The 144,179-nt window shown below is 42.0% G+C and overlaps 1 protein-coding gene across 1 annotated transcript; it reads right to left on the minus strand.

The window, feature by feature from the left end:
- Positions 1-24,828: 24,828 nt before the first annotated feature.
- On the minus strand, positions 24,829-103,822 carry ABCG1 (ATP binding cassette subfamily G member 1). The gene is made up of 15 exons (XM_077807236.1): positions 103,708-103,822; positions 99,855-100,095; positions 47,054-47,171; positions 45,789-45,921; positions 43,751-43,801; positions 38,578-38,723; positions 37,327-37,450; positions 35,590-35,704; positions 34,375-34,523; positions 34,101-34,202; positions 32,469-32,637; positions 31,658-31,758; positions 30,953-31,111; positions 30,055-30,173; positions 24,829-28,130 (listed from the first exon to the last, which is right to left on the minus strand). The coding sequence occupies exons 1-15, from the start codon at positions 103,747-103,749 to the stop codon at positions 27,902-27,904; spliced, it is 1,998 nt and encodes a 665-aa protein (XP_077663362.1). The 5' UTR covers positions 103,750-103,822; the 3' UTR covers positions 24,829-27,901.
- Between the last annotated feature and the right edge of the window lie 40,357 nt (positions 103,823-144,179).

Here is a 144,179-nt window from a genome sequence, read left to right on the forward strand (position 1 = left end):
TTTGTCCCATTGAGGAAGGGAAAAATCCTTGACCTCTACAATTTTTGCTGGACCAGAAATACCATTTCCCATCTACCTCTAGTTTGTACTCATAATGGCTCATTCACTTTAAGGTCCCTTTACATTGATGGAATAAAGGACTAATCAGATACCTCCAGAGCAAGAAGTACAAATGACTACAACTTGAGCTAAAGAGCCAAGCTCTGTAGCTGTGAACTTTAACAGCCTGGCATCCTCAAGCTCAGTCACAGACCTAACTTACATTGAGCGGTGGGTTAGATGCTGATAGCTGTAAATTGTGGCAGATTAAGTAGTTATTAGACACAATTCCCTCCCTACTTGATATAAGGAACACACACACTAAGAAGTGGCAGAGTCAGAACAGTAAGGAATTGCTGTGTAGAGCTGGTGAACTACACGACTCAGAGATGGTTTCAGGAAACCTCTGCAATTCATTCATTTAGGAATCCTGCCAGGAGAGTGCAGCAGATTGAGAAAACATTGTAAAATAGGTACCTTTACTGGATTAAAGGAAGAGTGCTTCTGTACAGCTGAACAAATAATGGATTGTTTGCTTTTTTTTGGTTTGCTGGCAATTTTGAAAACAATTCAAAAAAGTTTAGTTTTGTCTCAAACCGAAAAAGACATTTTCTGAATTTTTTTAGCAAATTGAAAAAATGTTTGAGTCAAAATCTTTTTGGTAACTGTCATAAATATAAAGGGAAGGGAAAATTCCTTTAAAATCCCTCCTGGCCAGAGGAAAAACCCTTTCACCTGTAAAGGGTTAAGAAGCTAGTATAACCTCACTGGCACCTGACCAATGAGGAGACAAGATACTTTCAAAGCTGGAGAGGGGAAGAAACAAAGGGTCTGTGTCTGTCTGGGTGATGCTTTTGCCGGGAATGGAGTCTTAGAACTTAGTAAGTAATCTAGCTAGATATGCGTTAGATTATGATTTCTTTAAATGGCTGAGAAAATAAGATGTGCTGAATGGAATAGAGATTCCTGTTTTTGTGTCTTTTTGTAACTTAAGGTTTTGCCTAGAGGGATTCTCTATATTTTGAATCTAATTACCCGGTAAGGTATTTACCATCCTGATTTTACAGAGGTCATTCTTTTTACCTTTTCTTCTTTTAAAATTCTTCTTTTAAGAAACTGAATGTTTTTTTCATTGTTCTAAGATCCAAGGGTTTGGGTCTGTGGTCACCTATGCAAATTGGTGAGGATTTTTATCAAACCTTCCCCAGAAAAAAGGGAGGTAAGATTTGGGAGGATTTGGGGGGGAAAGACGTTTCCACATGAACTCTTTCCCAGTAAGCGGTGTTAGACGTTTGGTGGTGGTAGCAAAAGTCCAAGGGCAAAGGGTAAAATAGTTTGTACCTTGGGGAAGTTTTAACCTAAGCTGGTAAAAGTAAGCTTAGGAGGTTTTCATGCAGTTCCACTTTGATAAATAATTCAATAGTCTCCACAGCAAGGATTTGAATTTAGGCCTCCTACATGAGGGCCTCAACTACCAGGCCATAGAATCATTGTCATTCGCTTTCCTTGGCCAAGTGACCATCCATTGTCATCATGAAGGGCTGTAACTGAGCAGGATGTTTGTGGATCACAGTAGTGGCTAAATCTGGGATTTAGGCACCTACATTCCTTTGTGAATCTGGGCCCTGGAGCCGTGTCCCTGTGTGGCTCCTGCAAATGCTAACACCAGTATAACTGATTCAGTGCTAGAGCTGGCATGGGGGCGGGGGCGTGGAGGATCTTTGGTACATTCCTCAGGATGTGCTGGTTGTAGCCCATCTCTGTGTACACATCCTCACAAGAGCTAGAGGCAATGCTTTGGGCTAGCACCCAAAAGGTGCTCTCCACCCTCAATTGCCCCTGAAGTTAGTGAGCTCCCAGTCGCACTGGTGTCAGTGGAGTTACTCCTAACTGTAACATCGGTGTGCGATATCAGGCCCTGGGGCGGCTGAGTGCATGCCCCAACTCACATCCCTTTTACACCACTAACTGCTCACAGCAGAGTCAGTTGCCATGAAAGAAATGATGTCAGGAAATAGGCCAACCACACCCTGATATACAAAGCCACAATTCTGGCACCACCTAGTGGAATAGGAGAGGTACATTTATTTATGTTATTACCCTTGCTTAATCACTGCATTATTTAAGAGTGGTAGCCGTGTTAGTCTGTATCAGCAAAAACAACAAGGAGGACTTGTGGCACCTTAGAGACTAAAAAATTTATTTGGGCATAAGCTTTCGTGGGCTAAAACCCACTTCATCAGATGCATCCGATATGCCCAAATAAATTTGTTAGTCTCTAAGGTGCCACAAGTACTCCTCGGTTTTTTTGTATTAATTAAGTGGTCTCAGCTGGGTTTTGAATGAACACTTTATAGAGTTGAATGCGGTGGAAGAAGGGAGCATTTCATTGCTTTGCACCTGCTATTGTTTGTCAGGACTATTCAGGGTTAAGACTTTAACTTTGAAAGAAAGCTTTAACTTTAAGAAAGCTTAAACTTTGCCAATTGCTACAAAACAATTATGATTGGTAATTTTTTTGCATGTGCAACTAGTGCTTTTCTCCTGGCCTTGGTAACTATTGGAACTGGCCAGCACACCAGACTAACCTAAGAAAGCTTCCATGGCTCTTTTTGTGACTATACTGGGTTTATCTCAATATGTCTAAAGGTACTTATATGCCCTCCCCTTATCATTATATCTGAGCAGCTCACAACCTTTAATGTATTTATTTATCCACACAACACCACTGTGAGTTAGGACAGTGCTCTTATCCCCATTTTACAGATGGGGAACTGAAGCACAGAGAGGCTAAGTGACTTGCCCAAGATCTCATAGGATGCCTGTGGCAGAGCAGGGAATTGAGCGCTCCTGATTTGTGCCCTAATCGCTGGGCCAACCTTCATTCCTCATTTTAAAAAAAAAGCCCACTATTTCCATACGCAAAAATACTAAAACTCTATGTTTGGCTTTGTAGTAAACTATCTACTTAACGTATTTCAGTGATCAGACTGCAGGACTTTTGGGCTTCTATATGAAGATTAGTATAATTAAACAGTTAAATTAAATCTCTGGTTCATGGCCCAGGCAAGCACAGAAAATAGTAGAGCTGGTCAAGAACTTTGACTAGAAAAATAGGGTTCCATTTTTTAACTTTCCCTATAAGATACCACATAGTAGTTATCGGAACTATGGAAAGGAAAACCAAGGGAGTGAGCTTTGCAGCAGATCAATGGCATGTTTAGTCATTTGGTGTGGCCGATCAGATCGTAAGGGTGACTGCGTCATATCAACTACACCCTTGTGTAAATGAATTACTCCTAACAAAATACATAGTAGGTCTCATATTTTTGATAACTGATTCTCTTAACAGGCTTTCCCCTAAAAGGTGGGATTATGTCTAAACGGAGGTGATATAAAAATCAAACAATTAGGGTTAGACTGTGAGTGACCCCTGCTTAACCAGGGATACATAAGAAGTCTTCCTGTGCCACTTGGTTGGCTGTGTAACTCACAATAGCAGTCTGTGTGCGCCGGGGAATGGGCAGGGCCGTGGCTCCACACCAGCATATGGAGCAGGGCCAGTGCACTGGGTGCGGGATGTTCTTCTCCACCCTAATCTATGGAGCAGATTGCTTATTGCCCGTACACAAGGAACAGCCCTGGCAGAGACTCTGTTCTCCAAGATGCAATCTCTGGTGTGGCTCTGCACCACCCTCTTTTCAGGATTGTGGCTTAAAAACTACAATCTATCCTAAAGTGTTATCTCAGAAATAAACACACAGCAGCACACATTTGTCTAAGATGGGTGGAAACACCACCACCCTGAATGTTTGCCTCTGCACCATTTCAGCTGCACCTAAACTGAGAATTGCAGGGACAACTCCCATCATTGGTCTCACACTGGTGCAGTTCCAACCGTGCTAGCAATAGGAGGAGTGCTTTGCCAAGTCCTTGAGGAATATACTGTTTCTCTTACAGACTGAGCTCTCTGAGCTGAGAATCTCAACTTTCATTTTTTTAAAAAATAGCTTCTAGTCCTCATGGTTTCAGAGAAAAGCCTGAAAAACTGAGCCCAATGCACCCTAAAAACTCAGAAACCAAGTCATATAAAAAAACCCTCAAAAAATATTTTCTAAAATCTCATATTTTTTAAGCCAATTGTGTGATTTTGGGGGGCTTACTCGTTATTTCTGAATGTTTGGGATTAGCAATATTGCTAGTGTAGACTGCCTGGCGAGCTGTCTAGAGTGGCTCGTGTCCGGGAAGAAGCAGGGCACAAACCCCAAAGTGGTTGTGAGTTCTAAACTTAGATTTCACCAACCAAGTATCCAGTGTGAATTCCTCCAGCACTACAACAGCCTTAACATGGAGTCACAGACAGTCCCCTTGGGCTGCCCCCTAGGCAAGCTTGCCTTTGTGATGGATGATCCCTTACACCAAAAATCATCACAATATTGAAGTTACTTCTAGTCCCAGAGGACCAGTCACTTATCCCAGATCAATTGTGCCTCAGATCTCAAACCAAAGACAATTCTTGTAGCCAATTCCATAGTCCTAGCTAAATAAAAAGAAATAAGCGAGTTATTTACAAGGTTAAAGCAGGTAAACATGCACACACATGAGCTACCATCTTAGATTCCAAAAGGTGATAGCAGCTGCTATATATGCAAGTGCTCTGTGTCGCTTTAGGGCTAACCCAAACTAAGGGCTTGTCTACCCTACGCAGCTTTTAGCGACACGGCTGTGTCAACACAGCCTTGTGACTAAAAGTCAGTGTGCGTGAACACTGTCGACTTTTGCCGACAAAATACTTCCAGCCCTGCGAGAGGTGTTAGCTTTGTCGGCATGAGAGCGCTCCTGCCAACAAAGCTGCGTTCATGCTGCCACTTGCGTCAGCAAAACGCTTGTGTTTTGCGGGGGGGAGGGGCTTTTTTAAGTACCCGTGAAAGACAAAAGTTTTGTCGACAACATTGTTCAGTAGACAAGCCCCAAGCTGCTTGGGGATCCCTTGCTTATGCTTCAGATTATTGCCCTCTCCGAACTCCAAGCAGCATAGTGATACAGTTCCTCCTTGTCAGACACCTTTATTCCCTTCCCCCAGAGTTCAAGCTGATGGGGTGAGTTCATGCTCAGGTCCCCTATTCCTGGAGGTGGAGGGAGCAGTCAACACAGTCTTTGTCCTTTGATGTGTCACAGTGGCTCCTTTGGTTTCAGTGGGCTTTCTTGTGTACAGGACCAGCACTTTACACTAATGAATGCTTCTTTCCTGTTTGGTGAGTTGCATAATTAGAGAGCTTTACAATGCAAACACTCGGCATAATTTATACCAGGGGCTCCAGATGTTATAAGTGAGATCAATACATGCAGCATCCTACGAGCATTTCATCAAGTCTAAACACTAAATGCATTTGTATCAACTTAACATCTACTTTAACAATGCTAACACACCAGTGAGCCAGACTGGTTCCCAGCTGTGCATTTGTCAGTGTTCAGTGAGGCCTAGGGGCCTTGGCATGAGCTGGCACCTTGTCTGCCAGCATCACAATGCCCAGGGGCAGTTCTCCCAAAGTAAAGAGTGCTTGTGGATGACCAGTCCACTTCAAAGTCTGAACACTTTAGAGTCATCTTCTAGGCCCCTATCTGGCAAAGGGTTCCATATGGATGGACTGGTGCTTTCGTATGGAGTCCCACTGACTTCACTCAGACTCTGCATGTGTGTGAGGGTCCACCACAGAGATCCTGTTACAGGGTAGGGACCTTAGCACCTTTTCTTTTGAGACACACCCAGTACAAAGGCTTAAAAAGCAGGGATGAAATCTTGCCCCATTGAAGTAAATGGGAGCTTTGCCACTGACCTATTTGGGACCAGGATCTCACCCCAGATCCTTTTATCCAGCTGTTAGATCTACCAGCTTCTAATGCTAACCCAATTCTTTTCTGTGTGACTATTGTATCTGGAATAAGAGGGCTTAAACTGGTAAACAAAAATATTACCCTACTACCACCATGGTCAGCAGGTAATTTCTTGTCAGACAGGTTCTGGGGCTTAAAAAAGACTCTACAAACAGGGTATTTGCAACCACATAGTAAAGACAGTAATATAGACACTGTGTCTCAGAGGACTCAAAATAACTATTACCTATTGGGTTTCTGATAATAAATAATAATAATAATAGTAAAAATATATTGTGATGTACATGATGTCCAGACTACAATGTTTTTACCAGTAAACCCATAGATATGAGTGTACAGCAAATTGGCATTCTGAATACTGCATTAGAATGAAAAATTTCAGTTATTAGCCTCGCCCATTTTTCTCTACTATAGAATCAACAGTCTGTTTAAAACTAGTGCAAACCCGTGAGTGTGTATTTGTGGGCTGCAGAATTTTAGGTATGGGGATCTGGGTAACGCCCTTGCTGCTCCTTTGTTTGCACGAGGCCTCCTGATATCTGAGCATTGGTAACCACAGAAAGATGGTACAGGCTGCAGCATGCAGCAGTGGCCCATTTGCTGGAGATGTTTTGTCTGCTAGGGAGAAACAGGTGCTGCTGTTGGCATCTCTCCCAGAGGATCAGAGATACAAAGTAATATATGTGATATGTTATTTTTTACATTCCTTCCTGATCCCTTTCACGCTCTTGCCTCTTGAATGCACCTTGTCGTTCGTGGGGGTATTCCGGTGATCACATAGCTGAGTTCCCCACTGCAAAAAAGACACATACAGAGAAAATACATTTCTGTGGAAAATCCTGAGCAAGCCCCATTACACTAGTACACTGGTGAGACACAAGGCAAATCCTCAGTTGCCCTTAGTTCTTACCTAGGCAAAACTCATTTGACTTCAGTGGGAGTTTTACAGAGTAAACTGTGCACAGAGTTTAGCTATATTTGACATAAGTGGATTCCCTGTAGTAATCAATACAATAGCTTACACTGATATCAGTCTACGCCTTTCACCACTTGGCCCCCATCACCGTAAGTGATCAGAATAAACTTCAACTCTTTAATGTATTTATCTTCACAACATTCCTAAGAGATAATGAAGTACTGTTTTTCCAGGTTGGAGACTGAGGGCCTAACTTGCCCAAGATCACATGTGGAGTTCATGGGAGAGCCAGGACTTGAATCGAGGTCTCAGACGGCCCAGCTTAGTGGCCTAACCACTGTCTTTTAGCTTCATCTAAAACTACTTTCCATCCCACAATGCTTTAATAAACTCTATACAGGACTTATTTTAGGCACCACCAAAATGCAACTCTCTGGAGAGGAATATTGAAACTTTTTAAGGGAATGATCGTTCCATTGAAGTTGGTGTTAATTTTGCCACCAGCTTCAATGGGACCAAGCTCAGGCCCTAACAGTACATAGCAAAAATACACAATTAAAGACAGGACAAAAATAAAAAACCTGAATACAATTCAAGTGCTGGAGGGATTTATATAAGCAAAATGTAGTTATCTAAATTGAACAAGGACAACAGAGGTTTGACATCCTCACTCTTCAAAAAAGCCATGCTCTGGAGTCTTCAGTGATGACGAGTCCCTTAATTTCCCCTCTAGAGTGCACTTTCAGCAGTACAGGTACCCCAAAGACCACATGGGGATATTGCTTCAGGGCTGATTCATAAAAGGGAGGAGTGCTTCTTAATACAGAATCGCAAATACATTTCTATGGGGTGTACATGAATGAAATAACTAATGTTCCCAAGGAGTGCTTGTTAGCTGAAGTGCTGGTTTTTCAAACCACTGATATTCTCATATGGCTGACATTTTATAGTGCAGTAGGACATTATCAAAAGCCATGTTGTTCTAAGTTTAAACATTAATGTGAAAAAGGAGCTGGTAGTTACCCAGCATTAGGGAACCCGACAATGTCTCTTGAATGTTCTGAACTTCTGATCACTTCAAGGACTGAATGAATCTAATTTTTATTGCTACAAGAGCAGCTGCTCCTGATGATCCATCTCCAATATTTAATCAGTGATATGCTAATCACTGAGCACCTGAATTATGTTGCTCATAAAATAATATTGTGTAGCTGTACTGCAGATCCCTATTGAAAGACAAAAAAAGAAAGGGTTCCATTTAATAACGACGTGAAAGATTAAGTAATACCTACTTAGACTTCACAGATTTCCATCTGTAAGGAGAACTTGGAGAGAGAGAACTGAGTATTAAGACCTATCAATTCAATTCGAGACTAGAGCTGGGTGAATTTTTTGTGTGTGCTGAAAAATGCAATGTTGGTCAACCTGACACTATTTCAGAATTGGGCCCTTTTGGTTTTGACCAGCTTCAGAACAAAAGAGCGTGTGTGTGTTCATTCCCTGTGAGCCTAGTGGTTCGGCCATCTGCCCGGTATAGCAGAGACCCAGCTTTGAAACCCTGCTGTGAAGCAAAGACTTGAACTCTGATCTTCTCTCTGCCTGATGGAGAGAAGGGACTTGAATCCATGTCTGCCATCTCTCAGGTGAGCACCTTAAACACCAAGCTATGTAGTGGCTGCTTCTCTTTTTGGCCCAATGAATAGTTATACGAAGTGGAATAGCTTCACAGGAGAGACTGAGAGCAAACTGCCCCCGCCCACCATCAGCTTGGTAGTTTGGAGCCTCAAGTCAGAAGGGGTAGCTCTGAGTTCAAATCCTTGCTCTAGCATGGGCCCCCAAAACTGGATCTAGCAGATGCCAGTCAAATGCCCTGACTGTGGAGCACCGTGGTCTACACTGGGGGGCGGGGGATCGATCTAAGTTATGCAACTTCAGCTACGTGAATAACGTAGCTGAAGTTGACGTACTTAGATCGACTTACAGTGGTGTCTTCACTGTGGTGAGTTGACTGCTGCTGTTCCCCCGTTGACTCTGCCTGTGCCTCTCACAGCGCTGGAGTACAAGAGTCGATGGGAGAGAGCTCAGGGATTGATTTATCGCGTCTAGACTAGATGCGATAAATCGATCCCCGCTGGCTCGATCACTGCCCGCTGATCCGGCGGGTAGTGAAGACCTACCCTTTTAAATAAGGGTCACATACCCATGGTTTTCCTGAAATGGACCTTTCTGATTTGCAGAGAAATTCCAAACATTTTCAGAACCAAACTGAATATTTTTTCGGTTTGCTCGCTGAACCGAAAGATCGATTATTCACCCATCTCTACTTGTGGCCTTAATGAAAATGTTCTGGAAACTGTTTGTGTTTATAACAGCTCCTCATAATAAATCCATTTGTTTAGTTTGCAGTGGGCCAATTCCTGAAGTCCACACTTAGACTAAATTCCCAACTGCTGTGAGAGTTTTGCTTGAGAGAGCAACGAGTAACTACTTCAGGAATTTACTCTGTAATAGGTGCAGGGTACCCTCACCATACAAGCCAGACTGAGAACCAGTTCTCCTCTGCCTTATACTGTGTGTAGTAACTGATACCTGTGCAAAATCAGTTTCAAGTGACTGTAAAATATAACCTAGTCGGAACAGATTGTGTTTTATGCCCAGTTTGCCCAGGTATAAATGACTACACAAGGTACAAGTCTGGGCCACATTGTGTTCTTATACCAGTTTTGCACATAGCTTTTCAACAGCATTACCTTGCTGTACTCTAGAATGAGGTCGGTATCAGGTCTCCGTTTTCTGCTACCTTTCCTGAGTCATATTTATTAAGATGTAACAAAAAGAAAAAAAGAAGAAGAAAAGTCACAGAACACACCCTGGCTCTCTTTGTCTAGGGTCTCATTCCACTCAAACTACAACAAGCAAAAGGAGGAAAATTTAGTCCCAAACATACTAAAATTGCCCAGGCAGCTGTTTGGATGAGTCCTTCCTGTAGGCTCCTTGGCTTGTCTCTTTCAAGTCCCAGTTTCCTCTCAGGGAAAAGTTAGTGAGTTATATAACCTCCTGGTGGTTAATTGACAGGGAAACACGGACCACTTGGCAAGAAAACCCAACTTCTTAATCCCAGATAGGCTTGGATACATCCCTTTTTGTGCTCACAGGGTTCCTTGTGTATATGATCCACCTGCCAGGGTCCTTGATCATCCTCACTTCCCAGCAATAAGGCAGGACTGGGTCTTGGTGCTTTATCATCCTGTTGTCTACAATGGTTAATTCAGATTTTTAATATCGCTCAAACTCCCTTCACAATAATGTTCTCTACTATTTTGCTTATCGACATGAATCATATATCAATGTGTATCATATCTCCCCCTAGAGGAGATAATTATCTGGAAAGAGAAAAAGACAGAGAGAAAAGATAACTAGGATGGTAAGAGACGTGCTGTTGTAAATAATACTTTGCAGTTCTACAAGGGAAGTAAGCACCATATGCCAGTTTTAGAGATGAGGTAAGAGAAGCACAGAGAGGTTACAGGATTGCTCATCGTCTCCTGAGTCCCTAGCTGTATGCTAAGTCCATTAGACCACAGCTACCCTCACTGGGGGAGAAGTGTCATTCTGCCCATGCCAATCTATCTACCTCTGCCCTCAAGCACAACCCCAGAGATTTATCAGATAATATACTATATTCTCCCACCTGTCTCATTCTGAAGAGAAGCAAGTTGAAACAATCATACATTACTTACAGGAGTCTCTTGATCCCTATGCATTGATGTAGTGTCAGAAATATAGCATTTATCAAACTTCTGTGGCTTGGTGTCACAGCCCCGGTCCAGAAGAGTCTGAGAAGAGTCCAGGCACTACCTCTGATTTGGGATTTCTGAGTATACTTTTGGGATGCAGATTCTCTTTCTAGCACCCGCTTCTGAGAACTGAGACCCCACAGTCTGAATGCCTGGTTTCTGTGACTTGTGCTGGCACCTCCACTGCTTAAGCATGTCTTTTCCCAGAGCTCCAACCTTGAGGATTCTCTAGTTTACCATTTAGTTCTTTGGGGACACTGAATAGTTGAACCGAACAGACCTAGACCTTGCAAAGATTTCTAGCACAATTATTCTTTACTTTAGATAACACAAGAGAGAAAGAGATCTAGGACAAAACAATTTTTAAAAAAGCCTGTATGCTATTCACTACCTCACTTCCTGCAGCATTCTTTGGGATTTGGGCCAGTGTCCTTTCCAGTCATTCACTCCCGCAGCTCCTGGTTTCCTTTCTGGACCATGGAGAGAGACAGACCATCTTTCCATTGTCTCTCAAATGGTCAGCAATAGACCCTTCCTTTTACAACTTCCAGACCCCTTTTTCAGGTGACCCCCTGATCAGCCTCATCAGGAGATCCAAGTCCCCCACCTTTGCCTGGCTAGCAGTTCACTTGGCAGAATCACTCTTGGTTTGGCCACCTTCTTTGGCATACCCATTGTATGGCCCAGGTAGACCTATTCAAATGACAATGAGTCTTGATAGTCCACTCACCCAACCCAGACACACTACTGCACCGATCACCTATTACTCCCAGCGAGCATCTCTGGAAAGAAGTTAACCCCCTGCAGTCAGGTAACAGGCAGCAAAAGATTAAACAGGTAAACTGAGTCACACATAATATTTCATAAACATACTGCAGAAGAGTCCCACATTCTCCACACCTGGCAATAATAAATCATTTATATCACATTTTCTCTCTGTTAGATTGATACTGTGATTGACAGAGAAGGTAAACTGAGAGAATAGTGACCAATTCAAGGGTAGGTATGAGTGACTCATGAGGGAAAATGCACAGCCTACCTTTGCCACATAAACCTCCCACTTAGATTAATATCCAAACCCTCATTCCTGTTTCTTGATCATGCACCTGGGCTGAACAGGGGTTACCCCAAAATAAGTACACAGGTGGAGTCGGGATACAAAATAACTCTCCCAAGATAAACAGTATCTGAAATGACTGAGCAAACATATGGGTATAAAATTAGCTTTTCTACAGATTTTCACACTGTACTAATTGTCCTAGCCACCCTGAAGGTTCAGGACCGAGGACTGCAAGTGACAATGGAACACAAGGGGTGCTGGGTACTGGCAATTGTCTTTATTTTAGGGCTCAGCAGCCTGGCTAATGGATACATACAACTATGTAAGTGCATTTGTTTCATTTTTTTATGTGTTGATAACAAGCAAAGTCTTGTGCTGATTATTTGGTTAATCAAACCAAGTAATACATTCAAGGGTAGTCTGGGAGAAATCTTAATTTTATCTAAAGAGCTCTGTTAAACCACCAAGCTCTTTCTTGATGATTGTATCCTTCTACTCATTGTTATTATCAGTAATAATTATTATTTCTTGAGCACCATTTGGCCCAAAAGTTTACAGTCAAATTAGCTTCCATTTTTTGTGGGACGCTGCAAAATCTGTCTTTTTTATTACCAAGAACTGTACATAATGCCACAGTAAGTCAAATGAAATCAAAATTAGGATTCTTTTAGGATTTTTAACGTTACCATTTTATAGAAAGTCTGTTTTATTGCAGTAGTGGGGTTATCACAGAATGGGATCTTAATCCTTCTAAGATCCCTTGCAATGGAATGCAAAATTTCTTATTACAAATTCAGCTTATTAGTAACAATCAAATGTGAGAACCACAAATGATGAAGACATTCTTATTATTTTCATATACAGAACAGCTGACTAAAACATTTGAAAACAATTCCCTTATATGTCAATTAGCTCATGTGTTTTTCCTTTGCCTCATTTGTAGCCATATCACAGTCTTAAAGTATAAAGATTATCTCAGCTCTTGTGCCATAAATACTTGCACACGAGTGACTTTATAATGCTGCATGGTCCCATTAGTTACTCATGTATGCATGTGTTTGCAGGATTGGGGCTAGAGTTTTTTTAAAAAAACAAAAAGCACCATGCAGGTTTTATATAACTTTTTTAAAAAAAATCTGTGCAGATCACAATGGGCTTGAGATTGATCTCACTTCCACCCATCATTTTATATTGTATTAAGTGAGTGAAGTTCTTAATGTTTTTCGGGGGGAGGGGGAGAAGTGTCAATTCCATAAATTGTCTGTCAGTCAGTCAATACCTTGACCGCAAGTAATTCTCTACTCTAAAAAGAGCAAAACTTTGTGGTGATGTATGTAGACAGCAATCTGTGTTTGAAATCACAACTGGCCATTAGCCCTAAATTGAACTTCTACGATTAAGACAGGGTTCTGTAACAAAGCCTTCACTTACTACTGTAACTGAAAACACAACGCTTGGTGTTGCAAATTGGTCCTCATCACTAAAGACAACTTTATAGTAGCTTTAAAACAAACCTAAGGGGAAGCTGTCAACGGACCGTGGAATTCTGAAGCACCGGGAGAAAATTGTGGCAGAGATGCAGAAACAACAAAAGTGCCGTGGGCGGTACATTGTTAGCATGAATGGAAAGGAAAGTTGTAACACCCTAAATCATTTGGAAAGGAGAAGTAACTCAAAATTCTGTGAAAACCTGACATTTAAATGTACTCACTTGCAATGTATCATGTAGGTAAATGATTTGCAATTAAAGGCTCTGGAAAATCTCAAGTCAATGGCACTAATTGAATTAGCAAGGCCTGCCTGCATGAGTGAGATGTTTCTGCATCCAACAATTGCAATTCATTTGGGCCCTGACTGAACAAAGCACGAAAGCATGTGCTTACCATTAAGGACACAAAGCCCTTGAGTTCAGTGGGAGCACACATGAGCTTAAAGGTAGGCATGTGCGAAAGTGCTTTGATGAATCTGGTCCTCAAGATGCTAAAAGCAGCTCAAAGAGATTTTTGTCAAAAGAAACAGACAAAGAAAGAACCCTTTAAATGTGATGGGTTTCAGAGTAACAGCCGTGTTAGTCTGTATTCGCAAAAAGAAAAGGAGTACTTGTGGCACCTTAGAGACTAACCAATTTATTTGAGCATGAGCTTTCGTGAGCTACAGCTCACTTCATCAGATGCGATATGATTAAATGTGATGTTTGCAAAGGACACAAATAATGCGGGGACTGATACTGCAGACATTACTCAATCAAAACTCCCATCAAAATGAGCCCTGCAGAGAAGTTTATCATCTAGAAGTTAATAAGCCAAAACAAGAGGGAATACAGAGACTTAATTGTTTCCTCTGTTGGGATTGCAGCATTGGCAACTCTCACAGTTTAACAAGTGTCTGGTGCTATTTGGTGCTTTTCTTAAAGCCCCTCTTCTGGAGTCATGAAAGTTAGAGGAGAATCTCAGCTTTCATTTGAAAAATAAGGCAGTTTCTAACCCTCCTGGCTGCAGAGAAAAACTTGAAAACGTAGCCCAAATGTAACCGAAAGGCCCAGAAGCCAGAAAACAAATCAAAAGAACCCAAATTATATATTTGTTCATTTTGGATTTTTTAAAATATCATAGTTTTAAACCAATTGAATGAGTTTTTGAGGCCTAACTCACAATTTTTGAACACTTGAGGCTGGCAATACTGGGATTGTGAGTCATCGTCTCCAAACAGTTTTCTCACAGGAGGAATAACAGCTGCAACAGGAAACAATAAAGTTTACAATGAATTAAAAGTTTTAAATAGGACTCATTTTATTACTTACAACTGACATCACCATTGTTATTGAATGGATGGGAGACTGTAGCCAAGGTATGTTTTGTTCCAGCAGTTTTGTTATAATGAAAGTATTATATTTATAGAAGCATTTGATGTCTGATCAATTACCATTACAATATGAATTTGAGGCATATTGATACTAAGGAATATATTTTGCCCTTGGATGCATGTGGGCTGAAATTAATGTGAGCTTCAGTGGGTGATGTTTACATAGATAACAAACCATGCTGTGTTACGCTAGGCTGGTTAAGGGATCTAAGAACTATAAACCCTCATGTTTCATATTTCATGAACCAATATCTAACAAAGGCGTTTAGAAAGGAACTTCCTCTATGGGCAGAGAATTCCATAATTACTTGCTATAGGGTTTTTGCACCTTTTTTGAAGCATCTGATACTGGCCAATATCAGAGACAAGATGCTGGGCTAGATGGACTGCTGGTCTGATGCGGCATGATAATCCCTAGGTTCCTGTGTGCTCATTCAAGTGTGAAGATCACAGTGCAGAGGGGCCCTAAATCATGAAATGAAACTCACACAATCAGTTAACTTGACTTTGTTTTAAACAGCTCAAGAGCAATGTGCGCAGCAGCCATCTGCCAGAGTGAACTGTGGATATCCGTACATCAGTGCTGAGGCATGCAACAACAGAGGGTGCTGTTTTGATAACTCTATTGTAGGTGTCATCTGGTGCTTCTTTCCTAGGACAGAAGAAGGTAATAGAGCCATGGGCTTGTTTTTCCCAGTTTCTGAATACACGGAAAACATCACTGTAGTATAGATTAGCTCAGTGTGATTAACCTAAAGCAGTAGTTGGATGGGAGAAAATTGTCTGTAAACAAATAACAGTTCTGGGCTGGGATTATGTGCTAAGACTCCAGGAGGCACAGAACACACAGGACAAGCCAGCGGCAGAGAGGGCCAAAGCCTTTAATCTACTTTGGGGAACCTTCCCAATTCCGGACACCTTCCAATTCTGGACTAGTCAGTGGCCAAAACTTGGCAGAATGAGTGAGTGTGAGGATGGGGGAAAAATCAGTGTCTGGGGAAAGCAGGGGCATGGCGGGTGAGAAAGGAGAGTATCCATCTACATATCCATTCCTTAATTTATTGGATTATTTTTACTTACATAGTAAACACCATCTGACATATCCGAGACTGCATATTTCTGAAGTTCCTTAGGGTTTGTGACTTATAAATTAATACTGTTGGGGAAACATGGGACTTTTGGTACCGCTCTGTAAAACATTAGAACTGAACAAAATTTGGAATTTTGGTCCCATGGGAAATCCTGACATTTCCACATTTGTTTTCATCCCACAATGGGGTGAAAGGTGGAAATTTCTATTTATTTGTTTGTTTTTTGCAGAATGGAAATTCTAAAAACATTTGATTCACCATTGTTGAAACGATTGAAATGTAATATTTTGACATTCCCAAAACTGAAATGTTTCATTTCGGTGTATTGAACTGAACCCAAACATTCAGCATTAATCTGCCTTTTCCCATTGTGGCTCATTGCCTCTTGGGAGCTATAATTCAGGGGTTTGATGTCCCTATCCTCCCCTATGGGCCAGACTCCCTGGCCAAACTACATCTCACACGATACACCCAGAGTCATGTTACTCCCATGATGCATCATGCAGCTTGATCAGAGGGAAATCCACTTTGGATTGTGGGAGATGTAGTATTCCAGGGAGCCTGGCCCAGAGGAGAAGATGGTGCTTCCAACTACAGCTCCCATAAGGCAATGCACTGATAGGGAAATTCAGCTTAATGTTTTGTTGAACTAATTCAAAACAAAATGTTTGGGATCAGTTCAACAAAACAAAATGTGCTGATCTGGGTTTAACTGATCCAAAATTAAATATTTCATTTCAGTTTTCCTGATGAAAAATCAATTTGGGGGGCAAAATCAAAATTCTCCTGTGGAAATTTAAATTTTGCTGAAACTCATTTTCCATAGGAAAATCATTCCCAACCAACTATAGTAAACACCTTTGAAAGTTAGCTAGTCCTGTCTTTGACGTGGAATGGACAGACTTTGGTTTGGAAGCAGATATCAATGATGTGCTTTTGTTTTGTTTTGATTCCAGAATGTGAAATCTAGAGTGAATCTGTCTCTCTCCGCTGAAATTCCTGAAGCAGGACAAGAACAGAAAGCTTTCCTGGCTTACACTATGATTTACATTAATTGCCGAGCCATTTTTGGCTCTCGTACTTTTGCTTTTCAGTGAGATGGCTCACCACTTCTGTCCACAAATGTTTCAATACTTTACTATACAAAGCACATGTCTTAAAAAAATAAAAGCGGCAAACTAAAAGCTTTAAAGCAGTTTCCAATTCTTCTGCAATTACCTTGGGGCTAGATTCTGATTTGTGTTAGGGAGTAAGAGGGATTACAAATCCCCCAACATCCCTATAAGGGCCCTTGGATATAGGTATGCGTGAACAGGTGTCCCACACACGTTGGAAATGGGCAGAAGCTTTACCTGCAATGGTAATAACAAGCAGAACATCTGTAAAATATGTATGTATTATGTAACTCTTCATGGCACAGAAAGAATGCAGAGTGCCAAATGAGACCAAAACAAAAAGAGAGAAATTGATGTAATCAGTGCTTCTGAATGATCTGACTCTTGACAGTTTTTCTTCAGGAAATAGATCTTCCAAAATATACTTCCTAGATAGGTTCCCTTTTATGGAACTTCTAAAGATAGGCCTCACTACTGAGGCATTGTACTACCTTAAAACTACTAACCATCTCTCTAACAATCTGATCCCTGCCCAGTTACTTTATCCTTCAAAATGTCCTTCAAAATCTTTAAAATCCTTTTAAAGATGATGTAGGAAAAAGATTAACCCTTATTGTGATAACTTTCCCAAGACTTTGTGCTTTTATCCTGCATTATGAATCAGGATTTAAATGGCTAATAAGTTGAAGATACAGCACAGAAGAGAAGCACAGAAAATCCTTTTACTTAATATTCTCTTTATTTTTTTAATGTACTTAAAATGAGTTACAGAAGGTAGTTGTACATGTAATGTATACCACTTCTTGCACAGTCGCAAGAATGAGAGGTTTGTGTTTTGGCTTAGTTTTATAGTATTCACTGTAGAATCACACCCTGAAATAATGAGTTTACATTGACACTAGCACTAGATAACATTTTTGGGAGGCCTGGTGCTTTTTGGTCTAGAAAGGGTTAGTTTGGGGAGCAGACAAAATCCATGACTATGACCCATACCCAACCTTTTAATTTTGCAGGCCTATATAAATACAATATCCACGGCGATCTCAGCTTTAATTGTAAAACTGTCTGGCCTGTAGCAATAGGTTTGCCTTTTTAAGGCAAAGGATGAAACTTTGTTCGTGTGATCTTTCCAAAAGCTCACTAGTTGCTCATATCATCCAGGATTGGCCATTTTACTGACCTGTAAAAAAAAAACAATAGCCAAGGGTCCCCTTATTACGAGTAGCCCTGTGGACCATTTAAGAATGGGAGTCAGTGTTGTATGAGCTGCCTCTAATGAGCTCAGGCCCACTACACAAATCGACAGCTTAATAGGATAAGAGGAAACCTTGCCCAATGAACTAAGCATTAGGACTGAGAGTAAGAGACTCATATTCTAATCCCTGCTCTGATACGGCTATCCTCTGGGGCTTTAGTCAAGTCATTTAGTTTTTCTGATGTTGTTCCGTGCCTGTAACATGGATCATCTACTAATAGGACCTCCATCACTGAAGTGTCTGAGCACGGAGTGTCTGAATTTAGTCTCATAATACTCTTGTGAGGCTATTATCACCATTTTACAAATGGGGAGCTGAGGTACAAAGAAACTAAGGGAGAAATCCTGACTCCACTGAAGTTAATGGCAAAACTCTCACTAACTTCAGTGGGGCCAGGATTCCACCCTTGAGTGGCTTGTCTGAGGTCACACAAAGTCTGGGAGAGATCTGGGCATTGAACCTAGAATTCCCAAGTCCCATTTCAGTGCCATAGCCACAAAATCCTCCCTTGTAACTCTGTCACAGGGAGCAGGAGATTCCTTAATATTTGTAAAGCACAACTTGGAGTGCTAAAAATCACCAGAAGGAACATGTATAAAAGCATCTGAACAGCTCCCAGACAAAAAGGCGGGGAATGTGGGCAAGAAGGAGCATGTCTGTGGTGACATGGACTTCAGCATGATCCTCAGCATGAAGATGAAGCGATTAGCAACATGCTCCTCTCTTTGGCTTTACTCCTCCCAGGCACGAGTAACTTGGTAATGCTCTCATTTATACAGGATTGGGTTTGTCTGCACACCCTGGCCTGTTCATTGCTCCTTCCTTGCATTTATACGGACTATATCTTTGTCCTGCTCTTCTGCTTCCTCCTTGATATTTTATCTGAAAAGGTTCACCTAATGAGAAGATTGACCCTGTACCAGAACTGTACATAAGGAGGGCATGCACGCAAGTAATATACAGCATGCTTCATTAGCATGTGTGTACAGGAATGAAACTGTTGTAGACCTTCAGCTTTTCAGAATGAAGAAAGGAGAAGATGAGGAGCACAGAGAGTTGAGTAATGCTGCTTGATATGGCTTATTCTTTAAGAAATTTCCCAGCACCCTCTAGTGCATAGTCGGTGATTATCTCATCTGAGAAAAGGCATTGGTATAAATAGGAACTAGGGTCATGGCTAATTTGTATTATTATTAAATATTGATATTGCGGGTAGTAGCAAGAGGCCAATCAGGCTGGGGTTCCATTAGGCTAGGCACTATAAATGACAGTCCCTGCCTCAAAATTCTTATGAAAGACCCTAAAAATTCACTATAGACAAATAAATTGATTTCATGCGCAATTCATAATCCTGGGACACGTGAGCTTGCATTTGCTCCAGATTTGTATTCACAGCACTTTTCACTGGGTAAGAAAGCCCCTGGCATATGTTGGGCTTGATTTGCAAAGACAGTCACCTAATTTACACATGCAGGAAAGCGTGAGCAAACTGACTGTGTGTGCGTGTGACCAACGAGATACATCATTGCCCAGCTCTGCACACAAATTCCTGCCTTACCGGTACTGCCACAATAAACACACATACAAATTAACCATGCATTTGTAATTACTTTTTGCACATGGCCCTTGCAAATCTGACTCTTTGAACACGAGGCCTTTCCTTAAAAGTGAAATATTCACGTTTGCAAATTATTAATTTCAAACCAGTTATATCTTTACGACAAGTATATGTTCTGTCACGACTTCATAGGCTTGTCTACACTGTGGGGGCTTTGGCAGTACAGCTCTGATGTCATAACCCAATAGCGTTGATGCATCCTACAGTGACGGAAATAGATTTGTTTACCTGCCGCATCCGCAGGTGCGGCCGATCGCGGCTCCCACCTGGCCGCGGTTCACTGCTCCAGGCCAATGCGGGCTGCGGGAAGCAGCATGGGCCGAGGGATGTGCTAACTGCTGCTTCCCGCAGCCCCCACTGGCCTGGGGCTTGCCCTGGAGGGCAGTGTGCCGAAGGTTGCTGATCCCTGACCTAGCATCTTGCATCCCAACCAAAACACTTTACAAACTTAAACTGGGATAAAAACTACAGGCTTGAGCCTGCAAAAGCCCTTACTCCTGGGAGTAGGCTCTACTCATCCAAGTAGTCACACTGACTTCAATAGGATTAAGCAGTCAGGTTGATGGGAGTTGTAAACATGTATACCAGGGCTGAATTTAGCCCAAAGAGAAGTTAAGTGATTTATTCAAGGCCAAACAGCAAGCCAATGGTAACGGAACCAAATTCTGATCTCATTGCAAATCTGGAGTAACTTCATTGAAACGTGGGAAGTATAAATCCAGAAGGAACAGCTGTAAAAGTCATAAGCTTGCAAAACCAGGGGAGTACTGCTAATATTGTTAATTTGTTTCTACTGGTGCCCAAAATGTGCCATCTACAAATACAACAAAGGGCACAAACCCTGCCCTGAAAAGCTTGCCTTCTAAGAACACAAAACAGAGTTGGAGGGCAAGAGAAAGAGGTTCAACGCAGTAATAAAATGGTCAGAGGGGAATTGGCAACATCCTCATTAAACAACATTTTAAGAACATTTGCATGATAAGAAATACCAACCCCACAACTTAGCCACAATCAGCCAGTTCGTTTCTTGAAGGCACTAGGGTAGAATGTTGGTCTGTGGACCAGCTCAGGACGGATACTCCTTGCATAGGGGATAGTGTGGAAGAAGGCATAGGGATGCTGGTGGAAGATGCAGACAAATGGAATGTCCAGGTTGTCATCACAGGCAGAACATTGGGATGGGAATAGGGGTATAATGGAAACTCTTCTTCAGCCTAACTATATTGGAGATACCTGTAAGTGCCATAATACATATGTGGAACTAAACAAAGAGCAATACACTGCCCTGGATTCATGGCAGAACTCCCCAGATTGGGTGTATATGTCTAAGAGCAGTCTGTGAAATTCCAAATCATTCACTGGCAGATATGCTTGTCATTTCTGATTGAGAGTGAACAGGGACTAAGGCAGTAATCTTAAAATAATTAATACTTTATTTGATTTTTGTTACATCATCATAAATGTTCTCTGTTTTCAGAAAACAAAGCCCTAATTTGGAAAATAATGCACATACAAATCTTCTACAAGTATACAGAAATATACAAAGCTTAATGTATCGTTAGAATGCCTCACATCCTAAAGTTGGTACTCAGGTCTATTTTGCCAATGAGTATGAACTACAAAGGTAACAAGCAACCTGAAGAAGACCAGGTTTATATATACCTACAACAGTGCAAATATATCTCAGCGCGCAGGCAACAACTGTCTCTAAAGAAGCATAACAAAGTTGATTCTTAGTAATGCATCTTGCATCACGGAAACGAGAGAGAACAATTACATATTAGACAGACAGTGTATGCACACCTTTGCACACTGATTTAAAATGTTACTTGCATTGAATCTTGCTTTTTTAAAAAAATTAAATAACAATAACAAATTCAAGGGCAATATCTCACTACAAGTTCAACTGACTGAGATCAGGTATTGCACAAACAGTCTAAAACAAGTTAGCTAGAGTCCCAGCTACACTGTAGGACTGATTTTTTCCCCCCTATTAAAACGTATCTATAATAAAAAATATCATTTTCCTTCCCCATCAGAGGAGGACACTACAAATGCAGTATATTAACTTTTGTAGCATGCTTTATGAGCATTTTTCTGTCAGAGCATTTTTTATTTATATTGCATTGTTTTTCAAAATATTCCCATTGGTAAAGGTTGGTATAGTCAGAGTTAACCCAAGCAGCCTGGTTTTCTGAAGTAATAGAAAGAAGTCATTAATAGCATTTAATTTTAATGTGCTCCTAAAATAAGAAGTAATGGTGCAAAATCATGGATGTCACCAAAGCACAAAGATCTTTCAGAAACAAGGACTTCATATTGTCTCTTCAATACACTTAAAGTACATTTTAGATTATTTAGGGGGGAAGGCAGGGGGAACACCATTAAATCCAGCACTTCCATTTTCAATATTTCAATAAATTTTGCAAAGGCTGTTAAGATATTGGAATATCTAACATTGGCACCAAGGGCTCAGTTATGCCATTCTGTTTCTACACTATACAGTGCAACACCCAGTGAATAAGGACATGAAGTAACTTGGAGTGAAAGGGTGAAATTCACTCCTGTGCAGAAGCCTAGCAGAAGGACCATGGCCCAGAGCCTTAAAGATATTTAGGTATCTAACTCCCAAGGTCTTGATCTATGCCCCAATGAAGTCCCACTTAAGCTGTGGATAGGCCTTGTGCTGGTCCCATGCACAGAGGTGGATTTCATCCCAGAAGAGGATCCAATTTGATAATTTACATTAAAAAAAGACTTGGAAGAAAGCAAAGACCTATTGAAGGAAGACCCTTTAAATGAAAACAATATAAAGTACCATACATTACACCAGGGATCTCAAACTCAAATCACCAGGAGGGCCACATGAGGACTAGTACAGTATGAAGTCCGAGGGCCACATCACTGACATCCTCTGCCCCCGGCCCTGCCCCCACTCCACCCCTTCCATGAGGTCCCACCCCTGTCCCGCCTCTTCCCATCCCTTCCCCGCCCCCATTCCAACCCCTTCCCCAAAGTCCCAACCCCAACTCCACCCCCTCCCTGCCCCTATTCCAACCCCTTCCCCAAATCTCCATCCCTGTCCTGCCTCTTCTCCGCCTCCTCCGCCAAGCACGCGGCTCCCTACTCCTCCCCCCACCTCCTGGAAAGCCCTAAGCGCCTGGAGGTAGGCAGAGGAGTGGGGACGTGGAGTGCTGAGGGGAGGGGGAGCTTGGCGGGCCACAGGAAATAACTCCGGGAGGGAGGGGGGTGGGTGCAGGGAGCTTGGCGGACCGCAGGAACTAACTCCGCGGGCTGCGTGTTTGAGACCCCTGCATTACATGGTGATGGTATCAGAAGTCTAAATTAGGGCTCATGCTCTTCAGTACTTTTGTTCTTAGTGTATGTAGGTGCTGCATGGAATGTGTACAAATAAGTAGAAATGGGCCAGTGTCTACACAGAGTTAAAACAAAATTGTTATGGCTGAAGGCAATTGCAACTCATAGACATGTCCAAAGCACAGTAGCGTACATACTGCAATCCACCTGAATGTAACACGTTAAAATGATCCCTACTATATAAAAATATGATTTAAAACAGGTTAGTCTGGATTCAATCCTGGAAAGTTGCTGAGTATTCTGGGACCCAATGCAGCAAAGCCCTTTAGAACATGCTTAATTCTAAGAAAACAAGATTGACCTCAATGGGACTTAACTACTTGCTCTATGTATTCACTAGTGACCATGCTGCAGACCTAACAGGGCCTACCTGGTGACATGGCAGGGACGGGGGTTATACAACATATAAATGACATGTCAGAACATCAGCCCCTGCCTACTTCTTAGTTCCAGCACAGCTTTTAAAATGTCTTCAGTATTATCACACTTTATGAATGGCACTTCACAATGCGTAAACTACAAGAGCGCAACAGATGTACATACAGCTGAGCAAAGAGCTGATAGGTCAAGGCTGCATACCGCACATACAATTTTTGTTTTCCTGCTGCCAGGGGGTTTGGGGTGCACTGAGTCAGGATTTGTCAATGCACAAGGTCAAGGTAAAATGCATTAGGGCTTACTGTCCCCATTGCTTGTGCCAAGGGAGTTAAGACACAGACACCATAAAACAGCAGGTCAGAGAAAAACAAAACAAGGCTGAAAATGAGTCCATGGAAGTGCTGGGTGTGCAGTGAAGGCAAGATCAAGCCCTAGGTTTGCTGTGTTATCATAGTAAGATTTAACATCTCATGCAAGGCTCCAGTGCAGCGCTAGGGTGAGGTTGCTGTCACTTTTAGCCAACAAATAAGCAGAATCAGACACAAACACCATGATGTACAAATAATTCGCTAATGGGATTTTACGTAAAGGGCTGCAAAAGAAACAGAGCTACACAATCGCTGTCAGGAAAAGACTATGTTGATGTTAAAATTTAAAATAAAAGATATTCACATTTAATTGGCAAAATCAGTGTAGACGGTGGCTAAAACTGTATGGAAATCATTTTCATTATGGTTCCTAACTACTGGTGCAAATATTAGTGCTGGATCTTTGGGACAGGAACTCTAGGCTCTTGCTACATGCATTAAGAACGGGCTTCTGCTCTTGCTCCAGTGCACTGCCGATTCCATTGTTTACCACCCAGCTATTTGTGTTCATGCTAACTCCCAAAGCATGGGCTGAACCAAAGGCACAGGTCAATTCAGGAAAGCATCCCTGCTCAGGAAAACACTTAAGTGGATGTTTAAATCCCACTGAAGTCAATGGGGCTGAAGCACGTGTTTAAATGCTTCCTGAATAGGGATGGATTTAAGAACATGCCGAATCAGGGCCCCAGTTGCCAGACTGAAATACAGAATTCTGCAAAAGGGAGGTGTCAAGTACTGACTAGCACAGCTTAACCCTTGTGAACAAATCCAATTATCTGAAAAAGTTGGGAATCACTAAACTAATAACACTTCCTACATCAGGGCCTGATCCAACTGCCGTTAAAGTCAATGGGAGTCACAGTTTTCACTGGTATCAATGGGCTTAAGATCAAACCCCATACATGAAGCCCTGTCATCCTGCAAAGCCTCAAAGGACTAATTTCAACCCACTGAGTTAGCTACTTTCATAGATCCTAGCGCTGGAAGTGTCCTTTTGATTTGTCCACTACGAGTCCATTGTATTTATCTGGAATTTCGGGGGGGGGGTAAGTAAATGGCAATGTGGAGGAGAGGAGAGCTTGGTGAATTGAAAAAAGGAGGCACATGTTGTTAGGCCACCTGGGGGTTGCATCCCCCTTCACAAGGATTTTCAGTGGGGGCTGTGTTCACAAATACAAGTTATGATGCCTGAACTCTTCTCTTGAGCCCTGTACGGTTCCCGAATACAAGGGTCACAGGGCAGGAGAGAAGAGGGAAATAGAATTAACACAGTATGTTTAAATATAACTCTATTATGTCACCACACTTATGGCTGTAAATACTAAACACTTTTTTTAGGATCGAACTGCAGTTCTAGATTTGCACTTGTTATACAGCGAGGAAAATATAAGTATACAATCATTTTTTTTGTTTAGCACAATTATGCCATTAACAGTAGTATCTGTTTTACAGTGAGCACATAGAAAAAAAATATACCTTCTTCTCTGTGGTGGTCAGTTTCTTCCTTCCTTCCCGCCCCTCAGGAGAATACTTTGCATTGTAGTAAAGAGCTTAAAAGGTTATTTCCTTTTTAGTCGGGGTCACTCTGGGGAATGAACCCATTACACGAAGGCCATGTCTACACTACAGGGACGATAATGGCATAGCTACAACGCTGTAGCTATGCTGGCGTAATCCCATAGTGTAGACACAGCCTATAGCAATGGAAGGAGTTTTCCCATCGTTGTAGGAACACCACCTCCCTGAGTGATGGTAGCTACGTCGAGGGAAGCATACTTCCATCAGCCTAGTTGCAGCTACACTTGGGGTTAGGTTGGCATAGCTCTGAGGTGGATTTTTCTCGCCCCTGAGCAACATAGCTATATTGACCTAAACTATAAGTGTAGACCAGGCCTTTGATATAACAAATACACTTTTCACCACAGCCTTGGAGCCAGTGCAAAAAGGAGATGTCAGCTTTCTGGACAGTATGGCCCTAATCCAGCAAAGCTTTCCAACATATAGTCCACTTTGAAGACATGAGTAGTCCCAGAAGTCAAAGGACAACTCTCAAGTATAAAGTTAAGTATGTACTTAAGTGCTTTGCTGGAATTGAGTTTATAAGAACCTCATTGGAATGGAATAGATCTATCTAACATGGAGTAGATTGGGTATCAGAGAAACTCTTCCTTTTGTGAGAACAATCAGGACAGAATGGGTCACCTTACACCATCACACCTTTTTCTAAATGAAAACATGGTGGTGACCAGTACAGTGTTAATTTCTGTAGTCACACAGACATTGATGCAAGACCGTAGACCCACACGCCAGCCTCCTACATAGAGTACTGTGATGGGGTGTCCTCTCTACGCAAGGCCCGAAGGGGTTAAGGTGGCCAGGGGGCCTATTAATTGCCTAGGCTGCACTTGGAGGAGGAGCCAGAGAGCAGGGACTAATTAGAGACCAGGCTCAGGAACAGGGGGGCTTGCATAAAGACCAGCAGCTGAGAGTAGCTAGGGGCTGCAGAGAGAGAGAGGATGCAGTTACTCTGAGGGTGAGAGCAGGCAAGGTAGGAAGTAGCCCAGGGATACAGCAGTAAGTTTTAGGACTGTGCAGACCTTAACTGCTTGTTGTAGGTTCTCTGGGTTGGAATTCAGTATAGAGGGTGGGCCTGGGTTCCCCTACCAGCCACTGCGGAAGTGGCACTATGAAGGGGCAGTGAATGGGAAGACTGCCTGGGACAGTAGGTCCTGAGAGACTCTGATACCCAAGTCAGGGAAGACTACACTGACCTGGTCTGAAGGCCAAGCCATGAAGCAGGAGCAGTTTCCGTCCTGAGACGGAGAGAGAGTGATGGAGTGCAACAGCAGGAAGGGGAGTCGCTCTGGTAGAGCTAATCCCGAGATGTGGACAGAAGGAGGCGCTTCAGCAGTGAGTAGAGCACCCCATGACAGTAATTCAGACACAAATGTTCACTGTCTCACAGACAGCATTTAACCAGCTATCCTGGCTTGCAGGATTCCTTTAACTATATTCAAGCTTCAGCCAAAAGGAAATATCTGAAGCGTTTAATGTTTCAACTGATGCATATATGACCAAAAGTAAAATGATACAAACCATATCCACAGATATGGGCTAGATAAACAAAGAACCCAACAGAATGCTAAAAACTTCTAGATGTCATTACAAAAGAAAACAGCCTTGGAGCTCTTTGCTTTTGCATTCACAGAAGGTAATTCATGTGGATAATGAACACAATTAGCATTTTAAGTATCACAATTAAGGTGGGTTTAAAAGACTTTGCAAAAACAGATTTTTTAAAAAAATAAAGCAATCATCTGTGGACTGCTTAAATATTCCTGACTATCTGTGCTCTATATTTTTTTACATAGGGAATCACAGGTTTACAGTTCTAACTCTGATTTTGTCTTTTTTCCTTACTATTACAATTTCTGAGTCTCAGACCATCTTGTCAAGTAAAGCACCAGAATTCTAAATTTAGATACACACACAAAAGTGACATGTATCACTGATTTTTTTCTTCTTTTTTTTACATATTATCCATCCCTATTGAAAAGATACATCTTTTCTTGAGAATCAATAAGCTTACAGACTTTGGGTTTGGATGGATAATTCTTGTGGAAGAGAGCTGCAAAGTGATACATTAAAAAAATTTCAAAGATGACACTCTGAATTTAAAATGAAGTGATAATGCTACTTTCTTTGCATTCCCGCACTTGGTACTTGACTGAATGTTGATCAATAATCACCAGCCACGTAAAGATGTCATTTTACAACTCTGGCTATCAGGATAAACATCATCTTATCACACAGATGGTTTTCATAAAGCAAAGTTCCTGGAACCAGTTTTTACATCGTTTCACAGCTGAAATTCTACATGGCAAAATTCCCTTCTATTTCTTCTTCCCAGTTAAAGCTAGAAGTGTAATGAAAATGTGACCCAATCCAACTGGACTGATTAGCTTAACACTACACATCCACTAACCCAATACGGTTCTCTATGGGCTGGATCATAACAGCGTCTGTAACTGGTCACTGGACACCAGCCTGCCACAATGAGACAACAACAAGTGCCCTCTACTGCATGTCTATGGTTCTTCCTATTGGATAGTTTTGTTTGTTTTTCCTTTACCTCTCTGCTTGGATTTTGTATCTGAGAACAAAATAGGCAATGAGACGCAGAGAGAAGAAGAAAATTCCAAGCACAATGAAGTCCAGGTAAAGTTTGGCATTTTCTACATCCAGTTCTCTCAGGATGGCTGCTGATTTTTGGAAGTGGCAAGTATCATCTTTGTCGCAGTGAAGATCTTCTCGATCCAATCCATAGATGGAGAGAATAACGCCTTCAAACCCATACCTAGAAAGGAAAGGATGAATTACAAGATAAAATTCTAACCAGGGCAAGCATTGCTCATTTTTTCAGATGTACCGTATATACTCGTTCATTAGCCCGTTCGTTTATAAGCCGACCTCCCAAGATGGATAGGTAAAAATAGTAAAAACTGTATGACCCTTTCATAAGCCAACCCTATATTTCAGAGGTTGGCAAACTTTGGCTCCCGGCCTGCCAGAGTAGGCTGCTGGCAGGTCAGGATGTTTTGTTTACCTGGAGCGTCTGCAGGCATGGAGCCCCTCAGCTCCCTGTGGCAGTGGTTCGCTGTTCCCATCCACTTCCCGCAGCTCTCATTGGCTGGGAACGGCGAACCATGGCCAAAGGGAACTGAGGGGCTCCATGCCTGCAGACACTCCAGGTAAACAAAACGACAATGTATTAGATATTCAATTCAATGATTCTGCAGAGTTTAAATCATCAAATTTTGGTGTAGACCCGTTTATAAGCCAACCCCCGCTCTTTGATGTGTCACGTTTTTACCAAAAATATTCAGCTTATGAATGAGTATATACGGTACTCAAAATGGAAAACACTCATAATTACACCTCAGATGGTAAACACTGAAGATTTAAATACTGCCCTCAGAGGCAGGAAGTTTTAGGCTAGATTCTTTCTTCGGTTGCATTCAAGCAAATCACACTTCAGTGGGTTTTGCATGAGTGCAAAAGGATAGAATTTTGCCTTTAATAGAATATGCAAAAACTATACAGTCAACTTTCCTTAAAGGAGAACACTTTTTAAAAAAAATCAGAATAATCTCTTTTTATATTAAAAAAACATGCTAGTGACTTTATTAAAATTGACATGGTTAATATAAATATTTTTAAAGAGAAAATATACTTCGTGCCTGGAGACAGTTGTATTGTGTGATGAGGAAGAAACTGGAATGTCTCATTTTAACTGTCCTCTGCATGCTTCTCATGGCACACCCTCACCAGGAAGGAAACTTCCCCCAGCTCCCCCGTCTAACCTGGATCTGGTCTCACTTAGGACCAGATGAGCTAGCATGGATCCCTCTGTGGGACTCTGATTTCAGTGGGACTTCACATGGGTTGGTCAGGCGCCTTAGGAACAAAACCATTTCTCCTCCATCCTGACATTGGATGCTAGCTACCATCCCAGTTTACACTGACTTCTGGCTTCGGATAAGTCTTTGGATATGAGGCATGAACTCGGTCTGGTGTGTTTGCAAACAAGGCCAGAGTCTGACTTGTGTTGTCTTTATAGTTCTACAACCTGGAAAGAAACTATTTTTCCCCACCTCAAACTGACTTTGCCATTATCTAGGACATATACAAAAGTTCTTTGAGTGGACCTTTTCTAAGTCCCCTTAGCTCCCTCTGCGATGTCACCTTCCTGACCCTCTTCCTCTGGAGAAAACCCATTGCTCACCTACAGTAGTATCAGTATTGGTTAAACTGGACAAACAGGCTTTATCCAGGAGGTCTGTCTGAACCGTCAGTGAGATATGCCATGAGATACACAATAAAATGCTAAATAGCCTCCAAAGTGAAGTGCTGGCAACCCCATTCAAGTCTTGCTATGGACACTTTTTGTCTTCACCTTTATATGTCAAAGCAACTAGTCCAAATTCTCTGCAGACTTACATGCTGTGCACCCATTGAATTTAGTGAGATTGAACAAGGCATAAATCAGCACAGATATTGGCCCATTACATATAATCCATGGTAAGATTTTTCTTATTTCATGTTGTTATACATACTTCATACAGTAAAATAATTTGGTATTGTTCTTTTACATATTTCTTACTGGAAACATGGAAATACATCACATTAAATCCTGAAAGAATGTGCTGTAAATGTGGTAACCTTAGCATTAAAAGACAAAAAATTCCAGGTTAAGATACCACTGGCTTCCCACATGGTACCTGACATATGAGATGTAGGACATCCATTGGAGGTATGCGGGAATGGTATCAAAGCTGACAAAGAATCCTGAGAAAAGGAGGACTGGGATGGCTGTAACTGGACCCACGAATGTTGCCACCTGGAAAAAGGAGGAAACAAAAGATGCCTTCTCAGACAGCCAAACAAACATCCAGGGGCTCGGGGTACTCCCTGCTTTTAATTTCTGCATTGCTGTGAGTCTTTAATTCAGCAAACACTCTCTAAGGCACAAATCCTCTGTCCTTGTGTCAAACTCAGATAAGCAGTTGAAGTTCACCCAGCCAGGCTATGGAATGGCATTGCAGTGTCGCCCCCTGCAGCTAGACCTTCTTCAGGGCAGCAGTCATGTCAACAGCTGCTTCACTCCCTCTATGTAGATGGTTTGGGTTATAGATCTGTTTAGTGGTGACTCTGCCTTGCCTCCTGCACATTTCTGTCTGTACTTGGATGCCACCAGTGAGCACAGCTGCAGGTCCCCAGCACCCTAACTCCCTTTGCACTACAGAATCACATCAGTTCTGCAACTTATAGGACATAGTGCACTTGTGGGTGAGTGGGGTAGAACATCCATTTGAAAGAGATGGGTGATCTGGCAACTCATTCAGTGCTGAGGTGCTTAAAGAGCTCATTCTTTTAAAATGCTGTAACAACATCATTGCTTTCTCGCTATTATTTATTAATTCTCAAGCAGCTGTAAAGATACCAAGAACAGGCTAGAGAACCCCTTCTTTGCTGTTTCTTTGCAGGTGGTTCAGAGTCAGATGAGAAGTGCAAAGGAGGTCAGAGAACTTACAGCAGCAGCCGTGGCAAGGAGGCATAAGTAGCCATTGCCAGGGGAAGCAAGGTTCTGGTGAGTTCATAAAATACAAATGCCAGTACCTGAAGCGATGTGGAGGCTGCACCTATCAGAAGACCTAATGACTGAGCCACTAGTGATGTCATTGTTCCCAGGGCTGCGAACAGGACAAATCGGAGCGCATCTGATGGCTGTGAAGTCATCCAATACACGATGCTGCAATACGCCACAGGAAACATAATCTGCAGAAAGATACATCTGCAGTTACTACATTATAGAGTCAAGCCAAAAACCATACAGAATGTTTCAGTGTTGCTGAAAGCAATATCAACACCTAGAAAGCATTGTATCCTACTTAACCCATCTCTCTCATCCCTCAATGCTGTACTCAAAGTGATGATGCTCAGAGGACAGTTAGCACCTCCACCACATCCTATCAAATCTATCGTGTCCTGCATGCTACTTTAGACTAAAAAACCTGCTTCCACTTGTTACCAGCCCTTTGCAGCCACTAAGCACAAAAGCAAATGAAAAGTCCCTATCTTTGTTTAGTTTATTTATTCAGGAAAGCTCAGGTGAGACACAGGATCTTGATTTCAATAAGGTCCTGCCATTTATTCCCAGTGGGGTGTTTGGTTTAAGTCAAGAAGCTCACACACTAATACACGGGCAGTTTTCCACCACTCTGGTATGTATATGAGATTAAAACACCGATGAAATGCTGGTATCTACTTCATTTGCAAGCGGATACAAGAAGAATGCTTTGTGGTTTATTCAAAAGTATATACCTGAAAAGGAACATCAGCCATGGTTTTAGCTAGATAGTAGGCCTTCAGACTATACCAGTAGTTCAGATGCTCTCTGAGAAATACACCCATCTCAAGAGGAACTAGATAGAATAAAAATTAATAAGATGGTTACTTACACCGTTAGAGTGTGACATGCTTGTGCATAATAACACCCTACCCGTTTGTAATTCTGAGATGCTGCAATACTATAGCGTGCCAGGAACTCCAAAACAATTGTCAGACCAGCAACACACACTGACTCATGTCTCTTGAGGCACAAGAGGTCAGCCTGGAGAGCCTCTCCTTGTGCACATATCTGCCAGGCTGCTCAGATGACACGGTTCTCCCTTGAAGTGGCTTTGTAAACAAAAACTATGTGGTTAAAAGTTGAAAGCCACAAGTCTTCTCTCCTGTCATAGAGGGATTCTAAGATGACAGCCTAAAATGTAAGACTGCAAGTCCCTCACATGTTAATGGTGACAGCCCTATAGTTAAAGAGTCACAAGTTAAAAAGCTTAAAGATGGCATCCTAGTACCTATCCATATACATTGTTTACATATGACACAGGGTCACATCACTGGCATCTTCTGAACATGGCAAATTTCAGACCAGAGCTGGAAATTTTTCTCTGTCCAGTGCAATTAGTCCTTGAGTTGAATGAGTGCAAAATTTACTCAAACACTTTAATTAAAAATTAAGCTAAAATTCATATGTGGTTTCACATGAAATAGGTATGCTCCAGCACTGCTTACTTCATTCCAGCTAAAATAACTTATTTACAGAAAATATAGTAACATGGTCAGTACTCACATGTAAGGACAGTTGGCATGAGAGCAGCAAACATAAGGAACAACATGGAAAAAAAGAGGAAGCCAGAGTTGCTTAAGACCTTCTTAGCTTCATTTCCAATCCCTAAATATAGCAAGCCTATGAGAAGTCCAATTCCAATGTGTGATGTGATCCGCAAATGTGTCAGGACCTAGGAGCAAGGAAAAGTAGTATCTCTGATCAGCATGTTTGGATCTAACAGCTGCCACACTGAATGTAAAATCAACTAACCGCCTGCAAAAATCTTAAATATATCCTAAAATGAACTACTTTCAAATGGGCATTTCCTACTAGCAAATTGGGCTTCAGATGGACAAAGCTACATTAATGGGATTTCTAGATGTACCCCTGCCAATCAGATACAAGGACCAATGGAAAACAGAATTTTGCTCTCCAGGCAAAGGCTGTAACTGAGGATGTGCCAGAATAGTGTCTGACAATCTCAGTGTAGCCACTGGCATACTTCCTTTAGAGAAGCAGACTTTTTCCTCTGCCTAAAAAGTAGCTGAATCATAATAGAAAGGGCCCTGAAAGAGTCAGACAAGATATTTTGAGCTTATATTGACAAAACCAAATTAATCTGATACTGATTAGCTCTTGGTATTCTCTCAATCATTCAGTATGACTACAAATAGATATGGCACAAGGTACAGAGGCCAGAAGAAAATCTAGAATAGTTGCATCTTTATGATTAGGCAAAAAGAAACTTCCTAAAGTAATAGCTATTAAGTGCCCAATTTGAGCACCCCACTGGAAGAGATGAGGAAACTATTGTACAATGAGAGGATGGTCTTTTGAAGGTCTTATCTGTGGGGTAGCCTCTGTAGGTAACTAGTAAAACTCATAATTTTCTAAGAGGATAATGCCTAGATGGGTAATCTGGAAAATCTGAAACTGGATATTCCTTTTTGGATGCTATTATTCCTTGACATTAAGATTACAGTGTCTTAACTAAACATTTTAATTTACCTTAATTAACTATTGGGAGCTTTGACCAACGGGGGCAATGGTCCCATGCTGGCACATGTGGAAGTGCAGGCTGCAGCATTTCACAGGGTGGTGAAGCTCCTAATCCAGCATAGCTGTTCAGAGCCACAAAAGGAACTCTAGCAGAGTGACCTGAGAATTCCTCCCAAGATTCCTGCTGCTGTGCAGCCTCCATACACCCAAACATATACACAATGCACACTGTGACTTCACCTCATTAACTGGCCAGTTATATTTGAAAAGAACACGTTTATCCCACTCCTCCCCTTATGACTCTGTAATTAATAACAGCCTGATTCTCCACTGCCTTGCAGTTGGCAGAATCATTTACACCAATGCACCTTTGCACTCCCTTTGCACTGGTGTAATAACTGCACAGGGTGTAGCGTAGCAGAGAATCAGGCCCTGGATGGGATTTTTTCAGACGTTTCTCCTATCGGAATACCAATGAAAACTGCATGATTCCCCACTCTCGTACTATTATTACTGAGACTCAAAACACAACCACCATGTTTCAAAGTTCTGTGCCAATCTGCACGCACATAAGGTGGATGCTGAAGTTAAGCCCACATCACAAACACACGAAAAGTGCCTTGGGCTACAAAAATATGTTAAAAGCAGCCTTACCGAATCCCTCATGATGGTGAGAAAAGTTCTTTTAAAGAGGATGCAGAACTGGGTGAGGCAGCTGGCTGAGAAGCTGTGACAGCCTTCTGTGGATGAAGAGTCCTGAGGCGACAGACAACACAACAAACTAAGCTCCGTGCAGAATCTTATTTACTTTTCACTAACAAGCCCCAACTTCACGCAGCAGAACATGCAAAACTCTCCGCTACTTCCTTAATATTTAGATTATTTCTCTCAACCTCCCTCCCCCCTTCAGTGCTCTGCATGGATTTACCTCTTCAGAGGGTCGATGCCATAAGAAGGGGTTCAGTTCATGCTCGCCACCAGCATCTCTCTTGTAGTCTGTGTTGCATTTCCCTTCCCGTGCTGCTCTGACCAGCCGACTGTTCTGGTCCCCGTATTCACCAGATGCAACCTCCATCACTACACAGAGCATTTAGAAGAGATGTACTCATTCTACACCAAGCATTAGTCACAGGCTTGGCTACTGGGGCCTAATCCTGCAACACTGAAGTCAATGAGAGCTTTTGCCGCTGATTTCAATGGGAGCAGAAGCAGGCCTTAAATGCACAATATTTGTATGTAAAAAGCCCACATTTTTCTGCTGCTAATACTTGTTAAATACAACATTTTAAAGGAAATATAGTGAATGTATGGCTGCCTTAGTACTCATTATATGGATTTCAGACCTGTTTCTTTTGGTCCCTACTGTTACTGTGAATCACTCAGCTATGACTGTAGAATGATATAGTATTGTTTTCATAAGGGCTGTGGTGTTTCGTTAGAAAACCACGGTAGTTTATAGGTGTGACCCACATTCTGCCTTTCATTTCCTACTACTCCATAGTTTGCATTTCAATCAGAAAAAGTCACTAATTAGTCCCACCACTAGATGGCATTAAAATGATTTACAAAGAAGAGGGGACTCATTTCACACTAAAAGAAAAGGAGTACTTGTGGCACCTTAGAGACTAACCAATTTATTTGAGCATGAGCTTTCGTGAGCTACAGCTCACTTCATCAGATACATACCGTGGAAACTGCACTTCACTCCATACGGCTAAATGCAGTGCCTTGCATAATGACAGGTTTCAGAGTAACAGCCGTGTTAGTCTGTATTCGCAAAAAGAAAAGGAGTACTTGTGGCACCTTAGAGACTAACCAATTTATTTGAGCATGAGCTTTCGTGAGCTACAGCTCACTTCATCAGAAACTGCAGTTTCCACGATATGTATCTGATGAAGTGAGCTGTAGCTCACGAAAGCTCATGCTCAAATAAATTGGTTAGTCTCTAAGGTGCCACAAGTACTCCTTTTCTTTTTGCGAATACAGACTAACACGGCTGTTACTCTGAAACCTGTCATTTCACACTGACTCAGTAAAAATATAGAAACAAAAACCAATAAAAGCCTCCCTATTTCTATTTCATTCAGAAGAGCTAATCAAAGGCAAAATAAGCAAACCGGAAAAGTTATTCAATTTTCCTTACCAAAATCTGCTGGATTGTGGTAGGTTGGACAGTTTAAACCCAAATCTCTCAAATAAGGGACAAGGTTTAACACTTTCCCACGGTAAATACATTGTCCTTGACTTAAAACACAGAGCTGAAAAATAAAAGATATAGGAAGTGAGAAGACATCAGAACCTTTGAATGTGTGTCTACCTGCTTTCTGACAGCAACTGGAGTAGTCAGTTACTAGCTGTTTGATTTGGAAGGAAATAGCAACGGATTGAAAAGATTTGTCAACACTGAATGTGGAATTACAATTAATGGAAAATCTGCAGAATATTAAAGATGTTCAAGATGTGAACTCTGCAAAACTACCCCTTCAGGGCTTGTAGTGTACTAATACAGAAACATCATGATTCACCCCTTAGACCAGAAGTGGGCAAACTACGGCCCGCGGGCCACATCCAGCCCACAGGACCATCCTGCCCAGCCCCTGAGCTCCTGGCTGGGGAGGCTCACCGCCAGCCCCTTCCCTGCTGTTCTCCCTTCCCCGCAGCCTCCGCTCACTATGCCGTCAGCGCTCTGGCCCGCCGCTCCTGTGGCTGGCTCCGGCATGGTAAGGGGATGGGGAGCCCCGAGGGGCAGACAGGGAGCAGATGTTCTTGGGGGATGGAGGGCGCCAGTCAGGGAACGGGGAGGGGCTGGATAGGGCATGGGAGTCCCAGGGGGCCTGTCAGGGGGTGGGGGTGTGGATAGGGTCAGGGTAGTCAGGGAACAAGGAGCGGGGGGGTTGGATGGGTCGGGATTCTGAGGGGGGTAGTCAGGGGGCAGGGGCAAATAGGGGGTGGGGGCCAGGCACAGCCTTCCCTACCCGGCCCTCCATATAATTTTGCAACCCCGATGTGGCCCTCGGGCCAAAAAAAGTTTGCCCACCCTGGTCTTAGACACAGGTTGGAAACCAGGCTGGAAATGGCATGACTGTGCCATCTTATTTCCATAAATTATTTGTGTTTTTGGTATGAAGATGGGGCTGGTGAATTCAGGGGGCAATGGGAGAACAGGAGGAGGAGAAGGAAGAGCAGTAAGAAATAGCTTGATTAGTCTTGCTTTTGGCCTATTGACTTCATTTAAACTTATTGAAAGAGTAGTAATCTTCAAGAGCTTGTTCACCTACTGTAGAGTGGGTTTTCTCTAAGCTCTCACAACTCTCACTTAAATGGCATAAAACGTTTAAAGTAAACTTAAATCTAATCTAAACAGGAACAGACCATATCCTGCCATCAGCGTGAACAAAGATTTCTGACAGACTTTATTTTTCCGTTTTATTCTTTTCACATGAATGCAAAAAAGCAATCTGTTCTCAGTTATTCAGGGTCAAACAGGAGTAATTCCATCAAAAATCAATGGAATTTTCTGAATTTACACCAGAGTAGCCAGGATGAGAATTTGGTCCAGCAACATTACAGACTTTAACAGTAATGCACTCATACTAATTCTTATTTACTATAACACACACCCAAAATTCAAAAGTGTGATAATCACGACTTCTAAAATTTACCTGTCAGATTCTTTAAAAATCAAATAAATAATAAATATAACGTAATATAAAAATAGGAACATGAAGGAAAAAAGTGAAAACCATTTTGTTCAAACCTACGACTCCAGTGATACTGATTTGGGACATGATCTGTGATTTTGCATTATCTCCAGCCTACACCAATTATAGATACAACATATTCAAACAAATATGTAAAGAGAAGAATTTCTGAAGGGTACCTGATCAAATAACTCAAACAGTTTGGCACTTGGTTGATGAATAGTGCAGATGATGGACCTGCCACCCTGGGCTAATGCCTTCATGAGAGAGACAACCTGAAAGCAAGATGCACTGTCCAAGCCACTGAAAATAAAGGCACAAAGGTGTTTATTAGATCTGTGGTTCCATATGCAACTGTTCAAAATAATACATGTCCTATGATGTTTCTGTTTCTCATTATTATCTTTTTACAACATGCATCTTTATCATCTAACAAGAACCCAGAGATGCTGTGTGGTATAGTATTTCTCTTCCCTTCCCCTCCCTCCCCCCAGCCTTTTCCTTTATCAGGCATTCATCATACTTAATTAAAATGGGAGCTATTCTCAGAGCTACCTAATGCAATTTTCAAATTCTGTGATTGTGGGTTCTGACTAATGACGCTCCCAAGTCGAACAAACTAAATTCTACTCTCAGATACACACCTGTGGCCCGACTGTCTTCAGGGCTGTCATGAGTGTCTACCTGAGGGCAGAATTTGATCCTAAATATATTATATTTAAAAAATTCAATAATCAAAAATGTTTAAGCTAATTGGCCATCTTCACTTAAAGGGAAACTACACATTATAATCTGAAGAATTTTTTCTGCCTCTCTTCTGCGGGATCCTCTAGGATTTTTCTCAATCTCCCCCTTCTATATTGTTTCCCTAACAACCACCTTTAACAGCCTCATGTCATGTCAGGTTACAAGAGTTAGCCAGTGCACTAACTGGTGACCCTATTAAAATTATTTCTTGGGGGTTGAATTGCTCTATAGCTGTACGCAGGTGTAACACAGTTGCTTTCTACAGTATTATGTCAGAATAAACTGGAGTAACACAGATGCAAATCAGGCCCTTTAAAAACAGTATTAAAAAATTATAGCTTTTACTGATGCTGATACAAATATTTTAAGTAAAACATACCAGAAGCATTTTCTAGCAATGAAAGGTGAGTGTAGCAAACAAGAAGCTACATAGCCTGATGCAGCATATAATCTGCTGTCTACGTTTCAAAGGAAAGTCTTGATTTTCTTCTGTTTCAGCTAAGACGCTAACAAGGGCTAGTACGTTCTGTGGTAGTTCTCTAGCACATGCTGGGGGGGGACTCACAAAGGTAGGTAGGCATCTAAGTCCCATTTATATCAATGGGCATTAGGTGCCTAAATACTTCTGTGAATCCCACCCATAGTAGCAGTGGTCCACTTTCTAACATTTGGCCTTGATTTACCTGGTAGGTTCATCAAAAAACATAACTGGCGGGTTGTTCACCAGCTCCAAAGCAATGGCAAGACGCTTCCTCTGGCCCCCAGAAAGACTTCCAGTTCTTGTATTGGCACATGTCAGCAAACCCAGAGCTGTCAAGATCTCCTTTACCTGGGGACAGAATCAAAGCAACAACACAGGTCATTTAGATTGTTACCACAAAAAACCCCAAAACATCTCTTACTATTATCACTGGTTTTTCTATAAAGGATGAAAACAAACCAGTTGAACACCCTCATGATTTATGCAGATTCTCTGGGATACTTACTCAGAGGATGTACAGAACACTCCAGAAAGGAACATATGCCAGTATCTGTTAGAGCCTCACGCTCTATTGTGTTTCTAAGGTTTCAAATAGCTTTTGTCATCCCTACTGTGTGCACAATTAGGTCAGAAACAAAGGCAAAGAAAATGTATTACAATCTCCGAATGCTTCAGGAAGGGTGTAAAGTGACCACCACACGGGTCAGAAAGGGTTTTCCCATCTCTCATCTATGAGCAGCACAGCCGCAGCTAATTCTGCAGGAAGGGGCAGAGTGGGAGGAAACCTCTGAGAGTCTCAAGCAGAGTTCCTCTCAAGTCGTTGAGTCAATAGGCCACGGAGCATCCACAAACCCTGACAGATCCCCCAGGGATGTGTGTGAAATTTGGCGGAACATCCCTGAGAGGCCCTGTGCACCTGACCTCACCCCATGCATCCAGGTAGTGTGGTTCAGAGCAATCTACCAAGGACTCCTTGTTGTCACAGCTGCCCTGATACACCACAGAAAAAGGAATATAGCTCCAGTCTGCACTCCCTCTCCAGCTATACCACCAGTCAATATGGGACCGTCCACTTCCCATCCTCAAAAAGAAAAGGAGGACTTGTGGCATCTTAGAGACTAACAAATTTATTTGAGCATAAGCTTTTGTGAGCTACAGCTCACTTCATCGGATGCATTCAGTGGAAAATACAGTGGGGAGATTTTATCTACACAGAGAACATGAAACAATGGGTGTTATCATACAGACTGTAACAAGAGTGATCAGGAAAGGTGAGCTATTACCAGCAGGAGAGCAGGGGGGGACCTTTTGTAGCGATAATCAAGGTGGGCCATTTCCAGCAGTTGACAAGAACATGTGAGGAACAGTAGGGGGGGAAATAAACAATGGGAAATAGTTTTAATGTGTGTAGTGGCACATCCACTCCCAGTCTTTATTCAAGCCTAAGTTAATTGTATCCAGCTTGCAAATTAATTCCAATTCAGCAGTCTCTCGTTGGAGTCTGTTTTTGAAGTTTTTTTGTTGAAGAATTGCCACTTTTAGGAGTTTGTGTGTGTGTTTTTTGGAGGGGGGTGAGGGGGTGAGAGAACCTGGATTTGTGCAGGAAATGGCCCAACTTGATTATCATGCACATTGTGTAGAGAGTTGTCACTTTGGATGGGCTATTACCAGCAGGAGAGTGAATTTGTGTGTGGGGGGTGGAGGGTGAGAAAACCTGGATTTGTGCTGGAAATGGCCCAACTTGATGATCACTTTAGATAAGCTATTACCAGCAGGACAGTGGGGTGGGAGGAGGTATTGTTTCATGTTCTCTGTGTGTATATAAAGTCTGCTGCAGTTTCCACGGTATGCATCCGACGAAGTGAGCTGTAGCTCACAAAAGCTCATGCTCAAATAAATTGGTTAGTCTCTAAGGTGCCACAAGTACTCCTTTTTTTTTTACTCTGAAACCAAAGAGACTGAAGCGTTCTCCAACGGGTTTTTGAATGTTATAATTCTTGACGTCTGATTTGTGTCCATTTATTCTTTTATGCAGAGACCGTCCAGTTTGGCCAAGGTACATGGCAGAAGGGCACATCCTCACTCACTTAGCCCTGACCCGCTTTCCTTGTATGGATTTCTGTACCATAAAGCAACCTCAGTGGGCCCTGGTCAAGTAGACTGTGCCTCGCAGGTGGCTGATCCCCCACCTCCTTTGCCATTTCCATGCAGATGAGGTGAGATGTGTAAATGGTGCCTGGATCTGGGGAGCACAAGATGGCCCCTCAGCATTTATACTAGGTTAACAGAAATTAAAATCTGGCACTTCTTCCAGTAAAGAAAAAGTGACAGTACCCAGAAAAATCACGGACACCCTAAATCTTGAACCCCCACCGAAAGAAAATGCAGCAAGCAATCTGTTTGGGATAGAGTTGTGTTGTATTTAAGTAGTACTAGTAGTATGTTAAGGCTGGGTCGTGGGTGGCCTGTGGGCACAGAATGAGCTGCTGGCATTGGAGCCGAAGGTCAAAGGGCAAGGGCAGGTAAAAACCGCAAAGTCAGAGTCCATTACCAAATTGGGAGCGTGAGGCGAGAATTGGGTCAGGCTAGGCCAGGGTCTTTCACAGAGTCTGCAATGGCCTTAAGCCAGAGACAATAAATCAAGGCTGGGCTCAGGAGCTGAGCCTAGGTCAAGAGCAGGGAATCAAGGCAAGTTGCAGCGGGGGAGACCTCAGGCAGAAGCACATCAGAGGTCTGCATTGCTCAGACGACTCCCAGAAGTGGTTTCCTGGTTTATATGGGGAGTGCCAGCCAATCAAGGAAAGCTGTCAGTCATGCCTCTTAGAATGGGATTTCCTGCAGCGCTTAGCCTCTCAGTTCCTCTTAGCAGCAACCCTACATGGGCCCCTGGTGCTGATGAGGAAGCAGCACCTGCCAGAGACCATAGTTCTAGGCCTATGGGTTCTTACAAGCATCAATAATAAAACAGACCAATTCCTGCAATCTTTACTCAGAAACAATTCCCATCGACTTCAACTAGAGTTTTGCTTGAGTAAGTGTAACACCGACAGACCCCAGTCATCGGCGGGCAGGATTGAACCTGGGTCCACTGAAGCTTAGTGCATGAGCCTCTACTTCATGAGCTAAAAGCCACACAGCCCTTAGCTAAGGCTGTGGCAGACTCATTGATCTCTAAGTCGTGGTGGGCAAACCACGGCCCGCGGGCCGGATCCGTCCCGTCAGAGCTTTGGATCCGACCCGCGGGATTGCCACCCCCTTGGCGCCATGGGGCTAAGGCAGGCTCCCTGTCTGCCCTGGGCCCGCACCACTCCCGGAAGCGGCCGGAACCACGTCCCTGAGGCCCCTGGCACCGCCCCCCACAGCTCCGATTGGCCGGGAACAGGGAACCACGGCCAATGGGAGCTGCGGGGGAGGTACCCGCAGGCAACGGCAGCGTGCAGAGCCCTCTGTCCCTCCTCCCCCAGGGGCTGCAGGGACGTGGTGCCGTCCGCTTCTGGGAGTGGCGCAGGGCCAGGGCAGGCAGGGAGCCTGCCTTAGCCTCACTACGCGCCGCTGCCACCCTGGAGCCGCTCAAGGTAAGTGGCGCCAGGCAAGAGCCCACACCCCGAACCCCTCCTGCACCCCGCACCCCAATTCCCTGCTGCACCCCAACCCCCTGCCCTGAGCCCCCTGCCACACCCTGTACCGCTCCTGCACTGAGCCCCCTGCCGCACCCACTTATAACACCAACAGACCCCGGTCGTCGGCAGACAGGATCGAACCTGGGACCTTTGGAGCTAAAGGTATGAGCCTCTACTGCATGAGCTAAAAAGCCATATAGCCTTAGTTAAGGACTGTAGCAGACTCTTTAATCTCTAAGTGATATGGGTGCCACTAGTGGGGACAGAGCACCACACCCAGGAGGTGCGTGGGTTACATAAGCACTGCAGGATTTATCCCATAATGTCACTTATACAACATTCAATTACTAAAATAACAATAGTTTAGACTTCTATAGCTCCTTTTGAATGAAGACCTTTTATAAGGATGGTGAAGTATTACTGTCATCTTACAACTGGGATAACTGAGTCACAGACTTGCTCAAAGTAACACAGCAAGTCAGTAACAGAGCCAGGAATAGAACCCAGTTCTCTTGACATGTAGTCATTGCTTTAACTACAGGAACACATTATTATGCAAGTCCTATTAGCCCCAGCACTGCCCACAATCACACTAAAGGCTTCCTACATTAAGACACACAGGGACGTGTCTTTTGCTTGTTAGTGTCATTTTATGCTGGACAAAAACACAGCTTTCAGCATGCAAAAATAACCCCCAGCTAACAAAATATCGTATTTTAGTAAAAAAAACCTGACCTAATATTTCACTTCTCATGAATCTCTCAACAACCTGAACTGTCTCTGCTTTCACCAGTGCTGTGATTTCTTTATTTTTAGCCTCAGTTGCCATCCTCCCCGCCCCAATCACATTCTGTATTAAAACATCTACACAGCAATGAATAGGTCTTTTATCACATGCATGGGAATGCTCCTGTAACCTCACCCACACAGTGATGAGCACTTGAGCTGCAAGTCTGCCTAGGAACACAGGCCCACATTTTCAAAGGCCCTGGCTTGCCAGACAAAAAGGGTGCATTTTCCAATTCTGTTACTTCAACTGAGTTAGCTTAACAAGAAGTCACATTAAGATGCAGGCTAACATGTCAGAAGCCATATCAGCTGGCTGTATTTTAAACTTAGTCTCCCCACTAGACCACGGAGTGGCAAACTTAACAGTTTCAGATGTGTTAGCCTGCACCTTCATGGATCTTTTTAATTGTGTTAACTCAACTGAACTAACATGACTGAAAAACACACCCTTTCTGCCTGGCAAGATGTACTCAAAAACTCATGCCCTTATGTGTGCAGTACCTGACTTATGCTTGCAAATTTCTGTAGCAGTTGTAAGAGCTATTGACTATGTTTGTGCATTCCTAGGTGCACACACACAGCAACGGAATTGTACTCATAGCCAGGCACTGGGGATTAGTATGGACATGTGCAAGAGTGTGTATGCCCTTAGGCACGTAGGTCCAAAAATTTGAGCCACAAAGTGCAACTAAAAAAGCCCCACAAAAACTGCAATATATTTGAATAAATCTTTCATGTTTACCTAATCAACCTTCCCGTCAGCCATACTGAGTGCTACATTTGTAGGATTTTACTATCCCTCTCACACAGTAACAGCTGTCAACTTTGTTATGTTATTATTTACCCCATTCATGCACATTAATTGCAATTCAATTTTAGATACAAACTCAAGCTATATAAATTTCACGCTAACATCTTCACTATGCAGCCAAAGGAATACCTCAGTTTGAAGAGCAATATACATACCATCTCCTTTCTGCCTTCATCCTTCTCTTGAAGTTTCAGATGAGCAGATACCTATTATATAAACACACAATATGATGCAAGTTAAATTGGAACTGGTCAGCAACATGATATCTTTGGAATATCCACAGTAAGTCTAGGCGCAGGTCTGCACTTAAAATGCTGCATTGGCGCAGATACACCAATGCAGCTGTGCTGCTGAAGCACTGACAGGAGAGCTTCTCCTATTGGTGTAGTTAATCCACCTCCTTGAGAGGCAGCAGCTATGTCGACAGGAGAAGCTCTCCCGCTAACATAGTGCTGTCTGCACCAGGGGTTAGGTCAGTCTAACTTCATCGCTCAGGGGTGTGGATTTTTCATACACATACCCCCGAGCAACGTAGTTATATCGATATAAGTCTGTAGTGTAGACCTGGCCTAAAACACACAATGCCAGAATTGGAACTGGACAATTTGTTCTAACATGAGGCAGAAATTAGAAATCAGAAGCTTAAGAAAAGCAGTAATAGCTATGATGTTCTAATCATGAGTATAGTGTAGGCATATGCATGCTTTCTTAAGGGACCCTCAAGGCACCGACAAAAATAAGTGCTTAATAGAAATGCTCTATCATATCAAAAAGGATAGTCCAGTGGACAAGGAAGCACCGTGGGATGCAGGAAGTTCAATTCCTTGCTCTGCCACACACTTCCTGTGTGATGCTGGATAAGTCAGAGTCTCTCTGCTTTAACTCCCCATCTGTAAAGTGATGACAGCAATATTTCCCTACCTCACAGAAGTCTTAAAAAGCTAAATTCATTAGTGTTTGTAAAGTGCTCAGATACTACACTGATGTAGAAAATAAGTAGAGAGATAAATAATGCTGTATAAGATGCCATCTGCTGTCCTAAGAGGTAACTACAAAATTCTGCTCTACCTTTATTAGAAGCAATTAAATGTTAACTAATTAATTTTTTGTCAGCACTTTGGGTGTTTAATTTAGACAAAATATATCATCTGGGCCCAACTTACCAAAAGAGGCTCTTTTTTTGCAGCTGTAATTTAGTTAGCCAGTTTGAAAAACATTACCCTATTGGTCTTTGACTTTGATTTCAACTAAATGAACTAGGAAAGATTACAACTCTGGAAAGTAAACAGACAAGGCATACGCCAGACTAGCTGATCGTAACGGTCCCTTGTGGCTTCAGAGAATTGATGAAAGCCCTTTTCCCCTTACCAAATGATAACAGCCATGAACTACTGACTTTACATATTGAAGGTTCGGCAGGTACAACAAAACTATTGGGCTGATTTTCTCATCAAACTGAGCAGCAGAAGGTTACAGACTGAACACTCAAGCTGGCTCTCAGTAAACAGGCACTATGTCAAGAGTGAAGAGGAAGAGTTTTTATCAATGTTAAGGCCTGGACTCCTTCACAAGGAGCCCAGGTGAAGACAGAAGGAAAGAGACTGTATCTGAGGGCTCCTGGACCCAAGACAGGGACAAAAGAGTAGTGACAGCCAGGAGCCCTGGCATACAGCAGCATCATGCCAGCATAGAATCACCTGGTTAGGACATGGAAACCTGACAGGGAGATTTAACAGGTCACCTGCCAATGTTCCAAGGAAAGAGATTCACACAGGGGTCTCACAGACTCACTCAGTCTGGCAACACTGACCATGACCAGCATTTCAGGCTCCAATGGTTGGCAGCTACTGGAATACAGAACAAGTGACAGGATACTGGTAGGCACTGGGAGGATGCGTGGGTGAGAAGGTGTAGTTGCCCTTCTCTGGTACCAGCCTATTGTTGCCGTTATTATCCAGACACTAGCCTGTCATGGTATTTTATTTCCCTGAGGGTGAAATGAATGCAGGCTCACAAATTTTCTTCTGAACCCTAACAGTGATCTTAAAACAGCAGCGAAGCCTGGGAGATTCAAGTGAAGTCCAGTCTAACTCCCAGAACCACAGCCAGGAATAAAAATGCGTGCTCATGCATAGAGGGGGCCTCACTCTAGTGCCACACCCCAAACCAATCAGAACCAGATAGAAAGTTCACCATCATAGCTTCTTGGACAGTAAGATGAGGGAGCAGCATGTCATCTTGCATGATGTAACAGGACACTTTGCGAAAAGAGCGCAGGTCACGAGGCTGCCCGTTAATGAAGATTGCTCCTTTCATCCCAGTCTCTCTGAAATGAAACAAACAAGTGAGTTAGAGTGAGAGTTCCCTTTATAATCTTTACTACACATCTCAGAGAGTGGGCCTATTGGGCAATTTTAGCCTCTTTTTAAGTGATTTCTTAGGACCAAAACGACAGTGGAGGGAGGCGCGCATGCCCTGTGTGTGCATCTGTGTGTGCACGCATGTATTGTTACATCAGAAATGTCACACCTTGGCAAAAAAATTAATTCAAACATGTGCAAAAAAGCGTGCTGCCCATCTGAACGTTTGCAGAAATGCTGGGTCATTTCTTGAAAGGCTGTTTGTGAGGTGTCTCTGCCCCTCCTTTTTGTGATCTGGTAGCAGGAGCAGCAGAAAGCAACAGCTTATGGGGGGAGGGGAGGGAAAACCACCCAGTTGTTTCACATATTGCAGTTTAATCAAGAATTATTCTTACATCCTGAAATTTTTGATGGAAACATATTTTCAAAGTGTTGATAAAACCTAATTTAAAATACTCCACAGATAAAATCTTGGGCCAAATTCGTCAGATGGCAGGCCAGCAGCCATTTCTCATTTTTGGAATTTTAATAACTATATCTTAGTCTTGCATTTTTGCATTTAAACAAAAAACTCAGAAATGTCTGCTGTATAGAACACAGGACCATGACAATGGGGATAGTATAATTCAATATTTGTGAAGTACTTATTTTCTACAAATATTGGGTGAGAGGCTGTAGAGAGGTGGAGTGGCCTCCTTCTGAACTAAAGAGCAAGGGTCCACTAGACTCCCCCCTAGTGGGCAGAGCTGAATCCACCCTGCCTCCGGCACCGGAAGTCCAGAAGTGGGGCAGGAAGTATAAAAGGAGAGCCCTGGAGTTCAACTGGGGCTGGACCACCCGAGGGAGCAGACATCTCTTTCAGGGAGCTGAGAGTTCTACAGGATCCCAGACTAGCCCTGAGGCGGAGCTGCCCCCTGCGGTCAGAGGAGACAGATGAGTAACTCAAGTAGCTGCCAGGACTGCTGCCAGACGAATGTCCCAAGAAGCTGTGGGAACAGCGTGGCCCCTCCCCACTCGAGAATGGGGAACCACTACAGAGTCCTTCTGATTTTCCAACAGAGGTCAGACTAAATTATCATGGTGGTCCTTTATACTGACCTGTACCCTGCCAGGATATTCATGAGAGTGGATTTCCCAGCCCCAGAAGGGCCCATAATTGCAACAAGTTCTCCACTGCTGAACTTCCCTGAAATTCCTTTCAAAAGGGTCTTGTAACCTGAAGGAAGAAAGAAAATATTACTAAATGGTGACACTTCACAGTTATTCACTGTATGTGAAATATGCTTCACCTATGCAGAGGTGACAAGGATGGCTGTTAGTGAGTGGAATGCAAGAGGCTGGGAGGAAGCTGACAGTTATATCAGCATACCACAGCCACTACCACAACCTACAGAATGCACTGGAGGTTGCAGCCTTTTTCTACTACTTGAGCAGTGGTGATGAGCCTACACTGATCCATTTAAAAATGGCTCTATTTCTGATTCACTCCAAGAAAATAAGAATGGCCGTACTGGGTCAGACCAAAGGTCCATCTAGCCCAGTATCCTGTCTTCCGCCAGTTGCCAATGCCAGGTGCCCCAGAGGGAATGAACAGAACAGGTAATCATCCAGTGATCATCCCCTGTCACCCATTCCCAACTTCTGCCGAACGGAGGCTAGGGACACCATCCCTGCTCATCCTGGCTAATAGCCATTTATGGACCTATCCTCCACGAACTTATCTAGTTATTTTTTGAATCCTGTTATTGTCTTGGACTTCACAACATCCTCTGGCAAAGAGTTCCACAGACTCACTGTGCGCTGTGTGAAAAAATACTTCCTTTTGTTTGTTTTAAACCTGCTGCCTATTAATTTCATTTGGTGACCCTTAGTTCTTATATTATGAGAAGGAATAAATAACATTTCCTTATTTACTTTTTCCACACCAGTCATGATTTTATAGACCTCAATCATATCCCCCCTTTGTTGTATCTTTTCCAAGCTGAAAAGTCCCAGTCTTATTAATCTCGCCTCATATGGCGGCCGTTTCATGCCCCTAATCATTTTTGTTGCCCTTTTTGTTGCCCAGCATGGATTCACCAAGGGAAGGTCATGCCTGACTAATCTAATCGCCTTTTATCATGAGATTACTGGTTCTGTGGATGAAGGGAAAGCAGTGGATGTATTGTTTCTTGACTTTAGCAAAGCTTTTGACACGGTCTCCCACAGTATTCTTGTCAGCAAGTTAAGGAAGTATGGGCTGGATGAATGCACTATAGGGTGGGTAGAAAGCTGGCTAGATTGTCGGGCTCAACGGGTAGTGATCAATGGCTCCATGTCTAGTTGGCAGCCGGTGTCAAGTGGAGTGCCCCAGGGGTCAGTCCTGGGGCCGGTTTTGTTCAATATCTTCATAAATGATCTGGAGGATGGTGTGGATTGCACTCTCAGCAAATTTGCGGACGATACTAAACTGGGAGGAGTGGTAGATACGCTGGAGGGGAGGGATAGGATACAGAAGGACCTAGACAAATTGGAGGATTGGGCCAAAAGAAATCTGATGAGGTTCAATAAGGATAAGTGCAGGGTCCTGCACTTAGGACGGAAGAATCCAATGCACCGCTACAGACTAGGGACCGAATGGCTAGGCAGCAGTTCTGCGGAAAAGGACCTAGGGGTGACAGTGGACGAGAAGCTGGATATGAGTCAGCAGTGTGCCCTTGTTGCCAAGAAGGCCAATGGCATTTTGGGATGTATAAGTAGGGGCATAGCGAGCAGATCGAGGGACGTGATCGTCCCCCTCTATTCGACATTGGTGAGGCCTCATCTGGAGTACTGTGTCCAGTTTTGGGCCCCACACTACAAGAAGGATGTGGAGAAATTGGAGAGAGTCCAGCGAAGGGCAACAAAAATGATTAGGGGTCTAGAACACATGACTTATGAGGAGAGGCTGAGGGAGCTGGGATTGTTTAGCCTGCAGAAGAGAAGAATGAGGGGGGATTTGATAGCTGCTTTCAACTACCTGAAAGGGGGTTCCAAAGAGGATGGCTCTAGACTGTTCTCAATGGTAGCAGATGACAGAACGAGGAGTAATGGCCTCAAGTTGCAGTGGGGGAGGTTTAGATTGGATATTAGGAAAAACTTTTTCACTAAGAGGGTGGTGAAACACTGGAATGCGTTGCCTAGGGAGGTGGTGGAATCTCCTTCCTTGGAAGTTTTTAAGGTCAGGCTTGACAAAGCCCTGGCTGGGATGATTTAACTGGGAATTGGTCCTGCTTCGAGCAGGGGGTTGGACTAGATGACCTTCAGGGGTCCCTTCCAACCCTGATATTCTATGATTCTATGATTCTCTGAACTTTTTCCAATTCCATTATAACTATTTTGAGATGGGGCAACCACATCTGTATGCAGTATTCAAGATGTGGGCATACCATGGATTTATAGAGAGGCAATATGATATTGTCTGTCCTAAAATCTATCCCTTTCTTAATGATTCCCAACATTCGGTTTGCTTTTTTGACTGCAGCTGCACCTTGAGTGGATGTTTTCAGAGAACTATCCACAATGACTCCAAGATCTCTTTCTTGAGTGGTAACAGTTAATTTAGACCCCATCATTTTATATGTATAGTTGGGATTATGTGTTCCAATGTGCATTACTTTGCATTTATCAACACTGAATTTCATCTACCATTTTGTTGCCCAGTCACCCAGTTTTGAGGGATGGCAGTTGCCTGGGACTTAACTATCTTGAGTAGTTTTGTATCATCTGCAAATTTTGCCACCTCACTGTTTACCCCTTTTTCCAGATCATTTATGAATATGTTGAATAGGACTGGGCCCAGTACAGACCCCTGGGGGACCCTATTTACCTCTCCATTCTGAAAACTGACCGTTTATTCCTACCCTGTGTTTCCTATCTTTTAACCCAGTGGTCTCCAAACTGGGGTGCGCGAGATGGTCCCAGGGGGTGCGTGGCAGCAGGAGTGTCGCCGGACGGCACTCCGCAGTTTTTTTTCTTCGGCGGCAGCTTGGCACGTCCATGGCTGGTGTTCCCCTCCGGCGGCGCACCTGCAGCAGGTCTTCCAGTCTTCACCCTGGAGGTGCGCGAGCCAAATAATTTGGAGACCACTGTTTTAACCAGTTATCGATCCATGAGAGGACCTTCCCTCTTATCCCATGACAGCTTACTTTACTTAGGAGCCTTTCGTAAGGGACCTTATCAAAGACTTTCTGAAAATCTAAGTACTCTATATTCACTGGATCCCCCTTGTCCACAAATTTTTCTAAAGTGACTTGGGAGTCCAACTGCCATTTTCCAAAGGCTTTGTTCCTGTATATTAGCCAGGTGCTAGCCTCTCCATTGCGATCCCTGCTACTCCGGAGTTAATACCTCAGCTTTGAAGCAAAAATCCAGGCAGTTGCTTCAAATTTTATGCCAAGTCTCTGCCCAACAAAAAAATAAAGAGTAATCGTCATCATATTTGGAAATCTTAAAAGCAAAATATATAAATATTTGTCTTTCCCCTCAAAGAGGACAACAAAAGTAACACGGCAAAAGGAGACATACTGTGCAGAAAATCCTACTTGATCCTTTTCTCCTAAAGATAGACCTGAGCCAAAATTCAAAGGGCTTGTCTGTACAGGGAAATTGACTAGAATAGCTATTGCAGAATGTGCCCACATGGGGATCTATTCTGAAATAGCTATAGCACGTTAAATTCACATTCTACCTATTCAGCATAACTTCCTCATGTAAACATGCCCTAAATTGGAACACCCCCAAACTTTGGATATGCAGATTAAACTCATAGCCGCACCTATATTTGACCGGTTGAATGAAGACCTTTGATCCAAATGTTATGATCTGGGTTCATCTCGAGCTGCTTAATGACAACCTGTTGTGCACTGAAATTCAGGACCTTTAGTATTTGACTCATTAATGATGCTGATGAAGAGAAAGACATTTTACTTGCTCACACATGGATTCAGTGTTCTGTATGCATAAAACTGTCTAGATTAGCACTCAAACAGATGACATCTAGTTAACTATCATTTATAAAGCTGAAGCCACATTAACACAGAGATTGTTGACTGCAGAACATCACTGTCTAACTGGATTTTCATTCTAATCTGTATCTGTGATCCACTAATGTACCTCCTTTGATTATTTGGATTTAGAGGTCTTTTTCCATCAACTGCACCTGGGAGATACACTCGAGTGTGTGATGTGCATTTGTACTTCTCAGGATTGCCTCTCCTTTTGTTTCTAAAGAGTTAAAAAACGACCCTTTGCTTGGGTTAAACTTTGTAACCTGAAAATATTGGTCAGATGGCAGGAAACAGCAATGCTTTGTGTTGAATGTTTCTATAATGAAATAAAAACAAAAATGGAGGGGGAAAGAAAAGAACCAAGCATATGACATGTTGGGATTTGGCAATTCACTGAACCTAGGTTAATTAATATGCAGGAAGCATTTACACGCAATGTGTTACATATTCCCACTGTTGGAATTATTAGTATAGATTTCAATTGGGACACTAAAATGCCAGAAAATGAACTTGATCACAAGCACCAAGAAAATAGGTGGTAGATTCTCTTCACATAATTTCTGTCTCCTCGTTACCACCTCATGGCCCATCCTGCCTTATCTTGTTTTCCTTTCATCTCCAGATTCCCTCTTCCCTTTCTCGGTCTCCCCTTCTCCTTTATACCTTCTTCTCCTCCTCCTCTGTGTTCTCTGTCCATGCTGCTCTAGCAACAGAGGGCACCCTTGTGCACTCAGGACATGCGATTGAGGGATCTTTCTGATCCACACTAGTCCAGGGATTGGGAGCCTTTGGCATGCTGCCCGCCAGGGTAAGCCCCCTGGCGGGCTGGGCTGGTTTGCTTACCTGCCGTGTCCACAGGTTTGGCTGATCGCAGCTCTCACTGGCTGCGATTCACAGCTCCAAGCCAATGAGGGCTGTGGGAAGCGGCGCAAGCTGAGGGATGTGCTGGCTGCCGCTTCCCGCAGCCCCCATTGGCTTACCCTGGCGGGCCACATGCCAAAGGTTGCCGATCCTTTGCTCTAGTCTCTGCTCTGAATGTTCCACAGGCAAGGAGCACATCCATGGCCAGAAGCAGCTCAAATACTTCTAGAGGGAGCAACATGCCTGCTCCCAATACCACAGACAGTTGTTTCTAAAAAAAAAAAAAATAAACTAACGAAATACTCCCATATACTGGCTCTGAAACCATCCTTCCATTTTTTTTCACAAGCCAGAGGATATTTGTTTTGAAATGCTGGCCTAATCTGACTAATGCAAGCCATCTGGGAGCTGGCAAGATGCTATGTGCTTAAGCATGACCCTAATGGTGCAATATTACAACCTCCGTATGGAGCAAACCTCAAGAACAGTAATAACAGTGAGCTGTAGCTCACGAAAGCTCATGCTCAAATAAATTGGTTAGTCTCTAAGGTGCCACAAGTACTCCTTTTCTTTTTGCGAATACAGACTAACACGGTTGTTACTCTGAAACAGTTTAAAGAGTCTGCCGTATGAGGGTTAGGACAGGGGAATCCAGAAAGGCAAGGATGAGATACCAGTGGCTGCCTGTCTTGCCCTTGATGTCAATATCACCACAGATTGGATCCCAGAATTCAAGGGAAAGAAAAATCACACCTTTTAGAGGGGTATGTTTTTAAAATATGTTAAGATTTATTTATTTAATAATTGTAATAGGGATATGGCCCTTCACACTGGTCCTTTATGTCAAAACTGGTCCTTATTGAAGTATTCTTGGCTTTACCTCAGGACTTTAGTAGACTGATGAAGGACCAGAATGTCAGGCCTTATCACGCAATTAAAATTACTGCACATTACATGCAAATGTGATACCCTTACACTGGGTGAAAACCTGGCCCCACTGAAGTCAATGAAGAGAATTTTATCATTAACTTCAATGAATCCAGGATTTCACTCTTTATGTAGTACTTTACTCCCACAACTAGCCCAAGTACTAGCTTAGTTTAGAATACTATTGACTGTAAGAAAGGCCAATAATGAAGCTCATGTGATAACACAGAAAATACCATTGCAACTTTCTGGTACACCAATTTCTACTGTTTGAGATTATCCTATACCAGTAAAAATCTATATCAGAACAATTTATTCTCACTATAAGGATTTCATAATATGCAACGCATCATAAGCACCAAGAATAGTGCAGGAAGTACTGCATGTGCTTCATAACGATTTTATACTACAGCATAAAGAACTGGGCCAGTTATAAATACGTAAGGAGACATAATCCAAAAAATACTTTCATAGCCCAAAAAACTTGCATAGCCTCAAAATATTCATCCAAAATATACATTTACTGACTAAAAATTAAGCCTCTCTTTACTAGTAGTTACACTAGTTTAACTAAAACAGGTTAAATATATTTCCACTACTGGTCCACCTAATGACTCAAAAATAAACTAGGCTTGTTTTAATTGCATTTTCCTTTTAAAAATTTATTTGTAAACCTGTAAGTCAAGTTTTAGTGTATTTGTAACTTGAGTTTTTTCACTGTAAAAACTCTTCTAAACGGAAATGAGAGATCTCCTGCCAAAAGGAGATGTAACGTGCAACAAGTCGGTTGTTCAGAGCCCGTCCATTAAATTGAAGAAAATAGCTAAAACTGCAGAAAAATAAGGAATATACCTATCTTTAATTAGACAGATTTAAAAATTTGGATCCAGCACTACTGTCTTTGGCAGGATACATTTTAAGCATCTTACATATTGTATTTTGACTAGAGTGTACTAAACTTGCCAAAATCATCTTCATGACACACAGTACGAGAATGATTTTAAAAGGACAAAGAAAAAGAAACTCAATGCATTTTAGGTCAGGATGTCATTAATTAACATTGTCATTAATTGGCACCACTAAGTCCCAATTTATACAACACCATCCCTTATTCTCAGCAGGAGTGGGTGAGAGGTCTTTCTACTTACAAAGGTTAATTCTGCCAAATCAAAGAGAGGAGGTTTTATTATGTAGTGGTAGTATTGTGCCCTGCATAATCCCTTATCAGGAATTAAAAACGTTCTGAGCCATAAGTAACTAGAGACTTCTGTTACAGAATATTGAGGCTAATCTTCCATAGAATCAGTTGACCTATAAATTCTATACTGGAGTCACATGCTTTTCATGAGGAATGGATTATGTGTTTGGAAACATTTGCATTTCTCAAATACAGGGACTGCTTTCCAGTGATATATCTACCATGTATAGCAAAGTTTCCCTTATTTCCCAATTCACTTTGGCCAAATTGTTCCATTTACGCACTAATTCATGTTGGGGGAGCAAGGAGTTGCACTGCTTTAGAGAAAGTTCAGGGAGGGATTGTACCTCAGAGAGGCATAATCCACTCTTAGATTTGCCCAGTGTGTGTTAAGGACTATGGTCAATCCTGATCTAAGTAGCTAAATCTCTGCTGAATTCAGTAGAGTTAGACCAAGGTTGAATTTAGCCCTAGACTGTAAAATACTTTCACTAAAATTATTTTATTTTTCTTAACAGAAAAATGGCCCGAATTCTTAAAGGGGCTGAACTCTTCTGACATTTCCCAGGAGGCTCTGTGTACTTTAAAGAATCAGGCCTGTATTTGGAATCTACCTGAAATACCCTTTTTTTTTTTTTTTTGGCAAGTTGTATCTTAAAAGCTGGCTAATCAGTTCATACTATTGTCAACAGTTGAATTAGTCAATTTCCTATCGAACATTCTTCCACCAGAAAATGCGGACACATCAACATCAAAGTGTGTTTCAATAAGGTTGTTTCAAAATGACTTTTTTGTATATTACCTTAAAATACTTTTATCTGTATATTATATCAGTTACTAAATAGATTACAGATTACCAAACCAATTAGAATATCAATAACCAATTTCAATAGTTATTACCAGTGACCAGTTAGAATACCAACTGCCTGTCAGAATATCAGTAACTAACTTCCAAATGTCATTTAGACTATCAACTCCAATACCAATAATTAAGGCTAAGATTTTGTCATGGATATTTTTAGTAAAAGTTGTGGACAGATCACAGGCAATAAAGAAAAATTCATGGAAGCCTGTGACCTGTCTCTGATCTTAATAAAAATAACCATGATAAAATGGGAAGGGACTGGGCAGCTGCTGGGTGTCTGGTAGCTCTGGCACCCCGACCACCCATGGGGGCTCAGAGCTCCAGGATCTCCCTACCCCCTCCCCCGTGGTGGCCAGGGACTCAGGGGGTCAGCCTGTCCCCCCGTAGTGGCCGGGGGCTCTGCGGGTCAGCCTGTCCCCCTGTAGTGGCCGGGGTCCAGGGAGCTGCAGGGGTCCCCCTGCCCTGCCATGGTGGCTGGGGAGCTGCGAGCGTCCCCCTGTCCCATGCAGAGGCCAGTCAAAGAGGATGGAGGCACAGAATAGGTCCACAGTTAGGAATACAAGATTGCCCAGCAGCAGGGTGCAATAAGCAAGTAGATTTCTCTAGCCTTCTGATCCTAGGTCAAGTACTAAGCAACCTTGTATTTCATGTATAAACAATTAACTTTCATCAACTGAATTAGGGAGATTTCCTTACATAATAAAGAAGATAAGAGGGGTCTAATAGAGAAGAATTTTCTCTTTGCTGGAGTCAAAGGCTTTGTTGCAGGACTCAGCAGTGAAGAAGCTTGCAGGAGATTACATCTGCTTTCTCTGGTGAAAAGAAAAGGAGTACTTGTGGCACTTTAGAGACTAACCAATTTATTTGAGCATGAGCTTTCGTGAGCTACAGCTCACTTCATCGCGAAAGCTCATGCTCAAATAAATTGGTTAGTCTCTAAGGTGCCACAAGTACTCCTTTTCTTTTTGCGAATACAGACTAACACGGCTGTTACTCTGCAACCTGTCATTATGCAAGGCACTGCATTTAGCCGTATGGAGTGGAAATCTATCAACTGCATGAAAAAACTCGTAGATGCATCCGATGAAGTGAGCTGTAGCTCACGAAAGCTCATGCTCAAATAAATTGGTTAGTCTCTAAGGTGCCACAAGTACTCCTTTTCTTTTTGCGAATACAGACTAACACGGCTGTTACTCTGCAACCTGTCATTATGCAAGGCACTGCATTTAGCCGTATGGAGTGGAAATCTATCAACTGCATGAAAAAACTCATAGATGCATCCGATGAAGTGAGCTGTAGCTCACGAAAGCTCATGCTCAAATAAATTGGTTAGTCTCTAAGGTGCCACAAGTACTCCTTTTCTTTTTGCCAATACAGACTAACACGGCTGTTACTCTGAAACCTTTCTCTGGTGAGGAATACAAGGGTTTCTGGGGAAACTGAGATTTTTCATTTTTTCTAAAATTAGAATAGTCCCAAGGCAGCACATGCTTAACTTTAAAGTGAACAGGACTACTCATGCTTAAAATTACACACATACTTATGAAGTAGGCTGTCGATCTGGGGTCAAAATCATTATTAGAACTACTGCTTTTCCAATGGATTTATTGAAGTAAACAACATCTTTAAGGTGACAGATTCATTTGCATTTCATTGATGTAATGCATTCATTTGGTATTCAGAGAGATGTCACACTGACTTTCTAAAATTTCCATGAGTTCTAGCATAATTCTGCATCATTAATAGACATGTGGAGCCTGGCTGCGCTCCCATTTAAATCTATGGAAGTTTCACACTGTCTTAAATGGCAGCAGGACTGGGCCTTGAAAATGAATCTAAGCTGTTTCCATTGCATCACCAATCCTTTTGAAGGTTCTGAATGGCTGCTGATGCTGTTTATACCTCTACTGTACACATGCCATTGACACCTTTTTGCTTCTCTGTGGATTTTCATTGCATATGATGACTAGAACTGCTACCATCTGACCTTGAGGATGTTATAAATGTAGACAATTAGCACAGGTTTCAGAGTAACAGCCGTGTTAGTCTGTATTTGCAAAAAGAAAAGGAGTACTTGTGGCACCTTAGAGACTAACCAATTTATTTGAGCATAAGCTTTCGTGAGCTACAACTCACTTCATCGGATGCAGTTTCCACAGTATGCATCCGATGAAGTGAGCTGTAGCTCACGAAAGCTTATGCTCAAATAAATTGGTTAGTCTCTAAGGTGCCACAAGTCCTCCCTTTCTTTTTACAATTAGCACAGTCCGCTTCTATAAGCAACTGTTGGAAGACAGGATACTGGGCTAGATGGACCTTTGGTCTGACCCAGTTTGGCCGTTCTTATGTTCTTAACTGTTTTTATTTATATAAACATACAACCTCTCTCATCCTTTTATTAAGCTACATATAAAAAACTATGTTAAAATGTTAAGATTGTAAAGTCACGGACTCCAAAATTAGGCAATGTCAGAATTAAGACTTCCCATGCTCAGTGCAATTAGCACATCCACAAATTATATCTGCAAACCTCTGACAAATCTAATGAATATGTGCAAGTGGCAATTTCCAGATGATTATAACGGAGTCAAATCTGGGTGGATATTCTCTCTTTCACTCTCACACACACACAAAAGACATCTCTTTGACCCCACCAAATTTCAAGTTCCTGCTCCAAAGCATAGAGGAGCTAGAGCTCTTCAAATAAATATTTGGAAAAATGGACATTGGCAAAACTACCTATTTTTCTCTTATCTCAGTCTAGGAAACGGTCAAACCATTTTTGCTGAAACTTTCTCAGAAACCTCAACTTCAGGCAGACACATGGCATGAGAAATTTCAGCCTAAATTGTTGAAGTTTGGCAAACGTATAAGCAACTGAAAACAAGGGTTTATAACAGAAAGTGCTAGGAAACCTTAACTATAAGCATTGTTATCAGCTTTACCTTCCATATTTCTGCCTGCAGCCAGCTGTGATTTTTAAAAGCCTGAAGATTTTGTAAAGCAACCAGTGCTTCAATTGTGCTGGGCACCATTAACTATTGGACAAAATTTATTTGCAAAGATTATTTTTCATTTTTCAGCAGGGATGTTATTTATTGCTCTCCAAAATCACCCAGCTGTAAATTCAACAAACCGTCCTGGTATTTAAGAAAATCAATAACCTATGTGACATTAATATTTTCACAAGAAATATGCTTTTTAAAATATTGTAGTTACATCTGTTAATTTATTTTATCATAATTCAATTGCCTTGGTGAATTGTAAAGAGAAACCTAGGAACTTTCTTGATTAGATTCACTAGTGCTATTCCATTAGGAAAACAAAATGGTGTTTTCTTGCTCTAAAATCCCTGGGCCCATTTCTGATCTTTCTGACACCAGTGTAAGTCAAAGTACAGTGAAGTCAATAGAGTTCTCCAGTATAAAAAGCAATGTAAATGAGATCAGAATCAGGCCCTGTATTCTTTTCTTTTTAACTTGGGGGCAGAAGTAGGGAATCTTCCTACCATACAAAAAGGCTCCTAGTAAATTCATGAGTCTGCTATCTCATTGAGGTCCATTATGCCCATAAATTAATAGCTAAAGACCTCTTACTTACAGAACTTACTACAGAACAAGGCAAGCATGGACTAACGTTTTTACGTTTCCTATTAAGGGACCAGTTGGTTGAATTATTCAAGAGAAAAACAAGTTGTAAAAGTCCGCCCTGCAGAGGAAAGCTTCATCTGAGTATATTGTGAGGATGTGTAAAAGGACAGTCCCTTTAAATATGTTGCAGAAAGCCTGGCAGGACAGGGCTGGGGAAGGCTGGCAGAAACTCCGCAGTGAAGCAGAGCAGCACATATACACTAGCTTTAGGCCAGGTCTACACTGGAAATTTTTGCTGGTATAATGTGGTTAGGGGTGGGATTCCTTATGACATATTCATGCTTGAAAAAAAAGTTTTTGCTAGTACCATTTATTTCCTTCAGGGAGCTGGTATAATCTACAAACTGCATCTCCCCTGGGAGAGTTTGGCAGGGCAGCTATGCCACTATACAGGCACACCTTTCTTAAGGAAAGCAAGGTCTTGGGTTTTTGTTTTCTTTATCTTAATGTTACTCTTTGTTTCACTGTTAGAAGCAAGCAGCTTTTTACCATTGCCACACGAAAAATACGAACAGCTAAGGAAAGTCACTGAAAAAATGTAACAAGCATTTGTCTCATTCTAAAATACAGATATTTGTCCTATTTGGGGTTTGATTTTTTTTTAGGCTGTGTTGTCTTTCCATGTACCACATGCACAATTTGTTTACCCTATTTATTTTAATATAGTGTTTGTGTGGTGTCAGTGATACAGATAGGGCACTGAAGTTCTCTGTTTATCCACAGAACAAGCTGATCATAGACTACGTCCCACACAGGTTTCAGAGTAACAGCCGTGTTAGTCTGTATTCGCAAAAAGAAAAGGAGTACTTGTGGCACCTTAGCGACTAACCAATTTATTTGAGCATAAGCTTTCATGAGTTACAGCATCCAATGAAGTGAGCTGTAGCTCACGAAAGCTTGTGCTCAAATAAATTGGTTAGTCTCTAAGGTGCCACAAGTACTCCTTTTCTTTATGTCCCACACAGCGTTCCACCAATGTTCCTCACACCTCACCTACCTTTAGGCTAGTATAAATTGCAATTCAACATTCATATCAGCTCAATCCTTGGCCTCTGCTGAAAACAGGCCATTACTCTAAGGAAACAGCTGTGCTTGTGAAAGAGACCATGGCCATCAACAGCAGCTTACTAAGTGCAGCCACAATAGGTCTAACAAGTTTTGGTTGCTGAAGATGCTAGAGAAGCAAGCAGGGAGTGAGAGCAGGAAGACTGCTGGAGTTCTCAGAGAAGATCATCCCAGAGTGGAGTTCCAACTGTGTACAACTTTTCTTTCCCTTTACTTCACACAGCTGACTGTATCAGCTCAAGAACAAGCAACACAAGTAATTCCACAAGCAACACAAGGAAGTTCCAGCCCATTCAAACTGATCAAATCTCACAACCAACATTCTAAGTAGCAAATGAGTGCAAAGTTACCATCAGCAGTGCAAGTAGAGTGGTACGCTCCAGTACGCAGTACCAGCAAGAGATTTTTAAGCAAGTCTGGGGCACCGGAAAGACTTGGGGAGGCTAGCCCCTGCCCCGGAGTGGGGGTGAAGCTGCACTCTGCTCATTCTTTATATGGGTTTAACAGGCTTTATTTAAGTTTGTTAGCATATGTATTGTGCTGTTATGTTGGTCAGGAGTCCTCAAGAGGGGAGGCATGGGGGGACGGAAGGTGTTTAAGCAGTGGTTTTGATTCCTGCTCCAGCCTCTGGACTATGAACATATACTGATGGGCGCATTCTAACCAAGGGACTGAGGACTTTAAGGTAATCTGGAGCCTTCATATTTCCTTGATCCTTTGCAGATGGATTTATGAGTTGGATATGGTACAAAGACTATTCTAGCCTCATTGATTGCCGATTTCTCCCTTTCAATGGACAAAGATAGATGTCTGCTGACTTTCTCACATGACTCAGCAGCCTTTGATACCTGTGGTATAAGCAATATAGCCCTTGCTTGAGTGGTTTTGTTCTTTCCTCTCCAAATGTCAAATCCTGTCCCCATTGAACTCAATAGCAAAACTTCTTTTGATTTCAATGGGAACAGGATTTGGCCCCAAGAGATCAGAGAATGTGATTTTGACCAATTTCTTATCTGTCCAGAGACAGTTCTGATGCACGTTCTGCCAGGCTGATTTTTATTGCCCCTCCTGTATGTCATGCGGAGGAAAATAACAACACAATTTGGGCTGTAGTTCTATCAAGATGCACATGGCACACACCGTTCTATGCCTCTTTTCCATCAAACCCAGATGGCGCAGCATCTTTGCTTTCCTACCGCCTGGCAGAGAGCAATACATAGGCCTTGTCTACACTGCCACTTTACAGCACTGAAACTTTCTCGCTCGGGGGGTAAAACACACCCCCCTGAGCGATGCAAGTTTCAGCACTGTAAAGGGGCAGCGTAGACAGTTCACCAGCGCTAGGAGCTGCACTCCCAGCGCTGGTAGCTACTCCCCTCGTGGGGGGTAAGTTTTTTACAGCGCTGGGAGAGTTTTTTACAGCGCGACCACACAGCCATGTTAAAGCGCTGCCGCGGCAGCCCTTTAACACTGGCAGTGAAGACCTACCCTTAGATAGAGGTAAGCTGGCAGAAGCTTAGTTTGGATGTAAGGGAGGCACTGTTAGTGTTTTAAGGGAAAGTGGGTGATTGTCCTTCCTATCCTTTTATTTAAGAAGTTTTCCATTTGGGGTGCTGCTGGATCCTCAATGACACCTGGAAGTAGAGGTGGCACCAGGGGCCCAAAGCATCATTTTACAACTGCATCTGTTTAACAGATTCAGTTGTATAATTTTAGACAGGTAAGGGGGGTGTCAGACGGGATGGGGAGAGAGTGGGGGCCCCGGGCTGGGGAGGAATTACATGGAGGGTCACCTGGGGAGGTCACGTGCCCCCCCGTGTCCCTCCCATGAGTGCAGTACCGGCAAGAAATGATTTCTACTTGCACCACTGGTTACCATGAACAAGTTCATTAACCTATTTGGTGTCCTGAACAGATAAAGAACATGTCTATCATAGCAACACCTTCATGGTTCTATATATATTCATTCCTATGTTTTGTTCATGTTTACGAGGCTCCAGAAAACCAAATGATTTCTGTACACAATCAAGACCTTTAGTTTTTACTCTTTAGCTCTATAACCCAAAGAAAGCCTGAGAAATGTGGCATTCTCAAAATTAGGTGAATGTAGGTCCTCCCCAGTCCCATGAAGAAATGTGGGTTTATGGTCCGAGTAGGGGTCTGGGAATCCAGACTTCCGAGTTCTGTTATAGCTTTGCCATTGGCTAACTGTGCGGCCTTGGGGACAACTCACTTATGAACAGATTTTCAAAGATGAGTGTTTCAGAGTAACAGCCGTGTTAGTCTGTCTTTGCAAAAAGAAAAGGAGTACTTGTGGCACCTTAGAGACTAACCAATTTATTTGAGCATGAGCTTTCGTGAGCTACAGCTCACTTCATCGGATGCATACCGTGGAAACTGCAGTAGACATTATATACACACAGAGACCATGAAACAATACCCCCTCACCCTCCTCCAAAAACCACACAAACAAACTCACTCTCCTGCTGGTACTAGCTCATCCAAAGTGACCACTCTCCCTACAATGTGCATGGTAATCAAGGTGGGCCATTTCCAGCACAAATCCAGGCTTTCCAACCCCCCCCCCCCCACACACACACACAAACTCACTCTCCTGCTGGCAATAGCTCATCCAAACTGACCACTCTCCAAGTTTAAATCCAAGTTTAACCAGAACCCCCCCAAATGTTCTGGTTAAACTTGGATTTAAACTTGGAGAGTGGTCAGTTTGGATGAGCTATTGCCAGCAGGAGAGTGAGTCTGTGTGTGTGTGGGGGGGGGGGGGGTTGGAAAGCCTGGATTTGTGCTGGAAATGGCCCACCTTGATTACCATGCACATTGTAGGGAGAGTGGTCACTTTGGATGAGCTATTACCAGCAGGAGAGTGAGTTTGTGTGTGTGGTTTTTGGAGGGGGGTGAGGGGGTGAGAGAACCTGGATTTGTGCAGGAAATGGCCCACCTTGATTATCATACACATTGTGAAGAGAGTGGTCACTTTGGATGGGCTATTACCAGCAGGAGAGTGAGTTTGTGTGTGGGGGGGGGGGCGGGGGGGGCGGAGGGTGAGAAAACCTGGATTTGTGCTGGAAGTGGCCCAACTTGATGATCACTTTAGATAAGCTATTACCAGCAGGATAGTGGGGCGGGAGGAGGTATTGCTTCATGGTGTCTGTGTGTATATGTCTTCTGCAGTTTCCATGGTATGCATCTGATGAAGTGAGCTGTAGCTCACGAAAGCTCATGCTCAAATAAATTGGTTAGTCTCTAAGGTGCCACGAGTACTCCTTTTCTTTTTGTCAGGATTTACTAATCTTCAAAGAAGGGTTTTCAGATCCTTGATGAAAAATGTTATTTATAGGCATTGCTTCAAAATAATTTAAACTTCAAAACCTCTTGACAAAAATTGATAAAATGGATATATGATCTCCAAACTCCCTATTGGGTTTAAGCCAACTTAAGTCAATTCTAAATAATGATATTTGGGGAGGGAAAAAAAAAAAGACATCTTTTAACTTCAAGGAAATGTGAACGACAGAATGGGCATTCTGGAGAGACAGAGTGAAATATATCGCTAAAACAATAGGAACTTTCCTTATTACAGAAAGACAGTTAGCATGTATACAAAGGAGGGCAAAATTCCACCTTGGGACTAGTAAATGTATTAAGGTAACTATCTACCAAACAAGTCATAGCAGGAAATTCACAGGCATTGGTCACAGTGGCTTCATCTGTCATTGGTATGTTACATTTACCTTTATGAACCATTTTGCACTTTATTGCTAGAATCCAAAAATCCCCCAAAGATTATATTTCACCCATTTTCAGGGGTGCAGAACTACAGGATTTTTCCCATTGTCTGAGCTCTGTGACCCACTTTATGACAATTAATGGAATTTACAATTGTAATGCAGTATTATATGCCTCAGAGCAAACACTCTTCATTATATAAGTGTCTGTAAAGCAGCATGCCCTGGACTAAACCATCAGAGAAGGAAGAAACACTGAATGCAGAAGTGTCTGAAGGGGCCGGATCAAATTCTACCATTTCAAGGTCCTCTTCACTGCTCATTTTGGGGATTTTATTTCATTCAGCTTGACCCAACTAATTGCTTCTTTCATAGTTGGTGAAATAAAAAAAGGTGAGTCAAGCTAATTTTTGTAGAGGGCTAATTTGCATTTCTAATTGTAGTCCATGGCCAGGTTTAGGGTTATACACTTCACTTAATCCACAGTAGATCCACCATCTAATAACAATGAAAGGGATTATACAAATTCCAAAGGGAGAATATGGCTCCTATCTAGTAAGTACACAAGCTACTTACATTCAACTTCACTCAAGAAGAAAAATGGTGTCTGGCACTTTAGGACAAGTACTATTTCTGCCCTGTGTTTATTTGGCCATTTATGTGTAATTATATGTGTAATTACCTGATTTGTATATGCCGATTAGTACGCAGTAATTGTGCAAATTAAGCACACAACTAGACATCAAAATTATTACTATTTGTTATTTAGATAGAAAATATAAGTTGGTTCTAGCACTAGGTGCTTCCCAGGAGAAGAGGGTATAATCTAAATCATTTTAAAAGACAGATTTTCAAAACAGTTAAATAAATAGAGCTGGGCTTTTCTTTTTTTTTTTGGTGGCTAATCATTTATTAGCTGAAAAATGCAGTTTTGGTTGACCTGAAACTATTCACGAATTCAAGTTGAGTTTGCTGAATAGTTTTGACCAAGGTAATTTCAAAATGAACCATTTGATTTTGACATTACCAAAACATATAATTTTTTAGGCTGGAGTCATAAACGGCCAGAGGAGGCGGTAGTCTCTTTATAACCTGAGATACAGAAGACCCTGGTTCAATTCTCCCCTCCACCTGATGTGGAAAAGGTATTTGAATGTGGGACCCCCATATTGCAGGGGAAGGACCTAGCCACTAGACTATGGAATATTCTAGGTATGGCTCTCCCAATCTCTCCTGTTGATGCAGTTCTATTGTGCATAACTAATTAAACAGTCATTGGAGCAGGGACTTCACAGCCTAGGTGAAAGTCCTAGCTGAGAGGCTACAGAATCATTCTCACTCTCTTCCCCTGACTCAAGGACTGTCCATTATTATTCACAGTGGTGATTCATAGATTCATAGATATTAAGGTCAGAAGGGACCATTATGATCATCTAGTCTGACCTCCTGCACAATGCAGGCCACAGTTCATAGTCATTTATGATTAAACAAAAAAAATGGAGTCAGGTGGAATGAAACCTTTCATTTGACCCAACTGTGATGGGATCCTGAGGTGCAATTTGGAAATGGGGTACTGCTGTGCCCCCTTAACTCTCCAGCCTTACACCCCAGAGCTGTATCATCTTGCTCTAGTCAGAAGCCTGATCAGTGTAAGTTTATATCCCAGTTTGCCCCTCCCCCAATGTGTAGAAGACATGCACCATTTTTGTAAACTGAGCTGAAGTTTCCCAAGTACTTCAACCAAAACACACTGTTTTAGGTAAAGTACAAAACCAATTTATTAACTAGAGAAAGATAGATTTTAAGTGATTATAAGTGGTAGGCATGAAAAGGTCAGAAATCGCAACCAAAGAAATTAAAAGATAAATGCATAATCTAAATCTTAAACCTTATTACACTAGGCAGTATTTAGATCAACAATTTTTCTTATCCCACTGGATGTTACAGTTCATAATACACAGATTTCCCTCTTAAACCTGGACTAGTCTCCTCAGATACAGTTGTTGTCTTCTCAGTATTCCTGTTGCTTCCAGCGTAGGCGGGGGAGGAGAAAGGCCAAGACATGATGCCACCGTCCCTCATTTTATATTCTCAGTCCAAGAGTCTCAAAGACACTTATCCAGACATGTCCTGGTGAGCTTTGTTGAGTCACAGTGAGTAAATCCCCATTGTGTGGACTTGTGCAACTGAGCTATAGAGTTGATTATTGGGCAGTTAACACCCACCTAGCAGTAGAGATTCTCAAACTTACAACTTATTTCAGTAACAACCATACAGCAAAACTCATAACTTCATACACATTGACTATATTCATAACTGGGCAAAACAATGAGTTTCAGTAGATCACGAATTTTCACATGACACCTTACATGGCATGCTTTGTATGGAACCTATCATAATTATAGGACACTGGGGAATATGGAGGTTCCAGAGTGCTGTTTTGAGGTAGAGAGAGCCACCCAACACAAAATGTTTTCTGACTTTTCAATTTGCCAAATATATATATATGTTTTCAGTTAAACCCTAAAGAAAACTTTTTTCAATTTTTTTGAAATTGCCAACAACCTGAAAAATCCATTATTTGCCCTGCACCAGTCAGAATTAGGCTTTAGAATTAACATGCCACTGAGATGAATGGGAGCAGCTGACACCTCCCAGTGCTGTTATTTCTGGCTGTCAGCAGACTCAAGAATACATCACTGTATTGGTTGTACTCAGTTCAAACTTGGTAGGTTTTCTTCACAAACATAAATACTTGTTTGTTTAATAAACCTTTGCATCCTGCAGAGTTTGAATGGACTAAAGAGGGCAGATCTTGATCAAGGCTGGCTGTTTCACACCAGTGCTCTAAAACACGTTTTGAACTCTCTTTGTTTAGGTGCCTATAGTGTCACTGCCACCAGCACAAGCTGCTCGTGTCAAAAATACAACCTGACTTTTTCCACTGGATTCCCTACACGCTGCAAGGTAAAGTGGAGGCTAGTTACAAATTCTTAGCACTTAATATTGACAGAGACTTTGGCATGAAGTCATTCACCACTATATGTGGTTTTGTGAACAAAAGATGACAGGCTGGTGAGAAGTTGGGAGTTGAGGTGAGAAACTGATCTTAAAATTATAGTTGAGGGAGAATTTGGAACTAAACTGTAGATTATGAAGGACCTGAAAAGACCCTGTTAATTTATTGTTCTCTCAAATCCATGGATTAGATATTAAACTTGTGCAAGATATTGGATCTGACAGTCTGCATTGTTCACCCAAATAAAAAAAGCCCCACATTTTCAGTCTTTTGAAATTTCACAGTAAGGGCTGTATATACCATGCTCTTTCTCCATTATGCAGCCAGCTCATTGCATAATTTTAATATCTGAATAATGCTTTTCTTCAGGGTAACTAATAAGATGTGACAGCCTGTTAGGCAGCTAGCCCTCCAACATCATACCATTCAATTTCAAAGTTTAACAGATGGCGTGACCTCACCCATCTTGCCTGGCTGTATAGCATCTCCTGGCCATACATTGTTCATGAAGAAACTTTAGAAGGAACAAATTTCACCTGCATATTTTCCATATCCTCACAAAACACAAAACCAAGTGCTTGAAAATGAATTCAACAAAAAAATTACAGAACTTGCCATAAAACACTCTATGCCAATTCCCAACCCCTTCCTAATTATTCAAAACCAGTACAATGTTGGAAAATGGATACGCAGATGGATTAAATGACACTTGCATTGTGAAGGCAAGATATTTGTAACATTCATCTGCTGCTTCTTTATATCATCAACTTTGAATGTGTACATCATCTTAGTTTACATAAACTAGCATGTCAGAATTGTACAAAACCAAGAGCACACAATTATGGTGCATGGAACTTTAATCTGTCCTGTGCCTTTAAACTTTTAAGCACAGATATCACATGAAGAGTTTTGTTCTCACACTTCTGTAGACTGTTAGAGAAGAGATGCACATGTGCATATATACAGACAGTGTTCTCTATCACGCGGACATAGAGTCCCCAATTCAGGAAACATTTAAGCATGCACTTAAGCTTCATTGGGACTTAAGGGCATGCTAATAGTTAAATACATGCTTAATTTGTTTAATTGTGTGGCTCTCTGTCCCCCTCTAGTGGCAAGACCACATAGAGGGTTATGAATCTGATACTGGCTTTATGCTAACAGCGCTGGGTCTTTCATCTTAAGTAATGATGGCTCATGCCTTTTGGTCCAGAAAATTAATCCCCACTACTGAACACCTCAGGATTACATGTATATGGAAAACATAACACCAAGCCTGATCTGTCCTGTCCGCTTGGGCATGGCTAAAATAAGACTCTAGTTAGTCTGATTTTGGGGTGTGTCTTAATTTGGCTCCATATAAACTCTTTCCCTCAAAATACAATACAACATTGTATTTACAATGTGGTGCACTGAGTTGGATTCATTAAGCAGTTTACTGGTAGGCAGACTTTGGGTTTTCAAATCTTAATGAACAACAACATTTCCATTCTTTATTACATATAATGATAATTTTCAAATTTCATCATTTATAGAAAAAATTGTCACATGTAGGTAACCACATAATGTGATATTTATGAGGGGCCTGGCTTTTATAAATACAGAAGTTCTATATTTATCATTAAAGCTACCGATTTACCTACTTTTGAATATTAAAATGTTTAACCAATAGGAATGTCATTTATTCATTATGGACCAAATTCTGAGACCCTTAGTATTTCTTCAACCTTTACTCAGGTGAACTCACTACAGTTTGTTCTTACTACAGCATTATTATTTTTGTAATTTAATCATCATACACCCTAAAGCAGGGATTGGCAACCTTTGGCACACAGCCCATCAGGGAAATCCACGGGCGAGCCGGGACGGTTTGTTTACCTGCAGCGTCTGCAGGTTCAGCCGATTGCAGCTCCCCCTGGCCACGGTTCGCTGTTCCAGGCCAATGGGGGCTGCGGGAGGCATCGGCCAGCACATCCCTCAGCCCACGCTACTTCTCGTAGCCCCCATTGGCCTGGAACAGTGAACCAGAGCCAGTGAGAGCTGCAATCAGCCAAACCTGTGGACGCTGCAGGTAAACAAAACGTCCCGGCCCACCAATGGATTTCCCTAACGGGCGGTGTGCCAAAGGTTGCCGATCCCTACCCCAAAGTGTGTTAGGTGCCTTAGAGACAAATAAAAAGGACACAACCCCCCTCCCCCCAAGGCCTTACAATGGAAGGGTCGGTTCCTGCAAACTCTACTGAACGGAAGAAAGACTCCCTCTTTAGGAAAGGTCTTTAAGCATGCGTGTAAGTTCTTTCCTGAACCAGAGGCCTATGCCTGCAATCATGAACGGTCCTATTGCAAGGCAATATGAGTTGGGATTAAGTTTAGCAATATGTGTTTGCAAGACGAGACCCTCAAGTAGAGACATGATAAAATATGTGAAAAACAAAACAGAAGGAGAAGGCAGGGGAGATGGGTGAGAAGGGATACAAATACATGTGTTAGCTTAGTTGTCCTATACAAGGAATCTTTTTTACTGTTTTGCACCAGGCCTATCTCATTTGCATCTAAAATGTTCCCACCCAAGTTCTATAAACATTGGCTCAATCTAGCTTGAGAATTCTTTGCCTTGCAACTCCACTTATTCACCTGTTGCTTAAAATAATAAAATAAAGAATGTAATATGAATTAATCTAAACAACTTTAAAGTCCAGAAAACCTTTTACTCCTTGTGTTCCATCACCATCCAATCCTTCCCTCCCAAACTCCCTACAATTAACAACCGTTGGTGCAAAATAAATGGAAGCGTCTCTTAGTGACCATTAAAGTGACCAAAGGAATTGTTATGGTAAACCTTGTTTTGTGCATAGGTCATGGTGAGAGGAGGGGATGAGCTCTGAAAAATGGGCAGGTGCTAAAAATAACCTTCTGCCATGTCTGAAACAGAGAGATGAGGACAGTATTAACCATGTAAGCCAACGGCTAAGAATTCAACTCAGGATTCTCCTGCCACTAGAAATCTTCTCTTTAACACATGCAGTGAGTCACCAGCCGACTTTGCACTCCACTTGTTCCAAGGAATGGTACCAGGACACATCATGGCAGAATTCAGGCAGACCGCCAGCTTCCATGGGGGGCAGGGAAAGGGTGGCTCAGCCTGATGTACTGAAAGATCTCTGTTCACACACATTTATCAGGAATGTGCTTACCTCAGCAATGAGGGCTAAGAACGGAAGGCTAAGAAGCCACTAAGGCCACTGTCCTGTCATGTCACTACCCAGGCCAGCTGCTGGGTTGTGAAGCTGCTCAACATTTTTCTAATTTCAAAATTCTAAATTTATGGGTGGGGAGAAAAACAAAGAGAATTTGTTTTAATACTTCATAAAATGCTTTCCCTTCTTTTTGACCAGCTATACTGGGCTTTGTTGCTAAATGCTAATGTGTTCATCCACTGTTCTGAGCCCAAAGCACAACAAGGTCCAGGTGGTGACCTCTGGATCACAAAAAGAGCTGACTAAAACCTCAGAAACATACAAAACATCAGCAATGCCAAAACTGTTCAAATCGATGGAGGAAACCCTCACATTATGCTTGCTATGGACAACTTCAAGAACAATTTTTGCAGAAAAAGCAACATATGTACTGATTATGGGGCAACGGCAGCATATTTTGCCCCAAAATGATCAATTTCCAATAAAGACAGAAGACCGCACCAGGAGCCATCCATTGTCAGCAGCAGTAGCAGCTTTCACACAAAAACACTGGTCTCACCCAGGGGCCACAGCCACCCATATGGCAAGGTGTGACCTCCACATGGGGATGGGAGGGGCAAGGGTGGGCATGCTTTTGTGAAATGGGTAGGCACTGAGGACTGTCTTTTGTTGCAGGCACCTGTAAATGGGAACAGTAGCAACCAGAATGCCACCTGCAAGTCTGCATTCCCCTGTCCACTAGAAATTTATTTCACACCATGCACATGGGGTCCCTAGCCAACCACCAGTTCCAGAATCTAATAAACCGTCGCTACTTTTCATTACTTAGGGGGGAGATTTTCAAAGGAACAGAAAGCAGTTAGCGCCACAGCTCCCATTGAAAGTCAATGAGTGCTGGGCACCTAACTCCCATTTGTGCCTATGAAAGTCACATTCCATATGAGTAAACCCCTTCGTTTTCAGTTTAAACCTGTTTTTACACACACACACACACACACACACACACACACACACACAAATATCCCAGGTTTTATAAAAAGTATTATTTTTCCCCCCAATTTTCACCCTACTTTTGTATCATTCTAATATATAAAAATAACTTGTTTCATTAGGAAAATACAATACCTTGCATGAGATATATGTATTACTATAATACGTTAGTCTGTGTGTATATGCAAAGCTGCCTGTTGAAGTAAGGCTGTGTGTTAGTCTAGAAGATACACACAATAAACAAACAGGCATGCACACAAGCTCCTAAGTGCATGCGCACTTGAACATACTGATGAATCTCACACCCACCACACACACATTTCAAGCTGTTAGCAGAGGGGTGGCAAACTATGGCCCGGGGGCCACATCCGGCCCTCCAGATGTTTTCATCTGGCCCATATGTTTTAATCTAGCTCCCCACAAGGGAGCAGGGTCCAGAGCTTGCCCCGCTCAGGTGCTCCAACCGAGGAGCAGGGTCCGGGGCTTACCCTGCTCTGTGTGGCTCCTGGAAGCAGCAGCATGTCCCTGCTCCAGCTCCTACCTGTAGAGGCAGCCATGGGGCGCCACACGCTGCCTCCCACCCCAAGCACCGGCCCCATAGCTCACATTGGCCGGAAACTGTGGCCAATGGGAGCTGCAGGGGCAGCGCCTGCAGGCGGGGCAGCGCCTGCAGGCGGGGCAGCGCCTGCAGGCGGGGCAGCGCCTGCAGGCGGGGCAGCGCCTGCAGGCGGGGCAGCGCCTGCAGGCGGGGCAGCGCCTGCAGGCGGGGCAGCGCCTGCAGGCGGGGCAGCGCCTGCAGGCGGGGCAGCGCCTGCAGGCGGGGCAGCGCCTGCAGGCGGGGCAGCGCGCAGAGCTGCCTGGCCATGCCTCTGCGTAGGAGCCAGAGAAGGGACATGCTGCTGCTTCTGGGAGCTGCTTGAGGTAAGCGCCATCTGGAGCCTGCAGCCCTGATCCCCTCCCCAACCCCCTGCCCCAGCCCTGATCCCCTTCCCGCCCTCCAAACCCCTCGGCCCCAGCCCGAAGCACCCTCCTACACCCCCAACCCCTCATCCCCTGCCCCACCCCAGAGCCCACACCCCCAGCCAGAGCCTTCACCCCCTCCCACATCCCAAGCCCCAATCTCATGAGCATTCATGGCCCACCATCCAATTTCCATACCCAGATGTGGCCCTCTGGCCAAAATGTTTGCCCACCCCTGTGTTAGCAGATAATGGTTTAAAGATTTGACACACTAAAATGGGAAGAAAACAAAAATCTGTATCAGAATACATTTCAGAACACAAGGGAGTATTCAAAAGTAAAAATAAAATTAAAATAAAAAACAGAAGAAAAGGATCAAGTTGATTGTATGCACTGCAAATGGTGAGGCCCAATTATTAAATGTAAATATTTATAGGCTAATAGTTCTAAGTCTACAACGGTAAATTGTTTAATCCCCAAATAAAACTTTTAATTTGAATAGAGATGTATTGTTTTCTTAAACTCAGAAGTGGCATTGTGTTTTGAGTTCTGTTTTAGTTTTGCAGCAAACCACATGAATTCCATTCGTCAAAGCATTAATCTACTGAATACTTTTTTCCCCTGCCCTTCCTCCCACCAAAATAAACCCCAATATTTACCGAGAAAAATTAATATTTTTGCACCGATTTTCATCTGTTTTTGTTGTTGTAGTAATAAACACTGATAAATTCCCAGAAAAAAAAGAAATAAAATAAAAACCGAAAATGCAGGGCCCTACGTATGAGGAATCCTTTTCCCTGAATCAGTCTCTAAATCTCAAAGGAATTCTCTAAGAGCTAACGAGCAATATTTCTGAAGTATATGGTACATTAACATAAGGTGGTTTTTCAAATGACCACAAGATCTTCATGGGGAGGGGAATCTATCAGTTCCCTGAAGCGAAGCCTGCAAAACAGATATAATCCCAATTTCTGATCTAAACAACCCATCAACAACAAACCCAAAGCGCTGGGTTTGCTTGCGACTACAGGCACAGCATTTTTGTCACACCAGGCCCAGCTCCCCTCCACTCCACCTTCCTTCTCCATTGTTGTGAGCAGGCCGAGTTTTGCAATGTGTAAGAATCCTGCTGCAAAGAACTACTTCAGCGAAGTGCCTCTGTGCCTGCTCCATCTCCTTCCTGCTGAATAAACGTCCAACCCTGACTGCTGCCATTACTCTAACTGGCATGGCTCTTCCGAGCAATTCCTCATCTTTACAGAGACTAATAGCCACTCATCCACTTTTCCGTACGTTGGCATGTGAGAAAGTGGATGGGAAAGAGCAAGCCGCTTGTTTCCAAATGGAATAAAGTATTTACTTCAATGGGAGTTTTGCCATGTGCCTGAAGGAAGAATTTCAGCCAAATCCTGAGGAAGAGCTCCTGGCCCAGCAGCAGCACATGCCGAGCTACTATGTGGCTACTCAGTCCTAACCCCTCCCTCAGAAACAGAGAGCACACTCACTCCCCACAGCCATTGTCAACAGAAGGGCTGCTGGAGAATTATGTGGGAGGAGGATGTCTTTATATGGGTTGGGGTCTCCCTAGCTGAAGGGCTGCTGGGGAGATACTGAAGCCAGCAAGCAGCCACACCTCAAGACACAGACACCCCTCTCCAAGAGCCACTGCAGTGACGGCAGCAAAGCCCCCACCATCCTTCCTTAACACACAGTCAAAAGGCTGATTTGAGGGGAGCAATGCCTCCCTCTGTCTCTTCCCCATAAGCTTCTCCCAAGGAAGTAGTAGTAGCCGCTATGGTCCTTGCATTGATAATGGACCGAGAGAGGATTAGCAGCAGGCAAATGTAGAGCGTGGAGGGAAATAGGGTTCTATATAGATGACACTAAAGACCTATGGAATTTTATAAAAACAATCACCTCTGTATGAGTTTTTTAAGCTGTTTTATAGCAGGCATATAATTCTCTATTCAATCCTATATGATGACTAAAAGAAAACATATAGAAGGGATCTCCTTTTCTGTTAATTTCTATGAGACTTTTGCATAGGGATTTGACTCTTAGATAGGGAGCGTTTCCTTATCAAATGTTGCTTCAAAGGGAGTTAAAGCCTAATTCTGCCTTCGGATGCATGCACACGCAGCCATATGCCTGCATCCAAGGACAGGGATTGCCACTTAAATAGGTCAATGAACTGTAATAGCCCCCACTCCCGCAAACATACATATGAGTAACACTGTGCTTGTGAATAGTGCTACCGGCTTTAGTGCATTTGGCGTTTGCAGAACTGGGGGGAAGAGTATCTATTGTGATCGAGAAGAAAATAGTCTCTTTGACTCCCTCTCCTCCCACCAAAAAGATAATCAGGGTGAGATCACAAGTACCTGATGCACAACTTTGCCTTTTTCACACATCTATTGAAAATTTATTTATTTTCGAACCAGTAAACTCAGACAAATATTGGACAAGTGCTTTTTTTCTTTGAGTTTCTTTTTTTAATTCTTACATTTGTTTTTGCAGCTTAAAAGTACAAGCAGGTTTATTATTGTCCCCAAAAAAGCCATCCTACGGAGAGATGAAAAGCTGACACATTCAAGGGAATGACAAACAGCAGTCACGAGCATGGTACGTACATAGAGATGAGAGCCCCTTCCGTATGCCAGTCATGCAGAAGGTAATTTCCTCATAATTACAGTACTTTTATACCTCAGAAAGTACAGATAGTACTATTCAGTCTTGAAAAACAGATTTAAAAAAACCAATAGGTTTGGGTTGTTTGTTTTTTTTTTGAATTCTTATTCTAAATCATTCCAGTAGACTGTTACTTGCTTAACAATCTCACCTAACCTCATTTTATAAACACACAGATTTAACTGGGCTGCTCTGTTACAGGGGAGTCGGAACCTGCCTCACATTTCTGCATGGACTATCTGGACCACAGGTCTGGGTATACAAAAATAACCAGGCACTGCACACTTGCTCCTCCCTTCTCCATGCAGAACAGATAGGCAGGGAGAGGGGGGGAGTGGGTGAAGGCTTGTCACCATCCCCCTCCCTCCCCAATGCACAGTAGGCTGGAATGGCAGCTGTTGTACTTTGCTGCTGGTGGAGGCTAGAAGCAAATTCCACCCCAAAGCAAAAGGACAATATTGTTGTTCTGAGGGGTATCTCTGAGGCACAATGCTTCAGCTAGGGTGACCAGATAGCAAATGTGAAAAATCAGGACAGGGGGTGGGGGGTAATAGATGACTATACAAGTCCCAAATATCAGGACTGTCCCTAAAAAATTGGGACATCTGGTCACCCTAGCTTCAGGGCTGCTGCTGAAGTAGTGCATGTTCTGTGCCACCCCTTTCTCCAGGCTGTGTCTACTGGCACTATATAGCCCATAGTTTTTTATTTGCAGAGAAAAGCTTTTCAAACACTATTTCTTTTCTAAGTCAAGGTTTGTCAGACTCACTAAACCAAAGGGGTGAGTGCTGAAAAGCATTGTGCAGACCATAAAGAGAATACCCATCTCCTCCCAACATATTGCAAAGGAGAGTGGTTATCACAAATGTGCATCCAGGATCACATCTTCCTTCAAATCCCTACAGAAATTGACGGATCCACGTTTTGTGGATTTTGAAAAATGTTTGGGTTCCACTGCTTATATGATAAAAGTTACTCCACTCTTTGACTTTTAAAATATATGTTCCACATTAAAGGTCAGCTTTAATAATTCATGAAACAACACATTTGACTGCAAACAAAGAGTTGTTCCACGGCAGTTAAATCAAATTAAATTGAAAATATTGTTCAGGCTACAAGCCATCTATATTTTTTGGAGAAGGAGAAAGAACAGCATTAGAACAGATCAGCAATCATGCATTCTAAAATATTCCTACATATGCCTCTCCCTCCCTCCAAGTCCCCACAAATAGATTTGCTTCATGTTTATACATTTAAGAGTCCTCCATTATTGTCCAGTTCCCCTACTCCAACTCCCATTTCTTCCATTCTGCCATCTATTCCATAGACAGACACGTGAGGCTGAGAGAGAGACTTCCACCAAACACACTCAAATATACCCAACTTGTTTAAAAATGCATTTTAAATGAGCTTTCTGCAGCTTTTCACAAGGATCTGAGCAGGCGTGAAAAGGCTTCAAGTCTTTCATTTTGTTTCATCCACCCAACGCTAGGGGGCTCAGAGTTGCCTGTGTAACAACCAGAGAGAAGCTGAAGCAATTGCTCTCAAAACCAGGAGGAAACCGGAGAGAGAAAGAGAAATAAATCCCATAGAAAGTCGCTTCTGAGGTTGAGATAATCTTAATTTCAGCTGAACATCCCCGGAGCCACTTCCTACTTGTGCCTGCCACCTGTTAGCAGTGGGTAGGTGGCAGGCTACCCATGGGGACTCCTGCGTTGAGAAGCATCCATACTGATCCCTCTTATTTGTTTTTCCTGCATCCACTGAAATAATTTGATAATTACATGAAAGAGAGGCAAGTATAGTGGCAGCATCTGTGATCCTGAATATAAAGAATAAAGATGAAGTGTGGCAACAAGCCTTGGATTTCTACCAGCTCTTGGATTTTGGTTAGAATAACTGTTTTTCTCTCTCTTTCTGAATAGTTAGATTAATGAAATCTCCTAAATGAAACCACGACTGAACTATTCTAATTAACTACCCCATCTTCTGTAGCATGTCAGTGCTGAATAAGTTACAAACAGAAACCTACTGTACAGTATGCTGGTGCTGCTGGAATGAAAATGAGTTAGAATAAGCAGATTTCAGAAGGCTGATTTCTGCTTTTTCTGCAGTTTGGAATTGGAGAAGTTGGCAGCCTCATGGGAGCATCCGCTGAGCCACAGTAAACTACTAAATTTCCATCTGTTTTAAAAAGCTCCAGTTGACCTACATTCAATGTTACAGATTAGCTAAAACTGATAGGGTAACATGCAAAAAGCTTTGATTCTTGCTGCTAACCATATATCCTAAGCAATTAAAGATTTCATCAGTAACATGTAAGAAGGGTGTTTCAAAAGGAGGATATTTTTGACACAAACCAAAAACAGTTTGTACAACGCATAATTTAAATGACATAGTATAAATATACCCAATAATCTCATTACTGACTTGTTTCCAGTACTTTGTTCCACTCTAATGGACACATTTTTTAAAAAAAGGTATTGGCCAATACATTCAAAAATGACTAATGATTCTGGGTACCCAACTGAAGATTCCTTAAATAAGCCAGTTTTTCAGAACTGCTGAGCACCCACCTTCTGGAAATTGGATCTTTCAAGTTATCTCATGTTGGACATGCAAGATCACGAGTCATTTTGGAAAATCTTGGCCATTATTCTCCAAATTACCTACAGAATTATAGATTTATTATGAAATTTAATTGATTTATAAAACAATCATCTCCATACTTCATCCGTACAATCATCCAATGGAAATCTATTTTCCTGAGCTGGTTTTCAGTTGTCTAAGAAAAATAATCAGTAACATTTTCTTCTTTTATCAGATGACAGTGAAATTATGCTTTCTGTGTAATTTAGGTTGTCTGGTTTTTCAGTTCCTCCCAGGACTTCTTTTGACATCTTCTGTCCTCATTTACATCTAGACTATTCAATTAACTTCAGTGGGGCTGTGAGATTGTGTGCAGTGAGGGAGGGAGCTCTGGATAACATTGGGCTGTACATTGACTGGTTCGGCTGTTGATAAATATTAGAATTAACAGGAAATTAATGGCACAGAGAGATGCTTCCATTGCAACTGGAAGCCCATCAAAAGGAATTTGCAGATTGAAGTACTCTCCTTTACTCTTGTTTTGCTAAGTATGTCCCTCGTAAGAGGCAGATTCATAAAAGGGAGTATCGGTCTTCCTGTTTCTTTCTGACTAGTTACCCTGGCAATCCTGTGTCCCAAGGTGTGTTTGTTTTTCCAGATACTAGGTACAGTGCTGCCAAACACTGCCTGAGCACTACCTAGATTATATAGGCATATCATTTGGGGGTAATATGGATGGGATAAATGTTACCAGAAAATGCAACCTGAATTTTTCCTTTAGAATTTTACGTTCTCTTGCAGTACAATTTTGTCACAGGACTCATTTATGTTAAGGTTGCCCTGTGTTCATACTACCTATTATCCCCCCAAAAAAATGAAGATTAACTTGGAGTTAAGTTTACTCAACTGTTTCTCCTAATAACACAATCACTAAAAAGCAAGGAAATAATCAGTTGAAGTAACATTAAACACCCAGTCCAACCTGAAATCACACACCTTACAGACAAATCACCATAACATCCAATATAGGCTACGTCTACACTACACAGCTTTTAGCGACATGGCTGTGTCACCACAGCCGTGCCACCAGAAGTCGTGCAGTTTAGCTGTTGTTTGTCGGCTCTCCTGCCGTCAAAAAACGTCTGTTTGCATTGTCGGCAAGAGAGCGCTCCTGCCAACAAAGCACTGTTCACACTGGCGCTTGTCATTGGAAAACCTTTTCTTTCGTTGGGGGGGAGGGGAAGGGAGAGGAGTTTAACACTTCTGAAAGACAAAAGTTTTGTCATTCAATTGCCAGTGCAGACATAGCCTAAACAGAAACTGAAACAGCATCATGGGATGAATTATTAATACACAGCTGTCTGACAATCACATTTTCACCTGTGTGCAGCCATTACTTATATTTGCTATGCATTTGCCTGGTATGTTGAGGAAACACAGATTTAAAGCTGTTATAGCAAAATCTGCTGTATGTACATGCGAAAGCAATGAAAATTGTAGCATCTGTTCATGGCACTTTTGATTTCAATAAAAAGAAAAGGAGTACTTGTGGCACCTTAGAGACTAACCAATTTATTTGAGCATGAGCTTTCGTGAGCTCATGCTCAAATAAACTGGTTAGTCTCTAAGGTGCCAAAAGTACTCCTTTTCTTTTTGCGAATACAGACTAACACGGCTGTTACTCTGAAACCTTTGATTTCAATGTGAGTGTTTGTGAGCACTGTCCAGAGGTGAAAGGAAGCCGGTACGCCCTGGTACAGCGTACCAGCAAGAGCCCGTGCGCCATACCGGGGCGGATCAGCTTCCCCAGGTGGCAATTTAAAGGGCCTGGGGCTCCCAGCAGCGGCTAGAGCCCCAGGCCCTTTAAATTGCCTCCAGAGCCCTGATGCCAGAGCCCTGGGGAAATGGCGGTGGGGCTCGAGCGGCGATTTAAAGGGCCCGGGGCTCCTGCCGCACCTACTGACCCAGGCTCTTTAAATAGCTGCCGGAGTGGCAGCAGGGCTCCGGGGACGATTTAAAGAGTCCGGGGCTCCGGCAGCCGCTACCGCCCGGGTCCTTTAAATCGTCCCCGGAGCCTGCCGGAGCCCTGGGGTAGCAGCGGCAGGGCTCTGGCTGCTATTTAAAGGGCCCGGGGCTCCCATCCGCCTCTGCAGCTGGTAGCTCTGGGGTGATTTAAAGGGCCCGGGGCTCCCAGCTGCTGCTACCACAGTCCCAGCCCCGGGCCCTTTAAATCTTGATTTAAAGGGCCCAGGGATGTAACGGCCCCGCCTCTTCTGGTTGAGGCCCTGCCCCCTCCTAAAAGCTCCAGAGTACCGGTAAGTCCTTTAAGTTACTTTCACTCCTGGCATTGTGTTTACATAGTGAATGCAATGGCTGCATTTTTTTTTTTTAAAGGCAAGTTAAGATTTCATTAGACTGGCAGACAAGAGATAGGAGTTGCAACAATTTGGATAATGACAAAACACAGTACATTATTCTGTCACTGGATCACAACATTTTTAAAATATTACAGGATAATTTTCTTAACTTGTGTACCTCTCATTAACATTGAGTCACTAGACCTTTGGTGAAGATATGTGTGAAACCCCCAAAACGACTTTTAAATAGGCTTTCCCTCAGTTGTATGATTTGCTGTAAACCAGTCTAGGAGATGTGATCTTGTCTGTAAATATTTGTTTGCAGCTTATACTTATCTATTATTTGTATTACAGTAACATGTAGATGCCTCTGTCCAATTCAGTCCCAGTGTTTTAAGTACTGTATAAAACACATACAAAATAATCCCTACACCAAAGAGCTTACAGACTTATCACCCTGTTCTTCCAGTACTCCCCACTCTCTATTAACTGTTACTGTAAATTCTCCTTATACATGAAAAAGGAATGCTATAGCATCTTACTGCTGCAATGATCCAAAGCTCTGCCGTAAAGCTCATAGAAGCAGAGATGGCCTAAGAAAGCAAAGGGTCATGTTAGCATTTGGTAAAGAGAGGCCTTAGGATTCAAAACATAATCAAGGCTAGAGTATGTTTTCAACAGCCCCACAAGTTTGTTCCCTTAAAATTGTCATCTGCTCGAATGGCAGAAATCTCACAAGAGCTGCTCTTCTCGTGACGAGATGTTCGCTAATCTGAACCGGAAAAAAAAGGCCCGTAGGCCAGTCTTTGGCATAAGGTAGAGCAGCTGTCACCTGACAGCTGTCGCTCAGGGACTGCTCTGGCAGTTGGGGAGCGCCAGGCTATAGGCAGACCCCAACCACACCCCCTGTTGCCCACCAGACACACTCCCTGTGTCTAAGGCAGAGGTAGGATGGCATGGGAATTGGCATGACGGCTCCATACCACCTAAAGATCTATCTATACAGAGGAGAACCTATCTTTTAACCAGAAAGAAAAGGAGTACTTGTGGCACCTTAGAGACTAACCAATTTATTTGAGCATAAGCTTTCGTGAGCTACAGCTCACTTCATCGGATGCATAAAGTAGAAAATGGAGTGAGGATGTTTTATACACACAGACCATGAAAAAATGGGTGTGTATCACTTCAAAAGGTTTTCTCTCCCCCCACCCCACTCTCCTGCTGGTAACAGCTTATCTAAAGTGATCATTCTCTTTACAATGTGTATGATAATCAAGGTGGGCCATTTCCAGCACAAATCCAGGGTTTAACAAAAACGTCTGAGGAACAGTGGCGGAGGGGAGGGGGGGGAGGGGAGGTAGGAAAAAACAAGGGGAAATAGGTTACCTTGCATAATGACTTAGCCACTCCCAGTCTCTATTCAAGCCTAAATTAATTGTATCCAATTTGCAAATGAATTCCAATTCAGCAGTCTCTCGCTGGAGTCTGGTTTCGAAGTTTTTCTGTTGTAATATCGCAACTTTCATGTCTGCAATCGCGTGACCAGAGAGATTGAAGTGTTCTCCGACTGGTTTATGAATGTTATAGTTCTTGACATCTGATTTGTGTCCATTTATTCTTTTACGTAGAGACTGTCCAGTTTGGCCAATGTACATGGCAGAGGGGCATTGCTGGCACATGATGGCATATATCACATTGGTAGATGTGCAGGTGAATGAGCCTCTGATAGTGTGGCTGATGTTATTAGGCCCTGTGATGGTGTCCCCTGAATAGATATGTGGCCACAGCTGGCAACGGGCTTCGTTGCAAGGATAGGTTCCTGGGTTAGTGGTTCTGTTGTGTGGTATGTGGTTGCTGGTGAGTATTTGCTTCAGGTTGGGGGGCTGTCTGTAGGCAAGGACTGTTTAACCAGTTACTAATTCATAAGAGGACCTTCCCATGACAGCTTACTCTCCTTAAGACCCTTTAGTGTGAGACCTTGTCAAAGCCTTTCTGAAAGTCCAAGTACACTATATCGACTGGATCCCCCTTGTCCACATGCTTTTTGACACCCTCAAGAATTCTAATTTTTCGTGAGGCATGATTTCTCTTTAGAAAATCTGTATTGACTCTTCCCCAACATATCATGTTCATCTATATGTCTGATAATTGTGTTCTTTGCTATAGTTTCAACCAGTTTGCCTGGTCTCTGCTCTAACGCTGACCAAGCAAAGCTCTATGGTTTGGTATCTAACTAGATGATACTGTGATTCAAAGGACAGCCCAATCTTGATCTCCTTTTCCTATGTACAACTGTGAAGACCCTGCAAGCATTTGTAACTATTTCTTCCTTTATGTATCTGCATAACATTGAATTGTTATAAATAAGGATATTAAGAAGGAAAAAAAAGTGACATACTCTAGGTTTTAACTCCATTAAAATACATTGGGCAAGTAGGATCTGATTCGTAACAGCACTGTGGTCCATTTGTGCCAGCATAACTAGTGCAAAGTTGCTGTAAAGCTCTTCATGGAAGTACTCCTTGCGCTGGTAGCCTATCCTACCAGCTGCAGAGCTCAGCCAGCTCTGTACCTCTTGTGACAGCCTTAGGCACAGAGAGTGTTCCAAGGCATGTTGGAGGCAGAAGAGAAGTATTCTGGGAGGGGATGTGACTTGGGCTATTATGGCCCTAGTTTGGCTGTGACAGAGACTATGGACAGCCTGGCACAGAACTGGCCCCTGGCAGCCCCAGAATCAAAGGGACACAGGTCTCCCCGAGTCCCTATGGCAATCTCTGTTCTAGTGCTGAGGTGAACTGGGATCAAATAGTTTTGAGGTGTCAGAGTAGAAAAATGACTAAAATATAGCTAAAAAAAAACAGTTGATGTATCTGAACCAAACATTAGGACACGACAAGCAGAATTCAGACTCTCAGCAGGTGGTGATGGAAAAGGCCTGTTAAATTATCAAGTCCATCTCCCTGCCAGGGCAGGATTATTCCCCATTTTATTTTCTAGGGTTTTCTCCAGTGGCGTGTTAAACATCCAAAGCAATGAGGCTTTCGCCACTTCCACTGGGATGCTATTCCACAGCCTAACAGATCTCACCAGAAATTCAACTTACATTTTCCCTTCCTTAATTTCATCCCATTATTACTAGTCACCCCCTCAGCATCACCCTACAAAATTCTCTCCCTCCATGGCATTCATGCCTTTTAAATTCCTGCAGCCTACTTGAAATTCACCACACACACAACACCCCGTGGCCACCACATAGCCAATCCATCCCTTCTTAGCTCCTATACCCTTTTCTCCTCACTCAGACCATGTCTACACTACAGGCGCTATAGCAGCACTGTAGCTATGCCACTGCAGAACTATTCTATAGACACTCCCCACATTGATGGAAGGGGTTTTCCCATTGACATAGGAAATCCAACTCCCCAAAAAGCAGTAGCTTGGTTGATGGAAGAATTCTTCCATTGCGCTAGCTGTGTCTACACCAGGGTTAGGTCAGTTTAACTACAATGCTCAAGGGTGTGAAATGTTCACCACCCTGAACAACATAGCTAGGTCAATCTGAATTTTAAGTGTAGACCAGGCCTCAAGTCTCTTCATCCCCTTGATCATTCATGTTGCTCTTCTTTGAGCTTCCTCCAGTTTCTCTATATCTTCCTGAAGACAAGATGCTCAGAAATGAATACAAGATCTATATATCTAGGATTTTATTCTGCACAGATTGCCGTGGTATCTGAGTGTCTTAATATCCCTAAAACAACAAGGAGTCCCTGTGGCACCTTAGAGACGAACAAATTTATTTGGGCATAAGCTTTCATGGGCTAAAACCCACTTCATCAGATGCATCACGTGCCACAAGGGCTCCTTGTTGTTTTTGCTGATACAGACTAACATGGCTACCATTTTAATATCCCTAGTGTGACTGCACCACTGCCATGTAAGAGTAACTACTACCCTTTACTGTAATGTCATGCTTCTTCACATGCACCCAAATTTTCTCTCATATCACATTGCAAAATCATGTCTAATTTGTCATCCACTCTCTTTCAATATTTAATGCTTTCCCTCACACAGATTTTCTGGATTATTTTATCAGCTTTAATAACTTATTTCAAGTTGAATTTTGTTTCATCATTAGAAATATAAGCAAGGAAATATCTTCCTGTCCCTTTATATTTGTTTTGTAATCCTCACTAGGATTGCAATTCCTCCCTAGGAGTATCAACCAGGAATTTCATTAATTCTTTCCTTCAAAATAACGGATGTTAGGCTCCATTGCCTCTCCTTAGGACTCTTATGGAGATTTTTCAACAGCTATCTTATTTAAAGGGCTGGGTTTACCTCTCCATCCCTTTCCCTTCTCCTCCCCTTCCCCCATACCTTCACACACATTCCCCTGAGGAATCAGTCACAGGTGGAGTAATAGGACCCTATTACTCCTCCACCCCTGTCCTGATTTTCATACTTGCTATCTGGTCACCCTACCAATTATACACCTTTCCCCAGTTACTCAGATGCGGATAACAAACATTTTTATTCCACCAGAAAATCAGCTACAGGAAGTCTCTACTGTGTGGTCATTGTTTGACTGTGGTTCCCCCCCCCCCCCCCCCAGTGTCTTTTGTAGGCTAAAGTGTACATTTTCATTACTTGTCAAATTCTGGGTATTTTACTTCTGGCTCTACCTAAAAAACATATTCCACCAAGTCTTTGCCATCAACAGATCACCAAAGAAATGGAAGTGAAACAGTTTTATTTAGTAAACATGCATGTTCCCCTTTAAACCCAGCCTGAAAGGGAGTCAGAACAAAGCCCAGGGTAACACAACAGGAATTTCAGATAACCATGTTCAAAGTTGCAAATAGAGATCTAATGTTGTACCACATCTGAGCTGGAATCCCTGCTGACATATTCTGAGGGGTTCAATGACATTCTTCCATGTCACTACTGAGGAAAAACAGTGATAAAACACAATATGAACAGTATGGATTGCAAGAGAAATTATTACAAACAGTAGAAAATTGCCCAGCTCATACAACACAATACGCACCTATTGAGCACTCAAAAGAATGAGAAAGCTTCCATTTTACAGTCCACTTTTCTGCTATGTTCATTTATTATGCAGCTTATCCAATGAAAACAGGCTTGAACGACTTCTAGGAAACTGCCATTCCCTTGCTTTTGATGCAAAAAATCACAATTTTGCTTATCTGGACTGGAGTTTGAATCCAGGTCAGGTTAAAATTGGGGGAACTATCATCCTTTGGTTTATCTCCAAGCTAGTCTGAATTCTTATCTGGCCTTGCAGACTGTAGTGTTTGACTCGCTAAGTAAAGCACCTTACTATTTATCATGATGGACTACAAACCTAATTGCACTGGATGATATTAATGTACCTGAACTTTTAAGTATTAGAGCACGCTAATGAATGAAGAGAGGTTTTAAGGACAGAGTTTGATCAGAAAAGAATTTGGCCTATCAACTTCAGTGCGTTTATATCAGGGATGAATTTGGTCCAGAATAGTCTTTCATGAGAAGACACACTTGACAAACTGTTAAAGGATATGTCATGTGGGTCAAATTCATCCTTGTACCACCACAATAACTCTAAGACAGAGGTTCCCCAACTTTTCTTATTGCGTACCTCCTTCCAGATCTACCAGCTCCCTGCATACCCCTACCCTTCTCCTCACTGATACTGTGTTCTTCTTAACACTACCTGTCTTCAGCCAGCTGTCCATATTTCACTGTTATGTACAGATATAATGCAACGTATACAACTGGAAAAAAAAGAGCTCAGTTAGACTGGATAGTTGCTGGGAAACTGAACTTGTGCTGTATGACTATTGTAGGTGAGGGCTCTGTGTGTCTGCGTTCTCATTGGTACATCTTGAAGCAAATTAATTACCGTATTTTATATAACAAATTCCCACAGAGTTTTAAAGCTTCATCAGAGTAGCCGATTATGAAAATAGAATAAATAATTAATAAAATCCACCTTTACACAGTTTCTCCCACGTACCTCCTGGAGATGTCTCACATACCGCTAGGGGTCTGTGTACCAGTTTGGGAACCTCTGCTCTAGGATGATACAGCATAAAAGTCTGAGTTGAATCACAGCTTCCCAAGTTAGTCTTGTTTGTTAACGTAAATGCATTTCTATTGCCCTGCTTCAAATAAATGTAACCAAATAAATTATTTTGACTACTGAAAAGTTGCCCATGAAAATCAAACACTATAACAAGGCTGTGATCATGCCCTATCTTCCTGAATTCCAAGTACTGTAAAGAATAAACAAGATTAATGTAATGGTGCAAAATACCCAACTTCATGTTTCTTTTACTACCCCAGTACTGTCCTGCTACTGGTCGCAATCACACTGTAGAAATATATAATAATATTGTATTCCAGGATTCAGTGATTTATGCCTACTTCAGTTGAGTAATATCTTTTGCCGTGAGGTTTACATGACCATATCCTTACATGTCAAATCAAAATGGCAAACATTCTCTCCAAGAAGGTGAAATACTATTGCTTACTCTGACTGCTGATTCCTAATACAATATCTCACACACATGGTAATAGCACACAGTCTTGGACATTAGAACTTGTTATACTATAGTAGAAATGGCAGAAATTCTATTTTCCAGTTTGCAGTTGTTCATAACTATCTGAGATTTTCACATTTTGGTCTGAAATTTTCCATACCCGAGATCCAATCCAATGCCCACTTAATTCAACGGGAGACTTTCTATTGCCTTTATTCGCTATTGGCCTGGACCCTGGGTCTGTGCTGGTGATTTGATTTATTTATTTTTAATGAAAGTTTGAGCAAACCCAAGTCAGCCATTACGGAGTAAGAGAAGAGGGTTTAAAAAAAAAAGTCCCATTGTTCACAATTCTTGCAACCTGTTTTCGAACAGCTCCCCTATCAAACCTGCTGGAAATTGAAGGTTAAAATCTGGCTGATATTCATAATGGTATTTGTAATCTTTGGTCCAGTATTTACATGTTAATATCAACTTACTCCAAATTTGCCCATCCAAAGAATTACACAAGGTCCAGGATCAAAACCCATCTCTTTCCCATCCCCAAATGAATGAAACCTTCATGGAGAGCTGCACTCCCCAGTTCCTTTACTTGCGTCTTGAGGATCAAAAAGTTCTCTGATAACAGCCTATGACATTCATTTGTCTGCGAGTAAGAGGACTACAAATCAAGTAGGATCAAGTAGGGTAAGTTTCAACCTCAACTGATATAAGCAGGCTTTTAGAGAAAGCTAGGCCCCAATTTTCATTTTCATGAATATTCAATAAAAAAATGTTAGTTCAAGCATTTTGACCCAACTGCAATGGCAAACCCAATTTGCCAGTGCAAATTTTCTAATTAAGTATTTACCCTCTAACCCCTCTTTCTTTTGATTCTACATTCATTTGCTGATTAAACACATTACATTCACAGTACTTTATTGTTTAATGTCTCAGTCACTTGGAGAAGTGTTTGGCTCGCTGCTTGTAAAATGAAGTAAAAATGCCTGAGTTGTATCCATGCCATCTCGTTCACTTAAACGATTCCAGAGGGATGGCACAGGTTTAACTCCGAGCAGAATTTGGCCCAATATCCTTGGTTACAATAGTAAAACCTTTAGATAACTTTTTGTTTTCAAATTTTATGTTCATTTTAACTAACCATATAATTTCTGATTTTGAAGCTCCCATCTCCTCTCTCTGACCCTAAGATCTATGCCAGGAGTTCTCAGACTTTTGTACTGGTGACCCCTTTCACACCACAAGCCTCTGAGTGCGACCCCCCTTATACATTAAAAACACTTTTTAATATATTTAACACCATTATAAATGCTGGAGGCAAAGCGGAGTTTGGGGTGGAGGGTGACAGCTCGCAGCCCCCCAAGTAATAACCTTGCGACCCTCTGAGGGATCCCAACCCCCAGTTTGAGAACCCCTGATCCATGCTTTGAAGGTCAGGATAAGATTGAACACAGGCCTAATTTCCTAGGGTCCTGACCATTAACTGTTCCATCTTTTCCTTTAAGTTAGCAGATGTACTCAGGAATAATTACAAGTGTTGTTTATAATTAAACATGTAAAGCAGCAAGAAGTAGCATTCTTACACAAAGGATGTAGGCTGTGGAAAGTAAATGAGAGACAGATGGTAAATTATCCTGCAAACCCTAGGCCTCTGCCATTTATTAGTATTTATTTATTTTGAATGATGAACAACAAACGAGGTTAAATTACATAATGGTTGGAATGAATTAACACATTGTTTTCCTTTAAGGATTTAGACTACTTTGCCATCACCATCCTCTCTCGTGATAAATATATATTATAAATTGTCAGGTCCTTCTCCTGGTAACACTGATTTTTGCTGAAAGCCTAAAACAACTCCAAGTGAAAATGAAAGACTGGGAGCAAAAAGTAACTTCTTCTAGCAAGCTTAACCAAGATGCTTTCCACAATGGGACTCAACAGAACACAACAAAATTTGAGACTTTTAAACACTACAGGTCTACAACGACATTTGCAAGTAAGTATTATGATTTTATCCACACACTGCTAATATTTAGAAAGCATTAATTTGCTAGTATTTCCTAATACTTCTTTGATACTTTATTATGTGAGAAAAGCTTCCTTCTCGAAAGAAAAAATCAAAAATTCACAAGTTTGAGCTCAGATTCAATCAAAACATATGTCTGAGCTAGAACAGCTAATTCACTAGGGAACCAATTTCTTATTAATACATTATCAGTGGGACACCATGGAAGGCCTCCTGATAATTAATAAGTTCCAAGGGAAAATAAATGAATAATAAATCTCCACAGCATTCCCTTCTACTACTGAAATAAGAATCTCTGTCAAAGGTCTCCTCTCTTCTTATGTCTGAGCTGCTGGTACCTCTCTCCGTGTGGTGTTTCAACTGTCTTCTTGCTTGGGGTGGGGAAGGGTGAATTGTAGAGCTGGTTGAAAAACATGTTTCATGAAAAATTTTGAAAATTTCATAAATCATTTTTGTTCTGCAGGTTGTAAAAAGGAATGACTTTTCATTTATTTGATGATTGGTGAAAAATATTGATACTCTTTTGGGCAGGGGGTTCCCTTTTCCTCACCATTTCCCCCCTCCTCCTTTCTCTCCTTTTTCTAGTTTGCAACTGAAGGGAGAGAAAGGAAGGGAAGAAAAGCCAAAAAAACAAAATTCTCATTTCTCTGAAAAACAATTTTTGACAAAAATCAATTTTTTATAAATGTTGTGTGGGGGGGGGTTGTTTGTTTGAAGTCATTTTTTATGAAAAATTTAAACCTGTTCGAGTGAGCTGATTCTGTTTTCTTTGAAACCGTTTAATATCTTATATATATACACACAAACACACACATACATATACACACACACACACCATGGAGCTGGAGTGTGCCTTTCACCCTGAGTAGGGGCTGATACATAGATACTCCACGGTGCTCATCCTGTTTGAGGGATGTAGACATCCTTGCAGCGTCTGCTTACTCCTATGTATTCTTATAAGGTCTAGATAGCCCACGCATTAGTAAAAAAAACCCTGGCACTCCCCTTATGCCCATGCATAAACACAGTCCAATTCACAATCTAGTCCTTATTGTTAGTTTTATTGTAATTGTCATAGTTCTTTTGTTAGATGAAAAGACTAAGTTCATATCAGATGCTCTGCATTTAAGTCTTTGTTTATACATAAATGCATGTGTTGCAGCTCAGATGTGAGGTAGTATAAAAAAGCAAATTCTGCCCATTTTTATACCCCAGTGAGATTACATTGATGTAACTGCAGGCAAAATAATCCCATATGCCTGTGCTAGAGCACAGAACAATTGATTGTTCCCAACATCCACAGTCCTAGGCAGGTTTCTGCCATGTGGTATGCTGGCTTGAGCCCTGAAGTTATTTCCATCCAAATACTGTGTGAGATTATCTGTCACTTTATTTCTCCATATAAAGCAAGAATGTACTAGCTACAGAAACCTCATATGAAGCACTATGTTGTGGGGTTTTTTGGCTAATAAATTCATGTTTTGCTTCAAGGACATTAGCTTCTGGATTTAGCCACTAGCTTTTTATTTGTAGTGCTCTCTTTTTAAACTTAAATTAATACACTCCCTTAGGCTAAAATATTGTGTCGATTTTGCTAGGATTCTCCTTTGAAGTTCTGGTTTAGATGATGCTGAAAATGTTCTTTTTCTAAGTAAGATCAAACATTGTTTTGTTTTGTTTTTTTTAAACGGAGGGGGGAATGTGTGTTGCAGTTTTAGAGGCACAGTTCCTAATTATAACTCATAAGGCCAGAATCTGATGTATGCAAGTAATGTCTTGTTCCATAAGTAGTCTTACTGAAATCAGTCAGCTTACCTGCTGAGTAAAATACTTATCCATGTAAGGAAGTGTGGCAGAATTCATTCCTTAGCGAATAGGGGCTGAACCCTGCACCCTTCCCTATTCAAACAAACTGCCCTGAAAATGAACATTTTGCCTCAGTAAAAACTGGGTAGATCCTACGTTTTCTAGAAGGTACATTTCAAAACAGCATGTAAATAGAATGGCAGAATACATAGCATGAGCAAGCCCTGCAAGTAATTACCCAGGATTCAGGGGCGTGGGGGGGGAGGGGGGCTGGTACAGCCCATGCTACTGCGACTTTACTACTACAGTACCTGAGCTAGCTAGATTAAAAGTTACTTGGGTATGTCTACACGAGCTGCAATCAGACCCTGTGATTACAGTACAGACACATCCTAAAGGTACGTCTACACTGCAAGTGAAGGGGTGATTGCAGCATGGGTAGGCATACCCATATTAGCTTTAATCTAGTTAGTACAGGTAACAATAATAATGTAGATGTGGTGGCACAGGCTTTAGTTCAGGTTAACAACCAGAGTATGTACTTAGGGTCCCTGGAGGGCTTGTACTCTGATTATTGGAGCATACGAATGTCTGTGCCACCATGTCCATATTGCTATTGCCATCCATTCTAGCTAGATTAAAGCCAACACAAATATGCCTACCTGTACCACAATCACCCCTTCAGTTCCCGTGCAGACATACCCATAAAATGGAAACAGCAGAGATTCTGGCCGGCATAATGAAAGACTACTTTAAGTATTTCAAAAATTCTGTCAAGGAACTAATTTTTCTTGTTATTCATCTGGGACAGTTCATGCCTGGCCATGAATTTTACAAAAACTATAAAATTTGTTATTTTAAAATACTGACTAGACGTCATTTTAAGAGTGAACTGAATAGTCTTAGTTTTAATATGCATTATTTTAAAAGAAAGAAAAAAGGCTTAAAAAATACAGACCAAATCCTACTAACCTTCCTCACACCAATAGACTCAATGACTAAACTCCATTAGGCCAGATTCTGCCAACCTTACTCCACAAGTAACCCCACTGAAAGTGAATAATCCTATTAATTTCAATGGGGCTACTTGTGGAATAAGGTAATACTCAACATGAGTAACAGTGGCAGAATCTGGCCCACTACACTGAGTGGGATCTGTCCCAGAATCTGCTATTTTATAAAATGCATGCAAGAGGATGGATAGGGAATTGTTATTTTTTTTGAGGGCCACCTCATGAAATGCCATAATTTATTACAATAGTTGTGTTTTCTCCGTACTTTTTACCATCTTTATACAGTTTGAATGCTAACAAGAGTGTGTACCTCCTACTGGGTTACAATAAAATTAAATTCAGGAATCAAGTTAAAGAAAAATATACAATTTTGGTATTGTCAGGCACGGGTAAAATTAAGCTGATTAAAAAAAAGGAAAAGGACCCTTAAAATATCTAGCTCTGGAGCTTGTTCTCTAGTACTGCAGTTAATTTCTACCAGTTAGACTTGTTTGCTCTAACATATGGATACTAAATTACTTATATTTTGCTATCTGAGATGCGAATATATGATCTCAGAGCAAGCAGATTCTAAAGTGGGTGAAAACAATACAATCTAGAGAAAAGGAAAAAAACTATCCCCAGCAAGGGTTTTGGTCCTTACTGTTCTACATCTTTTCCTCTCATCTTAGCAACAGTACATATAGCAGCCAATCAGACGACACTTCCTCTAGCTCTAACGTCAGACTCGGAGGTTACTATAGTGCACTGACCGACAGTAACCGTGAGAGAGGAAAAAGACAGTTCATGCGGCACCTCTACCGCAGTGCACCTGCTATGATGAGGACAGGCTTTTTCTAACTCCTCTAGGAAGGATTAGCCAGTAATTTAGGGCAAGTCCTATTTTTGATCATTTGGATCTCAGAATGTCACCAAGAGTGAAATCTTTCCGGGACATTACACAAAACACAGAAAAATGTATGTTTTGTTCAATTCAATATGTCTGAATGAATTTGTAACAGCACCCAAGAAAGAATTAGAGAAACCTAGTCCTTTGAAATCTATTTTGGCATTTTGACAGTGACTTAAGTCACCTGTGTTTTCCATCTTCTTATTTAAAGAACAACATTTACACGATATATGTATCTTTTAGCTGAAATGTAGGTATCTAAAAATCTCGAATGACATTATCTCAGAATGTGATAATATTTATTAAAAATTAAAATAGCTTAACAGCTTAACAAAAATTCTACCTGTCCCCAGACACCATGAGCCAAATTTGATTAAATTGGCCACTTGTCTAAAAGCTTCTCCCATGCAGGGAGAGGATCTTGTTTTGCTTGATAATTTTAAGGTCAAACACATTGCAGTCTTGTAAATTTCTCTTGGACCAACTGTTTTCACAGGGATTGCTGAAAAATGAAAAAAAAGCCAGAAATTAATGATCACGTATTTTACAGAGCATGGGTGTCTGTATTGCTATTAACCAAGTCAATACAAATAGAGTTTTTAGAAAAATTACATTTTGACTGGCTAGAACCCATTTCTTAATAGGTTACTATAGAGCAAATTTTACCAGCCCCTGCATTCTAACTTGGTGCAAATGAGTCATTACAACACTGAAAACAGTGAAGGAGAAAAATAAATTTCCAACTAAAACGTTGCCTAATTAATTGTGAATATGGACAAGTATTAGAAAAAGTAAAACTTGAGTTATTTCGGATTTCTGAGAAGCAAATGATCACTCTCTCCTTTGAGGATATCCTGGACTTATGTTGGAATGATATTTCCATCGGATATTAAATTAAGTCAAAGGTGTCTTGAAGTGTAGATAGGTGTCCATTTTTAGTGCATATATAAAACCAAATAAAGTAAAGATGCATGTGTTTGTCAAGGGTCAGAGGGCAAAATAGCATTTTCATCCCCGTGATGTGGTGTCCATACCTCACACTAGCCAAGAAAGTATGGGCTTAAACCTATGGGCAGTGGAAGTCCCGCCCCTCACACTGTGCAGGGCATGCTCCAACTGCTGCCTCAGTATAAAAGGGAGCAGCCCAGCTCATTCTAGGCTGACCACCGAGGAAGAATACTTCGTAGAGGCTCCTGCCTAGGAGCTGCTTCAGCACTTGACAGCAGGAACCAGAGATCCCAAGGACTGGAGCAGAGACCTGGTGCCTATAACTGGCCAACTGGAGTCAGAATCCCAGGGAGCTATCTACAATGAGGGGCTCGGAGACCCTGACAACGTATGGACCCTGGCTTCAGGAGACAAGGTAGTAAGTGGCCCAGGGAGGCAGTGTGAGTGGTCTCTTCCACCTGAGGAAGATCAGAGTGTTGCAGTAGGATCCCTGCTGATTGGGTGGTGACCACACTTGCCACTGACAGGGCCCTGGGCCAGGACCCAGTGGAGCAGGAGGTGCCCGGGTTCCCCCTTCCCCGGCCATCACCCCTGCTGGATGGCAGCCCTTTATTCTATTATGCCATACAACCCTGATCCCCAGGGCAGCCATATTGACTCAGGCCATTAGGCCGTATAACCCAGAATCCCAAGGGAAGCCATATTGACTCTGGCTATTAAGCAACACAGCCCTGACCCCTAGGGTAGCCATACTGACTCCGGCCACTGGGTCGTGCTGTTCTCAGTCTACGGATAGGTGGGTAGACTGTAACTGCGGTAGTTTCACAACCCCGACCTGTCCTCAAAGCAGACAGGGTGTGCATGCCCCACGACAATCCCCTTTACTGCATGGGGCTAGCCATAATCTGATCCTAGATACATGTATTTTATTAAAGTAAACTAATCTTCTCTTTATGGTGCTTTTAATGAGGAGCATGACAACAGAAGAGTTAACATCTGTTTGAAACCCTGATTTATGGAGGTATAAAAATTTTAATTTCAAATAGCACTAGGCTGAAACTTAGTAGAAGGTCTATTTGCCCTAATATCAATCTTCATTCTTTCATTGGTTAACCTGGGTTTTTCTTTTTCTTTTTTAACTCTAAATTGAGGTATCAGAGTTCGGGGTGGAAATTTATTTCATACCTTATTTTTGTTCAAACTCTAATCAAAATAAGGAGTTGCATGTTAAAAAAAAAAAAATGAAAATTTTGCCTGCAGATAGTCCTCAAACTTTGTGGATTAGGCTTTTGTTATATTGAGAAAATATATTTGACATGGCAGAGGAATTTTTCCTTAAAAGGTGAGTTGGCTCATTGTTCTTAAAAGTGAGGGACATCCAGCATGGGCCTGAACAAATCATAGTGCGTGCACTGTGCACGTTTCCCTCCTCCAGTTCTGCCAACTCACCTCCATTCCAAAATATGTCAACACCTTTACACCAGTCCTGGACCTCAGCTAAGCAGACCGAGTCCCACTTAACTGCATAATAGTTTTGTGATGTGCCCAAGCAGCGGCCAGATTCAAACCATGGAACTCATTTTCACTGGTGGAGAAGAGTAATCAGGATTTTATCCTTGCAGCCTCCAGAGCTGAACTAACTCACTCCACAATCTATATCCTTCAAAACTGAACAGCTATTTCACTGTGAAAATCAGAGACTTTTCTCTATAAACCTTACGGGCAAAACTTCCAAGAGTGCCAAAGTGATTTAGAGGCTGACTAAACTATACTGAAAGTCAGTGGGACTTAGGCTCCCAAGTCATTAAGGTGCTTTTGAAAATCTTACCCTACGCCCTTTTCCAAACCCTGTGCTAATGAAAATACCCACTGAAATGGACAGGTCAGAGGTACCATTTGCTTGATTAAGTATTTGTGTGCCAAATTCATTCCCAGCATAATTCCACTGACTTCAAGGGACTTATGTCAGGGATGAATCTGGCCCAAGGTCACCCCTAGACTATCTCATGATGGATTTCTTAATGGCGCATTCCACTCATTTTAATGAGTCTCTTGCGACAAGCAGCATTTGTCATGTAATTCTTTGTAAATGAAAGTGAGTCCTTCCACAGACATTTAGCCGAACAAAAAAGGGAAAATAAAATTAATAGATATATTAAAGAGATGTTAAAGCTGGGACACAGATCAATACAAGAAACATCCTGACTTAAAGGCAGCCATGGTGTATTTAACTTACCTGTTATTGGCAAGTAATGCAGAGCTGTAGTTCTCACTCGGTCTTATAAAAAGTAGATGATGTTACATGCCATATGGGTTTCACTGTCTGAATAATGTGGCTGAACATAAAACACAATGGCAGCACCATCACAAAATGCCCCTGCTTTTGTTAGTTTGGATCTTAACCTTACCTTTACCATACTGTTTTGGTTGGTTGGTTGGTTAAGACTTTCAACTCCCATACAATCCATTTGCATGGATTTTTCTTGGCAAGAAAACTATATTCTCTCATATATTTGAGCATTCACTGAATGTTAACTGTTTTTCTCATTAAAACCAGGCAGAAAGATAAATCTAGGTAAACAGCAACAAATGTTCTGAGCTAGATAGTAAATGAACACCATCAATTTGAAAAAACTCACTGACATCTAAAAATCTTTTACCTATTGTTGCTATAAGTAACACCTAAGAGTGACTAGAATTCGAAGAGATTTTCTATCCTTTCTAGTTTGTGTATTTGACAGCAGTTTGCAGTTAGTTTCACGGTTTGTTTTTTTAATTAGTCATTTGTACTTCCTGGGCCTGATTTTTTTGCTGCAGGTGAGTTACTTTGCACTATTCTCGTGTAAAAGCAGACTTAAATCCAACATATCTTGCCAGCAAAAGATCTCTCCAGCATGAGGAATCCCAACCAGCATAGCCAGCTACGCGTGGAGTTCATTGTTGCCTCTTTGCCGAGCCGTAGATTATGGGGCTTTGCAATGCATTAGTTTCTCAATGGAGGAGAAACTGGTAACACAGACTCAGGGTATTTTCTCACATAAATTATTTTTAAAATGTATGCAAACTCTGTTTATTTTATTGCACAGAGTTAATTCTATTTTGCAGAAACCCCAGCAAAGAAACCACAGACCTCATATGAAGAAGCAGCTTTTTGGTCAGCATCTTCACTTGAGAGCAGTTAGGCTGTTCAGTTTTTGATCTTCTATTCCCTACTGTTTTTAGCTTGTCCAACGTAATAACTGTTTTAGTTAAGCCAATGCTCTGAGCCTGCCCCTGGTGGAGAGAGGTGGGAACTGGAGGAAGGGGTGTGGCTTGAAGGCCTCTGTGCTCTGGTGATCCCAAGCAAGTCTAATGGACATTGAGACCCATTGGCATCTGGCATAATTTAGAGCAGTTCTGAGGCTGCTCTAAGATATGTCAGGGAAAAAGCAAGTGCAAGCCCAACATCAGGACTGGGGACTAGCAAATGGCCCCTTGTAGCTGCCCTGTACAGAGGTGCACAGAGAAACTAAACCTCTCTTTCACACACCAGCATGACGACATCCCTGTCATGCACTGCTCTTCCCTACTGCTAGCAACAGATGCATACTAGTAACAGCAGCTGCAGAACTGAAACTGAATTGCCAGGAAGCAAGCAAGCGCTCAATAAGGGAAGAAGCAGAAGCAAAAACCTGAGCATGTTTGGTAACAATGCTGTTGGTTTACCCAAAAGGTGCTCTTAAATCTCAGAAGGTGAACAGAAAAACATTTAAAAATTTGAGGCATTTTTAAAAGTAAACATCAGGGTTCAATTAGAAAAATGATTTTTTTAAAAATTGAAAAGAATTCAAGTAGATAGCATCCTTTTAATTTCCATGAAATGCCCTTCCCTGAAATAGTCATCGCTATTAAAAGCTAAATGCAAGGGGTGGTTGGAACATTTTCTACCACAATAGAACCTCTGAGTTACAAACACCAGAGTTACAAACTGACCAGTCAACCACACCCCTCATTTGAAACTGGAAGTACCCAATCAGGCAGCAGAGACAAAAATGTACAGTGTTAAATGTAAACTACTAAAAAATAAAGGGAAAGCAGCATTTTTCTTCTGCATAGTAAACTTTCAGAGCTGTATTAAGTCAATGTTCAGTTGTAAACTTCTGAAAGAACCACCATAACGTTTTGTTCAGAGTTAGGAACATTTCAGAGTTACGAACAACCTCCATTCCCAAGGTGTTCGTAACTCTGAGGTTCTATGGTAAATGAAATTTAATTGAAATATGACATTTTGTCAAATCCAAAATGTTTCACAGGGAAGTATCGGTTTTGTCGAAATTTTTATCCAGGAGGGTTTTTTGGGTGCTCTGTTCATTTCTGACCAGAGAAAGAGAAACTGAATCAAAAAGCTCAGGTTTTGGATCTGAAAAGGGACATTTCAACTCAATTCCATTTTGTGAAAACCTTTGAAAAGGTCTTGTTTTCATTCCAATGAGGAACAAAACAAAATTTGAAACCTCAAAACTTGCTGGAATTGTTGTCTCCCATGTAGCTCTACTAAATACATTAAATAGCTTTCAAAAATTCCTCCCCACTCACCACAGAAGGTAAGAGGAAGTAATGATTTTTTTTTTGGGGGGGGGGGGGGGGATGGAGGAGATGAGATACATTAGGACCCTGGTCCTGCAAACACCTATGCATGTGAGTAACTGTATTCATGTGAACAGTGGGGCAGGGGCTACTCACAGGAATAGGTGTTTGCAGGATCAGAGCTTATGTGATGATGTTCCTTCACCCCAGACATTTCTAGATTATGAAAACTTGGTACATTAGCCAGGTTGGCATGATGGTGCCTGGGAATTCTGTTTATCTGACAACACATTTTATAAAACAATTTTAAGACGAAAGTTTAAACCAATGGATACACACCCACAGACAGGTAGACTTAAATTGAGAACAAGAAGTGTCATATAAAATTTCACTTACCTTTGTCTCTGGTATGGCTCAACAGCACATTTTATTATTTTTGATGAATAGATAATACCTTACCAAAGCACACAACCATACCAATTTACTCTACAGGAAACAATTCCTTGTGGAAATGTAATGACTGCATTTAAGTATATGAAGCTCTCCTTAAAGAGTTCAATATTTTCTCTTGGGTGTATTTCCTTCCAGAAGTGTCTGCTACTGGGAATATTATACATCCTACTTGCCCCTTCAAAGAGACCACTAATCTGAAGAAAAGATAACTTCACTAGAAAATGCAGTGCACCTCATTCTCCTTTCCCTTGCATCTTGTGTAGCCCTTTGCAAAGTGGGTGGAAAATGTTAGTATTCTGATTGGGCAGCATTTTATACCCATATTTCGTAAGTGCAAAAGACCAACAATGGGCAAGGCAAAGGAGAGTCGGGCCCATTAGGACAGTTTCTGAGTCCTAATGGAGATGAGAATATTCACCTACCTCATGGATGCAGTGTAATGACTAATTAATTACCAAATATGTGTACATTGCTTTAAATATGTAAAGCATTATATATATTAGAACTAAGGGTGAAATCCTGGCCCCACTGAAGTTAATGGGAGTTTTGTCATTGACTTCATCGGGACCAGGATTTTACCCTCTGTTTCACTCATCACCTCTGATGTGTTCTGAACAAGTAACCCACAATCTGTTTGTTGACCACAATTTGTTAGGCAGAAATGGAAATACTTCTGTCTTTGAGCTCATGTTGTTAGACTGGGACTTAAGGTCTTGAAGTGGGGGGGAAGAATAATGGAGGCATATCAGATAAAATAAACTGCTGCTGTAGCTGCAGTGGATATAAATACGTTCTGGGATACTTCAGAGCCATATTTAACAACTACTTAGGTGGGAGATTGTAGTAGTAGTTCCTCATTTCAATGAGATATACCATCTGGCCAATAGGCTTACAAACATGGGCCCAGATCTAGCAAAAGTAGCCATGTGGGCAGGCCCTTATATCCACTTGGTTTCCCAAGGACTTCAGTAGCATTCACTATTTGACTTCAACGGCACTCCATATTGGCAGATTCCTTTGTAGGATCAGGGCCCACCAGCTGCACATGGGGTAGGACCATTTGTTCACAATTTACCTCGCAGTACTTCAGCCAAAAGCCTGAGGTGCTGAGAACACCATTTAAGTCAATAGAAGGTGCTCAGCATCTCTCAGGATCTGGCCCTATCAAGAACTACCAACCACATGGGTTCTCTCTCTTTATACATTGTTAGGATGTAAAAAGAATTGATAAAACAGACAAGAGACATGGATGAGCTGACATTTCTACATATTATGGACTAGATTTTCAAACAACACATTTTAAGAGACACATTCTGCCCTCAACTTCGTGTGCCTACTATACCCCTGAAAAACTCACTCCTCGGAAAAAGTTCAAAACCTAACCATTTGCCAGTAAACATGCCTTCTCTTTTGTCCTATACATAGGATAGAAACATATGAAATTGCAGACTAGGCAAATTTGGCAACCCTGTAATACCGTAATTACTTGGACCATGAGATCTAAATTGAATTTGGAACTCTGTCCAAAAATAAATTCTTTGTTATCTGAACAATAAATGCCAGGGGATCATACAGGATTAATAGTTTAGCTAGAATGAATTTTAATCATAGTCTTTATTTCTACTGTTTCAGCCAAACTCCCTGGGCGACTAGAACTGGTTTGTTAGGCCCAGATTGTGCCATTTAGGCACTGGCTGGAGCTGAGAGCAGTTCTGAACTGTACCACCCCATGAGAAACTCTGGGAGGTACTGTGCTTCAGAAGGTACAGCCCCACTCCCAACTCTTCAGTACACAAGGGTGGCATCTATGCTGCAGTCAGGGCCAGATTTACACCTGATGCACGCCCTCTGCCTACAGTGGACTTTAGTGTTTTCTGTAAAAAATGACACTTTTTAACCACTTATCTTTTAGGAACCCCTAGAACACCGGCGCCCCAGGCACGTGCCTAACCGGAAATCCAACCCTGGCTGCAGTGCCTCATTGAATGGCATAGCTCACACTTCCCAGGGCATCTGCCTAGCACCTGAAGGTAGGGAAGGTCCTCTCAGCACACTCTGAGGTGATCTTCACCCCCAAAGTTACCAGCAAAGAGCACTGCCTCGAAAGCAGGGATTGCTACTGTGCTTGTCGCTTGAGCAGGATAAAGAAGGATGGTGGTGAGGAATGCTCCTTGTGTGCATCCTACCTCCTGCTCTCCCATAGCAAAGCCAGAAAAAACAGCCACTTTCGACTTTGTTAAACACATCACTTTATATTTAAGATAGCGAGCTATTTGCATACTTCTACAGATTTATTTTGAACCAGAGAAAACATCAAGAGTCATTGCAATAAGTGGCTGTGAGAATGCCCCAGAACAAACAAACAAACACGGAACGTCTTTTGATGAACCACACTCATTGACTTTGCTTCCCTGTAAACCACACACTACCTCCATTTACCACCACAGGCCATGTGAGAATGTAAAGACCATTTCTCTTGATATTTCTGCTAAAAACATTAGTTTTCCTCACCCTTCTTCCTCCACCATGGTCCTTCCTGGATAGAATATGACAGTTCCTTAAACTCAATGTTCACAGCTGGTCTCCGGGGTAGGTAGGAGAAACGATGGGCTTCTGTTAAAGTGCTGTCCACCTTTTTTAAGTGTCCATTCAACAACCGCACATCTTGGTTATCTGTGCCACTTGAGACCACCTCATCCACTGAAACACACACTGACTTTGGCTCAGCCATAGCAGAAGAACTGTTGACATTCTAGAAAATATGAATAGGAAACAAGAAAACTTTTCAGAAACTCTTCACTGGCAACAAATTTCATCAAACTTCTTCATCTGTTCCAATAATCCAAAAAAAGGTGAAAGGGAACAATTCAGTGGTCTGAGTCCTGCGGCCTGTATCTAGGCAAGTGCATAAAGGAGTAGGAGGCAGCAGTGAAAAGGAGCTGTTTCCCAAAATCTAGCAAGCATGTATGCTGCCATCCAAAGCACACATAAGACTTCCACTAGCACCAGTCACTTTTTTTTTCCTTCTTGAAGACTGCACATTGAATGTAGTAAACACATGATCCATAATTCTGGAGGTAAAAGTCAGCTCAGATTACCAAATTTCCTCGGGAGGGGGCGGGAAAAGGTGTTTTATGCATGCTCATAAGTAACTAAACTAGTCAGAAATCCAGCAATGCCTACAAAATTTCTTCAACCGTTTGACAGTAATGACATGTAATATGAACAGGATAATGTGAAAGAGGATCTAACAAAACCATAGGCACTGAAAAAATAGTGGCTGGCAGCCCAGCAGATCAGCGCCTCCCTCTCTCCACCCAGCACCTTCCGCTCGCCATTGGCCCCATTAATCAACACCTACCCCTACCCGCCAGTGCCTCCCACCTGCCGCGATCAGCTGTTTGGCCGCATGCAGAAATCACTGGGGGGTGGGGGGGAAGGAGTGGGGGCAGAAAGAGGTGGGAGGAGGGGGTGGAACAGGCAGGGCAGGGGTGAGAGCTTGGGGGAAGGGATGGAGTGGAGGCAGAGCAAAGGCATGGGGGGGGGCAAGAGTCAAGCACCCTTTGGGGAACAAAGAAAGTCAGGGCCTATGAACAGAACTAAATTTGTTAACCTCAGTGACCTGTGATGAAAGGTTTAAAAAACTGGGCAAAAAACTTGAGAAAAGAATACTGAAGGGAACCTAATAAGTCTTCAAATATGTTAAGGGCTGTTTTAAAAAGAGGATGGTGATCAATTGTTCTCCATATCCATTGAAGCCAGGACAAGAAGTAATGGCAATAATCTGCAGCAAGGGAGAAACTTTCTAAAGACAAGGGTAGTCAAGTTTTGGAACAGGTTTCCAAGGGAGGTTGTAAAAACTTCCTGTGAGAAGATTTCCACAAACAGGTTGGACAGAGATGGTCTAGGAGGTTTGCTTGATCCTGCCTCCGAGCAGGGGGCATGGATTTGATGACTTCTCAAGGTCACTTCCAGCCCTAGATTTCTATAATTCTATCTTGCAGGGACTACTTGCTGTGAGCAAGGGCCACTCTTTGAGTAAGGATTTGCAGAATTGTAACCTACAGTAAAGTAAGTGGCAGAACCATTTGCCCTGTCTAAGAGACCGTGATCCTTATCTTGTTAATGCCAATGGGCACAGGTTCAAGTCCTACATTTATATTTGTTTTCTTTAACAAAAGGACTGTTACTAATATGCAAATATATTTGTATTGATCAGTTGATAAAAGCAAACAAGCTATTTTTATAATGATACTTATTTACAACTGCGTGTGTCAAACCAGTGGTTTTCAAACTGTGGGTCGCGAACCAGTCCTGGGTCACAGGATGTAAGGCACTGGGTCGTGGCAGCTTTGGTCAGCATTGCCGACCGGGCCATTAAAAGTCCGGTCAGTAGTGCTGCCCGGCTAAGGCAGGCTAGTCCCTACTTGTTCCGACACCGCACTGTGCCCCAGAAGCGGCCAGCAGCAGGTCTGGCTGCTAGGCGGGGGGGCCCCAGGGCGCCGCGCACTGCCCCCACCCCAAGCAACGGCTCCGCACTGGGGCAGGGGCAGCACTTGCAGGCGAGAGCCACACGGAACTTCTTGCACGCCTCCACCTAGGAGCCAGACCTGCTGCTGGCCGCTTCCGGGGCTCAGCACAGTCCGTGGTGCCAGGACAGGCAGGAAGCCTGCCTCTGCACCCTCGCTGCATCGCTGACAGGAGCCGCCAGAAGTAAGCCCGTGCCCCAATCCCCTGCCTCGAGCCCCCCTCCTCAAACTCAGAGCCCCTTCCTGCACCCCAAACCTCTCAGCCCCGGCCCAGCCACAGAGCCTGCACCCCCAGCCCAGAGCTCTGACTCCCTCCCACACTCCAACCCCCTTCCCCAGCTCTGAGCCCCCCCAAACCCAGAGCCCCCTCCTGCACTCCAAACCCCCATCCGCAGCCCCACCCCAGAGCCTGCTCCCCCCCCACACACACACTCCAACCCTCTGCCCCAGCCCTGAGCCCCTCCACACCCCAAACCCCTCACCCCCAGCTCTGTTGGGTCACGGGCATCAACAATTGTCTTCAACTGGGTCACCAGAAAAAAAAAGTTTGAAAACCACTGTTTTAAACTGATGTATGTTTCAATTAATGTGTTTTTGTGTAACAGACAAAGACTCTGCCTGCACCTTCAACCAGATTCCTATGGTTTTATTTTCCAGTTTCTCTGTTGAAGTTTTTAATTGCTTCTGTTTCACAGCAGGCAAAACAATAAACACATTCCCATTCAATGCAGTAAAACTGACCTACATGTCTTGCACTGTGAAATGACTATCTTCTACCAACCAACTTCTCTCCAAATATCTCCCTTTTGTTAAATTCAACCATACGTACACAAAACCCATTAGATAATGAGCTAGAGAGCTTCTATGTTCCTCAGAAAATTTTGTTTGAAGTCATAGGATGCAGTTGTGCAGGACAGAGCATGCTCAGAAAACTGTCTAATCCCCCCCTTTTTATGAGCTCAAGGCAAGAGGTAACTATCGGTCAAACCTTGCTGTGTGTCCCTGACTTCAAATCCATGATGCTATAAATGAAAAATCACTGCCTCCTGCCTAGTTCTAGCCAGCCTATCCTCTGTGAAATGGCACTAACTATGCCACAAGAATAACCCCCAGACCTTGTGTAAATAATTCATGTAAAGAATTTATCTCAATCAAAGACCAAGGTTAACCAGCCACTCCAGTTGCTTAGAAAACACAGGCAATTAAATTACCAAGCTATGGCATCCGTTTATGTCTGCATAAAAATCAAGTGTCCTCCTCTAGATCCCCTCTCTCACGGCACCCAGACAAAACGGTTATAAAGCTACTAACCCACCGCAGGCAGACTCACAGACAAGGAAGGCATCACAGCAACGCTTACTACACATTGGAAGCCATCGACCCGGGTTTTTTGTGGCCTGGGACACTTTTGGAGACGTCCCATGGCCCTCCTCACCCCCTCCCCAAGGCACGCAACGTTGCCTCCCGCCTTAAGAACACCTGCTGAAAGGCACCGCTGGAACTCACCGCCTGGGGATTATCCTGCCTCACCGCGCCGCTTAGGCGGGGGACGCTGCCCTCTCCCTCCTGAGCTGTCCAGGAGCAACCGGGCGGCGTGTGTACCTGGGGGAGGTTTCCTCTCTCTCAGCGTGTGCGTTTTGAAAGACGGGCCGGCTAGAGGGTCGAGCAGCGGGGCCCGAGGTGGGAAGCTCACCCCGCAGCGCCGACCCTGCCGACGGGAGGACAGGCTCTGCGGGGCTCGGGCGAGCCTGGGGAGCTCTGCTCAGCCCGTCGCCCCGCCAGCCCCTCGCGCACCAAACCAGCGCCGCCCCGCCCCGGGGGAGGCTTCTCCTTACCAGAGCGGTGCCCACCGAGAGCGCTGCCATCAGCCAGGCCATGGGCCCGGAGTCGGGCGGGGCGCGCGCGGAGTGTGGGGGGGAGGCAGACTCCAGCCGCAGCCGCGGGAGAAGGTAGCGCGGCGCGAACCGCGAGGCTCGTACGAGTGGCCCCGCCCCGGCAGCTAGTCCCGCCGGATTGGCTGAGCAGGGGAAGGGGGCGGGGCTGGCCTCTTGCAGGGAAACGTGCTCTTGTTTTCCTGCCTCTGGCCGGGCGGGGCGCTGCTCCACCCCGCCCCCCCGCGCGCGCGCCACTGCGCGCTTTATAGCCCCGCCCCCTCGCCCAGTCTGGTCCCTGGCTGCTCTGATTCTCGCCATGCCTGCGTGCAGGGCAGGGAGTTGGGGGCAGCGCCGTGTGAGGGGTGACCCCCAGCAGCCTTGCCCCCTCTAGGTGCAGCACTAGCGGGATGCACAGAGGAAGCTTTCCACTTCCCTCTGCTTCTTGAGCCTGGACTTGGTGGCCAATGTCTAGGCAGCAAAGAAAACGAAGTTCCTTGCCTCCTGGGTTCTCATTGCTGCTATGGGCAAAGTGTATTAGTAACAAGACAGCTTAGCAAGTGGAGAGCTTTGTATTGTAATGGCACGGGAGAGCCATGATTCCATATTCTTGTGCCATGCATAGGTGTTGGAACCAGGGGTGCTGCAGTACCCCCCCCCCCCGGCTTGAAGTGGTTTCCATCATACGTAGGGTTTACAGTTTGGTTCGGTGGCTCTCGACACACCCACTGTACAAATTGTTCCAGCATCCTTGTGGCCATAGGGTATGGATGCATTATCAGTGGTTACTGGTGATAAGTTATAAAGCACTGCAACTTCTTACTACATCAGCACAAGATGCAGAGGAGTCAAGAACTGAAAAATTGATTAATCTTGGTGTCACCCCTGTAAAGTAAGGAAGTAAGTTTGGCTGGGGGGCTGGGGCTGGAGACCACACAGTCAGAGGCAGGGTTGGAATCTGTGAGTAATTCCTGTGTGGGTGCTGATGCTGAACAGACTGTCATAGTGTGCCACAAATGCAGCTGGAAAGGTTCTGTCACCAATGCCAGGGGTTCTAAGTACCAGGGATATCAAAGGCACGTGCTGCCGAAGTCACTGCGGGGTTCTTTTTTCCTTGTTTGTTTTTTCTCAAGACAGAAAAGAAAATGCACTCAATCAAGGTGCAGTATAGATGGATATACTGGAGGGTTGGGGACTCAAAGCAAGACTAGTGGTAGTGTCAGGCAGTAGTGTGAGAGCCTGTGCATCATTTTGTGTGTGGACGTGAGATGTGTTATATTCAAGTGGGAGGTCATGCCTCAATGGTAGTTAGCACTCCGAATTTCCTGTACTGTAGTCAAAACCATAGAGAGATGTGATCTGAGAGTAGGATGGAGAGCCAAAAACTACTGAGCTCTGTCACTTACTTGTTATGCCTTGAGTAAGTTCCTAAGATTTCTTTGGCTTTTGCAGAACTGAGAATCTGTCCCAAAGCCTGGTCCAGGTAATAACCACATACTTAGTGGACCTTGTTCTCATTTGTCCTAAGGACCATTTACACTTTTTGGAAATGTAAGGAGGCCTTAGAGTGGGCATAAATTACTGCCAGAATGGCGTAAAGTGGCCAGTGTCAATGAGAATCAGGCCCAAAATGTCTGCAAAGCATATGATAATAAAGTTCATAAACTTTTTGAAACCTTCTAACAGGGAGTCTGTCATACTACTTACCACGTCTATAATGTGGTATGGACATAAAAGTAATCTTCACAATGATCTTGGGCGGTAGGTAAGCATTATATCCCTCTTTTAACAATAGGGAAACTGAGATGAAGAGGTGAAGTTTTACCCTAGGCAGTGGCAGAACTGGGACTAGAACATTTGAGCCTCCAGCACCTAAGCTTTTATTCTGTTTTATAGACATTGCTGGGTCTGTTTGCAGCACAAATATTGAAAAAGAAAATGAGTGCCTACTGTGGTGTGGGGTACCAACTAAACCGTTTGCGTATCAAAAAGTGTTAATTACAAACCTGAACCATGCTGGAAAAATGATTTCAAAATTGATTCTTCCCTACTGTTCAAAATCAGCTGTCAAGCACTGTTCTGGTTATGTTAAAAGGTTTTAGCTAGCTTGGTTTTGTGAACCATTGTTGACAGAACTTAATATTTGTTTAGACTAGATTCTTCACTTCCCCTTAAAATATTTGCTTTTGAGATAGCCTTCCCTCCTTCCTTTCAAAATCTGAAAAGCATTGTGTTGTGTGTCAGTTTTTGATGTAGAGCATATGTTTAGGAGTTATGCGGTCAGATGGCCTCCTTAAGTAAGCCAACTGTAAAGTAAAACAGATGGGGGGGAAAGAGTAGAGATCTAACCGAAGAAGGAGTGTAGCTGCTAGTAATTTGAGATATGTGCAATACCCACCCATCCAATGCCTGTTACTTTTGCTAATTCTCAACTTTTTGGAATCTAAATGTGGAGTAAAACCCCAAAATGAAGGACACAAGAAAATAACCAGTCTGGAAAGTTAAATTCATAGTGCTGAAATTTTTGATATAAGCAACAGTCAACTCAGGCTGTAAGTAATTTATCAAAGTAAGGCCTGGACTGTGCCTTTTAGGGAACTGTCTTACATTGGAAGCTATGCAGAGCTGCTTTGCCCCATTAGGAGCTCCCAGTGCTCCTAGCTGGCTTGGATGGGTCATAATTAACACAGATAAGATAAAACAGCAGAATCAAGCATTAAAATGAAGGACCTCCCTTGTAAAATGGGACAGCTGGGAGGTATGATCTTCTCATCACCCATATTCCCTGTCATCTTGTGTGTCAGGAATGTTGTCATTCATATGATGCGTGACATAGCAAGTGTAAAAATACCCACATATTGTGTAAGAAATATCTTTAAACAATTAATGGCTGGATTCTGACGTCTTTAACCAAGCAACACTCCTGTTAACTTCCACAGGAATTTTGCCTGAGCACGGAGTGCCGGATCAGATCCTACAGATTTATTTTCTCACACAGCCACTGATATATCAGTATCTAACTCAACTTCTTGTAAAGCACTTTGATGTGAAAGATCCTGTGTGAAACCAAATTCTAGCTGATTGGTATCTCAGAGGAAAAATGACATTACATAACTTGGAAGAGTATGTTAACTAAAAATAGCAAAGTGCCCTGGGTTCTTTCACATTCCTTCATTAATTCTTCCATTAACTGCACAGGTGGTCCCCAAATCCCTGCACAGACTGAGATAAAGAGCACAAGCCCTGGAAGAAGAAAAATTAAGATATGGAAGGGTGTTAAAAAACCAGGACAAAACAAACTACAAGAGCAGGTGAGTACTAGGAGTCAGGAACAAAAATCCTGAATCCAAAAATAGTTCTTCTTCACCTGTTCTGTTCTAACAGCTTCCAGGTTGCTGCTGCATAAGACCCACAGAACAATAGAAACAACACAGGAAGGATAAAGATGTATCCTACTGATGAAGGAAGCGAGAATGGGAGAAAGCAGACAAGGGGCAGGGGTAAGGGAGAAGCTTAAGACAGGAGAGAGAGAAGGAATGGAAGGAAGAAGGAAGAGTGTGGTTTAGGATTAGAAGGTTTGACAAGGAAGAAAGAGAAAATGAGGAAAGAAAAAGACATTACATGAAAAAAGTGGGAGGAGCAATACATATGTTAAAAAAGTGCAGAGAAGAGGATGAGAGAGTACTTAGGTCATAGTACATATGAGTTGCTGAGTACCCCCAATTCTCAACAACTGGCTCTTAATAGATGGATTGAAGAAAGGGGAACGGCATAGAAAAGCAAAGGAGAATTTAAAAAATCCCACAATCTCCCTGAAAGAAGGAAGAAAAAATGTGATCATAACTAAAGTATCACTGTGCTTCCTATATGAGCCCTGATATGAAAACACTTGAAAAATGTTTTTCCTGAACTTTTCTTTCAGGTAACAAATATGTAGCTCACTACAAATAAAAGCCTGATAAGAAGTGGAAAAGTAGTTTTCAGCCATTGACTCACATCAGAATAACTTCCCCACCCAACATTTACATGTAGTGGGGGTTCTTAAGCCTCTCTGCTCCCCTGCCTCTTATCTGGCTCCCAGAAACACATCTTACCATCATCACCTCCCGTTGAATTTATCTGGTCATATAATGAACACATATAAAGCAGACCAATAAAACTTCCATGAGGAGGGGAGATTGTCGTGCTCCTCTCTTACAAGGGCCAAGAACTACAGCTGGTCAGGAGCTTGCTGACTAAACATTTTTGCATCAGAACTTGCTGATTTGTCAAAAATGAAACCGTTTAGGGGAAAAGGTCAGTTTTGATGAATCTCCCGATTCAACATTTGCTAAAGCAAAAGTTCCAGTTTCCAGTTTGAAATTACTTTTTGTTTCAAAATTTTAGTTTATTTAGACTTTGAAAAGGTCAAAAAAAATTGAAAACTCAAAATCAAAACAAAACGTTTTGAAATGATTGAAAAAACAATTTCAGATATATTAAAATGAAACATTTTGATAGACCCAGTGTAAAAACAATGTCAGATTACAGGTTTGCAACAGTTTTCATGATTTCAATTTTTCACCCCAACTTGGGACACTGAAAAAATTTCAAAAATCTTGAAAACTCTAGCAGAATGGAAAACCATTTCCCACCCAGATTGTCCTTTTTCTTACCTTTGTTCAGTGTTCTTTCCTGCAACATCCATTGTCAGGCCAGCCCTGGTAGCTAGAGCAAGAAGTTGACTTGTATGACTACATGGCCATTAGCCATTATGGCAGGCTTCAGCTACAAAACAAAAACAATATTTAAACACGTATAACTTCTTTCATAGTCCCAGGTTTTGTATAGCACATAGAGGCTTCCATGACTGGATGCCTTTTGTTCCATCTGGTGGCTGAATGAGGCTCAGAGATCTGGACCCCCTCTGGCCACCTAAACATATAAAATAAACTAAAAGAGGACGTGTAACTTTGTGATGAGTCTGGGTTAGGGCCGGTGCTTCCTTCTGCCCCCACCCCCAATCCTATTCTTACCTTGTTTTCATCCAGTCCTGGAATTACTAACCTTTGGCATCTGTGATAGCTGCCGAGGAGGAAGTTGATTAATATCATAACAGCTCTCATCAACCACAGGCTTCAAATACAACCAACTTGTTTTAACACTCATTGAATTACACCTCTCTCAGAATAGTTTAAAGTAGAAATAAAATATGCCATCTCTCCCCACAGGCCCTTGCTTACACCCAGAGTAGACTTTCTATACAGTAGTCAATTGTAGTAGATCTTCTTGAAAAATTTGAGTCATTGTTGAACTATGTAAACAATCTTATTTTACATATAGGTACGCTCTACACAATATACATTCCTGTTCCACCCTTTGTTCTTCAGCTAACATACTGATTTGTGGTAATACAAGAACTATCCAATTTATCTTTTATTTTTCAAGTATTTTTAGGTACCCTACCCCTTTCTTACAAGCAGGGCCGCCGGAGCATGGGTGAAAGGGGCAGTGTGCTCTGGGCTGCCCATATGAGACGCCCGTCAAACAAAGTGACATTGAGACCTGGCACACACCTGAGTGGTGCTGCAACCCAGCATGCCAGGTTTGAAGGCCACTGGCTCATGATCCAGGTGCTGCCACCCCGTCGTAACACCCAGAGTGGGGAGCCAGGTCCAGCCCTGCAGGATAGGAGACTGCTGCTATGGGTGGAGTGCAAGGCAGACTCCTTGCCCAAACCTCCACCTTCCAGCCCACCCAGAGGCCTTTTCTCTGGGTTTTTGCCCTGGATCCCCCTGTGCGGCCTTATAAGCAGATTTCAGGACAAAAAAGAAATAAAAAAGAAAACAGGATCTTATTCCTTATCAGCATCAGTTTGACTAAGTTGACAGCACTCTCACTTTTATCCCAAGCTAGCAGTTAAGTTTGTAGCCCGTACAATGAATTGGATGAGATCTTAAACCATCTTTGGTGGCTGTCAAAGTGAAAGTTAAAAATCTATCAGTTTATACTTGTATGGTCCTCATCACTGTAATATCTCATCCCAGCACACATTTGAAAATAGCAGGGGAAAATTCCTGGAAAAAAAGTGCTGGAAAGATCATTGAATAATAACAGTGAATGAGATCATTGCCATGTAAGCTGCAGGATAAAGTAGGAAACATTTCTTCCTCAAAACTAAGACATCATCATGCGATTTTTGACAACTTCTGAATGGAATAAAGTCATCATATTACTTTTAAAGGACACCTGCAAATTTTTTTACTAAGTGTTCTCAGCTGCAGCAATCCATGCTGCATTCTCCCATAGCCAAGATGAGAAACCTGCAACCTACATATGTTAGCCCCATGCTGCAGTCAACCCTAATGACTAATATCAGCATAGCACATACTAAGTTATAGTGTAGTGGGGACAAGTCATTAGAGTGAGTCTGAGCAATGGGAGAACAAATAAAGACACAAATGGGGGATTAAACCAAGAATGATCTAAAAACTCTTTTAGCCCAGCTGTTGGGGATTTTCAGCACATATTGTTAGGTCTGAGGGAATTTTCTGGAAACGATTTGTAGGACGCTTTTTTGGAGGAGTCATTTTGTTCATCTGTCTTCACAGAATGAAGTAAAACAACAAATAAACCAATTTACCCTCCCCATGCAAAGAGGATACCACTGAAGTTCAGGTAAGTGAGAGGCAAAAAACAGCCACAGGCAGCCCTGCATTGTTGTAATCATGCTCTTATCACAGAATGAAATAAATGAGAGGACGGCACTACTTTATATTGTCCATTCCTTTAGTGGTGCTGGATTGCTTTCTAAAGTCAAGATGTAGGATTATAGCAGTATTATCAAAAAAACAACAAGGAGTCTGGTGGCACCTTAAAGACTAACAGATTTATTTGGGCATAAGCTTTGTGGGTAAAAAAACACTTCTTCAAATGTTGCATCTGAAGAAGTGGTGCCACCGGACTCCTTGTTGTTTTTGTGGATACAAACTAACACGGCTACCCCCTGATACTTGACGGCAGTATTATCATGCTTCCTGGTTAACTGTAAGCTCTTGTCCTATTGGGCCCGTGCCTAATAACATTCCTAATGCATGCAGATATCCAGCATAACCATGCAAAGTATGTTACTGCTTACCTGTTATGTCTATAGGGACAGATTCTGATACCTTTACTCATGTTGAGTAGCACATTATTCTGTAAGTGGTCCTACTGACTTCAGCAAAAACTACTCATGGAGTTAGCATCCATTCAGCGAGAGTAAAGGAATCAGAATCTGTTCCTTAAATGCTAATCAAGATTTAAAATGTAATGAACAATATTCAAGCTCTATCGTTTGATATTCAAGAGCAGTCCAGTTCATTGGTAGCCTTATTCTAGGCTGTTATCCATTTCCTCATAATGGGGGAATAATTAAATTGACTTTAATGACAGTCAAGGAAACTGAAACATAGAGCATCAGACTTTGTAATTAACATAGAGCTAATGTTTAATTACTTTTTTGATTTACACAGGATCTTTTTGCTCAGATAATTCAGCAGTGCTCATGAAATCCTATCTTTTTAAACATGAATTCTCTTTATATGCTGATTCAGTGATTCCAAGGTAAAAATTGCCAAAAGGAACTGCAATAATAATAGATAATCCAAACATTTACAGAAGACTCTAAAAACTAAAGTGGAAGCTAACACTGAAATCAGATTAAGATTTTGAACGTACTATGTCTAATGACCTTTGTACAAAATTAACCTTTTCATCACAAGAACAGAATGATGCTTATTACTGAAGTGAGTTGAATAAAATTAAGTGGCAACAATGCTACCCAGAGGGCACAGCTGTTGATTTGAAATGACAAATAGACCAATGACTCAACAAGTAGCACGCTCCCCCTCTGAGTCAGGATTGAACCAATGCCCTAACATTAGCAATAGGGGGCACTATGTTTTTGGAGGTGCTGTCTCAGATAAATTTTCCTGACTGCTTGCAGTCATTAAAGATCCAATGGCATTATACGCAAGAGTCAGAATGTTAATTCCAGTACTTTGGCTATATTCCCACATAAGTAGTTATTACTTTTATAACATGTACTCTATCCCCTCTCTTAAAAGAACATGTATCTGGGGAATATAATTTCTCAGAGACAAAAGAAAAAAAATCACTCTTCTCTTGGAAGAGTCCTGGAATTCCTGGAGATGACAAAGTTTTGTTGCATTTTCACAATGATATTCATTACAAAGAAGAATCAATTACATCTGTGGGAACCAAATGAATGCGAGATGCAGGTGCTCAGCATCTCTCAGAATCAGTGAATCAAGCCCTTAAAGAGCGAGTTTTGTTTGTGTACTAGCTTCATACTGCACCACCCCCAGAACATTTATCTGAAAACACAAAGGAGAGCAGTGGGGAGAGTGGAAGGAACACGATAAGGGGAAACATTTATCAGTCTCTCCTTCTTTAAAATGTTTTTAATAAGTGGACTTAGAGCCACATTTTCAAAGGTATTTCACACCTGAAGATGCAGGTAGGTGCCTGCAGGGATATTCAAAGGCACTTAGGGTGTGTTTACACTGCAGCTGGGAGGTGTCATTCCCAGTGCAGGTGGATAGACTCATGCTAGCTCTGCTTGAGCTAGCGCACTAAAAATAGTAGCATGGATGTTACTGGTGGCAGCTCAGGCTAGGTGCCCAAGCTCAGGTGTCTAGCCTGAACCATTGCCACTGCTGCAATTCCCTTTGGTTTCAATGAATGTTAGGTACCTAGGCACTTTTATAAATCCCACAAGACACCTAGCTACATCTTTAGGCACCTAAACACCTTTAAAAATCTGGGTCTCAGCGCTTGTGAACTGTTCTGAACAGACACACCTAGGGTGTGAAATCTGTCCTCTTTGTCCACAGTAGAGTTACAACATGGGCAACTGCAGTGCAAATGTCCCCAAGCAGCCCCTCCAGAGTGTCTCCACCCCCATATGGAGGTGCCATCTGAGAAGGTGCTGCCATTGTTGGTTTTCCTTTCCCTTTGAAACCTTCTCCTCTCTGCCAAGACTGCTGACAAGGCTGTCTTGTTGTATCCAGTTGAGGTGGAGATTTTTGTCAGATGGATGCTTATCTCACAGAAACTGAACTAAGGTCACTCACTCATATTGACCTCTTTTTTTCAAGTGCAGATTGTAAATGTATCTTTGGCATGGGTAACTAGGTCATTCAGAAAACAGTTTTCTTCACATGGAGTAAAATCCACTGATGTGGAAAAGCCAGTGCAAGATCTAGGCACTGGTTAAGTCCTATTTTGAGGGCCGAAGTGGTGCCTAGGCATTGTAGTGAATTTTATCCATGTGGAGCAAGTTTCCAAATTTCACAGTCACTGAGATTTAGACGATGCTTATTACATTTGTAAACCACTTGGCTGTAATCTAAATATTTTTCCTTGTGGGCTGAAATGGATAGAGACAGCAGCACCTAGTGGAAGTTGCAGGAATGTACTGCATTTTCCATCTGCCATTTATAAGCAGGATAGTTTTCCATTCTGTATCTAATCAGGATGCTAAAAAAAGATTTCCAGAACTTCAGTGTAGTGACTGATAAATAGACCCACTCTCAGTAGATTAAAGCCTTCTTTTACAACGTTGGTATTTTGAAAAAAAAAGGGAAATTTATATTAATGTGCTATAAACTGTAACTTTGAAGAGCAGCTTTTTCAAAAGAACTGTCAAAAGGATTTTTACACTATTTACTTGCTGTGCATGCATAATATAGAATCACAGTCACACCAAATGTCACAACAGTGACTCAAGCCAAGCTAGAAAATTAACACTCCTGTACTGATCAACACAGAATCAAACTTGATGGGGAATCTGAAATATGGCCCCCACAATACCAAATATGGGACGCTTGTATTTCTATTGTGTTTTCAGCAGCATGGGCCCTATGATACTAAGGAAGAAACACAGCTTCCAACGATCGAATGCACTATATTGATATGGCTGATGATAGCTAAAAGGATAGATATTGATTTGTTTACCCAGAAATATGTCATGTCCTAAGATAACCCAGTTTTCAGGAATACGGTAAAAATGGTATATAGTTGTTTAGATTCACAAAGGTGTTATTTTTATGGATCAATTATTTCAATGTTATTACTTTTTTAAAAGTAGCTCTCAGGATGTTCTTTAAGATAGATAACAATAACCACTAGGGTTAAATCCTATCCATAGTAGAGCAAGGCCACATAATGAGGATGAACAGGGATACTGGCACATACATCCTTCACAACAGCAATTCTGTGGGCTGGAGGGACTGGCTGCTTGAGCTTTCCAGAATTTGTTGTTCCTGTTTTCTCCAGTAGTGGAGCAAAGGGCTCCTTGACTCACTGGAAGCTTATGCTTGGCATCAGGATGGTGCTCAGTCCCTTCATCCAGCAGATCTTGGTGTCTTGCTGTGCCAGCCTGGGGATATGCTCTATGATCTGCACTCCATGACTTATGATATACCGTGAGGGCACTCTCCTGGGAGGGGGTCCATCCAGATTTCAGTCCCTGCCCCAATGAATATTTAGTTATACAGAGTGTAACAGTTTCAATAGGCAAGACTGAGAGAGACGCACCCCAGAATACCCAATGATTTGGTAGCTAAGACACGTGGGAGGGCAGAGACATGCATTCAAATCCTTGTTCCAAAGTGGGGATTCAAATCTGGGTCTCCCACATGAGTTCCCTAATTACTGAGTTACTGGGTATAAGACGACCACCAGTATTACTTCTTTTGTGACTGGTGCCAAAACCCCCATGAGTTGCTAGCCCAAAAAATCAAAAGGTTTCATTGTGATACTGTCAAAACAGTTCATTTTGACAGTTCCATTTTTTTTTCATTTTGACTTAAACAATTCACCAAAATTGACGTGAATATGCAAAATATTTCATTTGAGCTGAATCTGCATTGTTTGGCTGTAAAAAATTATCTCTGACAAATTTTGTTCAGCTCTAATGTAGAGCCAGCTTACCACAGAAGGGCAGTGTCTTCCAAGATCTCAGGGACCAGGGATCTGATCCAGTATGGTAAAGCCTACATTCCTACCTACTTATTACTATAGACATAGATCCTATACTTATTACTACAGACAAAGATATTTAGGCACCTAACTCTGATTGATATCAATGGGAGCTAGGCACCTAAATATTTACAAGTTATCTGGAGCCTAAATATTTTATGAGGCAATAACAGGAATCTGCCTAATATTAACATAGCTCGGGAAAAAATATTTTGTTATGAGAAAACTTAGGGGCCAAAAAGTTAATATTGCAAAAAAGAGGACACATCAAGACGTCTTAAGCATTAAAGAATGGTATATTGGTCTGACAGAGTTGGTGAACCAGTTCTCATTTGAAGCCTAACTAAAGGACTTCAGTACAGTCTGGTCTAATTTTCTAGAGAATTATGATTAATACATCTATTATTGGATTTGTCAGATTAGTTTATTTTTTCCTATAGCTAGAAGCATTTAATATGTATGATATATTAATTTGTGATTTGTATTTATTAGTTAGTGTTTTAATTTCTGATAAATATAAATACTTCATGTTGTGCTACATTTTATTTTGGGATATACATATTTTAAAATTTAAAAAAAAAAATTACAGTTAGGGCTAAGTTTCTCCCCTTACAGGTGTAGGTTTATGAAACGGAGCAAAGGAGCTCTGATTTTATGTTTTTTTAAAGGGACCCCCTTAACTTGAAATCCTGTCAGTTTCAAAATATGAATGAAAATAGTGTCAGGTACTAACCCTGTCCTTTCTGCCAGTTTCTGTGGCTTTACAATAATACTTTTTTCTCTTTTAAAATTCCGTTTCTGTTCAGCGGGAGAAATTGACTGACTATGGACAAAGTTCTGTCAAATGTAAAGGAACAAACTGACGGGGGGGAAAAGAAGAAGAAGGTATGTGTTTTCTCTAATGTCTTGCAAATAGAGCAATCCAGGGTTTTATGTATATCAGTGGTAGATCTGTTTTGAGACAGCAGAGCGATTTTTAAGTTGACAGTGTCCCTTTCTCTTAAACACTTAAACTATGTCTACACTGCTGTTAAACTTCTGCAGCTGGCCCATGGCCAGTGCTGGTGCTAGCCCATTGGGGGCCCTAGGCAGGAATATTTCACCCTCCCACCTGTTGGATCATATTAAAGAAGTTCTGTATTAAAATCACAAATGAGTTTGATTCCCCATAGTCTAAATTCCAGGGTATTACTAATTAAGAGGTCTCTTGGTTTTTGGTACTGTTTCTGTCCCTCTATGTGTGAAACTTGCAAGCTGCTAATTGTGTTAGTACATTCTAAGACAGAGTCTGTTCTCAAAGCAATTCGCAGCAATTCTCTGTAACAACAGAAACAGCACCCAGAGACTCCCCGCCCTTTTGTTGTATTAACAATTGTGATTATAATAGAGATAGAGGATGTATGTGGACGGATGCCTGGTGTGGATAATAGCTGAATGATCAGGGAGGTGCCAGCCTAAGAATCCAGTGTCCATCGGCTGAAGAAGGCGTCAAGTGGAAATAACCAGAGGACCCCCGGAGGGCAGACTGGAATCCACCCAACAGCCTCAAGAATGGGAGAACCAAAGAACAAGATAACATCTAGCAGCACGGAGCCATCAGGAATGTGCTATCTGCTGATTGATTCAGCAACAGCATGATGAAGCAATTCCCATAGACTGGCATAGGAAGAAATTCCTATACAAATGGACTCTAGAAAGTGAGAACTTTGGGGGTCTGATTCTGCAAACCAATTTCCAGGAGCATCAGATGAGCATCTGACAAGGCCCTGCTCCCTCCTCATGTCCAGGCCACCTGGCCAGTGGCTTGGCATGAGCAACTCTAAGGCTGGTAACTATGATAACAACCTTGCAGAACCTGTGTGTGTGTGTGTGTGTGTGTTGTGTGAATAAATATGAGATTGAATGGAATGTTATAGCTATAACTAACTGCTTACTATGATTCTTTCTGTATTCACAATAAATGTGGTATTTTGCCTTTTTCCCTTTAATAAGATCCTGCTGGTTTTTATTTTATTGGTATAATACACACACAAGTCCTACTAATAATGGTGGGGGCCCCCTTGAGCTGCTCGGGGCCCTAAAAGCAATTGCGTAATCTGCTTATGCCTAGCACCAGCTCTGCCAATGTCAGCTGACTCAAGCTTGGGGGGCTCAGGATGCAGAGCTGTAAAACTAGAGGTTCAGGCTGTGGCTGGAGCCTGAGCTCTGGAACCCTGGGAGCAGGGAGAGTCCGACAGCCCGGGCTGGAGCCTGAACCAAACGTCTACATGACAATTCTACAGCCCCACATCCCGAGTCAGCTGGCCGGGTGTTTAATTGCATGTAGACCTACCCTTATTGACTAACCCTTTACAATCAAGGATGTTATATATTGTGCCTTTCCATGGAAGGGAGGTATAGTGTCCAGAAAACTCTGCATGATGAACCTTCTAGTGTTTCTTTGAAAGTGTCTCCTCACTGGGGAGGAATGTGTGCCTTTTTGGAAGAACCAGGGAGCGTAGCCTTTCCAGCCCACAGAACCCAGGAAAGGGAACATCAAGTCCCATAGAGGTCTGGCATTTTCTGTGTTGTTTATCTGGTCTCCCTCTTTTGGCTGGCAGCATGATCCTGTTAACAGGCACCCCAGGGGTACAGAAACCTATCTCGCTGAGGAGGGGGCAGGTGTAGAGTCTAACTTAATTCTACTTGAAATTAAAGAGATTATCCCCTACCTCTGGAAGGGAGAACAGTGGCTAATCCTCTTCTTGCCCCCGCAGAGTTTCTGGAGCCTGGTCCCCACAGTACGTCTGCAGAGAGGCTTTCATAGGGCTGCAGGGAATAGGGCCAGATCCACCAGATCAGGGTCCCCCTGCTTATAAAAATGGCGGTACTGATCTTGCGCAGAGATATCACATCTCTGTATCTGTTGAATTAAGCCTTGTTAATCTGGCTCTGCCGCTACTTAATAATTTTAATCAAAACTGGAAATATTTACAAAAAAAAAGTCCCCAAAATTGTACTGCAAAATAACAATAACAAACCCCTCAGAAATGCAGAATTGTAAAAATAGTATATTTATTTCCAACGTATTTCTGGAAATCATTTACAATAATGGGTCTTCAGAGAGTTTAACATATTTTATATACATAGTATCATAGAATTCTGTCATTTTATATTACAGTACAACCCAGCTATACATAATCTTCCAATCAATATAATTTCCAGATACCAGAAAAACTTAAACTAAGAGTCATGTCCATTATTATTCATACTATATTTAAAAAAACAGAAAAAAATATTAACAGCAGCCAATGACCTTCATTTCTATTTGCAAAGCATAATACTCAGCCTATGTTCTGGGAAGCAAAGTACCACAGGGTCTGTCTACACAGCATTTTGGAGCGAGTGAGCCTCCCAGTCCAGGTCAACAGATTCAGGCTTATAGGGCTCACGCTCTCACTCTAAAATAGCAGTGTGGATGTCTTTTTGAAGTTGCAGCTCGGATGTTGAAGGCCACGCTCCTCACTAGCCTTCAGAGCCCAAGCTCTAGCCTGAGCCGCAGCTTCTAAGCGCTGTCTATCCAGTCATTTTTAGATCTTCAAAATGCTGTGTAGACATACCCATGCAGGTCTAACCCCCTCCATTTGGTCAATTGTATCTTGGTTTCTCCATGAGACATGCTATCTGGCAAAAGAGGAGGGCCAGAGAAAGAGCACTGAGAGGTCAAACTGACTTGGGATTTGGCCTCGCAAAAAGGAACTGGCTGCACCCATATAAAACGGTAAGAATAGGTATGCTGTCCCTGTGGACTGGGATGTTCAGAAGGGCATTCAGCCGTCTGGGGCAGTGCATCTCTGCTTTCCTTCTAACTCTGTCTAGGCTGTGCCCAAAAGACATGATCTAGCCTGTTAAAGAATAGGACCCATGCTTTTATGAAGAAATGAACTCCATTCTTTTTAATTGACTGCTAACTTCTGAATTGAAGTCAGACCCCATTATTCAGAAATTCCACCCAACCATTATTTTGCAGTAATGCACATTCAGTAACAAATCATAGAACTGGGCGTTGGCTGACAGACAAAAGGAAATACAGATACAGACAAAATTAAGTCTATATGAAATACACAAATCATAGTGGAATAATTATTATTATTATTTATTCGTATGCTCAGTGCTGTAAAATACACAAAAAATGTAAACAGGCCCTGTTCAAAAGAGTTTACAGTCTAGGTGTGATGAAGATAAGGAAAACTCTATAAAATATTTTATGACTATAAAATATACAGGGACTGATTTAATGATTAGTGAAATCCCTGAGTCTTTCCATTGAATTCAATGGGCTTTGGATCGGGTTTATAAAGAGCAAAGTGAAATGAGATTATATGTCAGATTTTTGTCTAATTATTTCTAATAGGTAAAAATGGACGAATTAATCTGTTCCTCCCCAAATCATCTTCCTTCCCTTTCAGTGGTATGTTCAAACTTTACATTTGGCAGTTTCTTTTTAGATCATACATACATGCCTACTTAAAGTCAACAGTACTTTATAAGGATTTTATACATTTATTGCAAATGGTGCTCATTGGTCAAAATGAAAGAAGATAATCATGGAGTTGTGTAGAGTATTCATATGTATAAGTTTATTTGTGATGCGCGTAAGACATGTAGGTACATGCCAACCCACACTTTGTATAAGTGAATTTATGTAATGGGTTCAAACTAAATAAATGTAATAAATGCACAGGCACACAAAGAGTCAAGTTCTGCCATTAGATGCACATATACAGCTCTCCCTGAAGTCAAGTATTTCCAAGAGCAAAATCTGGACCATAATAGGGGGCTTCATCATGTTCCCATTTAAGACAATGGGAATTTTGCTGGTGGTTTCTGTTGAAGCATCAATTCCTTTGTGTTTATAACTCTTGACACCACATATCTAATCTAGAACTGCCATGTATGGACCATTTCCTTTCCTTAGGTCACTAGCATGGACCTCCGAGCTCTGCCACAGACTTCTCAGGGTAGGTCACTTAGTCTCTCTGTGGCTCAGTTCCTCCTAAATAAAATGGGGATAAAGATCTTCCCTACCTCGCCAAGCTGTTGTGACGATAAATATGTTAAAGATTGTGAGGCACTCAGGTACAACTGTAATGGGGGGCACAGAGTGTCATAAGTACTTCAGATAAAAAGATACATTAAAATATCTCTATTAAATCTATTTTAAGGTAGTGAGTGAAATCACTTATAAGTCAAAGTGAAGGCTTATAAGTATTGGTAGGCAAAATTTCCCAAGAGTCCTTTAGGTTCAAGCCAATATTCACCAGCTTTAGACCTCATCCAAAGGCACATTGATAGTATCAGCAAAGCAACTATTAATGCAACTCCAAGTAGAACTCCAAGGACAATCACCGCTGTTTTCCAGGCCAGATTTGTTTCAGAAGATGTTGGGATTGCTGTAAATGGAAAACATATTTGAGAAATGCCAGCCTGAAATGTCAAAATGTGAAGCCTTTAGAAAGCTCGGTGCATTAAATGACAGCTGCATTCAATGTCTGACATCAGACACTTTGAAACTGAGCCGATGTTAAATACCACAGTGTTCATTCCCATCTCTTGGGGCCAGATTGTGGGCAGCCGTGGCACAGGTATGCCAGCTGACATAGCGCGCAAGAAGCTTCCCCACCTTAAATGGCTGCACAATAGCAGTCACTGTGCTGTATGAAGTGTAAGAACTGCTTGCTTCCACTCCTCCTGGGGAGCAAGGTGCCAAGAAGGGAGCACAGAGGTAGAAGGGTCCTGGCCGTATACCAACCCAGAGCAGTGTCCGTGTACCAGGGGGAACAATCAGCTGTATCCAAATAGTTGGAGCAGATTGCATGCTGTGTGCGCACAGGATTATGCCTGATGTTGTCGATGCGTCTCCTGTGGCAGTGTGGCTCTGCACTGCACCCACCCCAGAGCTGTGATAGAAATGCCCTGATCCAGCCCTTATACTCAATACAAGATATGCCCATGCTGCCCAACATTCAGTGAAGTCAATAGGAGTCTTTTCATTGATTTTAAGGGAGTTACATCAGGTCCACAGAGGCAAATTCAGAGATGACTCTAAGTGAGCTGAGAGAAAGTCTAAGTTAATGTAACCTGCCTCTTCTTCCAGATTCTTCAAAGTGTGTCTTACACAACGTAGGGTCCAGCTGTGCAGTACTTATGTGAGTAGTTTTGTTCACTCCAGTGAACTACTCCTGTAAGTACGTACTTACCAGGCTAAGAAAGGGTTGTGGGACCTATATGCTTTATACTGCAGCATTTCATTTTTAAGTACTAGAAAAGGAGCGCAGCGGTTAGAAAGCAGCTCAGGGGGTCACATCATGGACCAAGTACGGAGACTCTTCATGCTCCCTTCCACCCAAAGCCAACCATCTGTATCACCAGCCTGGCTGGTGCAGTGCTGGCATACACTGCAACAAGGAGATCTATATCATTTCCTTCCTTCCGTGTAAAGAGAGCCAGGATTTGCCTCACAGATCTTTAAATATAACAATGCACCCCAGAATATTCTACTTTCACACGGCTAGGGAGAGGTATAACGTGTTTAAAATAGAACAATAATCTACATTCCAGAGGGAATGTGCTGATGAACAGGTGCAACAGAAGAGGGGTGAGGTAGGGGGCCCAGGCCCACCCCCTGCTTACCCTACTCTGAGCAGAGCCCTAGCCCCAGCCTCCCCTCCTGGCCATGCTTGAGACAGCAGTGTGAGGCAGCCCCACAACCAGAGACCCGTGGCCCACACAGTAAGTAACAGGCTGGGGCGCCCACATCCCTGCCCCCTGCTGGAGTCCTGGCTCTGCAGGCTGGGAGGGGAGGCCTGGCACTTCCCTGAGCCCCCCACCTTGGCTGAAGCAGCAGCACGGGAGTGGCGGGGGGGCATGCAGCCCAGATGCTGGGGCCTTACACAGAGAGCAGGTGCACTAGGGGCCCACAGGACTGCCCTGCTTTGGCACCAGGGCCTGAGGTTGGCATGTCCCAGCACTTCTTTCCCTTGGTGCAGTCCTGAAAACCTGCCTGTAACTGGCTCTGCCCTCTCATGCTGAGCCATGCCTACGGGGCACCCTGCACACCACCATCCTCATTCTCCCACTGAAGAGGGGTCCTTTCCCTAGGCCCCTTCCTTAGGAAAATTCTGGTTGTGCCCCTGTGCTGATGTGAATGTTATTTGAAAAGTTAGCATAAAAGATATGCACCTTGTAGAAGGAAATAATTATTTTTAACAGTTTCTGTGCAGGGCATGAGATTAGATGCTTTCAGGTCCCTATGCCATAACTAATAAGATGTTTTAGTAACACTTACATTGTACGGTTACTTCAGTTTCATTACCAAACACGTCCTTTACTATTTTACTTAAATTTGCTTGAAGAGTATTTTCATCAATGGTCTGTTGTCCTTGTAATAGAGAAACGAAATAGGCGATCACACTCCCAGGTCTGAATCCAACTACGATGATATCAAAGCTGTCATCTCGCAGGCTAATTCGCATTTGTTTAACAACCTGGAAAAATGTAAATCAACATTTGTTCCAAAATGTCAGAGGCAGAGCAACTGTACACATACACCAGTAAATTTATGTTTTGTACACATCACCCTTTTAGAATAAAAAAATAGTTGAATACATTTTTTTTCTATAGCACAAAATATTTATTCAAGAAAGGTTTTCTTGGTGATGTGCGTGATTTAAAGTATGAAATCATAACTCAATTTTTGGAGTAGCAATCTGTAGTTAACTATCAGTCGGGAATTTTTATGCTCTAACTATCCTTCTTCACATTCTACCACATATATATTGGAACCCGGCAGCACCTTACTGCTATATTTACAAAGTACATATAAGATTTCTAAGGTTACTTTTAGGGTCTCTTCCGCTTTATTAGCTTGTACACCTTGACTGCAAGTGTGCTCATCCAATGTGTACACATCCAATGGTAGAAGTTGGAAATAGGCGTTTAAAATGGATATGATGGTGCTATTAGTCTAAACAATAGCATGTACAACTTGTAAAGCAATTATTCACTTTGTTTCATCATCACATAATCAAGAGCCAGACATTTCAGAATGACTAGGCAAAGGAGAGACAGGAGGAAAGATTCTTCTCACAGCCGCTCCAGTGTAAATCAAGCATAACCTCCATTGGCTTTATTGGAGTGACTCCAGATTTACACTGGTGTACATCAAAATGCAATTTGACTCAGTATTTTCTAGTGGATAGAAGAAAAGTACTGGTAGTTCCCCCCCCTTCTAGATAGACCTGGTCAAAAATTGCTGTCAAAACTCTTCATTAAAGAAAATATTTCACAAAGTATCTGCTTTCCATGGAGAATTTCGATTTTTTGTCAAAAAAACAAATGCCTAAATAACAAAAAAATTGGATTTGGAAACGCTGTTGTAGTGCCAGCTGGGAGTTGCCTCATGTCTCCATTCCCTTTTATGGGCCAAGCTCCCCAGCTGGACTACATGTTCCATGATGCACTATGGCCAGGGACTCCAGTAATCTTCTTCCCAGCTCCAAGACCATCATGGGAGATGTAGTCCAACCAAAGAACCCAGCCTATAGAGGAGAATGGGAACATGGGGAACTTGACGATACTTCCCATGAGGCATCATGACAGCATTTCCAACCCAAAATATTTCATATTTTTGATAAAATTTTCCGCAGAAATAGAAAACATTTTGTGACTTCAGAGGAGGTTCTTTCCCCAGCTCTGCCACTGTCTAATAATAATAATGATAATAATCGCTATTGCCTTGAGCAAGTCATACAAGGCCTGATCCAAAGTTCATTGAAATCGGTAGAAAGACTCCCACTGTCTTTAGTGAACTTTGGGTCATGCCCTTTAAAAAGTCAATTTACCCCTCTATAAAATGGGGATGCTAATAACAACACTGTATTAACGTTCAGCTGATGTGGTAAGAAGGAATTGGTTACTACTTGTAAAATACTTGGAAATTCTTGAGTGAAAGCTACAAAAGACACACTAAGAATTCTTTTCTTTATTATTCAAATCAATGACAGTCTATCCCAACCTTGCAATATTTTCACTCTTCCAGCTGGCTCAGCATGTAAGTCTTTTTGACAGGGGAATAAATTATCATTAGTTCTTTACATTATCATCATGGCGAGGTAGAGTAGATTTTTTTACCTGCCTGATACCTTTTTCATGAAAATTTTGCTAGGCTGTTCTATGTTATGTAATGTTTCTGAACTCCCATCCTCCCATCTGTATTCCACCATTCTCCCTCCAGTGTCTCAGCTGCCAGCGTAAGGCATTGGCCATGAGTTACAGTATTCTACCGGAATTAGTCAAAGCCCTACATCTTACAAATATTTTTGCAGCATGACTTGAGAACACTATAGTAGCTACTCCTACAGACATTTATCTAACAGGAATGAAAGAAAACAAGAGGGATGAGGAATCCCCCTCCTTTTATTTAAAACTTTTTAAAGTTCCCTTTATTAAATGTGGTACATCTGAGAACTGAGCAGGCAGCAAAAAGCTCCTTCTCTGCCCTGATGATTCTTTTTAGGCACATGCTTTGTGTATTGCTTTCACTGTACAAGGAAGGGTAATTTTCTTCTGCTTAATCACATCAAAATTTTCAGTGATATACCAACCTCTGCGAATTACTCCGGGGCTCATAACAATATTATTAGTGCATTTCCAGATGACAAAGGAGGACAATTTACAAAATGAGAATCCATTAGAAAGTGCCTTTGGCATATCATGACTTACGTCTGTTGTAATGCTTTGGGACAAATTCTGATACCTTTGATTTTCAGAGTTATAAAGTTCAGGACCAAACACCAAGTTTTTGAATAAAATTTCACAAGCAAAAGCTTGTTTACCTGTGGGAGGAGAAAAAGGTAATCGATTCAAAGAATCCCTGACCTTCAATCCATCACTTGTGTCTTCTTGTTAGACTTTCCTACCTCATGTTATTAATTTATTATATTAATTTTATTTTAAAAGTAAATTAATTAAATAAAAACAAAGGAACTCATCAAGTCTTTTCATAGACTAGATTATCTCATGATCCTTTCCTAGTATAATCCTCATCCCTCCCAAAACTTGTCTCACATCACAGTGGCTGCCGTTTGCTTATCATCCCTTCCTATCTTCTGTGACCATTTACAGTGCTCCCACCAAATTCAATGGCAACACTTCCTTTGATTTTAGCGGGAGCAAGATCAGGCTGATAGTTCTGGATCCTTCAAGATGCACTCCATGCTAGGTGCTGAATACCCTCAACTCCCAGGAAGTAAATGGATGATCCCTAGCCAAGAAGACGACACTTTAGAAGCAATAGTCTTATTTAAAAATAAAGACTGAGGCTGAAAGTGAAGCTTTGGTGGAGGGAGCATTCACAACTATAAGCCAAAGAAATGTGAACTTCAGGTGCTAGTTGAACTCACATACCAAAGTAGAGCATAAACTGTATACCAAAAACACTTGCTCCCATGTGGGATGTTACCCAGCAATCTGAAGTCAATCAGGAATGCTTAAAAACTTACTTGAACATATCCGATTTTTGGAGTCAAGACAGTCATTATTTTGTGTTGAGCAAAGCTTAGGGCTGCTGAAGCAGAGAACAGGGTCTGTAAAATAAATAGCAAAACCAAGTTAAGTGATACACTTAGATACAGAAAGAAAATCCACCCCTGGGTAAAGGGCCATTCTAAGATGTATATAACACATAAACATTCTGAGGCTTTAAGTAGGACAGAAATGGTATATAGAAGCCTTGTTGTGGGCTGTTGTGGTATATATAAACCTTTGCCCAGGTGTGAATTCCACCCAGCGGGAGAGATGATGGGAATTTCCAATGGAATTATATGTCTGTAAAGCAGCTAGCACATTTTTAGGTGTGATCACCCTAGGTATGGAAGAAAGCCTGTATAAAAAGGTTCTGTGTTTCATACAAAAAGGACAGGGCTGACGAACAAAATCCTCAGCCCAGCCTGTAGTAGCCGGCATGGAGTAATTCCCATGGGGAAAGCAGTGGATGCTCTCATGCTATTTCTTGAGAGTATCATGTCTCAAACACCAGAGAACATGTGGAATGGGAGACCAATCTTTCTGGTGCATGAAAAGATGCAGCTGGATCACCTAGGGCTGGATCTCTCCATCTCATGGTAAAACCCACACAAGAGAGCTAATAGGGGAGGTAAGCTTCACAAGGTCTCCCCACAAAGTTCCACCCACATTTTTCCACTGGGCAATGAGGTGAACTGTGAGTCCTGATCTTAGGCCCTGCAGAGCTCATGGAATTCAATCAGTGGGAAGTCAGGGCTAGCCACATGGAGGCCCTGCTGGCCCAGGGAACTGACGTTCCAATGGAGCAGTGCTGCCAGGGCTTCTGCAACTAGCAGCAGTCCCCAGCAACCCTACCCATATCTCATTAAAGGGGGTTTCTTGCTACAAAGGGGGTTCTGCAGAAAAGTTATTACAGTGCCAGGACTTTTCTTTGGACTCTGGGGGCCAGAGTGAGGGCCAATATATGTCTCTCTTCATCCATTCCCACTCAGTGCAGAGCCGCCCAGTCCCCTCCCAAAGTCCACCTAGTCTTCACCAAGTGGAGATCCCAGCCTTACACAGAGCCCACAACGGGATCCTAGGTAGACTGGGGAAGGTGCCATGGATGTGTGTGAGACTACCACTTCTACATGGGAGGAAAAAGATGTGGGAGGGGAGGACCCTGTCAGTGCACAGATCTGTGGGACATGATCTGCCCCTCAGTGTGGAGACAACGTTCAGCTCCACATCCTGTGCCCCCTATCATACATAATAATAGCTTTGAGAATTCCACAGTACGGATCTCCAGGTAGACCATTTAGTTTGAAGCTTTTATGTGTAGAGACAAGTACATGTACAAGACAACTTTTCGGTGAAATAAGTGTGGCCTGGGAGAATTTATTTGAGGTTTCTCAGCAACATATTGCAAAATAACATTTTCCTCAGCACAAGTAAGCCAATATTTATTTACCTGTACATTGTCTTCCAGGATTTGTTGGATTCCCATCTTTTATTCCTGGATTACAGTTACATTCATAACTTCCTACAGTGTTGTTGCATGTGGCCAAGCGTGAACATGATGACGTGTTAGTAGCACATTCATTTATGTCTATAAGTTAAGAGAAAGGTCATGTTTATAGACTGAGATAACATTTTCCCCCTTCTACTGTATAAAGGCAGATGGACACAGTAATACACATGAGACTGAAAATTAATTTTTCACACTTGAAAAATCACTGTATGGAAGATTTAAGCAAATAACTTCAGTTAATAAAGATTTAAATGTAACCAGTTTGTTTTTACATATAAACTTACACTGGCCTAATCAAGATCAGATGCCTATCAGTGCACATCTCCAAAATGGTTTCGTAGCCTTTCCTTCTTACCTTGGCATACTCTCCCTGGTACACGGGGGCTGTGGTCACTGAATCCAGGCTTACACTTACAGGAATAAATTGCCTCATCAGGGGTGCATAAGGCATGTTGAGAACAGTCATTGAATTCTGCTTCGCAGCTGTTTCTTGCTGTAATAAAGTAAATATTTACCCTATTAAGCCCCGCTTGGAAAAAATGAAAATATTAGTGCTGACCAAAACTCAGAAATGCCATTCACAGAAAATTGTGATATTTCAATATTTTCTTTCATCCCAACTCAAAAATGAAAAGTTGACATTTCATGTGAAATGAAATTTCAAAAATAAATAATTTCAGAAGCATCAATGCAACCTTGTCAATATATTTCATTTAAATAAGATGAAAGCTCTTTGTTTTCACTTTATTGTTTCACAGATTATATCATGTTATATTAGACAAAACAATTAGGTCAAAACAAAGGCTTTGTCCTTACCAAAATTAAACATTTTGTTAATTTTTCATCAGAAATTTCAATGAAGTTGATACAGTCCCATGAAACATTTCAATTTTGCTGAAGCAGCTTTTCCTGATGAAAAACTGTTCCATCAGAAAAATTTTGACCCGCTCTAGTGCTAACGCTAATGGCAACCAACTTTCTATTATTAAAGCTAATATCATACAGGAGTATTTCCAACTGAAGAGATGGCACACATGCTGTGGTATTATTTTCATGTCATGTTTGTTTTTTAGTTCTGAAAAAACAGAAGATTGGTTGCACTTTGTTTTCTTTGTTTGTTTGTTTTTAAGGCAGCCAGTTACTTTAAGATACTGTCTGTAACTTGCATTTTCCTGCCATTTCCTAGAGAATAACTCAGGAAGGTAGTAGGCAAAAATGTTCAAACTTTGGTTCCTAAATCCATATATAGGCACCTAAATAAAAGTGGACTGAATTTCAGAGGTGCCTAGCAATGGGTGATGTGGGAGAATGGGAGCTGTGGGTGCCCAATATTCCAAACATCAGGCCACCTTATTTAGGTGCCATAGGGCCCAGTCCTGCAAACACTTACTGCTGCATGTTTACAAATTGTACACCCTAGTGTAGTGCACTGAGTGCAATAAGACTGTTCAGGAAAGAAAACATAACACATTACAGAACCTGTTTCCAGCATCAAGCCCTTAATCTGGATTTGGGTGCACAATTTTAGGTGCCCAATTTCGGCATTTTGGGCCATAATTCCATGGGATTACTTATGTGGATAGAGTCAATACAAGCATAAGCAGTTGCAGCATTGATTCTTTAGTCACTGCTTTAGCAAGAATAACCAAGTAAAATTACCGAAACACTGACCAGTTTAACTCCTAAGGCACAGATAATGTAGTAAAGGTAGATCTGCCCCACAAGAAAGCTTGGGAGACCTTTGCCTTCCCCCACCCCCCAATCCCCATCTTGCATCAAGTGCTCCTTTGCCATATCGGATAATTGGGGCAAGAGTGCACAACATGAACAAAAACAGTGAAAGGTACAATTACTGGTCATTCAGACATCATTAATCGTATTTGAAAGACAAGGGTGTGGCTCAGCCTGGACAGTTAGATTTCTAGCTCTGCCTTGACTCAGAAATTCCCTTAATGCCTCTTGGAAATGTAGGAAATTCAGAAATGTGGCATTCAGAGGCACTGTGCTTCCACCATTCTCAGTCCTCTAACTGATGCAGACTTGCTCCGACAGGAAGCAATTAAAAAACTTCTGAGAATAACATCATTTAGGTATGTACTGCAGCCAGAGAGCTTAGCAATATGGCAAGAAGCAAATCTTCCAAAAATCAAAAGTAAGAACTACTTTAAAGTATATTCACTTTTACTTTGTAAAAGTAGTCCAGCTGTTAATTTTGTCTGTCAGGGAAGTGAAGGCAATGATGCTCCCAGCAATGGGAAAATTCATACAATTTGGAAATATTTTTATTAATCTGTGACCAAACAGAGAAACAGTCTGTTACTGAGCTTTAAGCGGATGAGCAATGTATTGTTAATGTTAGTGTTGTTTAAAAGCGGCATTGGTTATGTTCTCAGATCAGTGTTTGTGGTTTTAGCCAAATGTGTAGTACTAGCACTTCCATGGCGAGTTGACTAAAAGCTCTATTGTGCTTTTAAGATTCCTTTATGGGGGCTTTGCGAAAGGCTCATCATCCCACTGAATCCTTGGAAAAGGTGCAGTGTCCTCTCTGCTCTGCCCCTAGCACTCGATCCCAGGCCCACTGCATCAACAGGGGCCTTTCCACTGAGATCAGTGGCTGTTGGATTGGGTCTATATTTTCTTGTGGGTTCTTGAACATCTGAAATAAGGAATAACTCCCCTTGTGTACTGGGCCCTTGTGGTGGGTCGGTGCCCCACCGCCCAGGAAAGATTGGGCTAAAACAGCCCAGAGCGGCTGTGCAGAATTGCAGCCAATCAGAGAGGGCCTATGGGGGAGCCAATCAGTGCCGAGCCAAGGGCAGCCAATCAGGGCCAGGCTAGGCCCTATATAGAAGCTGCCCAGGAGAGAAGCAGTGATTTGCTCCCAGATCTTCAGAGGGGAAGGTCTGTCTCCTGAGCTAAGGAAACACGCACGCACGCACGCACGCACGCACGCACGCACGGCACGGCACGGCTCGGCTCGGCTCGGCTCGGCTCGGCTCGGCGGAGGAGATCTCCAAACCTATACCTGTCAGACTGTGGGCCCTGACCAGAAGGGCCTAGAGGGTGCAAGGGGTCAGAGGGGAAGTGGCCCAGGGAGGATGGATAGATGAGGGGAGAGAAGGAGGGCAGAGAGGCTGCCACTAGAGAGTCCCTGGGTCGGGACCCAGAGTAGTGGGCAGGCCTGGGTCCCCCCTTTCCCCCTTGTACAGCACCTGGCCGTGGAAGAGTGGCTGTGATAGACTGCCGCCGGCCCTTGAGCAGAGGGGCTAGACCTTTGTGGGTTGTAGTTGGCCACTGCAGCAGGAGAGAACTGGAAAGACTGCTGTTAACCCCTGCCACCACCCCCGTGAGGACAGACTAAGGGGCACTGTCGGAGGACAGTGACCAGAAGCAGATGTCACAAAGCAGGGAACAATGCTGGCCCGGATGCCAGTGGGGGAGCAGACGACGGCGGGACACCGCTAGCAGAGGGCGCCCCACAGAGGTCAGAGCTAATTCCCAGATGTGTCAGCGGGAGGCGCTGCAGTGGTGTGTCCCAACCCTGTCACAGCCCTAAATCCAGAAATCCCCCTACAATAGTTTTTACAGATAAGTCACCATCACTGGTAAACACAGTAATCGCAAAGTGTAACACAAACATTCCTCTGAGCACTGGGCCATACCTGCTATAAAAGTGCTTTTGAAGTCCACTTGCCCCAAGGCGCTTTCATTCAAGGCTTTTATTAAAGCGTCGGAGACCGTTGTTTGTGTTAAGTTTTGTTCCACAGGCGTCACCATGTCGAAGAGCACAGTCACGCTGCCATTGATAAGACTGTCAATTACTATATGCATTTTCCCTGTGTCAAATAAGTTTTTGAACTCGCCTGTCAATTTTTTCCTTATCTGCAAAATGAAAAGTAACAATTGATCTGATTTTCTTTCGCATTCAAAAATTTATAAACCAACTTTTCCTGCAGCCCTTTCATAAGAGTCACCGATAAAGAAATAACCTGCATTTAGGAAACAGTTCTCTGTTTCCCAAACCATTTTATAGGCCTTTCAGTTGTAAATGTAACTGTTTGATGGACTGCCTGTAAAGGAAGAAAATAAACCAAATAATGTAAAACATTCCTTATACATTTACCTGTGGTGTTGTTTAAAACTCTAAAAACAAAACAAAATTCCCTATCCTGGGGAAAAGGGGAAGAGGAACAGAAAAAGCAGCATTTCACCATGTGATTCCCATTTTAGTCTTATCTACACAAGTGAATGGAACCATTGTTAATTGAACTAATAGGACATCTCCACTGCATACAGTGGGGCCACATTAGCCATGAGGCTTTAGGTGTAGGTCCGTTGCAGTGTAATTTCTGTTGACTATGTATCTGTATTTCAAATGTGCTTACTCTGAGTAACATCCATAGCTAGCTTTTCAGGTACAACAATGAAGAAAAGACAATGGGCTACAGCAGAGTTTAACCTTCCTGTAAACATTTCAGCCAGCCAGTAAGTAGTGGCTGCTATGACTCAGCAAGGGCATGTGACCAGACCACATGATACTGGACTCCATTTTGGGTACCTGTATTTTTTCAGAAACTGGGCTGGGAACCCGGCTTGGAACAAAGGGTTCCCGCCATATGTTAAAGCTAGATAAGGTGGGGGTATGGCATCATCTAGGGGTCTCACTCCCCACACGAGAGAACTCCAAAGACTGAACTGGGGGAAGTGCTGGTCCCAGGCTAAAAGGATTTCTAGCCTGTGTACGTAAACCTGGTGGACTGCTTGTATCATCAGCCAGGGTGAGAAATTGCAAATTCATATCCAATCTATCTAGTATGTTAGGGTTAGTTTGCATTTTGTTTATTTGCTAGGAGGTAATCTCATTTGATCTGTTTGCTATCACATATAATCACTTAATCTATCCTTTGTAGTTAATAAATTTGTTTTTGCTTTATCTAAACCAGTATGCCTTTGAGTGAAGTGTCTGGGAAAAAATCTCAGCTTGGTTAACGTTGGCTTGTTGCATATCCTTCCCATATTGAGGGGAAGGCAAACTTTATTAACAAGCTTACCTTGTACAGATCCCGGTCCAGTGTAAAATGGTATAATTCTGGGTTTATACTCTAGTGGAGGGTGCGGGTCTCGGGAGCTGGGAAACTGGCTGTCTGTTTTTGAGTGGCTTAAGCACAGCACTCAGGTAGCCCAGTTTGTGTGTGTGGTGCTACCTGCTGTCATGCTGGGCGATAACAGGCGCTGGTGAGGCCGGATGTATCTCCAACACAGCAGTGTGAGCAGCGCCAGCCCAGCTGGGTGGTTAGAGTGGCACAGCGGTTCCCAGGCCTCCCAGACTACCCCCCAGGGATAACAACACATCACTCCTCCCATTACTGCTGACTCCATCAGAATTAATTTACATGCTTTCTCTTTCCACCTCATGCAACCCATCTCTGAGTGGGGTTCCAGGCACAGCAGCCAACAGGGAAGCTCTTCGTAGCATGGTTCTTGTAGAAGCTATGTTACCAAGGGACCAGACTTAGATGGAAGCTAGGGGGAAGACATGGTGGGGCCTCTGCCCAGATGGCCCTGGCCTTCCAAGATCCCAGAGTTTTAAGTGGCTCTTAGGAGATCTGCTGGTTTGGGAGGTCTAACCCTCTGCTACTTCACCAACGTAAGGCAGAAAATTCCCCTGATCTCCCTCAAGAAGAATGTGACAAACTGAGTGCAAACTCACAGTTACCTGTCCTCTAGGCCAGTGGTTCTCAAAGCCAGTCCGCCGCTTCTTCAGGAAACCTGCGGACACGGCAGATAAACAAACCGGCCTGGCCCACCAGGGGCTTTCCCTGAACAAGCAGCAGACCGGCTTTGAGAAACACTGCTGTAGGCAGTAGTAAGCAGTGTAGGGAATGTTAAAGGCCATAGATATTTTGAAGCAATGAATGGTACCTCAGCAATGAATTTCTTTTCAAAGTCTTTAAATGCTGCACTTGATTTGTTTCTGTATTCAGATCTGAACACTTGATCTATCAGCCTGGTTTGTCCTTTGAAGTTTTTGGATGCTGTAAAGAAATAGAAGCATTACACATATCACTGAAGGATTAAGCTAATGACATTGATGCACTGGCTTTACTAGGCCGAGCAAAAAATAATACTGGACTGCCACGATCAACCTATCCTCTGGGACACTTTGGAAGGCACAAAGGGTTTATAAAAGTCATTACTTATCCAGCCAATTTTAATTTTTAAAATTTAGCTGGATCGAGACAACTTCTTCAGTCAGACAGTATTAGAATTGGACTGTGCAAAAGCCTTGGGTCTGATTCCTGTATCCTTCTCCATGTGGAACTCCACTGAGAAGAGTGGGTGGTTCCATTTGTAGAAGGCATACAGGTCTGGGCCCATCATCGCATTTAAACAAAGGAGCAGCGCTTCTATGCAAAGTCAGAGAATGTAACCAATGTATATTTTGTCCTGTTATTTGATGTCCTTTTTGATACTGAGTCCATAAACCCAAACTAGAGCATCATCAGCCATAAATTAAAAGATGCAAAGGCAGTATATTTATATCTGAGGAGTCTGAATCTCCTCTCCAGCACATCATTGTAAATTGAGAGTAATCCTTCAAAAGCAATAGAATTGCACTGGTGTAACACTGGAATAAGTGAGAGGAGAATCAGGCCCCAGGAATTTATGAACATTACTGAAATTACACTACAATATTTTCATTCATTCAAAACCCCAATTTGCTATTTCCTTATGAGAGAGAGAGAGACATGCTGTTCTATACAGGCTTGTGCAGCTAAGTCAGCCTTGCAGGACCCGATTTTCAGAAGTACCATGCACCTGCGATTTCATTTGAAGTCAGTAGGTTCTTGGCACCTATAAGGGCTTGTCTGCATGCGACGTTAGCGTGCAGCAAGCCACGGTGTGAATCTACGGTGCAGTAGCTTGCCGAGCAGCAACGTCCCACATGGACACCGCTACAGCAGTACACTAAAAGTTCTGTAGTGAACTTTGATGTACTTTCATTTCAAACAGCAGTACCTCAAAGCACATTATGGGACAGTTAGCATGCAATAGCAGTGCCCACATGAGATGTTACACTGCAGCAATCTGGTGTATTGCAGATTCACACCCTGGCTTGCTGCTTACTACTATCCTATGTAGACAAGCTCAAAGAGTCAGATCCACAGTTACTTGCCTCATTCTGGGAATTACACATAAGGAAAGATGCACTGTAATTCATATGAAAAATCTTCGTGCAATAACGATACACAAGAGCATTATGATGATGAACAGAATATAAATATACAAATAGGAAAAACTGTTACAAGATGCTACGCATGTGTCTGAGGTCGTAGAATTCTTTTTATCATACATGTATTTTTTAGAAATAGTGTGTAACCCTATAATTAAAACTGTGTCATTATGCCTATGCACTATAATAATAATTAATAGTAACAACAACATAGGGGCACAGTTAAGGTGGCCCAGGCAACATTAACTTTGGCATGACCTTACTTTTGAGTGTTAAATTTGTAACTTAAATACTCACTCACTGTGATTTATTGTACAGATTTCTTTACCTTCTCTAAGTGCCATGGCTGCAAAATTATACAGAATAAGAGCCTGACCATGCAATCTCCTGCTTAAGCAAGTAGTCTTCTTGAAGTCAATGGGATGAGTCACATAAATAAGGACTACTCACATGAGTAAAGCTTACAGGAGCAGATTCCTGTAAATAAGATATCTTATCTTATGAGCTATCTAAAAATAGATACCTTATGAGTTAATAAAAAGTGATTAGATTATCAAGGAAATACCTGTCCGAACCATCATTGAAATATTGATCTTCTTATCACAAGTGGAATCCTCCACAGATATGGTGTATTCATGACCAGGAAGCAGATCTTCAAATGTTATGCTTGTCTTATCTCCAGTATTTTTATTCACCACTGTGTTCTCTCCCAACAGAGAAGCTGTATAAGTTCTGCCTCTTCCACCACCTTGAGGTTTCCAATTGAATTGTATCTTTTCACTGGTGACTTGCTCAAGTTGTATGGAGAAATCAACTGGAGCTACAAAAAAAAAATAAATTTTCTGTAAGTAACACGTTTACTTGCTTTCTGTGATGCTAAAAATAAAAACTTCTGAAAAATTAAACATTATCATTAAATGATCTCTTATGTTAAGGACAATTTAATACTTTGGGGATTTTTTAGGCTAGTGTTAAGGGCCAAAGATGCACATGAACGTCTCCCATTGAATCAAACCACAGCTCTGTGCCCCTGAGTGTAGAATCCAGCCCTAAGCATTTTGTCTCGCTCAAAGCTGGAATGTAACTATTTCCTCTAAAATTGTAAATTACATTCTAAAATATTAACTTGCATTATCTGATATATCCAAAAGAAAATTGCATTCTCCTTTTTTAATCTCTCACCACAAATTAAAGATTGCTTCGCTGATCACCATAATCAGAAGCAGAAAGACGGCCCTAAAACAGACTTGGATCTCATAATCATGGCGGATTTTTTTTTTTTTTTGGGGGGGGGGGGTTAAGCAGTCAAGAACCCAAAAAGCTAAGAGTGATTTCTATCATGCTAATGTGTATACAGATTATGGTCACGGACATTGCACAATTGTGCATTATAACAACAATCACAGCTCCTAACATGCAGCTTTATCTGGGAAGACAGACATTTTTGTCCATGTCAAGCCCTTCTGAATTCACTGTGGCTCTGCATAGGTTCAGGGAGGGACTCCCCTCACAGATCTAATCATGCATTGGAGCCTTAAACAGAATTCAGATCAATATAGCTTCTATAGGATTTCTGGATCATTCTTTCCGGAGCCACATTTTACTAGAGATGTTACTTCCCAGTTAAAGTAGCTAGTAAACACAGAATTATATTTTCATAGCTTATATCACAATTACTTTTTCTCTTACAGTGCAATATTAATTAACTCACTGCAAGCTTCTGATGTGGTAGTTAAAATAGGATTAGTTGTAGATCCTGTAACTATAGCTGTAGATCTTATTGTCCTGCTGAAAGTCTCTGGAGATGTAACAATCGTAGACCTATATGGAGGTGTCACAGGGATTGTAGAAAATGTTGTCAGCATTTTTGTGGTTGAACTCGCAGAAGTAGTTCTGGGTTGCGGAATCATTGTTATGCTGGACGTATCTGTAGATGATGTATCTGATGAACCTGTAGTCAATCTCACTGTGGAAGAAGCTGTAGATGATAAGGATTTTTCTGTGGTAGAAACAGGAGAAGGTGTTTTTGTGGTGTCCACACTAGTAATTGTGGAAGGGGCTGTAGATGTATCATTAGTGTCCGTAGTAGCAGAAGGCCTAGAAGTGCCATTTGTTCGCACTGCATTAGACATCATAGCTGCAGTGGACTGTGTCGCAATTGTTCCTAAGGGGGTAGTCAGAGTTGCTCTGGAAGTATCAGTAGATGAGGTATTTGATGACTCTGTAAAAATTCTCTCTGTGGAAGAAGCTGTAGACGATAAGGATTTTTGTGAGCTGGAAAGAGGAGAAGGTGTTTTTGTTGCATCCAGAATAGTACTTGTGGAAGGGGCTGTAGATGTATCATTAGTGTCCGTAGTAGGAGAAGGCCTAGAAGTGCCATTTGTTAGCACTGCATTAGACACAGGAGCTGTAGTGGACTCCGTAGCAATTGTTCCTAAGCGGGTAGTTTCCAGGGCTGTATTATTTACAGAATATGTATACGTTGATTTTGTAGGTACTGATGAAGGTACAGGCAAAGTTACACGTGTTTCAGTGGTGGCGGATGTTGAAAAATTTGTCTCAGTAGTTGCTCTTGTGTCTCTATATATTGGCGTTGTTTTGTCCGTGGGAGTACTGTTACCTATTGCTGTGTTTGTAATTATAGTATTGCCAGTAGGACTGGTAAGTGTTATATTACTTATGGGCACTTTACTCACAGTATTTGTTGTTGTGACTACAATTGTAGGGTGAAGGGCAGTAGTTATTAAGGATGTAATTACATTTGTTACATTTACTGTGGTTGGATATATGAGTGATGTAGATTGTGGACTCAGCATTGGTAATGGTACTGTTGTGTTTATAGAAGTTGCAGGTGCAGTTTCAGATTCTTGTGTGGGGCTAATGCTTTCAACAGATGGCTTTGATGTAGATGGCTGTCTTGATGGTGCAGTTGTCCCAGATAATTCTATTATAGAAAAAATACGGCAACGTTAAAATTAGAGATGGAGAACATCATTTTTAAATCATACTGAAATGGAATTGCTTCTGCCAGTCAAAGATATCATCCATCTACTCAAGCACAGTCATGCAGGGCTAGATTGTTCCCTGGTCTTACTCAGCTAAGCAGGGGAGTAAGAAGGAGTAAGGGCCACATACCCCTTTGCACAGCCTCCCTGGATCTTGGGTCTGGGTCTCATGCAGAGTGCAGCCTCTGCTTTCTGGATCGTTGCCCCACCAAGCAAGCAGGCAGGGAATAGACAGAGTTTTGGCTTCACCAGCCCTGCTTACTGTTGAGAGTACATGGCGAGCTGCCCTGGGGAAGTAAGCTCACCATTTCAAGGGCTGTAGTAACTGAATTTTCCCTGTAGCAAGATAAAATCAGGGCAGGAATTATGAAGCTCTGAGCCACAATTCCTTTCCAGGGCTTTTCCTGGGGCCACAGTTATGCATTACACCTTACGCAGGGCTGGGACTAATAGCTCAGTCTGATCCACAGTTTTTCCCCCAGTTGTGTACTGCCCAGTACTCTGGTTGGTTCTGTGTATCTAACTTGCAGGGTCATCATGCAGTTATTTCTCAGCAACTGTACAGAATGTAAATCTCTGCACTCTGATTGGCTCACAACTATTATTTATCAAGATAAAGGTGAAACAGAAGAATTCCAAAATGTAGATGTAAGAGAAGAAAAGAAAATAGAGTTGTGAAGCTGCTGGAAGGGAAAATACCTTTTATGTATTTTAAGTCAATATAATAACTTGAGAACTGTTTACTATTAATTATGTACTAAACAAAGGGTTCAACCTCAGAGTTTATATACCCAAAATGTAGTCCTTGTGTTGTAAACAGGAATCACTCTTCAGTTACCATTGTGATATGACTGTGGGTCCAATCCTACATAATTTTACTCTTATATATAATTCTTTATGCAGCCAATTTGAAGCCAAGTCCCTGTCTTTTAAATTTGATTAATCTTTCTTTCCTTTTAAAGGACCCACATATTTCTAAAGTATATCTGGGCCAGACTGTGAATTTTCATTAAGGCATTTCTCTTGAGGAAAAGAAGAGTGTTGTGTTAAAATGCTGTACAGGCATTTGGGAAAGGGGGGTCAAAACTGGCGCTTCTACAAACTTCATGTGCATCATTACTTCATCTCTCTTTGCCTTCTTTCCCCATTTGTGAAATGGAGATAATGATACTTCCTTTCTCCTACCCTTTATCTGTCTTATTCATTTAATCCCCAGTCCTGCAGACACTTAGTAAACCAATGACTCATTCCATTGTACTCTGTTTCAGCTGGACAACACTGTGCTTCAGTTCACCACATGGGGAAGTGTCTGAAAGGCAAGGCCTTACAGTGTATGTCCTTCAGGGCAGTGAACATTTCTCCCTTATTATGTATTTTTACAGAGACTATCAAAATGGAACTCCACTATTGGTTGGGGCCTCCTGACATAAGATAATAAAATCATCATCATCATCATCATCATCATCCGTTAAGATTCCACCACGTTTTATTCTAGTTATTTTTTTTCTTATTTGCTTAAATAACTCATTTATGAATTTATTTTTAAGAATTTATTTTAAAGAGTCAAATACAAAGTTTTCAAAAATGACCATCTAAATGAATTTAAATTAATCTTACCTTGGCAGTCTCTCCCTGGTACACTGGGACTGAAGTCTGTGAATCCAGCCTGACACTGACAGGAATAAGTTGGCCCGCTAACGTTGCATATGGCATGTTCAGAACAGTCATTTAATCCTGTCTCACAACTATTCGTTTCTATAATGAAGTTGAACAAACATAAAAAGAACAACTTTTTAACTCATCATGGAAAAGATGAAAGCTGAGTGCAATTAAATGACACAGTTCACTGCCAGTACAGTTGTTTTCACATAAAGTCACTATCAGTGATGAACACTGTAATCACTAAATATAAAGAAAACAGTTCATATGAGCATTAGGCTATACCTTCTATAAGCGTAGTGTTGTGGTCCGTTAGAAATTCTGTACTGTTGTTAAAGGCCTCTGTAAAAGCATCTGTGAGCTCTGTTTTTGTTACATTTTCTTCTACATCCAAAACAATCATAAAGTCCACAAGTATACTGCCATTCCTAAGATTGTTGATTACTATATGCATTTTTCCTTCGTCTAGTAACCTTTGCATCTCAGGTGGCAAGTTTTTTCTTATCTGTAAAGAAAAACGTTAAAATTTATTCAATTTTCCTTTCAGAGTCAGGAACTCTTAAGGCAAAAAGTACCCTGCATTGTTCAATTCGTTGACAAGTATTACTGATAGTGGAACCAAATGCTTATAGAAATCAGTTCTATGACCTTCAAACATTTTCATAACTCTCATTTATTAATGGCAAATGGTAAAAAATTGCAAGAGTTGATAGGGTTAAAAACGGTTTGAGAGAGAGATCTACAAATCAGGTAGTTCCCACTCCCCTTGAGGATTGTAAGGTGTACAGGACTCTCCCAGTTGTCTAGGTCAGATCCCTTCCCTTCCGTGAACACTGGTTTAGAACCAAATTGAAATCCCCTACTTTTAAATCTCTTCTTCGTGTCTCCAAAATTCTGCTTTAGTGGAAGCTTCTGGGTGGTATTTAAGTGTAGTAACAAATTAGTGTTTTCTGCAGAAATCCAGTTGGAAGGCCAAGGACTGTATAAATACGGCAAGACCCATATGAACAAAATGTCCACGTGTGTCTAGCCAAATGGAGATGGAAAAAGGCTCATCTTTTCACTGACACTATGCAGGAATCAAGGAGCATGAAAATATCCATAGTGATGGTTAGATACCAGCGTGTCATGAAAGATAGCAGTTATTTGGGTTTGGGTTTTATGCTGTTCGATACATTTTTTTCCTCTCACTTTATTTTTCACTTGCTTGTTTTTAGCTCTGTGTAACCACAATGAAGCACATGCAATAAAAAAGAAAAAATAGAAGTTCAAGTCCAAAGTCTACATATGCATTCACAATCTTTGGAAGTATGTTTACTACCAACAAGTTTTGTATTTCAGTTGTTGGAAAGACTTTAATAAAAAGTTATATTAAAATAAAATTTAGCAATTCTACCACACTTTTCATGTTCAAAGCATATTACAAGCGCTAGCTGTGAACTTCCTTAACAAAGGGGGGAGAAGCCCCCCCCAATACAAAGGAGCAAATGCCAGTGTTTGCACCCTTGCTACATTCTTCACCCTTTCTAGAAGTATCATCCCAATTTTTTCTCGATAGAGCTTTGACCAACTCCCTCTCATCCAAGCCCTACCTCATTTGGATGTGGAAAGTGAAGAGAGTACACTATGTAATCTCACTATATCTTCTAGCAGGCTCCTTCTGATGGGACAGAAACTCCAAAGTCATGTTTGACTGACCCTCAGGGCACAGAAGTAATTGCTCAACACCACCCTTTTGGATCTAAGAGGATTAAATAAAGTGCAAGTCCATCTACCCCACTTGGGTCCACAGGGCATCAACAAGATCTGCCAATCCTTTGTTACAGTCTTTTGTTTGTTATGGCGTTCACACAGAGAAGTTAGATAAAAAACATAAAATACTCTTTCTGGAATATAGCAGTGTTACACTACTTTATTTCTCAGACTCCAAAACCCTAACACACAAGCACCAAAAATAGAGAAACAAAGCAGACTTCTCCCCTAAAACAGAGAGGCAGAACTGAACCCACCTTGCTCTAGGATTACTCTTTGCAGACTGACTGCTGAAGACCCAGATTGCACATTTCCCTCCAGAGCTCCCTCAACTATAAGACAGATCAGTAAATCCCTTACAAATTAAAGTAATATCTTATCATTTGAATGGTTTTTAATATAACATATCATTTAAATTAAAGGCTGCTGAGAGATTTAGGAATTAGAATAGCCCCCTAGATTATCAGTCTCTTGAAAGTAATGGTCAAAGACTAGTGCAGTGTCTTGGTGTCCCAGGAATAATGTCAAATTGAAGGGGGATAAGGAAATCTGAGGATGTCAAAGGACACAGAGATACTTGGCCGAAACTTTAGCAGTAAAATCACTTATTGGGAAAGATAGAGACAAGGCAATAATTGTCAAAACTTGTCTGTGTCAGGAGATGAGTCCCTGATTAAAGACATAATTCCTGCTCACATGTAAGAAGTTGGTACCTTACCCTTCTTTAAGGAGGCACTGATGTTCTCAAAACAACAGGGACCCAATGAATCCCTACTGGATGTTGCTAGCCATAAGGCAGGAAGTCACTGGTACCAGACTGCATTTCTCCCTATACAAAAAACTCTCAGTAAATAGAACTGGTGAAAAATCAACCAGAGAAGATTTCACATTTGCCTCCTGCTGGAAATACTCATCTACCTAGGAGGTGACCTAATCCAAATCTCATCAGTCTTATCCTCAAATAACTAGATCATTTTTCACAACAAGAAACACCTGATTCTGCTTCTGGTTAATGGCAATCCAGATTCACTATGCAGTCCAAACCCAAATTCAACATTGTCAAGGTTCCTTCCCCACTCTGAACTCTAGGGTACAGATGTGGGGACCTGCATGAAAGATCCCCTAAACTTATTCTTACCAGCTTAGGTTAAAAACTTCCTCAAGGTACAAACTTTGCCTCGTCCTTGAACCCTATGCTGCCACCACCAAGCATGTTAAACAAAGAACAGGGAAAGAGCTCACTTGGAGACGTCTTCCCCCCAAAATATCCCCCCAAGCCCTACACCCCCTTTCCTGGGGAAGGCTTGATAAAAATCCTCACCAATTTGCATAGGTGAACACAGACCCAAACCGTTGGCTCTTAAGAACAATGAAAAAGCAATCAGGATCTTAAAAGAAGAATTTTAATTAAAGAAAAAGTAAAAGAATCCCATCTGTAAAATCAGGATGGTAAATACCTTACAGGGTAATCAGATTCAAAACATAGAGAATCCCTCTAGGCAAAACCTTAAGTTACAAAAAGACACAAAAACAGGAATATACATTCCATTCAGCACAACCTATTTTACCAGCCATTTAACAAAAGAAAATGGAACGCATATCTAGCTAGATTACTTACTAACTTTTTACAGGAGTTCTGAAGAGCATGCCTGATCTGTTTCCGGTAAAAGCATCACACAGACAGACAGACCCTTTATCCCCCCCACCCCCCGGCTCCAGCTTTGAAAGTAACTTGTCTCCTCTTTGGTCATTTTGGTCAGGTGCCAGCGAGGTTATCTTAGTTTCTTAACCCTTTACAGGTGAAAGGGTTTTGCCTCTGGCCAGGAGGGATTTTATAGTTCTGTATACAGAAAGGTAGTTACCCTTCCCTTTATATTTATTACAACCATTCACTAGCATTTCATGGACACCACGGTGGAAAAAAATACATCACCTCTACCCCATCTCAGATCTCAAAAACTCATTATCCTTCAGTTAATATGACTCTGGGCCAGATCGTCATTTAAACTAAGGCCCAATAGGACCTTAGTGTAAATGGGAGTTCATGCATCACTGTGCAATAATTATCACTGGTATTCTAAACTCCAATCAATGTGTTCCATCTGTGTAGATCGTGTGTAACCTGGTTCTCACATATATTTGGATTACGAAAGGTTCAATAGAAAACTAATTTTATTTGAATAATCCTGGATATGATACCTCCTCAATGAACGTCTTTTCAAAATCCTTAAATTCTTTACTTGATTTATTGTTATACTCAGGTCTGAAGTTTTTATTTGTAATCCTGGTTTTTCCGTCAAATGTTTTAGCTTCTGTAAAGACATTGAAAAAGAGTTCAGCACAGTGCTGCAAGAATGCATTTGTTACATGAAATCTTTTGGCTACTACCCAGATCAAACACAACATTGGCATGCTACCTTCACCGCAACTTCTGGGACATACTGAAAGGTAAAAGAATTGTAAAGTAATCAAAATATATGTGATCTATATCAATTTTTAAAAGGTTAACTAGAATGAATCTAGCGTAAGCAGGAGAAAGTGGGCATGGATTCCACTGTTTGTAGTCAAAAGTTTGTCACATTGAATTATTTAATTAGTGCTAATAGCACAGTAATAAAATTGTTACTGGGGTATGTAGGGTTCTTCATTGAAAATTTTAGGAAGATATTCTTTGGTCAGTTTATTTTATGCTCTATTTCAAAAATGGTTCTCTGTCTAAACACAAACTACAATAGCACTAGGCATAAGGTAAATGTAGGCAGGATGTCTTCATCCACTAAGACACTCAATACTGTATGTAGTGGGAAGTATCTTCAATTCACAGCTAAATCCCCAGTTTGCTATCCTAGTTTTGATTTCTGTTCTATTCTTCTAGGTAAGATATATATATTTCTTTATTAAATATATATATTTGAAACCTATAATGTAAGATGGAAAATATCCAGGATAAAATATAACTATCTACTGTATCTCTCTGACTTTTGCTTAAGATATAGCGGAATGGGCAAGATCTTTTCTTTACTTACACATGTACAACCACACTGATGGCAGAGGGGTTGAGTATGTGTAACTGAGAGAAGAATGGCTCTTATGTCTTTCTGTGTCATTAATATCTTTCAGGGGCCACTTTCCTTTGACTTCTCTCAGATTTCCTGAGTCATAGACAGACAGTCTCTGAGATTCACTGCTACATCATTTAGGACCCAATCCCAAAAGTACCCTCAACTTTCATTGAAAGTCAAAATGAGATCAAATGGGTGATCAAAACATTACAAGATGAAACACTTATTTTTCTGTTTATCTGAGTGATGTGATCACTACAAATGTGATGACTGATCCATCATCACTGACTGCACATCTGGACTTCAGGGTCCATGATATGGCCAAGTCATTTCAGGATTTAGCCCATTTATATCAAAGAGAGTTTTGCCTGAGTAAGCACTTCCAAATTTGGCCATATACGAGTTACTGTAATAAAGAAAAAAATGATTCAATTATCAAGGCAATACCTGTGCGAACTCTCTTTGAAGTATTGATCTTCTTAGCACAAGTTAAAACTTCCACAGATATTATATATTCATAACCAGGAACCAGATCTCCAAATGCTATCGATGTTTCATTCGTAGTGCTCTTATTCCTCACCGTGTTATCCCTCAACAGATACACAGTGTAAGGGCTGTCTCTTGTC

Source organism: Eretmochelys imbricata, chromosome 1 (genome assembly GCF_965152235.1).
Source record: "Eretmochelys imbricata isolate rEreImb1 chromosome 1, rEreImb1.hap1, whole genome shotgun sequence".
NCBI classification, from domain to species: Eukaryota; Metazoa; Chordata; order Testudines; family Cheloniidae; genus Eretmochelys; species Eretmochelys imbricata.

Bases quoted from the DNA above. Each gene is read 5' to 3' on its own strand.
- ABCG1 (XM_077807236.1), bottom strand. From the start codon at position 103,749: ATGGCCTGGCTGATGGCAGCGCTCTCGGTGGGCACCGCTCTG. The intron at 31,759-32,468 runs GTGAGTACTGAC...TATTCTATCTAG, and splicing joins CATGCCAACTGTCCTTACAT to TTCCTCTTGAGATGGGTGTA. The intron at 30,174-30,952 runs GTACTGGCATTT...TCCTTTTTCCAG, and splicing joins CAGCCTCCACATCGCTTCAG to GTGGCAACATTCGTGGGTCC.